This window comes from Rhinatrema bivittatum, unplaced genomic scaffold (assembly GCF_901001135.1).
Source record: "Rhinatrema bivittatum unplaced genomic scaffold, aRhiBiv1.1, whole genome shotgun sequence".
Lineage (NCBI taxonomy): Eukaryota > Metazoa > Chordata > Amphibia > Gymnophiona > Rhinatrematidae > Rhinatrema > Rhinatrema bivittatum.
This window is the reverse complement of record NW_021820965.1, coordinates 1-127,369: the sequence shown is the minus strand read 5'-3', so window position 1 is coordinate 127,369 and position 127,369 is coordinate 1. Positions and strand designations below refer to the sequence as shown.

The 127,369-nt window shown below is 42.9% G+C and overlaps 1 long non-coding RNA gene across 2 annotated transcripts; it reads right to left on the bottom strand.

Annotated features, from left to right (window-relative positions):
- Positions 1 to 10,655: 10,655 nt before the first annotated feature.
- On the bottom strand, positions 10,656 to 89,019 carry LOC115082335. 2 transcript variants are annotated; one of them, XR_003854141.1, is made up of 7 exons: positions 88,925 to 89,019; positions 88,441 to 88,478; positions 85,776 to 85,865; positions 38,079 to 38,176; positions 14,651 to 14,790; positions 13,034 to 13,036; positions 10,656 to 10,665 (listed from the first exon to the last, which is right to left on the bottom strand). It is a non-coding gene; the product is annotated as an uncharacterized LOC115082335 (long non-coding RNA). The 2 variants fall into 2 exon arrangements; XR_003854140.1 differs by having other exon boundaries at positions 88,793 to 89,003.
- Between the last annotated feature and the right edge of the window lie 38,350 nt (positions 89,020 to 127,369).

Below are 127,369 nucleotides of genomic sequence, written 5' to 3'. Positions count from 1 at the left end.
TCCCCAACCCAAGGTAGAGTGCATCTGTGGTCAAAGTTATCTGTCGAAGTGGTTGCTGAAAGGCAGCCCTGTTAGCAAGTTGTCTTGTTCGTCCACCAGAGAAGCGATAAATGCAACGGTGGGTTACTTAGACCTGGGATGAAGCGTTGAGTGGCTCCAAGCCACTGAGTTTTCAAAGTCCATTGAGTTAGTCTCATGGCCAGCCTGGCCATAAGAAAGACATACTTCACTTTCAATACATATCCAGCATAGCTCTCTGCTTCAACGGCAGGGGAGAAAGACCGATACTTCACGCATATCCAGCATAGCTCTCTGATTTCAACGGCAGGGGAATGAAGAAAGTGGATCTATATACAGGGAACAACCAACAAGGACTGAATTACATAGTCTGCGTAAACAAATAAGCATGGGTGTAGCTTGCTTATTGCGGCGGTTACTACCCCTAACTAATTAAGCTAGATATTTCACTTAGATGCAGTTCCAATACTGCTCTCTACATTAATGGTGTGGGTGGAAGGGAAATAGAACCAAAAGGTTACTAAGAGCCAAGAGAAACAGATAAGTATGAGAAGAAAAAAAAGTGTGACGCTTGCTGGGCAGACTGGATGGGCCGTTTGGTCTTCTTCTGCCGTCATTTATGTTTAGATGGTATCCTGGGTTGATGGATATAACCCATTGGTCTGTAGTAATGTTGAGCCAGTTGGTTATGAAGTGGTGAATTCGACCTCCTACTGGCAATCTGGTTTTAGATTTGTGGAGTGACTGCTGTTCTCTGGGTACGTTTGTGGTGGTGGCTGAGGCCTGGATGTCTTGGGCTGTCAAGGATTTGTTCTCTGAGACAGCAGAGTAGGCCTCACGCGAGATGCAGGTGGGTATTATCTACATGGGCGATAAAATTGTTTTCTAGGGTCCCTTCTAGTGGATCTTCTTACAGAAGAAGGGGCCTTGGTAGTCACTGTTGATAATTGCCGCAGGGTCTCATTGTGGTCTTTTAATGGAGCCACTACGTCTTATCTTGTCGCCAAATAGGTTTTCACTGGTACATGGTAAATTGGCAAGTTTGCCTTGGACATCAGGTCTCAGATCAGAGGATTTTAGCCAGGTCTCCCCCTCCTGGCACTGATTCTTGTCGCTGGCATGCGAGAAGCTGTTTCAAAGGAGTCGTACGCAGCATGAACCTCATGTTTACCAGCCTTAAGGCCTTTATATAGTATGGCGTTGAGACTATCTTGCTGCTGTTGGGAAAGAGAGTCAGTTATTCCTTGAACCTACTTCCAGAGATTCCTTTGATACTGTGTCATGTAAAGTTGGTATGCAGCAATGCGTGACACGAGCATAGAACCTTGAAACCTCTTGTGACCCAAGATGTCAAGGAATTTTTGGTCCTTGTCAGGAGGTATTGAAGAGTGTGGTCGCAATATTCTGTGCAGATTCAACTACCACCGACTGATGGGGCAGTTGTGGTTTTTGGAATCCAGAAATATGCTGGATGAAGTGGCATCTGTCCCTTATTCATAGGCTGCACAGCAAAAGGATGCTCCCAGAGATGATGTTGCAGATTTACTAGCACTTCGTTTACTGGGATAGCCATTACTTGTTTCGGTGCATCCACAAATTGGAGAACCTCTAATTGTTTTGTGGTGTGTGTCCTCCTCTGTAATAAGTTCAAAGGGAATTGTCTATGACATTTCTCTAACAAAACTGGCAAAGGAGAGATCTTCTGGGGAAGATTTTCTCCTTTCCTCTGGAGATGTTTCTAATAAGATATCCTCTGTGGATGTGTCGATGTCACATCTTCCCATGTATCAGAAAAGGTCCTCTGTCGAGATCCTGAAGGAGGGAAGACTGGTAGAGGAGGATGGGTTGGCACCGATGGATCCTATGATGGCCTTGATGGAATACACGGTGGCACTGATGAAAAACGAGGGCGTCTCGGTCCCGAGAGCCCTGATGGACCAGGCATCGGGTCAGGCATCGGTGACAGAGGACTGGAATCCGTGCCTTTGTCATCTGAGGACCCTGGAATGGGAATTGGGGGATTTCAGAGGTTTTGCCGATTGCTTTGGCATCGGTGGCACGGGTTGTGTTGGAAGGGCACCGATGAGTGTATCCACCTGGTTACCAACAGTGCAAATATCGATGGCTCCGGTGTCGGTGCCAGTATGGGGGCCGGCATCGATGGTTGTAAGTCTCGAGAGCATCGAGCACTACCTGGCGGATGAAACCGTCCAGTTCCTCTCTGACATCTGGCATAGATATCGCAGCTACAGGGTGTGGCAGGGTAGGCATTACTGGCACCTCCACAGGAACTTGTGGGGGGGGTCAGTACCCGGCACTGATATCAGTGGGGATCGCCTTGGTTTTTCGGGTAGAGGGGGAGTTGAAGGCTCCTCTACCCGTGTCCCTTCGCAATCAGCTCAATAGCCACAGAGGCCGATGTGGTGTCGGTGCCAACACCAGGCGTCAACTCATGTCGGTGCTGGTGCTTCCCTCGGTGCTCAGTCCGGTCTTTCCACAGCAACGAGGTAGATGTAGATGCCTTAGAAGGAGTCGGTAGCGGACAGTCACCACTGCCTTGGTGTTCCCGGCGAGGTTTGATAACTAATTTTTCAATACTCCTGCCGGTGACATTGGGTGGACATCGATGGAGTCAACTTGATTTGAATAGTCTATCTTGTCGAGGCAAGCCCACCTACCCTTCGGAGTCATCTGGGCATAACTTGGGCAGTCAGACACGTCGTATGATGAGCCGAGGCACAGCACACCATCGTGCGGGTCGGTGCATGGTTCGGGGGCACTCCGGACATTTTCTGAAACCTGTTGCCATAATGGCAGAGGTTGAGGCCCCGAAAACGATCGACTGCCTGCGGACACCGAAAAAGGTTAGAGCGGGAATCGACCGGGAATAGTGATTTTTACTCACCTAACGATGGGGGAAAAAAAATATCCCAATGGGACCCCTATGAGAGAATCTTTTTCTGAAATAAATTTTAAGATTTTTCTGTGAGGAAATGTGAGAGAATTCTCACAGAGCTCCTAACCGCGAGGCAAACTGCAGCACGGAGAAAAAAAAAAAGAGACTGAAGGGAGACCCCTGTGGCTGCAGGGATCATGGCATGCTGGGCATGCTCAGTGTGCCAGTCAAAAGTTCTAGAAACTTTGACAGAAAAGTTTTCCGTGATAGGGGTCCGTCCAGTGACGTCACCCACATGTGAGGACTACCATCCTGCTTGTCCTGGGAGAAACATGGAATCTATCAACCTTCTGGGATCTAGCCAGGTACCTATGACCTGGATTGGCCACTGTTGGAAACAGGATACTAGACTAGAAAATTGGGCATCCAAATGGCAGATGAAATTTAATGTGGGTAAGTGCAAGGTGATGCATATAGGGAAAAATAACCCATGCTTTAGTTAAGTTCCTTATTAGGAGTTACCACCCAGGAAGAGGTCTAGGCATCATAATGGATAATACATTGAAATCATCGGCTCAGTGTGCTGCAGCAGTCAAAAAAAGCAAACAGAATGTTAGGAAGGGAATGGTGAATAAAACGGAGGATGCCATAATGCCTCTGTATCAATCCATGGTGAGACCCCTCCTTGAATATTGTGTACAATTCTGGTCATCGCATCTCAAGAAAGATTTAGTTGCGAAGGAGAAGGTACAGAGAAGGGCGACCTAAATGATAAAGGGGATGGAACAGCTCCCCTATGAGAAAAGACAAAAGAGGTTAGGGCTGTTCAGCTTGGAGAAGAGATGGCTGAGGTGGGATATGATAGAGGTCTTTAAAATCATGAGAGGTCTAGAACAGGTAAATGTGAATCGGTTATTTACTCTTTTGGATAATAGAAGGACTAGGAGGCACTCCATGAAGTTAGTATGTAGCACATTTAAAACTAATCGGAGAAAATTATTTTTCACTCAACGCACAATTAAAGTCTGGAATTTGTTGCCAAGGGATGTGGTTAGTGCAGTTAGTGTAGCTGGGTTTAAAAAAGGTTTGGATAAGTTCTTGGAGGAGAAGTCCATTACCTGCTATTAATCAAGTTGATTTAGGGAATGGCCATTGCCATTACTAGCATCAGTAGCGTGGACTATACTTAGTTTTTGGGTACTTGCCAGGTACTTGTAGCCTGGATTGGCCACTGTTGGAAACAGGATTCTGGTCTTGATGGACCCTTGATCTGATCCAGTATGGCAATTTCTTATGTTCTTTGGCTTGGTCTAACCCAATATGGCAAATCTTACGTTCTATATGAAATGTATGTATGTGTTTGAGGGGTGGGGGAAGATCACACCCACACTGGCCCTGCTTCCCATGAGCCCCTCCTCCAAGCCACAGCTCTACTTCATTTTTTGCTCCAAATTAAGCCCTAGTGAAAAGTAAGAGGGCTTGGTGGAGGGGACAGAGCAGCGTGAGAGGCACATGGGAAGAGAGTGGTGGAGAGGGAGAGTGGTGGAGAGTGAGTGAGCTGGGGGTACGAAAGAAAAACGAAAGTGAGAGCCAGAGAAATGAATGAGAAGGCTGAAGAAGGGTGGAAAAGGAGAAAAGTGAGAGAGATGGAGGAGATGGCAGAAAGGAGCAGAATGAGAGGGCCAAGGTGAGAAGAGGCAAGTATGAATGTAAGAGGGCTGAGGGTGTTGAGAGGGAATGAGAGTGAGAGGAGGGGAATGGTGTAGAAGAGAAGAGCGAGAAAGAGGAGAAAAGTGGGAGCTGACAAGGAAAGGACGGGAGAAGGAAAAAAAAAAAAAAAAAAAAGAGGACTGCACCTAGGTGGGCTGTTCACTTGCCATGGAAAGAGTGCATGCACCATATGTATGTTCACCAACCCCTCCTACCCCCAAAAAATATTATTGGGGAATAGTGCATTTTCTTGTTTAAAAATCCCGGAAGAATTTTTAAATCCTTATATCAATATGAATATGTTCAGAATTGCACAGTAGTGTCCATAATTGATTTTCAAGTCAATAATACACACTAAGACCATCAGATCCAAGAACAAGTCTCTCTCTCTCTCTAATGGTATATCTGTATCACTACAGATGCTAATAAAGAAATCAATACACATCAATTTCTAAGTGAATAAAGTATCAAACATTGAAATCCGCTGCTAAGAATACCATTGCTATGACTACTGTTATAATCATAGAATGCCAATGTTTTAGATAGGATTGGTTGCCCAGTTTGAAGGCGTGTAAGATAGATACCAGTTCTACCACTGTATGCAACAAAATATGAATTCTAACTTCTATGAACACTAACATGTATGTTTCAGCTAAGGAACACTGAGACAGTAGAGAAAAACAAGATAAGGAACTTTTACCAGGACAATAAAGCTACCCAGCTTGTTTATTTAAGGGCTATACGCTTCTTCCTACAAATAATAGTGAAATAAGCTGCCCCAAGAACAACTCAAGCCTACCTGGAAACAAGAAATAACTAATCCAAGAAGGAGGCTCAAGGATAAACTCTGAAAACAACTTATCTACCCAGAGCAGAAAACAGCCTAGCCAAGGACAGTTCAGACAGGAGTAGTGACCACCCCCTAACCATGGGAGAGAGGGGGCAACAATCTGAAAAAGAAGAAAATCACTGGCAAGGCAGTGCTGGTCAAGAGGGGACTGGACCAGACCCTAAACTGAGGGCCACTAGCAGGAGCAGTGACTCTCCTCCATGGAAAAGGGGGAGGTCAGCGATCGGAAATGAAGAGACCACACCCTCCGCCTGCTGCTTGACTATGCATGAGCTTTTTGCATATTCTCCCCTGTTATAAGCAGCAGAGAAGAGAAACAGAGGGCAAAAAGAAAAATACAAACCTCTGAAAATGCCAGAAACGTCTGCAAATAAGATTCCCATCTGTTCCAGATTGCTCGAATCACTGCCTTGCCAGCACAGGAGGACTGGCAAAAGGAAGACTATTAGCACCTGATGACAATGCCCTTCCCTGTGCCAAAGAAGATGATCGGGGGTGTCCAGGGAGACTGCAGAGAGGAAAAATCTGCCCGTCATGAAGTCAGAGACTGCCCCAAGACTGAGACACGCCTACTCAGCCTAGCCAATACAAGGACCAAGGAATCAAGCTCTTTCCCTTGAGACTGTCTCTGAGATCACCAGCCAGATACCGCTACAGATGTAAACAGAAGGTAATCTCCCAAAGAGGGGGGGGGGGGGGCCAGCCAACCAGTTACCTTTAATACTCTAAACAGGTTAAGGTTTCTGGTATGTTTCAATCCATTAATGATATAAGCCTAAGTTAAGAGCAAGAATTTTTGAGACATGTACTGTTTATTTTCTTCTAACTCTGCTAACTCTGCAAAGTCTGACAAATAAAAGTCTGATTCTGTGGATAAAACACGTGGTCTTTTCTGAACTCTCTCAGATTGTATAGGTATAGAGGTAATTGGCCATAGTACTGCCAGCCCCGATAGGTGTGGAGGGAGGGGGAAATGAGGTTCACACTATCAGACAGGTTACAGACCCCCCTCATACTGCTTACAAGAGTTGCCTTGGCCTTTTAGAAAATCCAGGCAAAGTGAGCAGGAAACTCTAGTGTGCTGTCCTTCCTAGTCATCACTAGTATTCATGCTGATAATAGTGATATATTATGATAAACATGGGCATTGGGACTGGATTCCTCTCTCAATAGTGATACTGAATGTTGATGAACATGGACAATAATGTAGAATCTCACAAATATTTTTTTTCATTACCATAGACTAGTGGTTCTCAACCAGTCTGCATCACACATCTAACTACTGTATTGCAGAATTTCTGAAAAGTCATATATGAAAACAATTCCGAATAATTCTCTTTGATTAAATGGCAAGAACCATACAGCATTCTGAATACAATAGAATGGAAAAGTATCCCATCAAAAGTGGTGGATTCCAAAAGTAATACAGAAATGGCGACGGAAAATATAGAAATTGTGATTGAGAAGGTACAGAGAAGGGTGACCAAAATGCTAAGGGGAATGGAACAGCTCCCCTATGAGGAAAGACTAAAGAGGTTAGGACTTTTCAGCTTGGAGAAGAGACGGTTGAGGGGGGATATGATAGAGGTGTTTAAAATCATGAGAGGTCTAGAACGGGTAGATGTGAATTGGTTATTTAGTCTTTCAGATAATAGAAAGACTAGAGGGCACTCCATGAAGTTAGCATGTGGCACATTTAAAATTAATCGGAGAAAGTTCTTCTTCACTCAACGCACAATTAAACTCTGGCATTTGTTGCCAGAGGACGTGGTTAGTTCAGTTAGTATAGCTGTGTTTAAAAAAGGATTGGATAAGTTCTTGGAGGAGAAGTCCATTACCTGCTATTAAGTTGACTTAGAAAATAGCCACTGCTATTACTAGCACACGGTAACATGAAATAGTCTTAGTTTTTGGGTACTCGCCAGGTTCTTATGGCCTGGATTGGCCACTGTTGGAAACAGGATGCTGGGCTTGATGGACCCTTGGTCTGACCTAGCATGGCATGTTCTTATGTTCTAAACATGAAATATGACAGCAGATATGGACCCTGTCCAATTTATTTCCTGGTGCACACCACACACCAGTTGAACTCTGGCTTTCCCTTCACAACTAGAAATCATCAGTGCTTATCTCATACTTTGTTGAATTCCATTACTGTTTTTGTCTCCACTGCAAGGCTATTCTATGTATTCATCAATTTTTCTCCAAAGAAATTTTTCTGATGTTACTCTGGATTCTACTCCCTTTGAACCTTGTATCATGTCCTCTTGTTCTATCACCGTTTCTGCTGAAAAAAAGGTATGCCCCTTGCAAATTTGTTAGACCTCTGAGGTGTTTGAATGTCTTTACCATAAACCCCCATCTCTCCTCTCTTCTTGGGTATAAATATTTAGGTCCTTAAGTGCAGGCCCTGAATTATTTGCATATCCATTTTCTGGTACACATCTATTCTGTCTATATTCTTTTGGAGAAACAGCCTTCAGAATTGAATACAATACTCCAGGTGAGGTGAACAAAATATGTGATAATCCATGAACTGATGAAGACAGCATTCTAACATGCAAAGGTTAATAAAACATGAGGGACAGATAAAATTCATCCAAGGGTTCTATGGAAAATTAAAGGGCTGCACAATTGCTATAATTATTTGAAGGACTTAATTACAACAGAGGAAGCAACCAAGATGTCTCCTAGTTGTAAAAATGGACAAAAATCAGAGTTAAGAGGATAAGAGTGGCAGCTACCAAGAAGGAAAGGGTCTAGGAGTAATTATCTCAGATGACATGAAGGTTGATAGAAAAAAAAAGCAGCAGGGAAAGCTATTAGTATGTGTAGTTATGTAAGGAGAAATTACCAACCAGGAAAAAAAATGTAACACTATCCTTGTAAGGTCACTAGAGAGATCTTCACCTCAAGTACTGTGCTTAATTCTGGAAACCATATCTTTACAAAGAAATTAATAGGATGTAAGCAATTCTAAGAAGGGCTATCAAAATAGTATAGTACTTGCAATACAAACCCTACAAAGCCAGGGTTAGGAGGAATAGCCTAGTGGTTAGAGCAGTGGACTTATGAACCAGGAGACCAGGGTTTGAGTCCTGCTGTCGCTCCTTGTGACCTTGGGCAAGTCACTTTACCTACAATTGCCTCAGGTACAAAAATTTAGATTGTAAGCCCTCTGGGGATAGAGAAATACCTACAGTACCTGAATGTAAACAGATGTGATATCCCAATTGAGATCGAATGTCGGTATATAAAATAAAAAATAATAAAAATATTCGGAAGACAGAATAGAAAAGCATAAGATAAAAACATGCACATATTAAATATTTCTTCACTGGAAGAGTGATAGATGCCTAAAACAGCCTACCAGCAGAGGTAGTAGTAACCAAAAGCAGTACAGAATTTAGCCAAATACACCTGTCCTAAAGTTATCTGGCTAACTTCAGAATATCTGGGGATATTCAGTGGGTGGTTGTGCCACTGGATTAGTTAGCCGGATGTCCTGTATATTCAGAGCCACACACAGCTGAATATGGATTCCCTACATGCAACGAAAACAATAGGTCAAAAAAAAAGGGAAGACAATTCAAAAAAAAAAAAAAAAGGAGACAAATGAAGCTGAGGTGCATAGAGCAGTGGTACGGCTATATGAAATTCCCAAGAAGAGGCGACAAGGTTGACCACTGTGAAACTGCCGTAAGGCTTTGGTACTTTCCCATGATATAACTTTCTAGTATTGTTTGCAAGCTGAACTGGCTATACTTTCCAGCTAAAGAGATAAAGGCAGCAGCACCTGTATGAGGACCCAGCTGGGAGACATCCTTTGCTAGTCTAATATAGACAGAGGAAACTATGCCAACATCTGCTATGTTATGGCAGCTAATGTTTCATAGTAGTGTGCATTAAACAGTGGATGGAATCAAAAGACAGATTTCCTCCATTATTTTTATGATGTCCCAGTCAAAAAAGATAAGGAATATGGAGTTCTGTTTTTGCACCCAATTATCAGATGGATTTCCAGGCAAAGTTAGAAGAATTTTAAAGATAATGAAAGATCAGGTAGCATAGCCAATGTAAAGTAGAGTTAGATGTACTGCAATACAAGCTAGCCAGGCTTTGAAAGACATCTTTCTCCTCCCCCATCTCAACACTTAGACACATCAACTATGTTCTGCCTGATGCCTCCATGATGTGACAAGTCAGTAATGCTCTATACTATGTTCCTCCAAGACAAGACACGAGCCACCTAATCTGTGAACAATGATCTCTCCATAATTTGGCAAACAGCACCAGTGCTAAACATAATTCTCTTCTTCCCCTATTGTACTTGGGGAGGGTAATTTTAAAAACATTGTGCCCAAGCTCTTTTCCTACCTGCCTACCTGCACCGCTGAGGCCTGCCGACTGCAGAGGCCTGCAAAACTGAGGCCCGCCGATACTCCACACGGCTGGCATAGACCCATCGGGGTCAGGAGCCACCACGACCGCTACCGAGGACCGCCCCCGAAGACCGCCCCCACCGCGACGTCATGACTCAGCGACCCAACAGCCCTTTAAGAGACCGGCTGTCCTACTAAGCAAGCCCTTTTCCTGCCTGCACCGCCGAGGCCTGCCAATGCTCCACGCGGCCGGCGTAGACCCATCAGGGTCAGAAGCCACCGCGCCTGCTACCGAGGACCGCCCCCCCGTGACGTCACGACTCAGCGACCTGATGGCCCTTTAAGAGACCAGCCTTCCTACCAGGCGTCGCGCAAGCCCCTTAGCGCCGACCCTTATCACCCTTGAAACCACTCAACCGCACTACCTCCCTCTCTCCTTCCTTTAAATACCCCCTGTTTACGTTTAGCATCCTCTTATCCTCCCCTGACGACTTCTGGGCCCCCCAGCCTCCAAGACCAACCTCCGCCTCACCCAATTCTGCTTTGTACATTACACCCCTCACTCATCGACCCTTGCTTCCACCTTTCAAGTCCCCTGCCCCTTCATTATACACCCACATTGGACATCCATCCTATACACACACACACTCACCCTAACAACTAAGCATGCTAGGACGCCCAATCCCCACAATCAAACACTACTCTACCAAGCTTAACTTACCTCACTTAACCCATCACACATCTCACCACAGATTCTTATTACCTATCATGCTATCCCCTCTCACTTAATTCCTTGGCCTCACCGCTTTCTCCATCATTCTCAACTCTCAATCCATTGTCAAAAAAAACCCTATACTCAATGACATCCTCCTGGATGACAAACCTGACATTTGTGCCATAACCGAGACCTGGCTCAAAGAAACAGACACAATACTATTAAACCAACTCCCCCCACACACACATATGACATCTTTTCCATACCAAGATCTTAAAAAAAAAAAAAAAAAAAGAGGCGGAGGTCTCCTACTTGCAACCAAAAAGAATTCAAACTCATATCCCAAACTGTCAACACTGCACCTAAATTTGAAATAGGTTTTTCAAATCTCCACAACTACAATTATGTTTAGTCTACACCCCGGTCTCCTCGATAAAAGCACCTCGCCCCTCATCGAATACATAGCCCAGAATATAGCAATGGACACTCCCGCTATTATCCTCGGTGATTTCAATCTCCACGTAGACTCCCTTCCACTTTCACCCACATGTGAAGCCCTTCTGATCTCACTCAACGCTATGGGCTTCAAGCAAATAATAACAAGCCCGACACACAAAGCAGATCATTCACTAGATTTAATCTTCATAAACTCTGAAATCCTCTCTGATCTCCCCTCATACTCCCCTGTCCCTTGGTCTGACCACTCCCTCATTAGAGCAAACCTATCAATAAAACACACCCCTACTCCCCCACGCACAAAAAATAATACCATCCACTTCAGAAAGCCCTGTACCCGAGATGACTTAATCACAGCCTTCACCAATGATCTTGATAAACTTGACCTAACTGATGCCGAATCCGCACTCTCATCCTGGAATCATCTCACTAGCAACATTGCTGACAAAATCTGCCCGTTACGCACTAAAGAACTAAACCCTTCCCTCAACACAAAAAACCTTGGTACACTCCAGAATTTAAAAAGCTGAAAAGAGACTTAAGAAGCCAAGAAAAGAAATGGTGCAAAAATCCCACTCCCACACAACTTGCAAAATTCAGATCCGCCCTACATACCTACCGAGAGACCATCCTCAAAACCAAGCGAGACTTCTAAGCTCTAAGAACCCACAACTCAACCCCAAAGCCCTTTTCACATACGTCTCAGAACTTACTAAAACCTCTCCCACACCCATACCGGACGATGAAGCCAAAATAAAATGCGAAGGCCTCGCACAATTCTTCCACGACAAAATCTCTAAACTCCTGACACATTTTCCGCCTGACACCGTTCTCACCCATGCCCTTCCAAAAAACCCATATGCTACCCTAAATTCCTTTGAGATCACTGCCTCCACTGAAAATGAAAACCTCATCTCACCCATCTGACAATTCCTATTAAATCCCTCCTAACCATCCCTAACAATTTCTCAACCCATAGCCAACATCATCAACCTTTCACTCTCCCTTAGAAACGCTCCGACCTCACTAAAACAAGCAATAGTCAAACCCATACTAAAGAAACCTAAACTGGGCCCTACAGAACTGGCCAACGTACCCTTCCTAGCAAAAGTCCTGGAAAAAGTAGTAAATCTACAACTGTCTGACTATCTAGAAAAACATGAATTTCTCCTCCCTTCGCAATTTGGCTTCCGTAAGTTCTTCAATACAGACACCCTCCTGATCTCCCTCACAGATTCCTTCCTCAAAGGACTGGATAAAGGCCAATACTATATCCTCGCACTCCTAGATATATCCTCTGCCTTTGACACCATTAGCCACAACATCCTACTTGACCGGCTCACGGAAATCGGCATTTCAGGAACTCCTCTTCGCTGGTTCGAGTCCTTCCTAAATAACAGATACTACAAAGTCAGAATAGGTAATAGTGAATCCAAAGCAATTGACATTTCACGCAATTCACATTTCACGAGGCATACCACAAGGCTCTGCATTGTCCTCTACACTTTTCAACATATACCTACTGCCCCTCTGCCACCTTCTCTCGGAGCTTGGTCTTACGCACGTCATATATGCTGATGACGTACAAATCCTTATTCCTATCACAGACTCCTTACACAATGCCCTTAAAACCTGGGAAACTCAAAAATAGACTATTACAACTCCCTCCTTCTAGGCCTTCCCAAAAGTACTATCGCCCCACTACAAATGTTGCAGAATGCCACTGCCCGTATCCTCACCAACACTCGCAAAAACAATCACATTTCCCCTGTTCTCAAAGAATTACACTGGCACCCAATCTCATCCAGAATTCGATACAAGACCCTCTCACTCATACATAAAACCGTACACAACGAAAGCATGCATTGGCTTAATGACTCCCTACATTTCCACACTTCCAATAGACCCATGAGATATCACTACAGGGCAACCCTAAACATACCCTCTCCCAACCTCGCTCATCTCACCACCACGTAAGAGCGGGCACTATCCATTGCAGGGCCCACAATCTGGAATTCTATGCCAACGGACCTATGCCAAGAACACTGCCCACAAAATTTTTAAAAAAATAAAAACCAAAAACTGAAAACCTGGTTATTCAAACAGGCATTTTCATGATACTCTCATTTACTCACTCCCGTTCCCCTCTAATTCCACTTCTCCCCAACTTGCCACACAACCTCTTCCCATTGCCACCAATTCATTTTCCCGCTCCCCCTCCACATTTCATAATCCTCTCCTTCTACTTGCCATGTAAATATTTTAAGTTAACACTTATTCTTCACACAGTTCATCATATATTATTTAGAACATAAGAACATGCCATACTGGGTCAGACCAAGGGTCCATCAAGCTCAGCATCCTGTTTCCAACAGTCGCCAACCAGGCCATAAGAACCTGGCAAGTACCCAAAAACTAAGACTATTTCATGTTACCACTGCTAGTAATAGCAGTGGCTATTTTCTAAGTCAACTTAATTAATAAGGTAATGGGCTTCTCCTCCAAGAACTTATCCAATCCTTTTTTAAACACAGCTATACTAACTGCACTAACCACATCTTCTGGCAACAAATTCCAGAGTTTAATTGTGCGTTGAGTGAAAGAACTTTCTCCGATTAGTTTTAAATGTGCCACATGCTAACTTCATGGAGTGCCCCCTAGTCTTTCTATTATCCGAAAGAATAAAAAACCAACTCACATCTACCCGTTCTAGACCTCTCATGATTTAAACACCTTTATCATATCCCCCCTCAGCCGTCTCTTCTCCAAGCTGAAAAGTCCTAACCTCTAGTCTTTCCTCATAGGGGAGCTGTTCCATTCCCTTTAATCATTTTGGTTGCCCTTCTCTGTACCTTCTCCATTGCAATTATATCTTTTTTGAGATGCGGCGACCAGAATTGTACACAGTATTCAAGGTGCGGTCTCACCATGGAGCAATACAGAGATATTATGACATTTTCCGTTTTCTTCACCATTCCCTTTCTAATAATTCCCAACATTCTGTTTGCTTTTTTGACTGCCGCAGCACACTGAACAGACGATTTCAATGTGTTATCCATTATGACGCCTAGATCTCTTTCTTGGGTGGTAGCACCTAATATGGAACCTAACATTGTGTATCAGTTCAATATTAGTTATTTTACTATGGTTATTTTTAAAAACAGTTCTCTGTAAAGTGCTCAAGTTGCTTTATTTGTTGTATGTAAACCGATGTGATGTGCCAACGAATGTCGGTATAGAAAAACTTTAAATAAATAAAATAAATAAATAAATACGTTATACCAATTTTCAAAGTTGACTTGCATATACAAGTCTACTTTGAAAGTTATCCCACCAAATCTACCCCACACAAGTTACATTTGCTATTTGGTGCATACAAAATTTTCCTGAAATTTAAATGCATGCCGTCAAATTTTAGAAAGCATGCACGCAAATCCAAATGCCTTCATTCACTTTGAGTAAGACATGACATATGCATAAGTTTACCTGCATACCGGGCAGGCAACTTTGTAAAGGTCACTTCTGCACATAAAATACAGTTTCATGTCCAGAAATCCCTTTGAAAATGACCTCCATATTGTCCAGCGGTATTCTGGTTGTTACTGTTTATGGACTTCACTTACCTGTGTATAACACCAGCTCTCTGCCACCGGGCCACTCGACATTTCTGCCGGTGGCGGTGGACTTGGCACCCTTGACATCGCCAGTTTGAAGCATAAACAAGATTCCACAGTGCAGAAAAAAATGCTGTGTATTCTTTGCCCTAAAAGAGCCAAGATTAACAGTAAGTCACAATCCAGGCCTAGAACATCCAAGATTAACAGCAGTTTAAGCTACCCCTTCCTCTGAGAAGAAAAACTGGAATAATGGCAAATCATGATCCTCCCTCTCCCTTGATTGACACACAATTAAATTGAAGTTTAATGGCATTTTATACACTGCCCAACATAAATCACAGCAATTTAGACTGATCATAAAAAACTCCAACATACAAATGGCCTCTGATCTTTCAGGATTAACTTTAAAACTTAACATTTACCCAGCCATTCCGAAATTTGATTAAGAGTGATTACATTTCCCTCTCTCTTCAGCCAGATTGCAATTAAAATAAACCAAGACCACTTAAATAAAACAACTATACCCAAATCTTGGATCTGGATAGCCAATGGTGCCAAATATATATTGAATAAAAAGAGATGATAAAATTGAACTCTGTAGCACACCACAAGTTATTTCTCTAGTCTCTGATATTTTGAGCCTTAATTGACTCTGGATGACCAATTCATTATAAATTACTTGAACCAGGCCAGGGCAATCCCCTAGACTTTTTTTTTTTAAATCATTTTCTTTTTATTGGCAAACAGTTATAAAAGTTCAAGGTTATAAAACAATACTAATATATTTAAAGGTGTCACATAGGTACATGACCATCATAACAATAGATGGACAGCCCCAAAGTCCACAGTATCCTGAAACATCTCAAGATTATACCTGTAGTTACCACCTGTTTCCACTCCCTCTTCTCCCTCCCTCAGAATCCAAAAGCAAGTTGGGTAGTTTCTAATAACTTCACATCACGAAGCATGAGTATTTATAAGTCTCGGATAAAGGTCTCCTCTCCGTGTACTTAACCATTAGGAATACGATTTCTGCACTTTTTTCAAATTTTGTCACATAATCTGGAGGGCCATAAGTTTCCTCATACAGAAAACTCTCTCCATGTGGTAACAAATAGAGGAGAGTGTGGATGCGGCAGCTCTATGCCACCAATAAGCCAATTCAAACTTGGCAGCAATAACCGGCATAGATTATCCAACAGATAGAAAATCAGGTATAATGCGGAATAAAACCTTGGTGTCCTTAATAACTGTGGTCCCCGTCATCTCAGCAAATAATTGAACCACTTTATCCCTCATGATGCTCACCACTGGGCATTCCTACCAAAGATGGTAGAAAGAGCCTATACAACCACACTCCTGCCAGCACCCTACATCCACTAGAGGTTAGATTCTATGCAAGCATTCCGGTGTAGGTACCATCTATAAAGCACCTTGTATCATTCTTCATTATATGTGAGGATACCAAATGTTGTTTGTGGCCAGGAAACATTGTCTCCACATCTCCCCATCAAGAAACCCTCTCAAGTCCTTCACCCTTGCCCTTATATGAGCTGACTTCGACTTTAAATCCACATTTAGCAATGCATAGATTTTTGAGATGGATCTCCTTATCAGCCTGGTCACAAAATCCTTTGAACATCATTCGACCTTTCCTAAGCTCTATTCCAATTTTTATTTGGCTGATATAATGTGGAAGTTGGACACATGAAAAAACGTATTTCTGTCCATCAGCAGGTATCACTGTTGTAATTCATCAAAAGAAACCATCCCCTGCCCACTAAGAACTTGCTACAACCTGGTCACTCCCAATTATTCAAACATGTGCATGCCGTCATCTCATTACCCGGGTAGAAGCCTTTATTATATAGGAACGTGGTACGACAGTAGCACGTTCTCTTCCCCACCAGCACTGGTCTCCACTTTCTCTCCATACTTCAAAGGTCAGCCATCAAAAAGGTGAAAGACCAGTTAAGTCAGGTCTCTCCCCCCCCCAACCACATGCATGTCTAGAGAGATAGTATCCACTATGTTTTGTTCCAGCTTCACCCATGACTTGGCCTCCCCAGCTCTATGCCAGTCTATCAACACTCAACTGCACAGCCACATAGTACCAGGTCACATTAGGTACTCCCAGTCATCCCAGCAATTTATTCTGAAATAAGATCCCTGGCTACTTTGGGGGTCTGCATTTCCAAAAGAAGCTGAAGTTCTTTTGTCAGGCTTTCAAATGTTGGTTGGAAACAGCAGTTGGAAGTGTCTGAAATATCATATTCTAGGAAGGACATTCATTTTAGTAATTGCAACCCTCCCCATCCAAGGCATCTCTAGTCTGTCCCATCTATCCAAATTCCTATAGATATTTTTAAGCAGTGACCCATAATTTAGTTGATATAAATTACTCACATTTGGCCCTAAGTGTACCCCTAAATATTTGACCCAATCTTTAGTTATCCAATAGGGTAAATGGCTCTTCATATGCACAATCCGGTCCAGTGATGCAGAGATATTCAGTATCTCAGATTTGTCTTCTTTCACTTTAAATATCCCCTCAACTCTTACGTCTGCCAACCTTTGAATAAGTAGATCATGATCATACATATCAAAAGCAGCACTCATACCAATGGCAACAATAAGGGCTGTTTTACCTTTATCTACATTAAGCCCAATTTCATTTGCTAATGCTGCCAAGGTTTTCTCTGGATTACATCCTTGTCAGAAACCAAACTGCCTCGGGAGTAGAACATTTGTTTTCTTCAAGAAATTCTCAAAATTTTAACACCACAGCTTTTCCAATAACTTTCATTATGAAAGGTAGGTTAGAAAAAGGCTGATGATAATCTCCTTATGGTCTAGAGAGTCTCTTTCTTTTAAAGAAACAAGGGACAGTCCTAGACTCTTTCAAAGATGGTGAGATGCAGCCTAGAGTAAGTAAGACTGGCATTAATCATGACAAACATTTTTCCAAACCCAGCTCCTGTTTTTTTTCCCCTAGAAAGTTCAATAGGATTAGGGTTTAATAATGATGTACTGGTACCCATAGTACTCAATGTTTTCTGAATTCCTATTTCCAGAACTACATTAAATGCCGACAACTTGCTACTACCCCCAGAAACTTCAGAGAGGATGCCTCACTGCTCTGGATTTCTATTTGAAGTCCAAGAGCAGGTGAGGAAGGAAAAACTTCTATATTAATAGTCTCTATTTTCTCCTCAAAAAAACATGGCAAGCTGTTCAGTTTCTTTTGAAACAAAAGGATGAATTAAATAGACATCTAGATCTATTTTTCTGCTACTCTCAAATTCCTGTCCAAAAACTATTTTGACCCTCTTAAATTTCAAGTCTATATACCTTAATGTGCTTTTGACAAAGGGCTCTTTCATCTGACAAGATTTTTTATTCCAGTCACTTTCAAAATGTTTAACTTGTCTTCTCATTAAGGATGATTTAATCTTCCACATCTACTCTCCATCCTTGAGCAATACAAATGAGTTGCAATGATCTACTACTGACAAGCAAAAACAAGCTAATTATATGCAACTCTCAGCTTGGGAATCCTCCCAGTGTGTAGCTGAGCTTACCCTGCTTGACCACAGAAAAAGCAAAGATGTTTATCTATGACAGGTATTCTCTGTAGATAGCAGGATAAATCAGAAAGCATAGCTTGCTATTCAGTCTGAGGAGTCTCAAGCAGTGAGCAACTGCCTACAAACATCTGCAAATGCAGAGAGACCATCTCGATCTTTCTGAGAACTTTCCTCTTGGCATTGTCGATGACCGCACCCCTTTTGCGTAGCTAATTTATCCTACTTTTTTAAAGAACACCCCGTTACACGTAAGAAAGTTTGCTTACTATAAACTGTGTTTTTTCCATAGATAGCTGGATGAATTAGCCATGATCTGTGGTGATGTCTGAACGGACTCATCTCGCCAAGCCAGTAGAGCTTTGAGTTCTACTGAGCAAGTGTGGGATTCCCGCGCCACGTGTTGCCTTAGAAACCTCTTCAATCCATTTCAAACTAACTAGCTGCAAGATAAACTATCCAGAGAGGAAGAGGATTACGTGATGTGATAGCCGGGAAGGAGCGTTTCTTCCTAGCTCCTGACCCGCTATCCGCGGGAAATAGCAGCGTGTTTTGGACTGGATTTTTGGGCTGGCTGCCTCGGGGAACACAGTTTATATCCGCGGCTCGAGTTCACAGTAAAACAGCGATTTCAAGGGAGACAAAGAGTGATAAAAGAGAGAGAAAAACTGAAGACCCAAAACCAAGATGGCAACCGCGCTGGAGAGCGAGTCACCTCCCCCTCTCTGCTGCTTACCATCGTGGACATTAAAGCTGCTATACGTGAGGCCCTAGATGAGAAATGGGCAGTGATCACAACCCAGCTGGGGGAGGTACGGGACTCCCTGGCCGCCATACCTCCAAGGCTAGATCTGGTGGAGGAGAGGGTCTTAGAGCTTGAGGATGCCGCGTGTGCTGGAAAAACCAAGATGGCTGACCGAGACAAGGTAATGCAGGCTCTGCAAACGAAAGTGGATGATTTAGAAAATCAAGCCCGGCATGATAACTTGCGATTCCTGGGTTTCCCCGAGCATATCGACGAGAAGACGCTGTGCACCCTTTTAGAGTCCTGGCTCCCCGATGTCCTTAATCTCCCACACCTACAAAGCAAGTTGGTAACTGAGTGGGCTCATCGATTGGGGGGGCGAACACAAAACTCGGGGCACCCGTGGCTGATAATAGCCAAAATCCTCAACTCTGCACACAAGGCAGAGATTTGGAGGGCCTCGCGCTCAAGAACAGAGCTGACCTACCAGTCGCATTCAATCAGGATTTTCCAAGATTTTTTGGCCTCGGTGTCGGAGGCGCGACGGGGGTTTTCCTCCATATGTTCGTCGCTGCACAACCGGGGTATCAAATTTGCCTTAATTTATCCTGCACATCTCCGGATTTGGCATGTTGATAAAGTGCAAAACTTTGACTCCGTGGAGCTCGTGAAGGCTTTTATGGATGCAATTGGTTCGGGTAGCTGAAACCTGTTCCCTCAGTGCAATTCACTTGGCTGTGAGACTTGTAGCCTTCCTGTCTCTAACTATATGTTGGATCATGACTGGCCATGGGGCTGCTTCCCTTGCGGAGCCAGACTGGTACATTCACAATTTTTGGGTTGATGGTTCACCTGTTTTTGTTTTCATCAGTTCTTAACCCTGGTTTGCAATGAAATACGTTTGGTTCAATATGGGACCTTTTCCCGTTCTTCTCTCTATATTCAGAAGTCTGGAGTTACTATTACTCCCCTGGGAGCCTGGATTATAAAACTGTGATATACATTTGGAATGCAGTAAGCTCTATCTTTTAGTAACACACCTATACAGGCCTGGATGTTTGCTATTCCGTATTTTGTTCTATTAGTACAGCTGCCATTGCAGATGGGGCTCGCGGGGTTTCACCATCTGGTATTCCTGTGCTTGGACATCATATGATCCAGAGGAGGCAGTCCGGGAACAAGACCTGTGTACTATTATATGGACAACTCCAAGACTTCCGAATATCTGTGATCGTAACTTGTCTCTGTGTTTAAGGGGTGACGGATAGGATGTGCTATTCTCCTCTTAACTTGAATATTGGTAGGATAGGAGATGTCCTTTTGTGGATTACAAACTAGTTAAAAGGTACAGGAAAGAGTAGGATTAAATGGTCTGTTTTCACAGCGGAAAAAGGTAAACAGTGGAGTGCCTCAGGTATCTGTACTTGGACCGTTGCTTTTTAATATATTTATAATTGATCTGGAAAAGGGTATGATGAGTGAGGTGATCAAAATTATTCAGCATAGTTAAATCATAAGTGGATTGTGAAATTGCAGGAGGACTTTGTGAGACTGCAAGATTGAGCGCCCATATGGAAAATGAAATATAACGTGGATAAGTGCAATGTGATACACATAGGGAAAAATAACCCATGCTGTAGCTACACGATGTTAGGTTCCATTTTAGGAGTTACCACCAGGAAAAAAGTCTTGGCATCATAGTTGACATTACATTGAAATTGTCAGCTCACTGCTGTAGCGGTCAAAAAAAGCAAACAAATGTTAGGAATTATTAGGAAGGGAATGGCAAATAAAACAGAGGATGTCATAATGCCTCTGTATTGCTCAATGGTTAGACTGCACCTTGAATACTGTGTGCAATTCTGGTCGATGCATGATAGATGGCATGCAACAGTTCCCCTATATCGAAAGGCTAAAGAGGTTAGTGCCGTTCAGTCTGGAGAAGAGATGGCTGAGGGAGGATATGATAGGGGTCTATAAAATTATGAAAGGACTTGGAATGGGTAAATGTGAAACATATTTACTCTTCAGATAATACAAGGACTAGGAGGCACTCCATGAAGTCAGTAGGTAGCTCTCACACAATTAAGCTCTGGAAATCGATGCTGGAGGATGTGATTAAGGCAGTTAGTGTAGCTGGGTTTAAAATGGTTTGGATAGATTCCTGGAGAAGTCCATAAACTGCTATTAATCAATAGGAAATAGCCATTGTTTGTTGTCAGCATTAGTAGCATGGGGTCTATTTAAGGTTAAAGTACTTGCCAGGTACTTGTGAAGACAGGATACTGGGCTTGATAGACTTTTGGTCTGACCCAGTATGGCATCTCTCATATTCTTAGGGGATAAATAGGTCGAGTATCACACCCTCCCTTGTGGGTTCCATTACTATTTGAGCAGAGCCCCTTGAAGAGCATCCACTATTTCTCTACTTCTTGTAGATTCTGCAGAAGGGATACTCCATTCTACACCTGATAGATTAAAATCTTCAATGAGTAACACTTCTTTTTTCCCACTTTTTGGAGGTCTTCGATCGGATCTCTGTCCAGCAGTTCTGACTGAATCAGAGGCCTGTAAACTACACCGATGTAAATGGAAGCACCATCTTTTCTTTTTTTTTTAGCACGTAATGCTTCTTCCCTACTCCACATCCCTTGCATTTCAATTGCTTGGATTTTTTTTTTTTTTTTAAACAAAGTGCTACTCCCTCCCCTTTCCTGTCCTCTCTATCTTTCCTTAAGTTATAGTCTGGGATGGCTGTATCCCAATCATGTGACTCCATGAAAGAGATCATCAGTGGGCAATCCCACAACTTGAAAAGTTTGTTCGCAATGGACTGTTTGATTGACCATTTGCATGAAAGAAAAACCCTACTGAGATGATCCGCCAAGGTGTTTGACACTCCTGGAAGATAGATGGCTTGAAGAATTTCCTGATGGTCTATTGCCATTGCCAGATCTGAAGAGTCTCCTGACAGAGCATCCAGGATCCTGTGCTGCCTTATTCAAGTCTCACTTGAATCCTCTTTGAAGAGGATTGTATCCTGTTTAAATATCTTGAAAGAAAGGTTATTTAAAAACAATTTACTGTTGAATGTTTCAAAAACCAAAATTCTGCACCTGGTCAGATTTCCTGACCCTAATTTGCCAAAATTTTTAACACTAGATAATCAACAAATACCAACTGTTACAGAAGCCAGAAATTTAGGATTAATTTTGGATTTGACCTTATCATTGAAGCCACAAATATATAAAGTTATAAAAAATATCTTACTTTAAGTTTTATTTACTTCGGGGATTACAGCCATTCCTAAACCAGACAGATTTAAGAATGATTATACAGTCTATAGTATTATCTCCCCTAGACTACTATAATTCTCTATATCTAGGACTTCCACAAAAATCGTTGAGAGCCCTACAGTTAATACAGAATTCAGCTGCTAGGGTCATTACAGGGGTTAGACTTAGGGAGCATATTACTCCATCACTGATTAGTTTACACTTCCTACTGATTAAGTGGAGGATTATCTTTAAGATCATTCTACTTGTATTTAAGGGTATCAATGAGTTAGCCCCTTCTAGTCTTAATGCAGCATTAATACTGTACCATCCTTCTCAGTGTTTGAGATCTTAGTCTCAACATGTTTTGACTGTTCCTTCTCTGAAAAGTATCCAACTTAATGAGATCAGAAAGAAGCTTTTTTATGTTCAGGGTCCAGTATTATGGAACTCCATTCCCCTTGACTTAAGAGGAAGTATCGCTATTGAAGTTCAGAAAGCACCTTAAAACTTTGTTTACTCAGGCATACTCTGATACATAGCTACAGGAACATCAAATTAGTTGAGAAAAAAGTTTGGGGTTTAGTCTAATTTAACTGAGTAATTTTTTATAGTTTGGTTAGTTTAAATGTTATTTTAGTTATTAATTTTTATTGCTATGTTTTTTGATTATTATTTTATGTTCTGTCTGATGAGTAAATTATGAATGTACTTATGTTAAACCGCATAGAAATTCTGATATGTGGTACATCATTTCTTAAAAAATAAATTAAATAAATTTGTTCACATAAAACAGTGTGACTATTTTAATCAATATACTCTTGCCTTGGAGCAAGTGTGCAAAGAGCATGAGTGCATTTTTGATAGCTCTCAGTTCAAGAAGGTTGATTTGGAGAAAACTCTCTTGTAGAGCCTCGATACCAGAGTCAGATAGGACTTGGTGTGAGTATCCCAGCCCATAGTGGTGGCATCAGTCACTACAGTCACTTGATAGAGAAGAGGTCGAAGTAGTGCTGCTTCCCTGAGTACGTGGGTGTGACGGGGTCTATATACCAGCCCGTGGAGGTAGGTCAAAACCCCAGAAACAAACTCCCTGGAAACAAAAACCCAGGGAAGGGGGAAGAAAAACCAGGCAACACAAAGTCAAAGAGTCATGCTGGTTCCTTCCCACTGTAGCATCAGATAAACCAGAGACCCAGGTGTGGGAAAAGGAGGGTGGAGACCCAGGAACCAATCCCTGGCTACCAGGGGAGGAGTCTCCATCCTATAAAAAGGAGCCAAAGCCAGAGCAGTCTCAGTCTCCTTCCGGGGACTGAGGAGGACGGATTGGGATCTTGCTACCTGTTGCTTTGGAGGACTGTGTTACTGGAAGCTGCCTCTGCAGATGAAAGAAGGACAGCAACCATTGTGCCAGGGAAAGTGAGCGTGCAGATTCAAAACCTTCCCTTTGTTTTTTTTTCCCTTTTTGCGGACAACCCATTGCTAAAACTGCCAAGCGGGTGGAGTTATCTCTCTAGGGAAAAACTGCGAGAACCCAGAGGTACAAGGGAGGTGGCAGTTAGGCCCATAGGGCCAGACTTAAGTTTCTTGGGGACTTATTTTTGGATAATTTTGTTGTCGGGACTATTTTTTTTTTTTTGATGCAGAAGACTAGAATATAAAGACTGAGCTTCAATGTCAGAAGCCAAGCTCAGCATCTGCTGGCTGGGCCTGGTGGCTCAACCAGGGAGCGTGCCTGCCTCCCAGCTAGCCACTGCAGGTTTAAGTCCCACCAGAGAACCAGTGGAGAAATTTATAATTGAATGCCTTTGGACTTTTGATGTGCCTGGGAGTGTTCCTAGACAGGTAACCAGTCTGGGAAAAAGAGCAGTGGAGTCCATCAGCCGGACAACGGCTGACAGTGGGATTGTAGCCACCAATTGATCTCCAGTTTCATTTCTAGTGAATGCTTACTACAGTGTTTAGTGCTTTCAATAGCTAGTCCCATTGGTTTCATAAACTCCACTGAAGGCAGCAGATGTGCAAGCGCATCATCGGAACCACATGCATTGCTGCTGGCGAGCCGATGAAAATGGCGTCAACAGCCAGAGAGAAGTTTACATATTGGCAACATGTATAGATTAAAAAGGGTGGCTGATAGTGTGGACCCTTGTGGAACACCTGTTTCTAGCGGCACGTGTTTCGAAACTGAATTCCCTATTTTAACACTATACGTACAATTACTAAGATATGATTTCAACCAATTAAAATGATTTTCTGCAATACCTATTTCCAGTAACCTATGGAGTAAGATTTAATGATCAGTTGTATCAAAGGCAGCGGTGAAATCCAAACAATACTAAAAAATACTTTTGACCTGAATCCATTCCTCTAAGGATTGTGTTAGATAACGATAAAGGAAGTGTTTCAGTACTAAGAGATGGACAAATTGTGAGGGTAAAGGATGTTTCTGTCTCAATGAATTCTATAGTTGCTTTTGAACTACTTTCTCTATCAATTTTGATAAAACCGGAAGATTGGAAATTGGCCTAAAATTCTTAGGTTAATATCCAGACTTTTATTCTTCAAATTGGTTTAATAGCATTCTTTAGAATATCTGGTAATGTCCCTTCTTCTAATGATAAATGTACTGTCTTTGCAATAACATTAGAATCATTTTACTCCCTTTCATTTACTCCCGCTTTGTAAACTCCTCTCCGAGCTCAAATTAACACATTACGTGTGGAGTTCACGTGATGTGGTGAACGGGATCGGACGCATCTGATCTCGCTCCGGACGCCAGGCTCCCCTCCGCCTCCATCCACTGGCAACAATCTTCTGCGGTACCCTTTTCTGCTCAAGACGGACTTAGCCTATGTCGATTACCTCGTTTATGTCCAAAACGCCGTCCCCCATGCCTCCTAAGCTGGCAAAACGTGATAAAGAAAAAGGCAAGGGGCCGGATCCCAAGATGGCGCCCGGAACGGCTGTGCCGATGCAGGAGAGCGAAGACAGGTAACTGTGCCGCTTTCGCTTACGGTGACTGAAATTAAAGAAGCAGTCTTAGCGGCTTTGGACTGCAAATTGACGGGCATTTTTCAGACCAGATTGGGGCCCTGAGAGAGGTGTGATCACGGATTATGCGCCACGACTCAATCAAATCGAGACCGCACGTCCTCCTTGGAAGACGAAGTCACGGGCCTGCGTGGCAGGTGGCTACTTTTGATAAAATGCTACAAGAGCAGATTGCTAAGACTGATGACCTTGAGAATAGGGCCCGCAGGTCTAATATTCGATGCCTAGGAATACCGGAAAGCGTAGAGGAACACCTGCTTAGGCTTCATCTTATAAAATGGCTGCCAGAGGCTTTTGGGCCCTGCCGGAATTGGAGGGCTGTCTAGAAATCGAGCGGGCCGCCATCGGATGGGAGCCAAGGGTCAAGACCAGTCACGGCCGCGAGTGGTCATTATGAAATACTCAATTTCCATCACAAGCAACTACTGATGCAAGCAGCTAGGAAATGTGGTACTGTGCAATTCCAGGGAGCAAATGTTCGGCTTGCACCCGGACTACTCGGGCGAGAGTGGCTGCAATGAGGAGAGCCTTTGCCCCTGTTTTGCGGAAAGTTAATTGACAAGAACTTACGGTTTATCATGCAGTTTCCAGCTAAGCTTCGCGTTAATTATGAAGGCAAATGGCAATCGTATGAAACTGTGGCAGAGGCTACGAAGTTCTTGGACTCCCTGAATTCTAGCCCTTAAGTATTAATACCGCATGGAAGGCTATATAGTTAAAATGGAGGGGGAGGGGGAGCTCTGGAAGGTCCGAGCACTCATGATTGACTCCACTACCAGGCTTATTTGTCTGGACGGGTTACTAGTTGTTGGGGTTATGGGACCGGGGGATGGGGGGGGGGGGGGGGGGAGGGCACTGGTGTTATTGGGATTATGTATGCTTTTGAATTTTCATTTTCCTTTCTTACTGGTATTCTCTTTGTGTGATGAACACCTTTGTTGGCTGGACACAGCTCTTTACTAGGGAGGGTGAGTTAGGCTGGGAGCTTGCTCTTCCGTTTTTATTCATCCTGTGTTATGGCTCACACCATACCTTGGCCGTTATGGGTAGTAAATGCAGGATAATTTCATGGAATGTTAATGGGTTGGTACCCCTATTAAAAGAAAGAAAGTTTTCCAACATTTAAAGCGTTTAAAGGTTGGTATCCGCCTGCTTACAAGAAACACACTTAACTGCCCTTGAAGTAATAAACTTTGCAGGGACTGGGTTGCTGCTTGCTTTTCTCGGAAGCTAAGGGGAAAGAAGGGAGGCGTCGCGGTACTTATCAATAAGAATATCCCCTTTACACTTATCCAGGAAATTAAGGATCCGGAGGGACGGTTTTTAAATAGTTATAGGAACTCTAGCAGGGAACAACGGTAACTATTGGCACTATATATGCTCCCAATACTCCGGACCCAGCCTTTGTTAATAAGGTAACTAATATCTTACTAACTAGCTTCTCAGGGCGAGCTCCTTTTGGTGGGAGACTTTAATAGTGTTTTTTCAGGCTGGCGTGGATAAATCTTACATTCCAAAAAGCTTCAAGGACTCCGCGGACTCTGGGGTTCGCCAATTCTGTAAACGTCTGGGGCTGTTAGATGTTTTGGCGCCTCTTAAATCCAGAAAATAAAGTTTATACACATATCTCTAGGGCGCACTATACCTTGTCAAGAATAGACTACATTTTACTGTCCAAACCCTTGTTGGACAAGGTGGACACAGCAGATATTGAATCTATTGTGATAGCTGATCATGCCCCAGTGTGGGTGGACCTCTGGCTAGCTGCTCCCAGGACAGGACAGAGGACGTGGCGCTTCCCCTGGATCTTTACATGCAGATAAGGATTTTCAGTTGTAATCTCCGGACAAAGTGGGATGAGTATGCTCAGAATAATGAGCTAGCATGTAGTAGACCCCACTCTATACTGGGAAACGAGCAAGGTAGTGTTAAGAGGGGGAGGTTATAGCCTATTCTATTGCGCAGAGGAAAAAAATTAAACGCACTCCATTTTGCAGCTTGATTCCCAGCTCCACACAGCCCAGAGAGTGTTAGCTAACTCTCCGTCCCAGGTGCATAAAGATGCCTATAAACGCTTGCCTCACTGCCTTAAATTCCCACCTTCATCTTCGGGCGCAAAAGTCACTTAAAGCCTCTGAAAATTTTTTCTTTCAGTATGGGAATAAATCTAGTAAATTACTAGCACGGATGGTAGCCATTAAAATCGCCGTAAAACCTTTATTGGGGGGCCTAAAAACCCACCTTGGCCATCATGTTACCTCTACTAAAGAGATCTGTACAGTTTTGCGTGATTTTTATGAAAGACTTTACAGTGAGGACAGAGCAGGGGGTTCGGCAGAAAGAAGAGGCATTCTTTCAAGATATAAGATGGCCTCAGGGTCCCAGAGGACAAGAGGGATTTTCTTTGCAGACCTATTACTGAAGGGGAGATACGGGGTGTTATTAAAACAGGTAAAAACCATAAGTCCCCAGGTCCGATGGGTTACCTTAGAATATTATAAAAATTCTGAGTGCTTCGTTGGCGGGGCCTTTAGCAGCCTTTTTCAACCATGCTTGTGATATTAACCAATTTCCCCCTTCGTTTAACAAAGCATTTATTACTGTTTTGCCCAAACCAGGGAAGGATTCCACTTTAGCCTCCTCTTACCCGCCCCATATCTTTGTTAAATTGCGACTTAAAATTATATGCAAGGATTTTGGCACAAAGAATGAATTCTGTCTTGCCCTCTATTATTTCACAGTACCAGGCAGGGTTTGTGGGGGGCCGAAATGCAGGGGGCCCATGTTATTCGCCTACTCTCTGCCATAGAAACATCGCATTCCCTTGGTCTTGAATCCCATGGCGGTAGGGTTTGACTCAGAAAAAGCCTTTGATAGAGTTTCCTGGGATTATATGTTTTCTGTCCTGCGGCGTTTTGGGTTTCCCAATAAGATTATACAGGCCATTTCTATTCTATATCATCAACCAATGTCTCATATTGTAGCTAATGACACTATATCGGAAGCCTTCGGTATTGCACGTGGGGTACGGCAGGGATGCCCGCTATCCCCGATTCTATATATTCTTACCCTTGACCCCCTGTTAAGGAAATTGGCTGAATCCTCTATTATTCAGGGTCTCCATTACAAGAATGGGAATTTCAAAGTAGCGGCCTTTGCGGACGATATGTTGGTTTTTCTTTGTGACCCTGCTGCCTCCTTACCACATGTCCTCCATTTACAGGCTGTGTTTGGGACATTTTCCGGGTTAAAAATCAATGTGGAAAAATCAGAGGCTTTGGATATACTGGGGACTTTGCACTCGACGTGGCCGGGTACCTTCCCCTTGAGGTGGGTGGGCACCTCTCTAAAGTATCTGGGTATCCACATCCCTGCCTTACCTAGTAAGCTTTATGGGTTAAATGTCACCCCTCTGAAGCAGAAATTGCTTACCCATCTCGCGGCGTGGAGGGACTTACCCTTGTCACTATCTGGAAAAATTTTGCTATTAAAAATGATGGAAATCTCAAAATGGTTGTATCTTTTTCATATGTTGCCGCTATGGCTTAGGAAACAGGATGTGCGAGATGTTAACAAAGGACTTCAGCAATATCTATGGAATGGTAAAAAGGCCCGCCATTCCCTTAAAGACTCTATGCAACCCAAAGGACAGGGAGGCCTCAATTGCCCGGATTTGGAGCGCTATAATCAAGCATGTTTATTACGTCATGTAAGGGACTGGGTCTGTGGCACGGCTTTTTATTCTCCAATGGACCACTACACAGCTTGGCTCTCTCCACACGCTCCTGGGGCTACTCTACACCTATCGGACTCCTCCCTTCCAAAATTAATAACTACCAGTGTGGTGGTACGGCCCCTGCGTCAAGTGTGGAGGCGGCTGTGTCGGCAATTTAAACTTACTCCGGGAGTGACCACTTGCTTACCCATTCGTGGCTGTCAAACATTCCAGCCCGGAATGTCGCAAATGATCTTCAAGTTGTGGTCAATTAAAGGTTTACAGTGTATGTACCAACTCCTGGAGTCGGAAGCAGATCGCTATCGGCTGTGCAGTTTTCAAGACCTCATGGACCGTTTTTCTGTCCCTCATTCTGATCTGTATGGATATTTACAACTTCGGCATTTTATGTTGGAGGAGCAAAAGGCAAATCCGACCTTTTTTCAGGGCCACAAGGTCCGTGATTTTTTGATTGGTGAGGACGGGAAAAGAATGTCTGCCTCACAATATTACTCGGCACTGGCGATACTGACTTTAGCACCAACCTTGGAGAGCGTTACTGCAAAATGGAATAAGGTTTTGCCACAGGCTGTCTCCTCGCGGGACCTTCAGGCATGCTTTACACATATCTCTCGAACTGTGGTGAATGTCACGCTACGGGACCAGACGTACAAGTTTCTACACCAAGCTTTCTACTCTCAATGTCATGCTTATTATATGGGACTTACGTCAGATATACACTGTACTCGATGTGCCGCCTCACACCCGGATTTCTATCATTGTTTTTGGTCATGCCCAACTTTACAGGTTTTCTGGGGGTATTTGCAGTCTTTAGTTCATTCAATGTGGCAACTTGATCTTCCTCTAGACCCTCGACTTTGGCTCCTTGGCATGAGGGAGCTGGCGGACACCGAACTTACTGGCCTCCAACAGGGCTTATTCCAAAAGATTATTCTTATTGCGCGGGCAGCGGTTTTGGCGCAATGGACTCAGCACACGCCTGTTTACATTCCAGTCTGGAAAACTAAATTTCACAACCTCATGCATATGGAACTCTTAACTGCCAAACACAGTTCTAGTGAGAAATACCAAAAAATCCAATTATTATGGAAGGACTATGTGAAACTTCTGCCAGTGGAGGAATCTGGAGTCATATCATGATGTGTATTATTACTTTTGTATTCTGTCCCCTGTTTTTTGACTTCTACACGTTACACTAACTATACTAGTTAAGTATATGGCTCTTCGTAACCTCTGCTGATAATGTTCTGTTTCTTAGCTTATACACCAGTGCTCTGCCCGGGGGAAAAAGGGGGGGGGGGGAGGTGGGGAGGGTATCTCTGTAGTTTATTATTGTTAAAAAAAAAACCGGTTTACAGTTTGGTTTCTTTGTGCGATTACCTAACTGGGGTCCTGTGTTTCATAGCTGACTTCCAGATCAGACTCCTGGTTTTGTGTTTCATTGCACTATGGCTCTTCTTGATGTTGTTGTCGCACTCTTAGCACTTTGTGTGTTTTCAGATGCTCTTTTACCTACTGTACTCCAATAAAAATATTTACACAAAAAAACACATTACGTGTATGCAGACGACGTCCAAATCTCCTACTGATAATAGATTCTCTGGACAGTACTTTACGTCGTTGGAACACCTATCTATGCTCCATTAATAACCTCCTTTCAAATCTTAACCTGATTCTCAACACAAACAAGACCGAATTCCTCTTAATCACACAGGATGGTAACTTTTCTCTAAACAACCTACCCCCTACAACGCTCCCAACCACCTCTCCCAAAGTCAGAAACCTAGGGGTAGTCATGGACACTCAATTGAGCTTCACAGGCTTAACACAATAAAGGAGTGCTACTTCAAACTTCAAGTATTAAAAAGACTAAGACCCCTCCTTCATTTTCAAGATTTCAGGTCTGTCTTACAAGCGATCCTTTTTTCAAAAATCGATTACTGCAATGCTCTTCTTCAAGGCCTTCCAGACAACTCCATTAAACCTCTCCAGTTGCTTCAGAATGCAACTGCAAGGATACTCACAAAGTCTAACAAAAGGGACCACATAACACCGATCCTTAAGAAGCTCCATTGGCTCCCAGTCAAATTCAGAATCCTCTACAAGCTTTTAGTAATCACCCACAAAGCCATTCTTAACATCTCTCTGCTGGACCTATCGACCCCCCTGCAACTTCATACTTCAACCCGTCCTCTGTGGGGCCCTGAGAGAGAACGGAAGGGAGTGAATGCAGCCGTCCTGGTAAGGAACACAGAGACTGTATTAAAACCTGCAGAACTTTTCTCCGTCTGCGGAGAGAGAACGGAGCTGTGCTAATTGAAGCCAGCTGATTCTGTGCTCCTGACGTCATCAGCCAGGGACCGGGTCTACAAAACCCGAGGAGCGTCGGTGATCAGAGGGGCCCTGAGAGAGAACGGAAGGGAGTGAATGCAGCCGTCCTGGTAAGGAACACAGAGACTGTATTAAAACCTGCAGAACTTTTCTCCGTCTGCGGAGAGAGAACGGAGCTGTGCTAATTGAAGCCAGCTGATTCTGTGCTCCTGACGTCATCAGCCAGGGACCGGGTCTACAAAACCCGAGGAACGCCGGCGCGCGGCTTAGACCGGCTTTGACCGCGAGGACCGCGGCCGGCCGGATAAAGTCTTTGGAAACTTCCTCCCTGAAGTCCTCAACTTATGGGTCGAAAAAGGAAGGCGCGTTTTGTCACCTCATCGCCAACAACTGTAAGAACTGGTCCCATGGACGCACATGTTAATCGGCAGGGAATGCCACAAATGGACTGTACGCGAGGCACTGTTGATGCCTCTTTAAGTCCAGGCAATCAACCGACCCCTCCGCAACCCTCAGCAAACACAGGAGAAGATCAGCGAGCTGAGAAGGCGCCAGGAAATGTGAGTGCAAAAGAGTTGCATTTTCCATTGACTGTTGCCGATCCAGTAGATAGCCCTGCAATACAATCTGCAGGGGCAGAAGAAGGTAATATAATAATTACCTTAGATTGGGCACAGATTGATTCTGTAGACCCGGCTAATGTGACTATGGGGGATTTGTGGAGGGTTTTGACAAAATTAGACTCTAATCTAGTACAAGTTAACAACTCATTATCCTCTCTAGTTAATGTTAACAGGTTGTCAATATTGGAACAAGGTAAAAGAATAAATGATGTAGAGTTAACTCTGAAAACTGTTGAAAAGAAAGTACAGAATATCCAAGAGAGAGAATGTTTGAATATTACTGACTGTAATTCTTTACATGCTGAAATTGAAAATATAGAGAATTTAATGAGGATTAAAAATTTAAGATTTGTACAATTCCCAATTACTAGGTTGTTATCGCCAGTTGAAATGTTTTCTAAATTTTTGAAAGAAAATCTAGCATATGGAGATAAGGATATACCAGTGATATCAAAGATTTATTATTTTCCTATACGCCCTAGTGACAACAATGGGCAGATAGAGGATAAAAGTATAGGGGTATCCACTTTTTTAGAGGAGTCTACAGATATTATAAATAAAAGGGCAACATTATTTGTATCTTTTTCTTTAGAGAAGGATAAAGATATAGTTCTGGGAAAATTCTTTAAGAATAAGGATTTACCATTCTGTGGCCAAAATGTTTATGTATTTCCGGATGTGTCTAGACCTACGCAATTGCGTAGAAGACACTTCCTTATGTTAAAGAGTAAGACCCTGGAAATTGGAGCCACTTTTTATTTAAAATTTCCATCAAAATGTTTCGTCAATTACCAGGGTAAGAAATTTTCCTTTAATGAGCCCCTTCACCTGGAAAATTTCTTGAGGGATAAAACCAGTCTAGGTTTGATGCCTAATTTGTCAGAAGTATCGGTTGTACAAGAATAAATAGAAATCACTCCCTTTATAGTTATTATTGATTGTATTATTATGGTTAGGCAGGTACCCCCACATTATAGGTTCACATAAGAGAAATAATGTGTTATTTGGTTAATGGATTATATGATTTATGTAAGTCCCTCATGATGATTACTTATGTTATATGAAAATACAAGTTTTGTATTATGTTTTAATTTGCAAAAATTGAATAAAGAGTTAAATTCAACCCGTCCTCTGAGATTAGCGCAAAGAGGGACTCTTAGAACACCTACATTCAAAACCTCCTTTAGTAAAAGAGCCTTTTCCACCGCAGGCCCCAAACAGTGGAACCTGCTCCCACCGGACCTTAGGCTGGAACAATGCCCAATTACATTCAAGAAGAGACTTAAGACGCTACTATTCAGACAAGCCTTCCCATAACACTTGTCCTTGCCTCATCCTCCACGGACCTTCTCTTCCTAAGCTCAGATGCCTAAGCTATTTAATATGTATATTAGTTTCATTAAATCTATGGTAACCCTCCGCTACCCTACCCCCTCCCTCTGAATACCTTGTTACCCCAAAAAGCCAACTCTTATCAGTTCTTACCAGTTTTGACACGTTACTCCCCATGCTTAAGCTGTATCCAAGTTTTTCTCTCCCCCTGTTCTATGTAAGACAACTTTGTCACTGTTTTTTATGGTTGCAATGTAAACCGGAGTGATAATTAACTCTGTTATTTGAACTTCGGTATAGAAAAGTTATAAATAAATAAATAAAATAAATAAGTAAGTATTTAATTGGAATAACATTTAAAGGGTGAGAAGCAGGATTGAATTTCTTAATCAGTCACTATTTCCATTGAGGATATAGGTTTGACCAAGTTCACGGTGAATAAAGAGGATACTGCGGTTGGTCTGGGAAGGGTGAAATCTGCTGCAAATGATTAGGAAAACACCATATAGCAGGGGTGCCCCGGAAACAATGTATAACACCGGTAGAGAGATTTGAAACCTTGGCTCTGGAGGTATGAAGATAGAGCTCTGCAGATAGCTATTTTGACTTGGTGAAAGTGTAAAAAGCAGTAGTATTGTCAGTGTTTCCATGTGTTGTGGGCAGGGTTATTCCCAGCCAAGATGTTTAACTCTGCTGGCAAATCTCTCCCCACTGGGCTGAACTCTGAGTCTGAGGAGGGCCACACCGGAGCACACTGAATTGGTTCCCTGGTAAGAGAAAGCATATTTTTGGACTACCTTGCTTTTTAACTTCTGCAATTTGTAAATCAGAGAACTTGTAGTATTTTTGGATTTTTTGCTCCCTTATTCACTGAAAAGCATGGCTGCTCTCTTGATTGTAATTTAAACCCTGAAACAATGGCTTTGACCATTTTGCCTGGCAGACACATCAGGCTCACTGGTGTATAGTTTCCCGGATTACTCCTGAAGCCCTTTTTAGGAACTGGCATCACATTGGCCATCCTTCTATCTTCTGGAACCGTGGCTAATTTAAAATAGGCTGCAAATCACCAGAAACAGGTCTGCAATTCATTTTTTAGTTCCTTCAGAATTCGGGGGGGGGGGGGGGGGGGGGGGGAATACCAATCACTCCTGGTGATTTATTATTCTGTAGTCTGTCAGTCTGATATATTACGTCCTCCAGTTTTTCAGTGATTTTGTTTAGTCACTCAGAATCGGTGTGGGTATGACTCCAACATCCTCTTCAGTAAAGAGATGAAAAGAATTTAATTTTTCTATTTTCTTATTCTCTCTTGATCACCCCTTTATCTCTGTGATCTGGCAGCCCAACTTACTCCCTCAAAGGCTTTTTGCTTCGAATATACTTGAAAAGTTATTTGTTTTCACTTTTATGGCAAGCTTCTTTTCAAATTCTCTCTTAAGCCTGCTTATTTTTTTTTTACATCTAATTTCCTGGAGGGGCTATGGAGAATATCATCATTGTCTATGCCCACTTTAGGTTGACTCCAAAATAACTAATTGATGAAGCAGCTGCACCACTCCAAAACCTGAGATTGTTGACTCTATGCTGAGGTCTGGCTATGGAAGTACAGGAAATTGGATTTTCCCACATTCTTGTCTGTAATTCTTGCAGAATGGAATGTATTGGACTTGCTGCTGGCTCCACTGGGGTATCCAGGATCTGGAGAAGGCCGAAGACTTCTGTGGGAGGTCCTTGCCCTTACAAACATTAACTCCAAGTGCCTAACCCAACTTATCCAGAAATCTGGAATAGGAAAAGTCCTCAGGCAAATGTTCTGGAGGCTCAGATGATTCCCACTCTTTCCTCTGATCCGTGAGGAGAGGGACACTGATCCAAGACTTCAATGATGACATAGGTGGGGGTCCTAGGTCACCTCAGATTTTTATTTTTTTTTAAGAGCACTGAAAAATGCTTTTTAGGTGACTGAAAAGTAAGCAAGGTAACAATTAGGAAAAAAAAGTTATGAAACTGAAGAATATCAAGATATCACTAAAAAACAACAGATAGGGTACACGTTCATGCTGAAGCTCAGATAAAAAAAAAAAGATTGAGGGGAGGGGTGGGTACACAGGAGCTCCTGTACATATGCAGTAGAGGAAAAGCTTCATGAGATAAGAGAAAGGTCTTTTCAGCGATGGTGAATGATATTACCCACGTGTCATAGCTTATTCAGCCCTGCTAGTCTACAGAGAATTTTGTTTCTAGGAACAGCTCCTACCATTTTGTCTGGCACAGACATCAGACACACTGGCATATAGTTTCCTGGATCACGCCTGGAGCCCTTTTTAAAAGCTGGCCACCCTTCTATCTTCTGGAACCATGGCTATTTTAAATGATAAGGCTGCAAACCACCAGAAACAGGTCTACAATTTCATTTTTTAGTTACTTTAGAATTCTGGGGTGAATGCTAACCAGTCCTGGTGATTTGTTATTCTTTAGTCTGTCAAAATGATTTATTATATCCTCCAGTTTCATATTGATTTTGTTTAGTCACTCAGAGTCATTACCATCAAAAAATGTTTGCAGTGTGGTTATGACTCCAAATCCTCCTCAGTAAAGACAGAGGCAAGAATTCATTTAATTTTTATGCTATTTTCTTATCCTCACAGAGTACCCCTTTTACCCCTCAGTCACCTAAAGCCCAACTGACTCCCTTATGGGCTTTTCGCTTCAAATGTACTTGAAATTTTATTACTTGTTTTTATCTCTATAGCAAGCTTCTATTCAAATTCTCTCTTAAGCCTGCTTAATTACTTTTTACATCTAACCTACTTATGATCTTCCCCTAGTTTCCTCAATTGGGTCTGCTTTCAGCTTTTTGAAGGATGCCATTTTGGAATTAATGGCCTCTTTTACCTCACTTTTAAACCACATTAGCAGTCATTTGGCTTTCCTTTGACCTTTTTTAATGCATGGAATACATTTTGTCTGAATCTCATGATAATGTTTATCTCCATGCCGCCTGCAAGGTTTTAATCTTGCGGATTGTTTTTAGTTTGGTTTTTTCCTAACATTTCTTCATTTTATAATTAAAGGTTACTGCAGTACTTTTCCTCAGTATTTACCTTCCTGTGACTGTTTCAAATTTAATTACATTATGATCAATGTTGCCAAGCGAATCCACCACCTTTCTTGTAAAGGTCCTGCATTCCACTGAGAACTAGATCAAATATAGTTCCCTTCTTGTTGGTTCCATGACCAACTGCTGCATGAAGCAGTCATTGATAACATCTAGGAACTTTACCTTCCTTGCTTTTCCTGATGTAACATTTACCCAATCATACTCAGATAACTGAAGTCCTCCATTATTACTGTGTTATCCATTTTACTACCCAGTTTTATGCCTGTTAGCATTTTACAGTTTTCTTCATCCTGGCCAGGCAAACGGTAATATATCCCCACTACTATACTTTTCCCTTCTGCCCCCTAAACGTCTATTCATAAGGATTCCAGAGAACAGTTTGCCTCTTGCAAACTTTTATCCTGCTCGACTCTAAGCCATCCTTAACATGTAGTGCCACCTCTCCACTAATATTACCCTGTCCAATGATACAGGCACAGTCTGGAGTCATTTTTATCTGTGTACGCCAATTTTAAATACTTAAGGGCTTTTTCAGCTTTTACAATAACCTCTGAGGACATTCTAACTTATTTGGTTTGCCAGTTTCCCTCACCATGCACTGCTGAGTGACTGTCAACTCTCCCCCCCCCCCCAAATTCTAGTTTAAAAGTTACTTTATCTCTAGTTGGGGATAGGGCTGAAACAAGGTGAGGGGGCATGATCTGGAAGGGCAACCGCTGTAAAAACCATTATGCTGCCTCGGGTTCTGCAAATGGAACAGGGAGCACTTCTGAGAATGCAACCTTGGAGCTTCTGGATTTCAATTTCCTACCTAAGAGTACAAGATCATGACTGCAAGCGTACATGAAGAGTAAAAAGAAAATCATTTTAAGAATCTCCACTGACAAATTGTTTTTGAGCACAGTCATCCCAGAGTAATATGACTTCAAAGTAAGGTCAATGCTAAGCTCTTAGCTTGGGAAGTTCATCAGCGATTCAGAGGATCATGTAACCCATTAGTGTGAATCCAGTAAAAATCCACAATTTTAGATGATCCACTGACTATTTCAATGTATATTTTTTTTTAATTTATTTTGCATTTGGAAACACAGGAACCTAATAAAAGATGACCGATAAGGCCCAACTGGTCCATCTCTGATTCTCTGCCACATTAGCTGGATGAACATATAAATTCCCAATTTTAAACCAACATCAGCAATTTCTCTCTTCCCCCATGTCTTTCAGACAATGTCTCAACCTTGCTACTACTATTGCCATCTATATCTCTCTCATCCATATTTAACATTTCATTACAGTATTGGCCTCCAACATCTCAATGGGTAGCCTATTTCAGGCTTTGTCTCTTTCCTTTTTGATTCTTACAAGTCTAATATTTAATTCAATATCCAGACTCTATCCCATCATGCCTTACCACCAAGCTTTGTAATAATCTAAACTGGTACCAAAACTAGTGGGGCTTTTGCCCAACTACTCCATGCTTAATGATGTTAGGGTTATAACCACAGCCACTCCATGCAGGTTACCCCATAACTCTTATTCTTCCATGATATGACGATCATTATCAGATGCCCAACAGACCTGTTCACATTGAGCCCAAGTATATCACCTGCATCCAAGTATTACACCTTACCTGTCTATGCTGGAAATAGTGCAGCCTGAAGAAGAGTTTCACGGAGAAAAAGAAGCAAAGTACTACTGACTTACAGCCAAGAAGTTTCTTCACATATCCTGAGAGAGACAGAGAAAAAAAACCTATCATACATCAACAAGAATCTATGACAACTGCAAAAGCAATACTTTTAGAGTGCCTATAAAGGGGATTGAACTGAAAGGGAGAGGGGGGGTGTAATCTCACACCTTATCAATGTAATGATCCAATGGCAGATGTATATTGTTATAACTTATGAGAAGGAAGGGGGAACAAATGCAGAGGATAATACCCAAACTCTAAGGCTATTACTCATGAATAGTCTTGAGATTGTTTTAATGGTTGTTTCCATCTTAAGACTATCCCCAGAGCAGGAGTGTGCTGGCCCAACCAAATTTAAGTCTGTTTTGGAAGTAAGGGCAGGGACAAAAAGGTATTGCAAACAATTTAAATTGTATTTATTTACACAATCACAAACTAAATTCAATGTACAAAAGACAATTGAAAATCAGAGGACATTCTCGTCTGTTCCTGCATTTTTTTTGCTTTAATGCAGCTATAGTGAAGGTATCATGCACATTTCTAATTCTAAAATATTCAATGACATAAGAATCTTGAAGAAATAGAGGTACAGAGAAGGACAACCAAAATGCTAAAGGGGATGGAATGGATCCTCTGAGAAAAGGCTGAAGAGTTTAGGGTTCTTCAGCTTGAAGAAGAGATGGCTGAGGGGAGATGTGATAGAGGTCTATAAAATCATGAGGAGAGGAACAGTTTACTCTTTCAAAAAATTAAAAAACTAGGGGACACGCTGAAGTTACTAATGGGCCGATACAGTAAAATCGCGGGAGAGCGCCCACTCTCCTGGCACATGCACAGGCCACTCTCCTGTGCGTGCGATACAGTATTTTAATTTATTAAAATTAGGGCAGACGGTAAAAAGAGGCGCTAGGGACACTAGCGCGTCCCTAGCGCCTCTTTTCGGACAGGAGCGGCGGCTGTCAGCCGGTTTGACAGCAGACGCTCAATTTTTCCGGCGTCGGTTCTCGAGCCCGCTGACAGCCACGGGTTTGGAAACTGGACGCCAGCAAAATTGAGTGTCCGGTTTTCGACCTGCGAGCCTATATTTTTTTATTTTTTTTTTTTAAACTTTCAGGACCTCCGACTTAATATCGCCATGATATTAAGTCGGAGGGTGCACATAAAAGCAGTTTTTACAGCTTTTCTGTGCACTTTCCTGGTGCCTGGAGAAATTAGCGCCTACCTTTGGGTAGACGCTAATTTCTGAAAGTAAAATGTGCGGCTTGGCTGCACATTTTACTTTCTGTATCGCACGGGAATACCTAATAGGGCCATCAACATGTATTTGCATGTTGCGGGCGCTATTAGGTTCTGGGGGGTTGGATGCGCATTTTGGACGCACTATTACCCCTTACTGAATAAGGGGTAGAGCTAGCGCATCCAATCGCGGGTTAACAGTGCGCTCCGGCGAAGCGCACTGTACTGTATCGGCCTGTAAGTAGCACATTTAGAACAAATCACTCAATACACAATTAAGCTCTGGAATTCATTGCCGGAGGATGTGATAAAGTCAGTTAACATAGCTAGGTTTGGACAAGTTCTTGGAGAAAAAGTCCATAAACTGTTTTTAATCAGGTAGAATTGAGGAAAGCCACTGCTAATCTCTCGCAATAAGCAGCATGGCATCTATCTATTATTTGGAATTCTGGCTGTATTGGCCACTGCTAGAAACAGGATACTGTCAGAGATGGTAAAATGTGAATCTGAAAATCTATTTAAAAAAAAAGTTATGAGATTTCAAGAACTGCACTAACTGAACCCTCACCCCTACCAAAAGAAATCACACTCATTAGGCCCACCACTTATCTAGTGGTGGGCCTAATGAGTTTGGCCCTTTCAAGATTCCTTTCATTCTCCCCTTCTCTGGTTACTCTTTGGGTCAAAGTAATGAGTGGAGGAGTAAACTAATGGCTAGAGCTGTGGACTGCGAATTCAGGAAACCAGGGCTCAAATCCCACTACCACTCCCCTTATGACCTTGGGCAAATCACAACCTTCCATTGCCTCAGGTACAAACAAAGCTAGATGCACTAAGCTGAGTTTTTTTTGTGGGAGGGGTCCCATTATTGCAGAGGTGGGAGGTGTCACCACGATAGTAGGCCCTCCCCTGAAAAATCGTCATGGTGGTACTGCCACATTATTTTTCAAAATGGTGCCGACCTGACCTTGCCCCAGCCACATGACTGTGGCAAGGTCCGGACCCCTCTCAGTTTGTAAGCCCTCTGGAGATGGGGAAATACCTATAGGATCTAAATGTAATCCACTTTTAAGTGCCAAAAGGCGGAATATAAATGAAAACATCATTGTACAAAAGTCTGAGCTTGATTTTACAGCCGCTCCTCTTCCCGACCAGCAAGTACGTCAGGAAAAAAGAAAATTAAAGTAGTCAAGAAACCTCACTATGTACCCATGCTTCCAGCCTGGTGCTATTGCTCACTGTTGAAGGGAGTGATTGAAAAATGGATTCTGACAGCCATCAGAATAGGCAGATGGACTATTCTCCTTGGGTCACGAAAAGTGAGGGTATGATGCACTGGCCCATAATGCCCCACTCTGAGCCCTATTACTAACCATGAATCCCTGTCATCATTAGCAAGTACATGGTAAACAAAAACCAGGGATATGTTATCAATAATTCTCTCTAATTTAAATGACAATGGGCCGGATTTTATAAATTAGCGCAATCACGTACTTTTGTTCACGCACCAGGCGCGAACAAGAGTACGCGGGATTTTAATAGATATGCGCGTAGTCGCGCGTATCCATTAAAATCCGGGGTCGGCACGCGAAAGGCTGCCCAAACTCGGCAGCCGGTGCGCGCCGAGCCGCACAGCCTGCCTCCATTCCCTCCGAGGCCGCTCCGAAATCGGAGCGGCCTCAGAGGGAACTTTCCTTCCACCCCACCGGCCCTATCTAAACCCCTCCCCTACCTTTGTCGGCATAGTTACGCCTGCTTTCAGCAGGCGTAACTTTGCGCGCGCCGGCCGGCTGCCCCGCTCCGAGTTCCGGTCCCGGTCCCGGGAGCTGGTCCGGAGGCCGCAGCCACGCCCCGTGGCGCCGCCCCCAAAACGCCGAGTCACGCGCGACACGCCCCTCCATGCAAGCCCCGGTATTTACGTGCGTCCCGGGGCTTGCGCACGCCGCCAAGCTTATGCAAAATAGGCTCGGCGCGCGCAGGGGGGGTTTGGGGTAGGTTTTCGGGGGCTACGCGCGTACCCCTTTGAAAATCTACCCGAATATACACAATAAGAGAATCTTTGGTAGAATACAATAGTATCATGCAAAACATTTTTATTAATATAAAAACATAACTCTCACTAGACAAAGTTAAAACTAACTAATCACCATTCACTCACTCATTCACACCATTAAAAATCAAACATCAAAAGACAATGTGACACAATACATGTTCCAATACATCATAGTGTGTTTGTTCTTACCCAACTATCCTCCAATACACAATGAAATTACCCCAGTGTGCACAAATAACTTTTAAATGAATTTTTCAGAAAACATTCTTTATAAATCCACCCATCTCATCTTTTATTTATATGGGGTTAAGTCCATCTCATCTTTTATTTATATGGGGTTAAGATGAATTCAGTCCCTTCACAGGGACTGAATTCATCTGCACTGTTCAACACACACTACGTCCAAAGGATCCTTGTTTCACCCCCACTGGGGCTTCATCAGGGACTCATCGATGTAACAAGTATCGTTTTTTTTCACTTCTTCACAAAGCTCACTCACTCAAGGAGGTTATTAAAATTCAGTCTAATATGGTATCATCACACACTTTAAACACAAATAATGTCTTTCAGATTATAATTCCAATCTCTTCACCGAATGTTCACTTCTCCACCAAGACAACGGATGTCACATGTCAAACAAATGTGGTCAGTTAGTTTTAACTTTGTCTAGTGAGAGTTATGTTTTTATATTAATAAAAATGTTTTACTTCATTAGCAAGTAGACATTTCTCATCCTGCTAAAAGACAGATCATCTTATCTCAGTAATCTATTTAACCTATATGTAAATTTTACTATTTTGGTTTTTCTTAACCTTTTAAACAGATGTGAAAGTCACAGGTGCAGAGTGCCAAACCCAATAGTAAATGTTTGCTACTGCACCACAACTGTAAACAAACACGGAAAGCCTGTTTGCTTATCCTAAAAGGTGTTTTCCATAGATAGCAGAATGAATCACTGATTACAAGTGATGATGTCATCTGGCATCACCAAACAGACCTCTCTCATATAGCTAGCAGAGCTTTTGCTCTACTGAACATATGCAGGAATTTCCACTCAGGCACTGCCTCGTGTGCCCCCTCAGCTGATTTGAAAGCTAATTCTAGCTAGGTAGTTGACTCTTTAGAGAAGGAGGTGGGTATTTAGTATGGCTAATTCATCCTGCTATCTATGGTAAGCAAGCTTTCATTTTCCGTCATTAAACAGGGCTGAATTAGCCATTAGATGCGGAGAATCCCCTAGTTGAGAGCTGCAGTGGAGCAAGTACTGAATAAATAGGCACCTTCATTTTCAGTTTTTATTTTATTTTGCCTGGGAATGTCAATGTTAGAACAAAAAAGGCATCCATAGAAAATGGCTTTTTATACTGATTTTTCTCCTATGTTATATCAGTCATTTTTCCCAAAAGACATCTTTTGTTATAATATTAAAATTCCCAGGCAAAATAAAATAAAAACTGAAAATGAAAGGTCCCTATGAATAAGCAACCCAGTCCCCACTATGGAGAGTAAACTACTTAGTAAACAGGCAATGCAAAATTGCTCAGTAGAATCTATATGGGTAGAAATCCCATGTGTGTTGGGTAAGAGTATAGTGATAAGAATATACTACCGTCCACCTGGACAAAATGGTCAGACAGATGATGAAATGCTAAGAGAAATCAGGGAAGCAAACCAATTTGGCAGTGCAATAATAATGGGAGATTTCAATTACCCAAGCAAAGACATGAAGCAAAATGCCTTGCACATCAATAAATATCCACAAAAACAGCGTGCAAGGAACTGGTAAGCAAAGTCCATCATAAAGATTATAATAGTTTTTTTATTTTACTAAATTTCTTCAGCATACATAAGATGATATTGATTGTGGGTCCCTCCCGATGCAGCCACCGCGAAACACGGACCATGTCGGGGGACTTTAATGATTGTTTTTGAAGATGTATGGAGTTGCCACTAATAATGCTGAAGAAATTTAGTAAAATAAAAAAACTATTATAATCTTTATGATGGACTTTGCTTACCAGTTCCTTAAACGCTGTTTTTGTGGATATTTCAATTACCCCAATATTGACTGGGTAAATGTAACATAAGGACCTGCTAGAGACAAAGTTCCTGGATGTAATAAATGATTGCTTCATGGAGCAATTTGTTCAGGAACCAACAAGAGAGGGAGCTATTTTAGATTTAATTCTTAGTGGAATGCAAGATTTGGTGAGAGAAGTAACTGTGGTGGGGCCACTTGGCAACAGTGATCATAACATGATCAAATTTAAACTAATAACTGGAAGGGGGACAATAAGTAAATCTGCAGCTCTAACACAATTTTAAAAAGGGAAACTTTGATAAAATGAGGAAAATAGTTAGAAAAAAACTGAAAAGTGCAGCTGCAAAGGTTAAGTGTTCAACAGGCTTGGACATTGTTTAAAAATACAATCCTAGAGGCGCAGTCCATATGTATTCCGCGCATTAAGAAAGGTGGAAGGAAGGCAAAACGATTACCATCATGGTTAAAAGGTGAGGTGAAAGAGGCTATTTTAGCCAAAACAAATCCCTCAAAAATTGGAAGAAGGATCCATCTGAAGAAAATAGGATAAAACATAAGCATTGTCAAGGTAAGTGTAAAACATTGATAAGACAGGCGAAGAGAGAATTTGAAATGAAGTTGGCCATTGAGGCAAAAACTCATAATAAAAACTTTTTAAAATATATCCAAAACAAGAAACCTGTGAGGGAGTCGGTTGGACCATTAGATGACAGAGGGGTTAAAGGGGCTCTTAGGGAAGATAAGGCCATTTCAGAAAGACTAAATGAATTCTTTGCCTCCGTGTTTACTAATGAGGATGTTGGGGAGATACCAGTTCCAGAAATGGTTTTCAGGGGTGATGAGTCAGACGAACTGAACGAAATCACTGTGAACCTGGAAGATGTAGTAGGCCAGATTGACAAACTAAAGGGTAGCAAATCACCTGGACCGGATGGTATGCATCCTAGGGTTCTGAAGGAACTCAAAAATGAAATTTCCGATCTATTAGTTAAAATTTGTAACCTATCATTAAAATCATCCATTGTACCTGAACTGGAGGGTGGCCAATGGAACCCCAATATTTAAAAAAGGCTCCAGGGGCGATCCGGGTAACTATAGACCAGTGAGCCTGACTTCAGTGCCGGGAAAAATAGTGGAAACTATTCTCAAGATCAAAAATCGTAGAGCATATAGAAACACATGATTTAATGGGACACAGTCAACATGGATTTACCCAAGGGAAGTCTTGCCTAACAAATCTGCTTCATTTTTTTGAAGGAGTTAATAAACATGTGGATAAAGGTGAACCGGTAGATGTAGTGTATTTGGATTTTCAGAAGGCATTTGACAGAGTCCCTCATGAGAGGCTTCTACGAAAACTAAAAAGTCATGGGCTAGGAGGCGATGTCCTTTTGTGGATTACAAACTGGTTAAAAGACAGGAAACAGAGATTAGGATTAAATGGTCATTTTTCTCAGTGGAAAAGTGTAAACAGTGGAGTGCCTCAGGGATCTGTACTTGGACTGGTGCTTTTCAATATATAAATGATCTGGAAAGGAATACAATGAGTGAGGTTATCAAATCTGCAGATGATACAAAATTATTCAGAGTAGTTAAATCACAAGCAGACTGTGATACATTACAGGAGGACCTTGCAAGACTGGAAGATTGGGCATCCAAATGGCAGATGAAATTTAATGTCGACAAGTGCAAGGTGTTGCATATAGGGAAAAATAACCCTTGCAGTAGTTACACAATGTTAGGTTCCATATTAGGAGCTACCACCCAGCAAAAAGATCTAGGCATCATAGTGGATAATACTTTAAAATCGTCGGCTCAGTGTGCTGCAGCAGTCAAAAAAAGCTAATAGAATGTTAGGAATTATTAGGAAGGGAATGGTTAATAGAACGGAAAATGTCATAATGCCTCTATATCTCTCTATGGTGAGACCGCACCTTGAATACTGTGTACAATTCTGGTCGCCGCATCTCAAAAAAGATAAACTTGCGATGGAAAAGGTACAGAGAAGGGCAACCAAAATGATAAAGGGGATGGAACAGCTCCCCTATGAGGAAAGGCTGACTAGGTTAGGGCTGATCAGCTTGGAGAAGACACGGCTGAGGGGGGATATGATAGAGGTCTTTAAGATCATAAGAGGTCTTGAGTAGATGTGAATCTGTTATTTACACTTTCATATAATAGAAGGACTAGGGGGTATTCCATGAAGTTAGCAAGTAGCACATTTAAGACTAATCGGAGAAAATTCTTTTTCACTCAACGCACAATAAAGCTCTGGAATTTGTTGCCAGAAGATGTGGTTAGTGCAGTTAGTGTAGCTGGGTTCAAAAAAGGTTTGAATAAGTTCTTGGAGGAGAAGTCCATTAATGGTTATTAATCAATTATACTTAGGGAATAGCCACTGCTATTAATTGCATTAGTAGCATGGGTTCTTCTTAGTGTTTGGGTAATTGCCAGGTTCTTGTGGCCTGGTTTGGCCTCTGTTGGAAACAGGATGCTGGGCTTGATGGACCCTCGGTCTGACCCAGCATGGCAATTTATGTTCTTATGCTTGCCCAAATTTACTGTCACTCTTTGAGAGATTGTTCAGACAGTAATGGGATGCAATGATGTTTAATAACAACCATGTTGCAACTTTGCAGATGTCTTCAAGTGGAATGGCTTGTAGATGAGCTACTGATATAGCAATGGTTCTAACATGATGAGTCTTGATGGTATCTATAATTTGTAGGCCTCCTACATCATAGGAGTGATATAGTCAGCTAGCCATTTGGACAATGTATGTTTGGCCACTGCTATGCCTAGTCTGTAGGATCATAAGAGACAAATAGCTGAAAAGTTTGTCGATAAGGAAGAGTTCTTCTTCTGTACAAAGCCAATACCTATTTATAGTCTAAGGCAGCAGTTCTTAATCAGTATGTCACCATGAGCTGGGAGGCGAGTCTAGAAAATCTGAAATAAACAGCAAACCCAAGCTTTCTATAACAGCCACATGTGCCTGCAGTCTAAAGAGAGTGAAGAGCAGGGAACCAAGTACTTGAAATGCAAATCATTGCTCCCTGTCTTTCTCTCTCCCCCATTTGGCAATCACTGCCACAACCAACCTAAGCTAAAAATGTTGTGGTTATGCTGGCTTCCCATTCCACAGTGATCACCAGTGGCACATCCTGTGTCACCACTAAGATTATTGCTGCTACCAACTTTGACTGGAAATGTTGCACACTGCTCTCTTCCCCTTGGGCCATGATCCGTGCTGCCACCAGCCTAGCTCAAAAATATGGGGTTCTGTTCCCTGAACTACAACAATCACCATTGAAAACTCCCAGACCACATCCACTGTCCTGTTTAGAAAACCCTATCAACCAATCCAGTTTGATTTTGCTGTGTCAAGTCCCCCATGTGTGTCTTATAGGAGATCTAATTCAAATCTATCCTGACTCTCTAAAATCAGCATCACTCAAACCTCTTCTGAAGAAACCCAACTTAGACACACAAGATCTCTCTAATTTCCGCCCAATCTCCAACCTTCCTTTTGTTGCAAAAATCACTGAAAAATTGGTCAATTCCCAACTATCGGATTTCCTAGACGATCACAATATTCTCTATCCTAATCAATACGGGTTTCGCAAATCCTACAGCACAGAAACCCTCCTCCTCTCCCTTACGGATCACATCATCTTAGGCCTAGACAAAGGTCAAGATTTTCTGTTAGCTCTGCTTGACATCTCGGCAGCTTTTGACACTGTGAATCACTCCACTTTGCTAAGCCGTCTCTCAGACATTGGTATTTCAGGCTCAATTCACAGATGGTTTAATTCATTCCTAAGCAACAGAACCTACAAAGTCAAAATTAACAACAAAGAATCATCCAGTATTAAATCTTCAGTAGGTGTTCCTCAAGGATCCTCCTTATCCCCCACCCTTTTTAACATCTACCTCCTCCCCCTCTGTCAACTGCTTACTAACCTAAGATTAACACATTATCTCTATGCAGACGATGTGCAGATTTTAATCCCCATAAAAGAATCACTATCAAAGACCCTCCTATACTGGGAAAATTGCCTTCAATCCATTAACCAACTCCTCAACAATTTGAATTTAGTCCTAAATACATCCAAAACCGAACTGCTCATTATTTCAACCGACCATCATGACTCCTCGCTTCAGCCCCCTCATACAGCCCAAATTTCTCATGCTAGAGACCTCGGAGTAATCCTTGACAATCGCTTAAATTTAAAGAAATACATTAACAAAACAACAAAGGAAGGCTTCTACAAACTGCAAGTCCTAAAAAGGCTTAAACCCCTACTGTTTTTCCATGACTTCAGGACTGTCCTCCAAGCCACGCTCTTCGCTAAGACTGACTACTGCAACACTCTTCTTCTGGGGCTTCCACTCTCATCCACAAAACCATTGCAGATGCTCCAGAATGCAGCAGCTAGAGTCTTGTCCAATACAAACCGTAGAGATCACATCTCCCCCATCTTAAAGAACCTACATTGGCTGCCAATAAATTATCGAATCTTACATAAATCCCTTACCATAATCCACAAAACGATCCACAAGCAACAACCGTTGGACCTCCAATTCCCCCTCAAACTTCATTCCTCATCCAGGCCCATCAGAGAATCATATAAAGGATCTCTCCATGTACCTCCTAACAAAATTTCACGCCACACCGCAACCAAAGAAAGAGCATTCTCTATAGCGGGACCCACTATTTGGAACAATTTACCTCCAGACCTCAGACAGGAACCCTGCCTACAAACATTTCGAAAAAGACTTAAAACCTGGCTATTTAGCCAAGCTTTCCCTTAATCTATTCAATTTCAGAACTCCTCATCTCAAGCCTACTGGACAACTTACTTAGCGATACCCTTTTATCACAATGGTTATCCCTCTGTCCTTCTCTTTCTTCTTTTCCCAAGTTCGATCTCCTTGTTATATGTAACTTTATTACCTCCTCTGATTATTTTACATTTAAATGGTTGATAAGAATTTTTACCCCTTTGTTACATGTAAACCGATTTGATATGACACCTGTCATGAAGGTCGGTATATAAAAGAATTAAATAAATAAATCCCCTGATGCAGGCACAATTGTGCCGAGGGAGTTATTTTTGAAGAGCAGGCATAACAACGGACTTGGTTCTTTGGCGATTATCTTTGCCTCTGGTGTGCGAGCTCTGTTAACGGCATGATTAGGAAGCACCTCTGCGATATTTGCCCTTTGAGATAATTAGATGCATTACGACGACACTGGCTACTTAAAGGAATTTTGAAGCTGGGACAGACACATAACAACAATGGGTGTCATTCCTTTAACATGGGAGATGTGCACAGTGTGAATAATTCACCAGAAGTCTAATATATAGACATTGAACGTTGTATTTCTGGTGACACCAACACAATTTAAGTGCTCTGTCTGAAGTTCCTCTTTTTTCTTAAGGCATGGACTATGACATATTTGGATTCATGGCTTTTAAATATTGAGAACCTTTTTAGAGTAGTTTTTTTTATTTTGTTTGGGATTTTTCTTTGGGGTTTGATACATGAGATGTTAGTAACTGCAGGTGGCGAGTATGAATATGTGAGAATATGATGTTGAACATAGCGCGGTGGAGGGTTAGATGTGGTGTATGTTGGGCTTTGTGTTTTCATACAATATAAGCTTTAAAGTATAAGTTGTTCAATGAGTAAAATTTAAATTTATGTAAGTGGTTAATAAAGCATTGATACATTATCATTTATAACACTATACTGTCTGGATTGGTTGATAGGGCTATAACAATCACCACCATTGCTAGCTGCAAGAGAGAAGATGGCTCAAGGCACGCCCCCATTTTCCTCCTCCTAATGGCTCCGATTATCACATGGAAGGGGCACTTTTTAAAATGAGGGTGGAGAGCTACTGAAAGGGGAATGAGAGAGGGGGGTGAACCTGGGTGGTATGAGAACAAGAGGATAAACCTGATACAGTGGTACTGCTATTGGGGGAGGGAGAGTCGGGGGTGATGAGTACATCACCCTCCAAACAATGGCTTGCAGGATTGAGATTGAGTGAGGACTCTAGGATTAGGGATGCAGTGGGTGCAAAGTGATTGGGAGGGTGGTATGTGTAAGGGTGTGTTAGATGTATTAAGGTGTGTAAGACAGGTTACAGAAAAGTGGGATGGGATGAAAAGATGGTGTGAAACTGAAGGGCCTGGAAAGGGGGTGAGACAAGATGAAAATTGGGAAGGTGAGGAGGAAGGAAAATACGATATAAGAAGGGGTTAAAGGCCAGGGAAGGGATAAGTGACAGAAAGAGCTGGGGATGGTGAAAAAATGAGAAGCAAAGGAAGGTATATTTTATTTGAGGTAGATGCAGGCTGGGTGAGGCAAGAGTGTGGACATGGGCTAGAAAGTAGGTGAAAGAAGAAGAATGGAAAGTTGGGGAGGAGTAAGAGAAAATGGGGCTAGATGCCAGGAAGGGCTGATAAAGAAATTAAAGTCAGAAGAAAATAGATAAGGGGGGGGGAGTACAGAGGGTGAAAATGAGGGGACTAGAGAGTGGGTGAGAGGGAAAAGAAGGCTGGAGAAGAAGCGAGACAGAGGGGAGAATGGCTTGACTGGGAGGAATGAGAGTAGGGGATCAAAAGTTGATAGGTAGGTTGAGAGGTAAAAAAGGGAGTCTGAATACTTGCAGGATGGGAGAGGGGGAGGAGGATAGGTGAAATCCATCTATGAGTTCACAGAGAAGAAGAAAAGAGAAATTGAGAAAAAATTTGAAAGATCAATGTCAGACACAGATGTAGTGAAGGAATGGAAAAGGCATAAATTTAAATTACTCGCTTTTCTAAATCCATGTTCAAGGCAAATTAAAACCAGGTACAGAAGGTATTTTCCTGCCTCAGATGGTTTATAATCCAAGGATCTGATTTAGTAAGGCTTTTTTCCCCATTTTGTGTTTATGGGAAAAATGCTTAGTAAATGAGGCCTTAAGTCTCTACGTGAGGCAATGGAGGGATAAGTGAGTTACCCAAAGTCACAAGGAACATGAGTAAGAGAAGTAGGATTTGAACCCTGGCTTACAGTCCACTGCTCTAACCACTATGCTATTCCTCCATGCTATGAAAGGACTTTGGAGAAGACCAACAAAAAAGTGGAAACGAGAGACCCAGACCACCCGATTAGAAAAAAATAAAATGTCCATATAACAAAGGGAGAAAAAGATTTTCAGTTTGTAGTGATTGAAATTGTCAGCTTCAGTGCATCTTTAGACATAAACACAAAAACCTGCAAAACCTCATAAGCTACTTCACAAAGTGGAGGGATTTTGAGTTGCTGTTATGGAAGCAATACCAGAATTTATTTATATATATATATAAAAATTTATTTTTTTTTTTTATGGTGAATTGAAAGAGGAAACATCCTAATTTGCTCAGTATAAACTCCAGAATAGGTCAAAATATTTTGATGTCGACAGTGAGCTGCATGAGAGTTGTTCTATCCTTCAGCCCCCATATCAAGAAACTGTGTACAGCACATCAGTCCCACATTTCTCCCTGATGAAATAAGCAAAGATTAAAACTTGTGAAAAACAAAATTTAATTAATTTCAATAATAGTTTATAAATAATTTAAATTGTTTTTAGTGTCATTGTTAATACTAAAATAGGTTTTTTTTGTTTGTTTTTAAGTACAGCTGCAACATGTAGCATGCAGTGTGTCATTCACTTGAACATAGGCTGGCAGGTGTGTCACAATGGAAAAAAGGTTGAGAGCCACTGGTCTAAGGGATGAAGGACTTTTTCACTTTGTGTGTGTGGCCTCTGGAAGAATGCAGGTACATGATGGCTTGATGACGGCATCATAACCTTTGGCAGACATTTGGGGTGAGTGCGAAGCACCATTCTATTGTGCAAGAATTGAATATAAGCATTATAATGCACTAAAGCCTGAAGTTTGCTGACTCTTCTGGCTGAGGTACTGCTAAAAGGAATAGTAGTTAGAAATTTGAGAGAAACAGAATCCAAAAGGTTCAAGTGGCGGCTTCATCAGATGTGCCAGAACCATATTCAGATCCCATGGAACGGGAGATTTTACAAATGGAGATTTAATCTTCCACAAACCTTTCATGAATATGGATACTACGGAAGAATGGAAACAGGCTTAACCTCTGTTTGAACATGGTAAGCAGCTTTAGCACAAATTTACTGATGAGGTGGCAAGACCTGAATCAGAAAGCGCAAATAATTCAATCTTTGGGTTCACACAAAAACAGATTCAGGTTATTGTATTGACACCATGTTGAGAACTTTTTCCATTTAAAACCAAAAACTCTTCTCACTGATGGTTTTCTGGCAGATACTATTATGTCTTCAACCTCTCTGGGTAAGGACAATTCTTATGTCACTGAGCGTTCAATATCCAAGCCATCAAGTTGAGGGAGGAGAGTTTTGGATGAAACAGACATCTCTCTTCTTGAGTTAAGGATGGAGCCAACCGAGAGATAGAGGACTACTGGAGAGCTGTATTAGATATGTGACAGAGACTTATTTGGGCCATGCGGCAACTATCAGGATCAGAAGGGCTTGGTCTGAGCGCTTTTTGCACTGCTCTTGCTATCAGTGAAATCGATGGAAAAGCATACATAAGATCTCCATTCTAGTCTAGTAGAAAAGTGTCCTAAGCTGATCTGAATTTCTTGGGAAGAATGGAATAAAACTTGTTTAAATTTTCTGTTTTGCAACAACACCAAACTAGTTGATTGTAAAAATCTTCAGACTGAAGAAGCTGAAGAAAACGTGTTGGAGATTCCTGGAAGGTAGGTCACTTGCAGTAGAGCTTGATGTTTGCATGCCCATTCCCTTATCTTTATCCCTCCTTGGCAAAAAGTCCATAACCCTATGCTCCCTTGCTTGTTCACAGAGAACATGGCAACTTGTTGTTTGAATGAGAATACTCTTTGTCTGGAAAAGGTGAGAGAAAATTGATAGAGCATACTTAATCATTCTCAGTTCGAGGAGATTGATCTGAAACTGTTTCTTTTGGGATGACTATGTCCCTTGAGTTTGAAAGGGGCTATGAGAGCCCCTCCAACCCCTTGTAGAGGCATCCATGGCCAATGTCCCTTGGTAAGGTGGTGAACATAATGGTGCTCTTTCCTGAAGAGAGTATAGCTACCGGACAAATCCTGTTTCATTTCTGTTGAGATTTCTACATTGGTCATTAAGGACTGACTTAGCTGGTCTCACTGGAAATGAAAGCCTCTCTGCAGGAGAATACATGGGTAGCTAGGAGAAACATAAGTAATTCTGAGGACCAGGCAATCTCTGAGGATCATGCACCACTCCATCAAGCAATGTTGGATTCTCTCCCCTACCAAAGAGGCCAATTGCTGAGCTCAGAAAATAGTTATAAACGTGGTCCAGGCCTTGGCTGGCCTTGCTGTATCTGTTTTGGCTGACAGCATCCCTGCTGTCGAGTGCCAGGCAAAAGTTGCTACTGTTACAGAAGTAGAGATATCATCTGGTATTGCTGAATTGCCAGAAGGGATGTCTGGAAATATAGTCTTTCAAAAACATAGAAGGTACATCTTGCAGAAGACTGCTGTTCTGGTCCCTCAGACAGCACTGCACCTATATGTGCTGTTCCTTAATCTGAGCTACTGTTGCTCTGCGTTTTCCCTCTAAAAAGGTTATCACCTAGGCAAGGCACATAGACTAGCTTTTCATGGACGTTTTCACATAGGCTACTAGCTCTGAACCAAGCCATTCTGCGAGCTGTTAAGGGAAGTTTGACTATGAGTGTGTGGTGGTATCAGAAGCCTCGTAGACAGAAAGAATAAGATAGTAACATAGTAATGACAGCAGAAAAGAACAAATGGTCCATACGATCTGCCCAGCAAGTTTCTTAAGGTAGTAATTGCCACTCCATGCAGGTAACCCCCCCCCCAAGCCTTAAGGGAGTAATATCATCATCAAAACCAAGCAAATGTCAAACCCATTGCTAGCAACATTTTTACAGGATGAGCATCCTTCTTGATTCAGACAGTGCTGCTTACCTTGATTTGGGGTTTTGGACTCGGCCATAGGAGTCCTGTGCTTCTAGCCTGATATCTGCATATCAGTACCTCAGACCGTAAAATTCAGGGCCTAGCATTGCCTGTCATCTGAATTCAATTCCTCTTTTTTCCCCCGCCATCAAGGTGGAGAGTGATGTTGCAGTTGCGACAAAATCATGAAAGCTAATTGGTTAAGGATAGTAATCCCCATACCTTCCGTTAGGGGTAGTATAATAGCTGCTGCTCCATGAAAGTTACCCCCATACATCCTATTCTTCTTTTCCACCTCTAGCCTGTAGAGATCTACAGTGTTTAGCCCATCCCTTTTTTAATTTGCTTACTGTTTTTGTCCTTACCATCTCCACCAGAAGGGCATTCCAAGCATCCACCACCCTCTCTTAAAAGAAATACTTTCCAATGTTGGTTCTGAATTGACCCCCTGGAGTTTCCTTTCATGATCCCTAGTTCTACTGTTTGCTTTCCACAAGAAGAGGCTTGAGGTAATGTATCATTAAAACCTTTCAGGTATCTGCAGGTCCATATCATATCTCCCCTGCACCTCCTCTCTTCAAGGGTATACATATTTAGATACTTTAGCCTATCCTCATAAGTCTTTCCCACACCATTTTGCTCACTCTTCTGTGGACCGTCTCTGTCCTGTCTCTATTCTTTTTGAGATACGGTCTCCAGAACTGAACATAGTACTCAAGGTGAGGTCTCGCCTTAGAAGGGCATTATCACTTTTTTTTTTCTTACTAGTTATTCCTCTCTTTATGCAGCCCAGCATTCTTCTGGCTTTAGCTGCTTTACCACCTTCAGATCACCAGATACTATTACCCCAAGGTATACACTCTTCAGCATCTTGAAGTGGCTGAGAGTATGCAACTTCGCTTTCACCAGCTAAAAGAAAAATGTTTCATGTGACAAAGTGTCCTTGAAAGCTCATGTTTTAATAAATTAGTCTATGACGTGCCACTCGACTCCTGTAGTTTTTGTATACTGTCTTAAGTACTGCATCACGTAATACTGGTGAGCAGAAATGCATGCATTAAGCATGGAGCTTTGAAACATCTTTTTGGCAAACTTTTTCCAATAGCCTGGGATCTTTCCCTGGTAGATTATTGAATATATCCTTATTTTCTTTGCTCTTAAGTGCCAAATTCCACAACCACTAATTGAAAGTGTAATTATCCTATTCAAAATCCTGAAGATGTCTAACTCTGTATTTAAGGTTGAATTTCCTTGCCACTAGGACACAGAAAATGGGGGGTTTCCACACATTCTTGTTTGTAATTCCTGCAGGATGAAAGCTGGCTCCGCTTGTGTTTCTAGAGTTTGGAAGAGACCCAAAACACCTGCGAGATTATTTTTGTCCTTATGTATATTTACTCCTAGTGCTTTCCCCAACTTGTCCAAAAATCTGGTGTAGAAAAGGTCTTCCGGTGGAGAAGAGTATTCCAGAGGCTCTGGAGCGGGATCAGAGGAGATCCCAGTCAACCCTTCTTCAGAGCCTAGAAGTTAGGCAACAATAATCCAGAATCCAAAACTGATGAAGATGGCAACTGAGATGATATTCTTTGTCGTCTCTGAGGAGTACGGCCTTGGTGCATGTCCTCTGACTAGCTGGAATCCACTGCAAATGATTGCTGTGGGCTAGACCAATGCATGGGACTCCTGATGGAATATACGTATAGACTGGAGATACTGGGACTCCTTGAGGGTGTAAAGTAGTTATCTCGTAAGAGAGAAGTTGGTAGATACCCTCCTTTTCTTTTGCCAACCAGGAGGTAAAGAAATCCTTCACTAACTGCGCTATTGGTCACGAGGCTGTTATGCCCTCTGATCTAACGTGGGTGATGGAATATCCTTTTCTGATACAAGAATCAAATCTTGCACTCTCTCAAGACTCTGTAGTATCTGGGTTGGAGGCAGACTGGATATTAAAGGAACTAGAAAACAAATAGGATCTAGTTTTTCAAGCAGCAGTCCTTGTTCCACTAATTTTGATGGTGAGACTGCTCTGGTAACTGGCAGTGGCACTATATCCCATTCCCTCCCTCTCAACTTTCTTTGCTGTGCATACAACAGTGTAAGGAGGTCTGTGGCCTGTTGCATCAATGGTTCTGTTTACTGGTCAAAGATGTTGAGGATCAATGTTCCAGAGCTTGATATGTCCAGAGGTTTTGCATCAACAGTGCAGATGAAGCCTTGGTCATCAATGGTGCCAAATCACCATGCATCTACAGCAGTGACTCACTATGTATCAAACTCAAGGCTCTTCATTTTTTTCAGCATCAGCTGCTCTGGTGGTTCCATGGAGTAGTGCCTCATTTTCTTCTCTGCGTGTTGGCTTTTATTACTGACCCCAAGGAACGGCCTGTTCCACAGACGTGAGTGATGTTTTGAAGGAACTCCTGCTCATCTCTATTCCCAGTGAGGCCACACTTTTGGAGGAAGACAAACTGCAACTTCTCCAACTTACACAGTTCGTCCATTTTCCATGTCCTCGATCTCTGGGTACATGGGGGCATCAGTCTACAATTCTGATCATAGTGCAGTCCCAGACAACTGTAACAGAGATCAGGTTCATCGATGATGGACATTTTCCTTCCACAAACAGTCCCTGAATCTACTGACAGTGAAGAGAAAAGGTTTTTATTAAAAAAAAAAAGGGCTGTTTGGAGATTGCTAAGGCAACGAGACAATTTTAAAGAGAAAAGCTATTAAAACTTTTACAGAAAAACAGAGAGAAAGACAAACGTCCTTGCTGGTGTTCATACAAAAAAAAAAAAAAAACGACTGAGGGGGCTCACTAGGCAACACCCAATAGGGAATTCCCACACATGCTCAGTAGAGCAAAAGCTCTACCTTGCTATGAGACAAAAGTCCATTCAGTGCCACCAGATGTCATCACATAAGAAATTGCCATGCTGGGTCAGACCAAGGTCCATCAAGCCCAGCTTCCTTTTTCCAACAGAGGCCAAACCAGGTCACAAGAACCTGGCAATTACCCAAACATTAAGAAGATCCCATGCTACTGATGCAATTAATAGCAGGGGCTATTCCCTAAGTAAACTTGATTAATAGCCATTAATGGACTTCTTCTCCAAGAACACATCCAAACCTTTTTTGAACCCAGCTACACTAACTGCACTAACCATATCCTCTGGCAACAAATTTCAGAGCTTTATTGTGCATTGAGTGAAAAAGAATTTTCTCCGATTAGTCTTAAATGTGCTACTTGCCAACTTCATGGAATGCCCCCTAGTCCTTCTATTATTCAAAAGTGTAAATAACCGATTCACATTTACTCGTGTAAGACCTCTCATGATCTTAAAGACCTCTATCATATCCCCCCCTCAGCCGTCTCTTCTCCAAGCCGAACAGCCCTAACCTCTTTAGCCTTTCCTCATAAGGGAGCTGTTCCACCCCATCATCATTTTTGTTGCCCTACTCTGTACCTTCTCCATCGCAACTATATCTTTTTTGAGATACGGCAACCAGAATTGTACACAGTATTCAAGGTGCGGTCTCACCATGGAGCGATACAGAGGCATTATGACATTTTCAGTTTTATTAACCATTCCCTTCCTAATAATTCCTAACATTCTATTTGCTTTTTTGACTGCTGCAGCACACTGAGCCGATGATTTTAAAGTATTATCCACTATGATGCCTAGATCTTTTTCCTGGGTGGTAGCTCCTAATATGGAACCTAACATTGTGTAACTACAGCAAGGGTTATTTTTCCCTATATGCAACACCTTGCACTTGTCGACATTAAATTTCATCTGCCATTTGGATGCCCAATCTTCCAGTCTTGCAAGGTCCTCCTGTAATGTATCACAATCCATGTGTGATTTAACTACTCTGAATAATTTTGTATCATCTGCAAATTTGATAACCTCACTCGTCTTATTCCTTTCTAGCTCATTTATATATATATATATATATATATATATATATATATATATATATATATATATATATAGAAAAGCACAGATCCCTGAGGCACTCCACTGTTTACCCTTTTCCACTGAGAAAATTGACCATTTAATCCTACTCTCTGTTTTCTATCTTTTAACCAGTTTGTAATCCATGAAAGGTCATCGCCTCCTACCCCAAAGACTTTTTAGTTTTTCTCAGAAGCCTCTCATGGCTAAATCAGCCCTGCTTATCGATGGAAACTTTTTGAGCAAAAGACTCTTGAATTGTATGAAACCCCATTTGGCCTGGGTGATGAGAACTGGTCTGTGTATATGCACCAACAGATTAGAATATATTAGAGCTTCTTAAAAACACTACTCACCGATTTTTCTTTTTCAAAAATTAACACTTTCTGGGCTGGCTTTGTGACAAATGCAATATACTGCCATGCAGATGACAGAGTTTCAACTCCCAGAACAGGTTGTCCATTCTCTTAGCTGGCCAGTACTTGATATGCTGTAGAGATAGCATTCACAGCTCCTGAAAGGAAAGAATATCTGCCATTCCTTCCAATGTGACAACTAGTGGCCAGACTTTAGATTCATGTTAGGTAGGTTTGTGGGAGCCAGAGGTTTATGACCCCTGTGTAAGGACTGTTATAATTAATAGACTAAGGTGGGAGGGGAGAAAATGCCCAAATAGTTGCAAATGAAGTCTCACAGTGCCAGATCTCAGCCCCAGTTCTGGGGCTGAGATCTGGCACTGTTGGGGCCCAACAGGAAAAGCAGGAAACAGCCAGACCAAAACCATAAATACCGGTAAATATAAAATTAAGAATCCTCCGATACAGATCTGATTCCTAGTTAAAATGTGCATCTGGATCCTTGCAATTATTCTATCATATATAGCGTACAGAGTTTTGATGTAGACTGCTGTTAATGCTGTACTGTAAATTGTTTGACTCTGCATACATTAGTTCCTGCTATGTAGAAGCAGGACAGTATGGTTGAACTGAAGAAATAACTGATGTACCATTTAATATCCTTGGAGCTATCCTCAATGGAGTTCTGTTATTTATGGACTTTGCACCTCAAAAGCATGCATGGCAAACGGTAATACACAACCTGTGTCAACAGCACATTTGTGGTTAAGAAAAAAATCCTCTCTGAATCCAATGGCTTTATATTGATTATTTCACTAAGATCACCACACCTACATGAACCAACCAGATAATTTTTAGAACACTAAACAAGGCTACACCCAAGCGCTATTAAGAATTGCAGAGAAGCAACTGGAAGTGGTTCTCCAGTGAAAAATAAAATCTACAACATTTTACAAAACACAGCTGTGTGACCCCACAGTCAGGTTTTCAGGATATCCACAAAGAATATGCATGAGATAAATTTGCATACTATGGACACTATATGCAAATTTATCTCATGCATATAGTGTCACATCAGTTAACATATCTTGTCAAATCTAGATTCAACTTGAGTTACCATAAGTGTCTAGAAACCAATCATGATGCTTGGCTCCGTCCAAATAACCCAGCGAACCAGCAGTCAAGGCAGACCTGAAACGCCTCCAACTTGGCAGGTCCGGTGGTGGTGGGGGAGGGGGGTGTCACATATAACTGGTGCCAGTTATACTTCAACCCATCATGTTTGTGGAGTCACAGGGAGCTGTAAGCTGCTTGGTATTTCCATAGTTCTTCTTGAATGTTGAGATCTTGGCTTTCCATTGCATGGATCAGTTCCAGAAAATGTGGAGAAAAGGTAGTTCCAACAATCCACTGCAGGTCAATAATACCTGGTGGAGGAGCCCCTTGTTCTGGTAGATCATGGAAGTATTCACCTTTTCCATTCTGGGTTCCTGAAAGGTCCTCATTGTTCTTTACCCAATTTGGAAGTCAAAATGAGTAAACAATGCTCATCATAACCTTCAGGGGTTCAAGGTCTTGGCAGATTGAAGATATTCCAAATTCCAATGATCGGTATGGGCCTGGAGTGGTTGAGCAGCTCTCTCAAGGTAATGCCTCCACTCTTCAATAGCAACCTTTAGAGTCAAAAGTTCTCAGTCTAGGTTGGAATAGTTATGCTCTGCAGGTGATAGCTTATAGGAAAAAAGTGCACAAGGATATATATTCAATTTGTAGTAAAGATTTTGTTTTAAAAGCTAAAATTAATACCGACATGGCCTTTTCTCCAACTAGATTCATTTAGAACAGTTTTGCAAGTACTGGTCTTAAGTAATTTGAACTATTGCAGCACTTTGCTGGTAGATCTTCCAGGTACAATATTACATGCTTTGCAATTAGTATAGCATGCCACAGCAAGACTGATTACAGGAGTTAAAAATTCCAACCACATTATGCCAATATTACAATCCACACACTGGCTTTCAGTAAAATGTAGATCTCAATTTAGAATTTTAAATTACAATTTATAAATGGTTGCACTCTGAAAGCTAATATGCTGTGACTAATAATCTATGTCAGTACGAATCAACAAGTGCACTGAGGTCTTCAGGCACAAATCTTTCAGCACTAACGGCTGCTCAGAGGTAGGATCCATTTTCAGTTTAATCATCCTAAAAAAAAAAAAAAAAAGGTGCAAAATCGATTTAAAGAGCAGCTTCAGAACTATGGATACTGCATTTCAAGGCCTCCTGACACTGCTGGAAGCCAGCATAGGTGAAAGCATATGCTGCATTTCAAGTCTCGACCCTGCCTCCATCTGTAAAAGTGCTTGCTGATGTGACATTTCAAATCCTGCCTCCCTTCCCTAACCAACCAGAGTGCCTGCTGACTGGTTCCACTAATGCAGCATTTGAAGTGCCTCCCCTCACCCACCAGGCTCCCAGGCCCCACACCAAAAGCAGAAATGCAATGCTGAACAGCACAGGGGTGACAGCAAGCATGCTAACAAAGAAGAAAAGAGGATCCTGAAGCTACCACCAGTAAAGATGAATGCTGTTGCAATCTGAGGAGGGGGGTGGGGCGGGCATGCTAGTTAGGGGATGGGGACAGAGCAGGATATACACTGAGTGAGTGGATAGGGAAATCAACTTAATATTGTTTTACTGTCTCGGCTTCAGTCTATCAAAATTAATTCTTATTTATCCAGTAAAATAGTAATTTTTTCCTATGGATTTTCTCCTGCATTTGTTGCTATAACAAACCCTGACAAACTCCCCAGAAAAATAAAAATTGAAAATGAAAATCCTACTCATAGGGCCAGATTGCTAAACACGCAAAAAAATGGCATTCTCTTATCTAGGCCTCAGGTTGTGGAATGCACATGAATATGAGCTGAGTGGGGCATTAAACCTTTAGGAAAGGGGTAAAAGCATGGTTCTTTGTGAAGGTATATGAGGTCAATTTTAAGTGTTGATTGTTTTAAAATTGTTTATAGAGTTGTTTGGTTTATGGATATTTTGTGTTTGTTTTAAAAATCCATACTGAACACAAATCACGAAAACTGCAAAATGTAAGTTTGAAAATAAATAAATAATGGATACAAATTATGGCAAAGATCGCTCCCAAAGCCACTTCAGATGCATCTGTTTCCATCACGGGAGCAGGCTGAACCAGCAGGGGAGATGATGTGAAGGCATTCTTTAACTGATCAAAGTGTTCCTTTGTGCTTCCGGGGGTAAATGGAATTTAACTTTTTTAAGCAAAGAAGTCAAGGATGCCACAATATTAGCCAAATTCTGGTTAAGTTTACAGTAGAAATTAGAAAATCAATTAAAACACTGAATGGCTTGATGCTTTGTGAGACCTCCCAATGGCATACTGCTTTCACCTTCCAGGGAGGATAGTATATAGCCTGGAAATTCTATAGACTCCTGGTCAGACATTCCTCGGCTTTCGCACACAGCACCTCCTGAAAACATGTTGTATAACATCGGTCATGTGCTGTTCATGGACCTGGAGTTGCCTGAATAAATCAGAATATAATCACAATATACTACCACAAAACAGGTCTAAAATATCTCAGAAGATATCATTGACCAGTATTTGGAATGTAGCATTGGCATCTAAGTCCAAAGGGCATAACCAAATATTTGAAAAGCCCACATCGAGGACAAAATACTGTTTTCCACTTATCTCCTGCTTTAAAATGAATGAAACTGTAGGCCCCTAGTAGATTCAATTTGTAGAAGATATGAGCTACCCAACCCCAATTTAATAGTTCTGGAATTGGGGCAGTGGATTGTGTCAAACTAATTCTTTTCATGGCTCCATAGTTCACACAAAAATGTATTTATTTATCTGTAGCTTTTATATACTGACATTCGTTTAGTAACATCACATCGGTTTACAATTAACTTAACATCTAGCAACAGTGCTTTACACATGAACAACTGAACTGGTTAGAATTAATAACAATACTAGTTACATCTAAGGAACAGATGAAGAAGATAAAGAAGTACAAACTAGATAAATCAGAGGTTAAGAAGTTAAAAGATCAAAACACATTTTACAATAAAATAAGTTAAAATACAAGTTGCAAAAAATTGCGAGGTTGAGAAACTAGAATGATTAAAACTCGTACTACATGTGAAAGAAATAAATTGAGAATATAAGCGCAAAGATTTGGTATATGTAAGATAGGAAGGGGATAAACAAGAAGAAAGGTGGAACATCTAAGGAATAGATGGGATAGAAAAGCAGACAAAGCATATAAAATACATAAATATTGCAGGATAATACTATAAGATGCAAAATTGAGCAATAAATTGAAGCTATGTAAATTAGGAGGTAGAAAATTAAGGCATTGGCAATAAATGGTAAACTGCAGGGGGTATGAGGGGGAAATGTCTACTGCTATTATGGGGGTGAAGGATCGTTAGGTAAATGCTTGTAAGAAAAGCCATGTTTTAAGTTTTTGTTTAAACTTTTTTGGGCATGATTCCTGACAGAGGTCAGGGGGCATATTGTTCCAGCTTGTCGGCCCAGCTATAGACATGGCGTGTTCTCTAGTTGAGTTGAGTAAGGTTGTTTTGTGAGAAGGCGTGTGTAATGTAGCAGTGTGTTGTGTTCTGAGTGGGCTGGCATGTTTGCGGAAGTGTAGAGCATTATTGAGCCAGTGCATGTTTCGGTATGTAGGGTTTTGTGTATTAAAGACAGTGTTTTGTATTTTATCCGTTGTGCGATGGGGAGACAAATGTAATTCTTTGAGGACAGGAGTGATGTGTTCAGATCTGCGGGTGTTGGTAATGTAAGATCCCATCTTTTTCTTCACAAATAGTACAGGGGCCCTGCCAGAGAGGTCAACCTCCTGATAATGCATTTTGGTAGATACTCCTGGAAGTAGAGTATCTAAGGCTGCAAGTTCTGGCTCTGACATGGTATAGATTCACCCATAAGGAACTTTGGAATTGGGCAACAGATCAATAGAATAGTCCCACTGAAGGTGTAAACTATCCAAAAATTAAACATAGAATTCACTATAAAGTTGTGTTATTGATATAAGATCATGTACAATCCAAAAATGGTATGTTTGGGGATGAACTTACACCTGTATATACCACAATGCTCCCTTAGATCAGCAAATACAGGGCTCATAGAGGTGCTATCAATTCATAAAACTCACTTGGGTTTAGTGTGGGACAGGGCATTGTCAGTTGCTGGACCTACAATTTGGAATTCAATGTCTGTGTCATTACATACAGTGACTGACACAACAAAGTTCAAAGCAGAATTAATAATCATGGCTTTTCAAGGATGCCTTTAAAGAACAACTGCAAGAAGGAAACACTTAAGGGGACAGATATTAAATTTGTAAAAGTATATGTGATGTCTGATGAGAGAAAATTAAGATATGTGAAGATATGTTTTTGCATGTTCTCTTGTATGTCATCATGATCAGTAGCATGAGTGGCATAGAAATATTTTTAAATAAATAAAACTGACACTTGTTTGAATGAGTGGCAGAGAGAATGAAGAGAGCAGCGAGGCTATCTGAACCCAAGCCCTGTGGTGCAAGTACTCCCCAAAACGCCAACCTCCGAATTTATGCAAGCCTCTAGGGGTTAATCACGAATGGCCACTGAGGAAAAGGAGCACCAGTGATGCCCGAACCTGTGCTTGTACTGTAGAGAACCGAGGCATTATGCTTTGACCTGTTTCTAGACGTGACCTGCAGGGAGAGACCAAGCCTTGGTTCCTAGGGGAAAGGATAGCTAGATGAATCGAGCTGCAAAGGGTTCACATTCTCCCTTGCTTCTGTGAACAGCCTTAAAGTTCTCCCCAAACTCCTAGAGTATTCACGTCTGGGGGGTGGGGGGGGGGGGGTCGATCTACATTTTCACCTCCCCACAGCTCAAGAAAGCCTAATACACTATGCCCTTGTGGATTCGGGTGCGAGTGCACATCAGCCCTTCACCCCCCATCGCATATAGTTCTTTTGGATTACCAAGCCCCATCTGGATGACTCTACATTTCTTGGCATTGAATCCCAGCTGCCATATGTTCGACCACTCTTCCAGCTTCCTTAAATCCCGTCTCATTCCTTGTACTCCTTCCGGAGTGTCCACTCTGTTGTAGATCTTAGTATCATCCGCAAATAGACGAACTTCCCCTTCTAACCCTTCCACAATGTCGCTCACGAAGATGTTGAACAGAACCTGTCCCAGCACCGATCCCTGAGGCACTCCACTTAACACCATTCTCTCTTCAGAGTAGGTTCCATTTACCATCACCCGTTGTCTTCTATCTGTCAACCAGTTTGTAATCCTTGCCAACACTTTGGAGCTGACTCCCAAGCTTCTCATTTTGTTGATGAGTCTTCTGTGTGGGACCGTATCAAAAGCTTTACTAAAATCCAAGTAAATTACATCGAGCACTCTTCCCTGATCCAGTTCTCTAGTCACCCCATCAAAGAAATCGATTAGATTAGTCTGACAGGACCTTCCCCTGGTGAATTCTTAAAAGCTACTTTTTTTGCTTTTATTAAATCAGCCACTTCCTTTGTGAACCAGCTGGGATTCTTATTTCTCTTACTTTTGTTTACTTTTCTAACATACAAATTTGTTGCTTTAGTAATTGCTCCTTTTAGTTTGGCCCACTGTTGTTCGACGTCTCCCATTTTCTCCCAGTCTTCAAGTTCTGCCTCCAGATATTTCCCCATTTCAACAAAGTCTATTTTTTTTTTTGAAGTTCAAAACTCAGGTCTTTGTGACACTTCTCTGGATCCTATTTGCAATATCAAACCATACTGTTTGATGATCACTGGTACTGAGGTGGGCACCCACCCGGACATTAGAGACATTATCCCCGTTAGTAAGCACTAGGTCAAGTAAAACTCCCTCCCTCGTGGGTTCCATTACCATTTGTTTGAACAGAGCCCCTTGCAGGGCATCCACTATCTCGCTACTTCTGTTAGATTCTGCAGAAGGGATTCTCCAGTCCACGTCTGGCAGATTAAAATCACCAACAATCAATACTTCCCCCTTCTTTCCCACCTTTATAATGTCTTTGATCAGATCTCTGTCTAGTTCTTCCATTTGAGTCGAAGGCCTGTACACCACTCCAGTAAAAATGGATGTATTGTCATTTTTTTTAGGACGGCCCATAATGCCTCTTCTCTACCCCACTTTCCTTTCAGTTCAGTTGCTTGGATATTATTTTTGACAAAGTGCTACTCCTCCCCCTTTTTTGTCCTGTCATAAAAATGAAAATATAACATATCAGTTTCTGAATTCCCTATCAATCTCATAACATCAAGAGCGGGGAAGCGCAAATTACATGGCAGAATAAAGAAATAACATAGGGAAAAACTTAACATGAATACAGCTGCCAAACAAATATAGATTGAGCATGATTAATTAGATTGGGGGGGGGGGGGGGGGGGGGGTTTTGAACAACCGCTTTTTGGAGTCCAGAAAGGTTCTCAATTGTTCAGGAGAAAAGAAGATATTGCAATCATCCTGAAACTTTATTATATATTTACATGGATAGCACAATAAAAAGGAAGTGCCTATATTAATGGTTTCTTAAGACCAAGAAATCTTCTCTCCTCTCCTGGGTTATTTTATATATCAGGAAAAATTCTTACCTTGCTCATACCCCTAAAATATACTCATTATCCTACTGATATTTCGTTCCAAGATGAAAGAGACTAATAAAATACCAAGTTCTATCACTTCAGAACCGGAGTCCTCCAAGAAGTTAATCAAATTAAATAACTCTGTAGAGCCCCAAGGTTAATCAGCTTATTGAACTGCTATATAACTTGGAAATAACAAAAAGAAAATCTTATTTATAGAGGGAATTTGATCTTCTGAAATAAGAAATATAACCAGGAAATATGTTTTCAAAGTAGCATAAGGTAATTCCTCCATTATTTTAGGAACATTAGTAATTCTAAGATTTAGATGCCTGTTCCAGTTCTCCAAAAGTTCAACATTTCGAGTCTCTATCCTTAATAATAGCAATATTTAAGACCTTGAATATTCTTAACGTTTGACTCCAAAGTTGAATTCTCGCTTGGACTCCCTGAAGTAAATCCTCATGACCTTTTACCATTGGTTCCAAATCAGTATTTAAAAAGGCGCAATCCTTAATGGCAGAGCCAAAACCAGATATCAGCTCCCACAAGGCATCCAGTCACAGCAGTCGGCTTAACAGATGAGGGAACCTGCTCCATTCAGGATGAAGATAAAGAAGAAGAATGCGCAATAGCATCCACTCAGCAGCCAAAACTGGGAAAACCGGCCACGAGGAAGAACCCTTATTACCTTCATTCTCCAGTAATTGTGATGTTCCAAACTGCAAAGGCTGCCGCTCGCAAGAGCACCCTCCACTGTGGTTTCAGCAATGACCTCACTCAACTATGACAATGATAGCTCTCACAGCAGGCTGTCCTCAGCAAGAGGAGAGTGCAGATCCAGGGGGCTGAGGGAAACCTCCTCCCAAGGTGAGGCTGAAGCTCCCTTGCCAGAATGTACAATGGGGAGATCTTCCCCTGCTCAATCATTCACCCACAAAACTAATTTTTTTCCCGAAAGCATATAAAATGAAAAGCTTTAACAGTCTAGATCAATAGTTCTCAACTTTTTTCTGTTGGGACACACCTGAGAGATGGTTCTCACACGCCTGACACTCTGAACACATGATAGTCATGGGGCTAAATGTAAACATATACTCTGTATCTGCAGGAACCACCCTGACCCCCAACAATGGGTGCAGAACAGAACTAGGACATTCCTTGTTCAATTTACCAAACAAAAAAGATATTTTTGGTGTCATCTCAGTAACAGCAACATAAACACTTTCTCCTACCAGGCGCAATAGCCCTACTTATGAAAAAAAAAAAAAACCATTTAACACCAATATATTGTCCTATTCAGAAAACAAAACAAATAATATTGATGCAAATGCCTATATGCTAGCAAAATACGTCACCTCAGTCACACACAGAATCAAACGTCACCAAGTATAGAAAGACCGCAAATTACAAATATGGAGACAGAAACTGGAGTGGAGAACCAAAAAAATGGAAACAGAAATATAGCACCTAACAGACTCCCAGAATCTGCAATTATGTACACAAACTAATGCACAAAAAGTTACATCTGCATTATGGAACACACTCAAACAGTAACAACCCTACCTATGAAAAGGCAACACCACAAATATTTAACCAGGCCTAAACACCAATACACCTCCTACTAGGAAAACATAACAAGCCAAGATCCCTACACAAACTACAAGCTTACAGAATACCCTTACTTGGGTCACACATGCAAAACACAGACAGACCCTAACCAAATACAGGATAAAGTGACCAAGTTAATGTTTTTGTTTTTCCATTGTTGTGCTGCATACACAGCACATACACTAGCTTCTTGTTGTTTCCAGTTCAGTTTGTCTCCTCATTTCCATTTATACATTTCTCAAATAATATAAAATAATTCTAAAACTAGAATAAATGTTTCAAAACAACTGATAAATAGAATAACACCCAATCATTAAAAACTTACAAAATTAAAAATTCTCTAAACACCAATAAAATATTTCAAACAGCAGACACATCACATAATACCTGAATGTAATCTGCTTTGAAGTGCTGAAAAAATGCGAAAAGTGAAATATAAAAATCTAAATAAAAATAAAATAGCCAATAATTAAAATTGCAGTCAATCAAGGAAGATAAACTTAAAAAGCCACCTTTACTTACCCTCTCCAGCAAATCCTACTCCTTTCCCTTGTAGGCCAATAGCACACACCAGAAGCAGCAATGGCTGCTGAACCTCTGTCCTCACAGTCCTCTTCCTTAGGGCCCACAACCAGTCACTCTCACACACACACACACCAATCACCTTCCTAACCACGCTCTTGCTCTCACACACACACACTCATAGCAGCCACCTCCCTAACCACTCTTGCTCACACACACACACACCAGCCACCTCCCTAACCACTCTTGCTCACACACACACACCAGCCACCTCCCTAACCACTCTTGCTCACACACACACACCAGCCACCTCCCTAACCACTCTTGCTCACACACACACACACCAGCCACCTCCCTAACCACTCTTGCTCACACACACACACACCAGCCACCTCCCTAACCACTCTTGCTCACACACACCAGCCACCTCCCTAACCACTCTTGCTCACACACACACACACCAGCCACCTCCCTAACCACTCTTGCTCACACACACACCAGCCACCTCCCTAACCACTCTCTTGCTTACACACACACAGTTTCAATCTCACACTTGCACTTGCTGGATTCACTTTCTCTGTCTCTCTCTCACTCACCCCCCACCCCCAACACACATGGCAGCTACGGCACAAAACATCTGGTATACTACTATTAAAGCAACGTCATGACAAGCTGGGAACTGCAGCAGGAGTGACTTCCCCCGGCCCCGCAGCGGTAAGAATGCAGCACTCAGCTGTTTGCCTGTGCTGTGATCATTGCAGTGCAGAGCAGACAGCTGAGATTGTGGCCGTGGGGATTTCTTGCCATGCGCCTGTTTGGGAAATCTGTCGATTAGCTGCCCCTGGTCTATGGCGGTGAAGGACTTATTCAGAAAGTAGACATATTGTAAGCCTTCTAGGAAGGGGAAATACCTGCAACAGCCATACCTGAAATGTCATTTGCCCTGAACTTGAAAAATCATGTAAATCCAAATCCACATTCAAGCATACTTATTGGGAAGTTTCTGTTTGCTATCTTATTATTGGATGTTTTTTTCTACCCACATCTTGGAATTTTGGGGGGGGATATCACAGCTGAAGACATCACTTCAGTGACTTTTTGTCTTGTAAATCTGCTTAGATATTGGTGTTTTTGCTTTGAACAATTTTCAAGAGCTCTTTAAGGGGGTAAATAACCAATTTACACAGGGAAATGTCTATTTGCAAACTGCCCACCTCTTTAGCCAAGGATCAAGAACTCACGTACTTTTATCTGCATCATAAGTAGACTTCCCTGGGGGGAGGGGGAGGGAAATAATAGGGCCTTGATTGCCCTTTCAGAATTCCAAATATTTCCAGAAGAAAAGCAGCTGATAATTATTGCCAAGTGACTCCAACACTGCTACCTCTCGCACCAAATCCTGTGTTCCACTAAGAACAAAGGTCTAAAATAGTTTCCCCTCTTGTTGGTTCTTGTATCATCTGCTCCATGAAGCACTCGTTTTATTTAATCTAAGAACTTTACTTCTGATGAATGTCCTGATATAACATTCACCCAGTCAATACTGGGGTAACCCAAATCAACCACTATTACTGTGCTGATTTTGTTAGCTTCTCTAGTATCTTTTAGCATTTCATTGTTGTTAATTCTGGCCAGGTGGATGGTAATACACCTCACTTCTATTTTATTTCCCTTTTCATCTGGAATTTCCATCCATAAAGACACAACATTGCATTTTGTTTCCTGCAGAACTTTTATCCTGTTTGACTCAATGCCACCAATTTGATCCATCCTATCTTTTTGATATAATTTGTATCCTGGTATCACAGTGTCCAATTGGTTATCCTCCTTCCACCAGGACTCGGAGATGCAATTATATCTGCTTCTTCATCAAGTGCTATACACTCCAACTCTCCCATCTTATTTTTTAGACTTCTAGCTCAGTCTTTGACCATCTTTTGCTCCATTTTGGCTATTAGAGGAATGAGTGGAAAAGTGTACATGAAATCTGCATTCCAATCGAATAGAAAAGCATCCTGAGCTAATCTGAGTTCATTTGGAAGAATGGAGCAAAATGTCTCCAATTTCCTGTTTTGTTCTGACACAAACAGGTTGACCCGGGGTCACGAGTTGAAGCTCCAGGGAGGAAGACTCAGAACTAATGTCAGGAAGTATTTCTTCACGGAGAGGGTGGTGGATGCCTGGAATACCCTTCCGGAGAAAGTGGTGAAGACCAGAACTGTGAAGGACTTCAAAGGGGCATGGGATAAACACTGTGGATCCATAAAGCCTAGAGGACATGAATGAAGAACGGGTGGCTCACGGGAATGACGGCTACTACCTGGAGATAATACCCTTATTCAATAAACATACACACGATTAATGCGACTCCAACATTGCTCCAAGCTTCAACGGCAAGAGGAAATGTGGAAAAAGTTTTGCATTCACAAAAAGCGGGGAGTAGCTTGCTTGTTACGGCGGTTACTACCCCAAACCAAATAAGCTTGATACTTCACTTTCAATGCATTACCATCATAGCTCTCTGCTACAACGGCAGGGGAGGAAGCCTGATACTACGTGCATATCCAGCATAGCTCTCTGCTTCTACGGCAGGGGGAATGAAGAAAAGTGGATCTATATATAGACAACAACCAACAGGGACTGAGTCGCATAGTCTGGGTAGACAAATGGGCATGGGTGTAGCTTGCTTATTGCGGCGGTTACTACCCCTAACTAATTTAAGCTATATATTACACTTAGATGCAGCTCCAACACTACTCCTTGCATTAATGGTGGGGGTTGAAGGGAAATAGAACCAAAGGGTTACTAAGAGCCAAGAGTAACAGATAAGTATGAGAGAGAGAAAAAAAAAAAAAGTGCGAAGCTTGCTGGGCAGACTGGATGGGCCGTTTGGTCTTCTTCTGCCGTCATTTCTATGACTAATGAGAGACCCCATAGACTGAATAGTCCGTCAACTGTTAACTGCTTATAGAGACCACTCGTGTGGTCAAAAAACTCTGCTGAGGTGATCTGCTAACATATTGGAATTTCCTGGAAGGTAGGTTGCTTAAGACAGCTTGAAGTTTGCGCATCCATTCCCATATCTTTAATCGCTTTATGTAAACTACCCGGTTTCTGGTTTGGATGAGAATGCTCTTCCCCTGAAGGAAGGAAGTGAATATTATTAGAGCATACTTGATCGCTCTCAATTCTAGAAGGTTTTAAACTGTCTTTCAGAGGAAGTTATGTCACTGTCAGTAATGGCCACATGATCCTCAAGTTCCCGAGCCGACCCCTCTAAATCCTTCTGCATTGGGCTTCTGCAGGGCAATGCAGTCTGATTTTTTTCCCATCCTGACAGCTTCTTGTGGTGCAATGGTGACTCAAAGAAAAAAAATTGGCTTGCAAAAGTTTTCTTTTGCGAGCACTACCATACTACTCGAGTCCAGTGCAGACAGCGGAGAGCAGGCCAGCCATATATCCCAGAGGTGAGCGGGGTTGGTAGCGCCGGAGTGGGGGATGGAGCACCGAGCCATGCTAATTTGCCTGGTCAAATGGTAGAAAAGCTCTCTTTGTAAATAATCTATCCACACTACAATGAATATGATTTTTCAGGAAAGATTTAGAATTTATTTTTTTGAGCATGCGTACATAAGAGCATCATGTGATGAAAGGTCGGTGTTTAGCAGGTGCACATGAACCAGCAGTCTTATACAGAAGGATTTTGTGAAGTATGTGGAGAATATATATATATTTTTTTTATTTATACCGACAATCTATCTGAGATGTCACATCGGTTTACATTCAGGTACTGTAGGTATTTCCCTATCCCCAGAGGGCTTACAATCTAAGTTGTTGTACCTGAGGCAATGGAGGGTAAAGTGACTTGCCCAAGGTCACAAGGAGCGACAGTGTGTAAATTCTATGTTAGAAGTCATCAATAGTAGAATGGGTGTGGATAGCTGCCGGAGGGATACTTCAAGTAGTTAACTTTTGGAAACATCGGATGGTGATGTTCCCCGAAGAAGCCCTATTGGGTGAAACAAGGGACCTTGCTGGGACATTTAACACACCGTCTATAGTGTACTCGCTATCCACAATGAAGAAATATATTAGATTATATATGGAGTAATGAGAAATTTACACACATGGAATATTTAATATATGAAATGCAGATAATAATGATGATACAGTTAGTGCAATATAGTAGGAATTTGTTTGTATATGATGTTTTGTATGCTTGTTTTTATATACATAGGCCTATTTTACTTGGTATGGGTACCATGTTAAAATTATAAACAATGTGTGTGTATTTTTACTTTCTTTATCATGTGCACTTAACATGGGATATTTAAAATGTATATGTATGTTTTCCATTATTTTTGATAATAAAAATTGTATTTAAGTATAATATAAATTATATTATATTTTGTATGTATTTAGCCGCTGATTTGGTATTTGTATTATTCCTTTATTTGAACAACCATTTCCCCAAGCTTTTCTCCAAAAAGGTGATCTCCAAAGCATAGGACGTCAGCCAACTTTTTGTGGCCATCATCTCACAGACTACTGGCTCTCAACCAAGCCACACAGCATGCTCTAAATGCCGTGATAACAAATGTTTCATAGATGGATCTCAGAAAATGATGTATGCACTCGTCTGTATCTAAAAGTGACTGAGGGTATGCAATTCCACCTTCACACTCACACAGTTCCTGAACTATGTAGAACCGGTGAATGAAGATTCACACACTAAGCATAGAGTTTTGGAAAAAAACTTTTTTGCCAGAGTTGTACAGTAGTCTGGGGTCCTTCCTTGGTGGGGTATTAGAGTATATCCATGTTTTCATTGCTCTTTTAAGAGCTGATTCCTAGGGTAATTGTACTATTCCAAATCCTGGAGATTTTGTACCCTATACTTGAGGTCTAGTTTCCTTGCTACTGGGGAACAAGAAACAGCATTTTCCCACATTCTGGTTTGTAATTCTTGCAGGATACTAGGAATCAAGATTGCTGCTAGCTCCACTGGTATTTCTAGAACCTGGAGACAGCCACAGACATTTGCATGAGAATTTTTTTCCCTATGCACTTACAGTGCTTTTCCCAGCTTGCCCAGAAATCTAGAGTAAGAAAGGACTTCTGATGGAGATATGCATATCCTCTGACAGGTTGGACTCTGCTGCAAGCAATTTCTTGGACTAGATCTCCACACGGAGTTTCTGATAACGTATCTACCCTAATAGAGGATAATGGTATTCCTCCTTATGGGAATACATCTGATATCCTAGAAAAGGAAAGATTGGAAGCTATCTTCCTTATCCTTAGCCACCACAGAAGTAAAGAAATCTTTCACCAGCTCAGTTATTTGATCAAAGGGCTGATGCACACTTTGACTTGGTGTATGAACATCCTCTTCTGATACCTAAATGAAATCTTGCACATTTTCTGGACTCTGCAAAATTTGAACTGAAGAAAGAGAGGATGCAAGCGGTACCAGAAAACAAATGGGATCTGAGTCTCCAGGCATAGTCACTGCTCCATTAAATGTGTTGAAGTAAGGTATCTGATAATTGGTGGGGTATGGGGTATTCTATTCCCTTTTGCCCCATCAAAATCCTGTGCAGACCTGCATACAGCTGCATAGGAAGCACAATATGATGCATTGACAATGGAGCCATCTGTCCTGATGATAAAGTTGTTAAGGACTAATGCATTTCACCTTATGCATTTGATGCACCAAACCCAGAGAGTACTTATGTATCGTTGGCATCAGGGCCTTGGCATGTTGACGGCACTGATGCACCATGCGTTGACTATGCTAATACACACAAGACTCTACTTTTTGCGTACCGGATGCTCCAGTGGCTCTGCAGAGTGGCACTTCTTTGACACATGATACTAAACATAAAAGGATAAGGCCTGTTCCAACTGCAGTGGAGATATTTTGGAGGAGTTCCTGCTAGACTACATTCCCGGTGAGGCAGAGGAAGCTGCACTTCGGGAGGATTTTCCAGGTCCTCAAGTCTTTGGGACAGTGGGCACATCCATCCACATCAACAGCTGGTCTGGTCATGGTCCAATCCCAGACAGACAATGTTAGCAGAGGTCTTGTCCTTTGGTGATAGATATTTTCCTTCTACAGGCACAGTCCATTCACTGTAGCCTTTTTCTTTCTGGACATCCTGAAGAAAAACACTTTTTTTTTTAAAGTAGCACTGAAAAGTGCTGTTGGGGGCTGCTGAGGCAACGAAGATATGAACATTTTATAGGGGGGGGGAAAAAACAAAACAGATGTACATGTCTGTGCTGGTGATCAGACAAAAAAAGACTGAGGGGGCTCACAAGGCAACGCCCAAGCGGGAATTCCCACACATGCTCAGTATAGCAAAAGCTCTACAAGCTAAGACAGCAGTCCATTCGGTGTTGCCAAATAACATTGTCCTACTTGTAATGGCTAATTCAGCCCTGCTTATTGATGGAAAAACTGGTGTAATGCATACTCTCAGATCTGTCCCAGTAAAAGCCCTAGCTGCCAAATTCTGCACCATCTGCAAAGCCTTCAACATAATTGAAGGCAGTCCAATAAAAACTGCACTGCAGTAATCAAGGCCTGAAATGACTAATGTTTGAAGAACAGTATGAAAATCTGTGCTAGAAAGAAATGGGGAAATTTTCTGTAATATGCACAATTTAAAGAAGGTGTTTTTTAACCAGTTTAATGGTAGTCAGACATTGAGACACAAGACACATGGCTTAGAAAAAGTAGTAGTTTCAGGAACAAAAACTGACACCTGCAAACAATACAGCAAACTACAAGAATGCTGCAAAACACACACAAACACTGAATAGGGCTGCCCAGAAGGCTGAACCCTAAGGTACTCTAGTATTTAATTTACTTGATACCACGACGAGCTAGTAGATCCAACACATATCTGCTATGTCACCAAGATAAAATATAAACTAGGCCAAGACCATTTTAGTTATTCCTAAATTCTTCAGTCAGGACAACAGAACTGAGTGGTTGACAGTTTCAAAAACTGCAGTTATATAAAGCAAGAACAAGCACACGCTCTGTGCAAAATATTGGACAATAATTCAGAGGTCTTTAGAGTCTTGTGGTGGTTTCTTTAAGATTGGGCACACAGAAGCCTGCTTTATTTAAAAATGTTTACCTGTCTATATCAGAACCACTGTGCTAGGCAGTTTATATTTACATATTACAATATCAAAATGCAATCACAAAGTAAAATGCAGAGAGGAGAGATTGAAGAATCTAAATATGTACTCCCTGGAGGAAAGGAGGAGCAGGGGTGATATGATTCAGACTTTCAGATACTTGAAAAACTTTAATGATCCAAAGACATCGACAAACCTTTTCCGTTGGAAAAAAATCAGCAGAACCAGAGGTCACGAGCTGAGGTTCCAGGGAGGAAGACTAAGAACCAATGTCAGGAAGTATTTCTTCACGGAAAGGGTGGTGGATGCCTGGAATGCCCTTCCGGAGGAAGTGGTGAAGTCTAAAACTGTGAACGACTTCAAAGGGGCATGGGATAAACACTGTGGATCCATCAAGTCTAGAGGGCGTGAATAAAGTGGAGGCATTCAAACACTGCATGGAGCGGCAGTAGCCACAGCGGCATTCAAACACTGCACGGAGCGGCAGTAGCCACAGCGGCATTCACGGAGCGGGATGCCAGTGGCCAGTAGTTGGTGTTCCACCTTCACGGAGCGGAAGGATGGAGGGCTGCTATTTCCAAAAATAAATAAATAAATAAATAAACAAAAAAAAAATATAAAAACAGGGGTGGGTAAGAGTATGGGGCAAGGGGATGGCCTGCTTGTTACAGTGGTTGCTACCCCCAATTGAGCTGGATGTCACTTGGATGCAGATTCAAAGCTGCTCTCTAAACTGGGTGGAGGGGAATTAGGGCTGGAGGGTACTGGAAGCCAATAGTAACACGTGGGAGAGAGAAAAAGGGAAAAAAAAAATGGATAAAGTGCGTAGCTTGCTGGGCAGACTTGATGGGCCATTTGGTCTTCTTCTGCCGTCATTTCTATGTTTCTATAATAAAGAATCTTAAAATACACAATCATTTCACTGAAAAGCTTTGTGAAAAAGGTGGGCTTTCAATTGTTTTCTAAAAACACAAAAAATAATTTATGAAACGCAGGGAAGCAGGCAATTGACTCCACAAGGTGGGGCCTATAACCAAAAAGGCCCATGACCTTGTAAATGATTGCCTTTGAAATAATTAAAATAGTAAAATACCTTCAGCAAGCGATGCACTGATAATAAAAGCAATACAGGTGAGATATCCTCATGCAGATCCTTTAAAATAGCAAGGAAGAAGAATTTAAACAATGTTCATGGCGACAACTGCATGAACAATATATTGTCACCACTAGTTAAAAGATGGAAATTCACTTCGTCTGGGAATTGCGAACAGATGGATACTAATTTCTTGTTAAAGGCTAAAGCAAAATACTTTCCTTTCCAAACTCAGAGTTTGCAGTTAGTGTCAAATACTGTACTATAGAAAACAATTCAAAAGGGATATTCAGCCATTTGAATTTTTATTTTTTTTTATTTTTTTTTTTTTTTACAGTAAAATAGTTCTTTTGTGGCCTCAAAAACCAAAAATGATGAGCATAAGCGAGCTTATCAAGCCAGAAGGAATTTTCTCCATCTGTGTTCAAGATGATAAAGCTGGCTTTTACTAGCTCTCAACTCAGCTGAAAACCAAGGTGCATTTTTGACTCTGCATTGTCTATTGGTTCAAAGAAGCAATTTCATCCACAGCTTCGTCATTAGTCTGGTTCCAGAGAACTACTGCATTTTCTACATTGGTCAGAGGAACGGCTTCTAGTTTGGGTATCCAGCAGGGTCTCAGCTGGTCACAGCCTTTTAAAAATAGATGTTTGAAGGACAGCTGAGCAACCCTAAAAATGGGAGGCGGCCAGTCCTCACAATTAAAGTAATCAGTGGATATGCATAAAGCAGACAGATTCTAGTTTAGCAGAAATGTGTTGGTGTTTGGGTAATTGCCAGGTTCTTGTGGCCTGGTTTGGCCTCTGTTGGAAACAGGATGCTGGGCTTGATGGACCCTTGGTCTGACCCAGCATGGCAATTTCTTACGTTCTTATGAATAATCTGTAGCTGCTTGGATGCATGAAGCAGAACTTTTGATTCTCCTGTTGACTTCTGAGACGAACAGGTTGATCACCAGCTTTCCCCAGTGACTACAAATATGTTCCAGGGACCATTCATGTGATTGTAACCCTCTGCTGAAGCAGTCTGCCAGTGTATTCTGGGATTCCTGGAAGGTATATTGCCTGGAGATGGGCACTGAGATGTCTTGCCCACAACTAGACACATGGATGACCTCCTGGCAGAGGGCACACATGCCTGTACCTCCCTACTTGTTTATATAAAAACACACAGTCTGCATTATGACTCTTATCCTGAGAGGAGGTGAAAGATATTTCTCAGAGCTCCAGGAAGTTATTTACAGAGGACTATCCACCAGTGGCCACAATGCTTGGGTCCACATTGCACTGGTGTGCACTCCTGACCCCTTTGTCGAAGCATCAGTAGATAGGATCACGTATGCAGTAGAATTCTTAATGAGATATCCACCTTTAGAACATCTGGATTCATCCATCACTGAAAGGATGCTCTCATCTTGGACATCAAAGAGATTTGGCACAACAATAGTTGATAGAGCTGATCCCACTGGCTTTGGAGACCTCACTGAAGACGTTACATGTGCTTGGTCTCGATGAAGGGAAGACCTTACTAGGCCCATTAGCAATGTAGTTCTTTCAACAGGAAGGAACACTTTTTCCTGTAGCAAGTTTATCCAGGCTCCTAGGAATTGAATTATTTTGAGACGAAAACAGGTTTGACTTAGTAAAGTTGACCAGGAACAGGATGAATCATAAGGACTTTGAGGGACACCAGAACTTCCAATGGAGATTACCCGTAACCAACCAATAGGAAAATGCAGATTCTCTGCCTACAAGCTGTGCTGCCACTACAGCAAAGCATTTTGTGAACACCCTCAAGGCTGCCGAGAAGCCAAAGAGGAGCACCTAATATTGGTAGTTCACATCCTTATCCACAAAGCTGAAGAAATTCTGATGGACCAAATAACAGGGAATGTATGTATACGCATTTTTCAGATCCAGCACACTCATTCAACTGATGGATTGACTGCAAGGAAGAATCATCTGGAGGGAGTCCATATTGAACCTCTCCCAAACCAACAGCTGTTTCAGTCGTCACAAGTCTGGTATAGTTCTTAATCCCGTTAACTTCTTGGGGGATTAAGAAATGCCAGGAGTAGAATCAATGGCCACACTCCTGGGCATGTACAGGTTCAACCACCTTTTACAGGAGAAGAGTCTCCAATTTCAACTGCAATTTGTCAGACTGAGAAGGATCAAAGGAGAAGACCAAAATTCACTGGGTCAGAGGAGGCCAAGAGAAGCGTACGAGGTAATCATATTCCACAATTTTCAGGACCCATTGATCCTTGATAATTTGGAGGCATTCTGGAAAGAAGGACTGAATCCTCCCTCTCAATGAAGACACTAGGGAAGACAGATCATCAAAAACTGGTACCCAGCTTAGATTGAGTCTACTGTTGAGCCTTAGGCTTATGCCTTTCCCCTCTGTCAGCTCCAAGCGGGCAGCTAATTGAGAGTGGATGGAACTCAATGACACTGAAAAAGCCATTGTAAGAAAAGTACTGGTGTCAGAGAGGAACTCATTGGTCCCCTATCACAGCTGATGATGACTGATTGATGCTCTTTAATCAGAGCCACCATCTCTTGAATTTTATCACTAAACAGGCTGTCCTGTGGACAGGATACAACCACAAGATGATCATGCACGTCCTCCCAAATGCTGCCCGCCAGCAACCATGTGAGCATTTGGCCCTTACGGAAGCCGCTGAAGTCCTACTCATAGAATCAAAAGCTCTGTATACAGAACAGATAAGGTGCTTCTCACTTTCCTCGAAATCTTCCACTGCTTAATAGAAAAATGCTTGTTCTGGGTCTAATGATTCCCTCAAGGGAATTTAGCTTCTGGTTAAATTTCTGAGAATTCTGCACCATGTAGCACTGGTAAACCACAATCCAGGTACTCAATGTGGAATCTTGGAAGACCTTCTTCCCAAACACTTCCACCACTTTCAGGTCCTTCCCAAGGGACGTTTTAGAGAGATCACGAGTGCCCTTACCATGCTTCTTCTACCACCATGGAGTAGTGCAGCAATTGGGCCATCCTAAAACCCAGGGAGGCCTGCATTCTATATTTAAGTTCAGCTTAAGTTCTGGCATAATGTAGGCAATCTGCCAGATCGTCATCTGAAGAACCTGTAGAAGTTTGTGAATTGGATAGCATGAAGAAACTGAAGGAGATAAGAGACATCTGTTCTTGGATCCTTTTCTTTCCCGATTCTGAAAGAGTCCTGGCCAGCTTAGATCTGGGGTGGCAAATATCCCTCCAGAAGGAAGCTATGATGCTCAAGTCTAGAAGGGGATCAAAAAGAACCCCGAGTCCTCATCTCCTGACCACAGGGTACATACTTAGTCACAACCCCAATGATGAAAGTGGCAACCAAGGCATAGACATCCATTGGTCCAGAAGGTAAACATTCAGGAGAAACTCAGAGCAAACAAACAAAGCCTATATTTTCATCCTCTGATTCACGAAGGGACTCCCCTGGAGGGAGAGAAATCCACTGCTTCACGGTGAGGACTTACCGTGTTTCCCCGAAAATAAGACATCCCCCGAAAATAAGACCTCGTAGAGGTTTTGCCAAATTGCTAAATATAAGACCTCCCCTGAAAGTAAGACCTAGCACATAATTCATGTAAACGATCGAATTAGCTATGGTATTCCCACCCATACAGTAACGCGCGCCCCTGCCGTTTTGCCGCGTTTAACCTGCTAATTTACCGCCTACCCTTACCCCTGCATTAGAGGCAGGGGTAAGGGTAGGCGGCAAACTTTCCCCCAGCCCCCGCTCACCTGCCCTGGCCACATCCATGGGTGCTGGTCTCCGGGGCAGCCCCAGTCCTCTCCCCTCCTCCCGAAGCAACGAAAGCGCAAAAAAAAAATCGAAAAAGCGAAAAAAAAAAAAGTTGCAAGAGAGAGAGGGGAGAGAGGACGGGCAATCCCACGCTCGGGATTGCCAGTCCTCTCCCCTCCTCCCGAAGCAAGGCACGAAAAGCAGCCTTGCTCCGGGAGGAGGGGAGAGGACTGGCAGTGTACGGTAAAGCAACCAAGTGACTTACTTTTTTCACAGCCCTCCTCCGGAGACAGATCGCGGCTCCCCTGCCTCCCGGTGAAGATAGATGCCTGCACGGGCGAAAGCGGCCCCTGTGCGTGCGATTGGGCCGCTCAATGCGTGACATCACGACGTTTGGCGTCACGGCATGTGACATAACGCATTGAGCGGCCCAATCGCACGCACAGGGGCCGCTTTCGCCCGTGCAGGCATCTATCTTCGCCGGGAGGCAGGGGAGCCGCGATCTGTCTCCGGAGGAGGGCTGTGAAAAAAGTAAGTCACTTCGTTGCTTTACCGTACACTGCCAGTCCTCTCCCCTCCTCCCGAAGCAAGGCGCGAAACACGGTAGCAGATGGTACGTTGCCTCTTCCTGCTGCAGTTCAATTCAATGGCAGCAGCCTCTATCTTCCTCTCGGGGGGCGGGGGAGGTTCATACACTTTATTTTTTGTACTAAATTGCTTTAGTGATGTGTTGCTTTAAAATTGTGTCGAATTGGTTGCATCAAGAAAATGTGGTTTATAAATTGTTAAATTCAAAGCCAGTGAAGAAAGGAAAGTGCAGAGTTGGAATGAGATCTAGGTGTGTCTAATTCCATCCAGCACAAGTTAACTGATGCCGTGGGTAGAAGAGCTGTTCTGTGTGTGTGAAAAGTATGTCACTGACTACTGAATAACTATTTTAAAAAGACTTTTATTCAATCTGACATGGCCAGTTAAATCCTTTTATTTGTAGCAGGTGCAAAAGTCGCTTTTAAGGATGGATGCGCACAGCAGGCCCTCGAGGAGCGCGTTCATTTTTTTGTTCAACAATATACTGGTACGTGAATTCTTCTTCATGGAAAAATAAGACATCCCCTGAAAATAAGGCCTAGTGCATCTTTGGTAGCAAAAATTAATATAAGACACTGTCTTATTTTCGGGGAAACAGGGTACTAACAAAAACTTTAAACTCTCGCATCAAAGTATGCACAGAGGAACATGAAATATCCCCACTATGTGGGAAAATTTCCTCCATCCTGGACAAAAAAAAAAAAAAGACTTAAGAAGGCAAAGAAATTCTTCACGTGCTATAATAACTGGTTCTCACTGGTTGTGGAACTCTCTGAGCTATAGTTGGAGGAAAGACATCCTCTTCAGAAACCCAGATCAGCTCATCCTCCCACAAGGTTGTTAGTAAAGCTGAAGAGAAATCCAGCTACACCACTCCTACTGCAGATGTTGAGTTACTTCGTACTGATTGCATTGATGATGGCCATTGACTAGCCTGCTCCATGGAAGACACTGGTAGCTCTTTCCGTGCCACGACACCTACTGTGGGACTTGGACTTACCTGCCAAAGTGCTCTGCTTCAGCATCACTGATGGTGCTGTGACCTGCTGTGCCAGGTTTATTGACTGCACCATGGATTATGAACTCTGCCCCGATGATACCCTGGACAGTACAGGTTCATATAAAACAGATGGCTCAGCACTATGGAGATCTTCTGCACCATGAACAAAGATGGCACCTGCGGTGATAAGACTATGTCCTGCTTCAGCGATGAGGGGAAGCCTGTTCCAGCAGAGCCCTATGCCAAACTTCTCTTCAGCTCTGAATGGGAGAACCACAAAGGGAGAATCCCCTGCCACTTAGATGCCATATTGCTTCTGTGCCATATCCATTCTGATCCGAGGCAGATCTGGAGGCCAGTGCCAGAATGGGGGAGGGGAGCCTTCCATTGCTTGAAGAAATGCATGAAGAAGTCTTGCTGCTGCATTTTCTTGCACTGGGAGTCAACAATGCATTATTCCTTGGTTCTGCTGCTTGGCCTCACAATTAAGCTTAGGGGTATTACCCTCTGGCGCCTTTTTTAAGGCCTTCATCTTCCAGACCCAGGACTGCTGCACCCTGGGGGAAATACAACCACAGCTGTAGAGAGCGAAGTAGGCGTGGTCCGGGCCCTTGCTTCAGTAACACGGACAGAATATATATCTGTGGGTGCTAGATGTAGACCTTAAACATCTTCTGTTGATGTTCTTTTAGATAATTTTTTTTGTTTTTAACAATTGAAAGTTCTGTTTGAGCGGCTGCTGAGGTAACAGCAGAAAAACTTGAAGCAACAAACTAGATAAGGACACTTTGCCCCAAAAAGTTAGAAAACTTTCAAAAGAGATACTAGGAAACATCCATATAGTAGCTCAGAGAAAGGAAGACTGAGGGGTTCATAAAGCAACATGCATGCATGGAGACCCCCACACACATGATCAGTCAAGTCTTTACTGAGCTCCTAGAGCTGGGTTCGTGTCAGCACCATTAGATGCTGTCACCCCATATGTAATGACCAATTTATGTCTGCTTGTCGATTAATCAGGAGACTTCTGTCTTGAAAAGAACTATGAAATGAGTATCTCAAATAAGATATAAAAGTATTCCATCTCAACTATTCCTTCCCCTCGCCAAATTTTATAGTGTGGACCATGGATTCCTGAATGACATGCTGATGCCACCACCTAAAGGAACCTTGTCTGAAAACAGGTGGTCAACATCTTAGTTTCATTTAAGTGGTAGTAATGTCAGATCAAGAGGCTAAAAAGTTAACTACAAAACAAACACTTGAAATTAAATTTAGTATGCAAGGAAACTTTCATGTTCAACTTTAAGCATGGAAAGCTTCTCAGATATCCAAACACTACAGCATATGACCAAACAATATAATCCCATGGAAAATATTTATCCTTCGAAAACGAAAGATTACTGAGAAATCCACTGTTTTACATTACAGTGATTATTCTCCCAAAAATTGTTAGAAACATTTCCTCTTCCCACTATAAAAGGTATTAGAAGAGGAAGACTTTCTAATATCAGGTACTTCAGAAAATATTTTCTCTTTTTTCCACATTCTTCCTCTGAGAAACTGCCTTTGAAGTTGAGAGAGAGAGAGAGAGAGATTACCTTATCAGTAAAATCCAATAACAAAAAGATAAATACCCTAGTAAGTCAGAAAAAAAAAGAGCCATAATCACTTAAGGGTCTTTGAATCTTTTCCATGAATCCATGACATGAGTTTGAGTCAAGTCTAAGTTTGCCTACAATGGGAGTATTGGAAGAAAAATAATTCTGACTTTGAACAGGGTCAGTTTCACCAAGGTTATTTTCTCAGTTTCAGTACACAATTTTTTTTTCCTGGTCGACCTACCTAAAAAGGTTAAAAACTTGCAAAGTTAGATTAAAGGCAATCAGAAGCTTTATGGGAATTTATATATTTGGAACAGCTGCTTTACAAACTATTAAATTCTGGAATATACAGTGCTTTAATCCCTCCACTTTAGAAATGAGCAATTTGCCTGCAGTGAGCGTACCTTCATTAGCACCTGGCTCAATCTCAGGAAGAACAATGGCACAACCAGGAGTGGTGATGTGCAGCAGAACAAATACTAGGGCCCAAGGAGTGGATCCATATGCACTGGGTCCTAAGAACGGTGATGCATAGCAAAGACACTAGGGCATGAGAAAGTGGCAATGTACACTAGAGAAATGCTGGGTCCCAAGGAATATAAACAAGTCTAAATGAATAAGGGGTAAATCCATTCATGAAACCATCTCTCATTCTATTCATTTTTTTTTATATGCCACATTATAAGGCTCCAAAGCCCACCTATTAGTAGTGTACATAATTTAAAAGAAAAACAAGAAAAATGCCTGGCTATCACCCCAAGCCAGATTTAGATAAAGAAAACAGCTCTTCAGTTAACTTTAGGCAAATAGAATTATTCATTTGCATCAGTGTGAATGGTTCACAGAAAACTAAGAATAGGCCAGTCCTGTTCCTCAGGCTTCAGTGCTGTGCACTACAGTGTGGCAGACTAGTGCAAGGGTGCTGTTCAACATGGTCAGCAAGGCTTGGGTATGCCACAGAGTTATATGCTGTAGTCCCATAAAGGGGGGGGGGGGGGAAGAAAGCTACTGCTCTTGTGGCAGTTCCTGCCAGCCAAAGAACAGCATAGAAAGCTAGTCTCAAAAGAGGGCATCACTCCAGCCCTTAGGACCATAATGTGAACTGTGTGGCTCAGGTATGTTATCTGGGGCAGTGGGAAAAAAGAAAGAAAGAGGACACCATCTTCAGATTCATTGCAAATAAATGTTTTAATTACTAAAAAATGTCTGATTTCTCCTTGTTTATTTTCTAATTTCAAATATGGTAGATTATGTTATATTGTAGGTTTCATGAAGGCTAACCACATCCTCTGAAAAATTTTAAGAATATAAGATATGCCATGCTGGATCCATCGAGCTCTGCATCCTGTCTCTGACAGTGGCCAGTTCATATCACAAGTACCTGCTAGATCCCAAAAAGTAATGTTAGATCTTGTTTATTATCATGCCCAATGATAAGTAATAGCTTTCCCAAGACTACCTAGCTAATAATTGTTTATGAACTTTTTTTTGTCCAAATCTTTTAAACCCAACTATGCTAGATGGCTTGATCACATCCTCTGGCAACAAATTTTATTGCTTGATTATGCATGGAGTGAAACAATATTTTATATGATTTGTTTTAAACTTTATTGTCTTGTTTTAGTATTTGAAAAGGTAAATAGCTGGTCCTTATTTATCCACTGTACTGCACTCATGATTTTATGAACTTCTATTAAATCTCCTCTCAGTTTTCTCCAACTGAGGAAACCTAACCAATTTAGTCTTTCTTCATAAGGAGGAGAATCCATCCCCTTTATTATTTTAACTGCCCTTCTCTGTATTTTTCCAAGTTCCGCTGCTTCTTTTTTGAGATGAGGCGATCAGAACTACACACAATATTGATGGTGCAGTCAAACCATGGATCAATAAAGAGGGATTATGATATTCTCAGTTTTATTCTCCATTCCTTGCCAAATTTCTAACATTCTGTTTACCTTGTTGGACTGCTGCCATACATTGAGCTGAGGATTTCTAACAATTGTCCACAAGAACTCTAAGGTCCTTCTCCTGGGTGGCAATTTCTAGTATGGAACCTAGCATCTTGTGAATCTATAGTTGGGATTAATTTTCCCAGTCAGCATCACTTTGCACCTGTCCACATTAAATTTCATCTGCCATTTAGAGATTTAGTCTCCTGGTCTTGCAAGTTCCTACTGCAATTCCTCACAATCCACTGTTTTAACAACTTTGAATAATTGTGTGTTACCTGCCAAATTTATTATCTTACTCACTGTCCCCTTTTCCACATCATTAATGAATATGTTAAACAGCACAGGTACCAGTACAGCCACTCTGGGTCCCTTTTTTGAGAAAGACAGCATATAAATTGAAAGTCTAATGTATTATACAGATCCCTGGGGCACTCCACTAATTATCTTTCTCCATTTGGAAAATTGACCATTTAGTCTTATTATTTGTCTTTTAACCAGCTACTAATCTACAATAAAATACTGCTCCCTATTCCATGTCTCTTTAATTTTCTCAGGAGTCTTATGTCAAATGCCTTCTGAAAAACCAAATACACTATATAAACTGGCTCACCTTTATCCACATGTTTATTAAAACCTTAAAAAATATCCAATACATTTGCTAAAATCAGGTTGATTCTTCTCCATTAAGCCATGTAGCTCACCAGACTATAGTTTCTTAGATCACAACTGGAGCCCTTTTTAAAAATCTTGCTCTTGAAAGTGACAGTTGCATGGGTCCCAAGGATACAGGCTCCTGTTGGTTTTATGTTATGCATGTCACACTATTTGATTATTACCAATAAAGGATTCTACTTGCCTCAAGGTTGCTATGGAGACTTACTTTATTCAATTCTGGTCTTAAAAAGATGCAAAACTTTAAGCAGCACAATAAGCAAAAGATATCTAGGACACAGGCAGAGCATAAGCATACAGGAGAAAGACTTACAGCATCCCAGGGAGAGCAGCAACGTGCAGGACAGAAAGATACATGGGCACCAGGACAGCCATAATGCACAACACCAAAACATGCTGTGTCCTGAAAGAATCAAAATACAAATAAAAGACATACAGCCCAGAGAAATCCTCTGATGGCAGGAATTAAAACAAAAAATTCTCTAAATTTTTCTCACTCTATTGAAAACAATGGAATAAAGTCACACTGAAAACTCCAAAGACTCATGTACAAGCATTTAATGTACAAAAACTAACAGCAAAGACAACACTTGTTAGCTGTACAGCAGTTTGTTCATTTTCTGAAGAACTCCTCTTACCAGAGCATCAGGCCAGCAAAGGGATGCCATCAAGGTAGCTCCTTGTTTTAGCATCAGTATCAAGAAATGGCACTCACTGAAAAACTTCACAGCTTTGAAAAGCATGCTGCTCTCACTAACAATAGATACTCTCAGAGTCTCGCCTGAGATGTGCCACAAGTAAAATCAGATAGAGAATACAGAACATACGAGTTGTACCATATGAGGAAGCACACTTTGGGGGTGTTAACATCAAAACTTACTTTTTCTATCATTCTACCCAGAGTTCATTGCAGTCCTCATGCAGGGCAACAGATACAGCACTAGCTTCAACCAAGCATTCATTCCAATCTGTACATGCAGGGAAGCTTCCAGTACTGTGCATGAGTGACTAAAGTTTTCATTAATTCTTGGTGGCAAATAAATAAATCAGGGTGCAATGGCATCAGTCCAAGTGTAAGCTCCTGCCTTCCCAAACAAAATCATTCTACCCCCAGATCTCTTCATCTCTCATTTCTCCTGCTTCTGGGCCTCTTTCTTGGGCAATTAATCAGGGTCTGACTTCTCTATTCCAGACACACAGACTAAGAATTTCTCTTATATTAGAGATCACAATTAACAGTGGACCACTGGCTCAAAGTCCAACCAGAACTCCATGACTGTGCAGCAAGAGTTGTATCATGAATGTCACACTGAGGCTATGGGATAAAGGATGAAATACCAAGACAAATAAGATATTAAAAAGGTAAACTGGCCAAGTCATTGCCAACAATTATAGGTAAAGCTGTGAAACAGCTGAAAAAATCCTGCAGGAAGAAAGTGTTAAAAAGTAGTGACTAGCAATCAGCAAGGTTAAAACTAACAAGATGCTCTACTAAAGCTGGGGTCCAGGGAGACATATAGAATTAACTAAGGGAAAGCACAATGGACAGAATTTTTTTTTTTAGTTTATCCAGATGTCTAGTTTTCAAACAATTTAGAAAATCATCTCCTATCATCTATTTTGCCCCTGCTCATTAGTATTGTAATAACTATAAATTTGTGCAGAAATACAGACAACCACATAGGCAGATTGTAAAGTGATTATAGAACTAGCACCTGCATCTGGCTGGAAGGCTGCAAGTCTTAGTGAAAATGGACATGCTCAAATAGCTGAGACTTTTTTGGTAGGCTATGCACTTCTTGTTTCAAACCACGTTGGAGAAATAAATGGAGGGGGAATTCATAAGAGAAAGCTGGGAGAATAAAACCAGGTGATAAGATGGTGGGTGGGCAAGAAAATGATAGCCAGGCTGAGCAGTAATGCTTGTGTGATGGACCATGAGGCTGTCTACATTTTAAAGACATCTTCTACTGTCTTACTTTTTTGCCAGGTTATTTGGTGCACAGTTGGACCTTTTGATTTCTGATAGAGCCTTTTCATTTTAAAACATCTGCTAAAATACTATCACAGTAGATGTCAGAAATATCAATTGGTCCACCTAGTCTCCCCAGTTATTCCTGTCTACACTGTCAGGGATATATCTCACCAGCTGTCAGCCATAGTGTAACTTCTTGTAAAATATTCCTCCTTTTTGAGACAGCTTTTGTTCTCTTCCTCCTTAGTACTCTACTTTTAAGACACAGTAGCATGCAATATTGTCTGTATCCTGAAGATACCTCCCAAATGTCTTGCCCCTTACCATGGGAATTTTACCCCTGCACCTCTTCCACCCTTCCCTTTCTCTCCACCATATCATGACTATCACTTTCTCTTTTCCCATTCCTCCCCGAACCCGTCCCAGTTTCATCTCCTATTTTTCAATGTCAACCACCCTTAGGGATGCCTCATTCCCATCCATATCACCCACTCTCTTTTCCTCTCCCTCCCATCCTGAATTTTCCTCACATGCTCTATTTCATCCCATTTTAAGGCAATCTTTCTCACTCCTCGTTACAGGGTTATCCCCTCCACCCCACCTTAGAATAGCTCTTGCCTCCAAACCTTCAGGGTGTGTGGGTATGCAGAAGGGGGTCTCATTTTATTTCTATCTCCCCTCATTTGCCCAGCCCATGCTCACAGTTAAAAATTCCATTTGATCCTAGTCAATACTAAAAGGCAGATCCAGTCCTTATTTTGGACCACTACATCTGTGAACTTGTAGTTCCAATTTCTCCAAGAAACAAAAAACTACAAATCCATTGATTCAGTGAGAGGAAAGGAGGTGTGGAGAGGGGCAAGACCAGTACTGACACAACCAGGGTCAGGTGGCGATCCTACGAGTGATGGGGGTGGGGAGGGGGGTACCAGGGACGTGAGAGGAGCTATGAAACAAACCTACTTACCAAAAAGTTACCCTCCCATCCCATGTAGTCTCTTACCTGCAGTCTCCCTCACCGCCACCCTACATCACGCACCCCTGGGGAGAGGGAAAGTAAACACTGTTACCGACCCCCTCTGCAAAGCTGATAGACGAGCCAGCCCCTCAGACAATTTAGCAGCATGTCTCCCTTCTATATCCCACACAGAGTCTCCCTATTGGGCAGCAGCAGAGCCCTGCAGCACCATTCTGCGCAAGCGCGTCACGATCAACTGACAGTCCTCACAGACGCATGCGCTCCACGCCTAGACAGGAAACAGCAGCAACCCTGGAAGGCGAGCAACGGACATGCGCACTGCGCGCGATGCCCCAGGCCAAAGCGCCGCGCATGCGCACGGCTTCGCTCTTCTTACCGTGGCGGAGCGCCGCACCCTTAAGGTCCACGGCTGCAACGCGGCATCCGTGGCTGATAAGAGAAGCCTTAACGCTGCAAGCAAGAGGAAAGGAAGAACTGTAGGCAGGACCCGTGACTTCTCAACGCTCACCTCACAGCGACCGCCTAGCTCTCAGCCTCGCTCCTATCCTCATACTGCCACTACACATCCGGGACTCGCTACGTTTTCGTGACATCATCGCGCACGAGCTCCTCGCTCGAGAGGCGCCTGCGCGTACCGACTACAAAAGGTGCGAGGAGGAAAAAGCGGGAGAAGTGCAAGAGATGGATGGAAAGGGGTTGGGTTTGTGTGAAATCTGAACGGTAGGGAGGTGGCAAGCTAGGTAGAGTGGGGGGTTTAAAATATTTCCCATTCCCAACCCTTTGAAGACCAAGATACATCTACCTTAACCAAAATTTTGTGGCACACCAAGTAGGGGACAGGCTACACAGAGATGGAGCCATAACAATTCTTGAGAGGGCCAAGATTAACTGGTCACTGTGGACAGCACGCCTCCCCCCAGCCTATCGTAGGAGGGTGTTCATGGTAGTGGCTAGAAACCCTAACTTCTGGCACTAGGCTGTCTCTGTCTTCTTGACCTGTCTGTTTCTCACTTGCCCTCTGTGGTCAAGGCAACTACTTTATAGAGAGGGGAGGTTGTAAGGGTATTAGGGCAGAGGAAGCTTATGGATTGCCCCTGCCTCCTCACCCCTCACACACACACAGATTCTAATAAATATTGAAAATTATGCAGTTCTGATAATAGATTTTACATGAACAAGAACATTAATAGTACAGGTGTACAGCCCTGTAAAAAAGTAAGAAAACATATTTGGAAGCAATAGTAAATCTATTGTAATGTGTGTTGGATATTTATTTATTTATTTATTTAAGGTTTTTTTATACCGGCATTCAAGAACTCGTTCTCATCATGTCGGTTTACAGAAAACAGGGGTGCAAAAATATAACCAAAAACATAAACGTGGAGAAGAGAAGCAGTTACAATTAACAAGGGCTAATGAACTGGGATTGTAAGAAATAAAAGAGATAGAGGAGGATAATTATATACAAGTGTACAATGTAAATAAGGAGTCCACTATATATACAAGAGAACAAAATAAATATGGAGTCCACTATATACAGCTACTTAGCATAGGAATTATTGATGGATCTTGTTAGGAGGAGTTCGGGAAGGCTTGCAGGATATGAGCTTGGCCCTCAAAAAGCCACAAGTAAAATGAATTCAATATAATAAATTTCCCATATCAAAACTGCAACAACTGCCAGCATTCAAACAGTAAAAAGCCTACTTATGAAAAGACAACTCTGCAATTATTACATCAGGCCCTAAAAAGCCAATAAACCTACGATTAGGAAAACAAAGAGGCAAGCTGCTATAGTTCCCAACACTCTAGCAGAATATATCAATACATTCAAAATACAAGCAGTCCCTCACCAAATGCAGAATAGAGTGACCATAACGTAGTACTACAAATGTAGTGAAAAACTGAATTATACATATTTTGGCTTGTGGTTTACATGTAGTGCAACAATGAAAAAACAGAAGATTTACAATTCCTCAAATATCAAATAATAAAATCTGGAAATACTGGCTTAGCCCCCAAGTCAGGTGTGCTTTCAGGAGCTGTTGCTACTGCTACCTCTGTCACCATCAAGCCTTAGCCGACTCCTTGCTTCCTAAGAAAAACGTAGGCCCATGACGCTGCCCAAGCCCGGAGCTAGCTGGGTGCAGCGCATATAGTCTCTGCTTCGCCCCTCCGACCACATAGACAAGCCTGTCTTGGTGCTGCCGTGCCTCTCCTTCTCTCTGGTGATGATGGAGGGAGCGATGACGCGGCTGAAGGTATGTGGCCGGGGGGGGGGGGGAGAGACCCTCAGCAGGTTATGATATTGTCACCAGGTTGGTTTTTAGGCTGCATCACAGCCTACCAGCCCCCCTTTTTTGCCAAGCCAGAATCCGAGGAGCATCGTTGGGGAATCATTAGGGAGAGGAGAACTTGCTGATTTGTCTCCCTATTTGCGAGGGTTTTCTTGCATCAGTGAGTAGTTCAGCCTGGGTGCTGGAGCTGGCTGCATCAGCAATGCATGGCTAGCTCGGTAGCAGATGGGAATTGCCAGTGCAAACAGTGGAGAGTAGCTACGGCTCGATAGTGTTCTTGGCAATACGTGGAGGAAAGGCAGCCCCAAATCGCGGGAGGCCGAATGTCAGAAGCAGCAATCGATGGAGCAGCAGCCCGGAACCTCTGCAGCTCAAGGAGCAACAGAAAGGACAATACCGAACAGGAGCAAGCACAAGACAGCAGACAGAAGTGTTATAGCCCTGAATCATGGCAGCCCGGGATTGCAGCACAAGCTAATTGGTGGTGCAATCTGCTAAGACCCTTCCTATAGTGGTGAGGAGTTCGAAGAGGGTCAGAACCAGCAATTGGTTTCGCAGCAGTCCGAAAGATAGAAGAAGCAGGGTTACAGAAACAGCAGCCTGAGGAGGACTAAAAAAAACATTTACACATGGTTTCCAAGAATCAATCGTACTCTGAGATCGGGTGGCACCTTCATGACTTCAAGTGGACAAGAAGAAGGCACATCATCTAAGGTGATGTCCAAGCCAAAGTGGGGGCGTAAAGCAAAGAAATCACCACAAAAGAGTATGGACCAACATACAGATCAACCGTTGGCCACAACACAAATGAACTGGGACCAGAAGGGCAGCCACAGCACGAGGAAGGAGGTAGCGGTACATTATACCAGAGACCCATCCTACCTCAGGCTGAAGGGGATTTGTATAGGGAGGCCTTGATTAATGGGGACTCAGCATCCTATATACAAGGGGGACCGGTGAGGATGGAAACATGGTAAAGGCAGCAGTCTGGTACCTACTATCGCAGCATGTAGTGGCCCTTTGGGCTAGCGTGGTGTCCCACAGTCCATCGATGCAATTTCTGCCACTGCAAAGGCCACAACCATGGCCAGCAAATGTGCATCCTGTCTATGGAGCTTACCCCTAACCACCCCAGACATGGCCATGGTTTGGACTCTCTCAATGGCAACTGGGCAGTGCAGCGGAGGAAGTGGCCAGTGGATCTCAGTAGACTATGAAGGCAGGTCCAGGCATTGTAGTCATGCCCCAGGACAGCCACCATACAGTCAGAGAGGACGAGCCCCCATGGGCTGGAGACAGCTGCAGGCAAGAAGAGCTGGCCCGGAAAACACAGGAGGGACCCAGCGAGCCTGAGAGACCAACAACCATCAGTGAATCGGGATGGCGGAACCCTGAATTGAGGGGTGGCCTGGGCGGATGGGAACACAGTAATAAAGCAGGTGGAGGGTAACAAAAAGAAAAAAAAAGAGGTGAAGGCCCAGGTCAGGATCCAGCTCAGATAGCTCCTCAAACACTTCAGACTTGGACAGCATCTCCAATTTTAGTCCGGTTTGACCCTCCAGTGAGGCATCGAGGACCCCCCAGCCCTAACACTGCTTTTAGAGCTATGGGAAAGCGTACCAAAACCATTGTGGAAGAAAATTAGGAAACAGACATATCTACCTTATAAATGGCCTGTGACCGACGGCCCGCAAATGCGCAGTAGAGCGCAGCTCTACTGCGCATGTGCGGGCAAGGATGTCGATCAGAAAAAAAAAATGGCGGTGGGGCCGCAGGAGCGGGAGGAGAAGCAGCGGCGCCGCGCGCGCGCGCGGTGCCGCTGCTTCTCCTCCCCAGATCTGCCGGCAGATCTCGGGGGGGGGGGTGTCACTCCCGCGCCCCCCCCACCGAGATCTGCCGGCAGATCTCGGGGGGGGGGTGTCACTCCCGCGCCCCCCCCCACCGAGATCTGCCGGCAGATCTCGGGGGGGGGGGGGTGTCACTCCCGCGCCCCCCCCACCGAGATCTGCCGGCAGATCTCGGGGGGGGGTGTCACTCCCGCGCCCCCCCCCACCGAGATATGCCGGCAGATCTCGGGGGGGGGGTGTCACTCCCGCGCCCCCCCACCGAGATCTGCCGGCAGATCTCGGGGGGGGGGTGTCCCTCCCGCCCCCCCCCCCCCCCGAGATCTGCCGGCAGGAGCGGGAGGAGTTAATGGAGCCGGGTGAGGGTTGCGGGAAGTCGCGCTTACGGCGCCGGGAGGAAATGGAGGTGGGTGGAGGGAGGGAGGGAGAGGGGGACTGAGTGAGTGGGAGGGAGGGAGGGAGAGGGGGACTGAGTGAGTGGGAGGGAGGGAGAGGGGGGACTGAGTGGGAGGGAGTGAGGGAGAGGGGGGACTGAGTGAGAGGAGAGGGAGGGTGGAGAGGAGTGGGTGGGGGAGGGGGGTGGTGAAGAGTGAGGGGAGAGAGAATGAGGGGGAGGTGAGAGACAGAGGGATGTAGCCCGTTTTAACGGGCTTTACGGCTTGTATAGGTATATTCAAGTTATTGGAGGGAAGGAGGAAGAGGGGCGACAGGAAGGACAAGAAGAGCGATCGACCACCAGATGCAGACAAAACCATTCCAAGGAATATCATCAACTGGATGAGAGCTTTCATGAAAATGATGAGTTTCATCAGCCAGGACGTCCCTTCCCAGTATGGCCTCATGTTGAGTTATTCCAACACCATTTTAGAAGCCTGTAAAGAGTATGACAGCTAGGCTTAGCTTAATTATGACAAGTGCTTCCAGGACAAGATGGAAGAAAAACAGATTCACGGCCTGGGATACATAAGACATCAGTCTCTGGCTCAAGCAGATGACTAACAAGGCAAGCTGAGCTGAAATCCACTAGCACACCATAGCAGACAGCCAGTGCGGACACAGGTGGGAACACTATGTGTTGGGGATACAAGTCTTCATGCAGCTTTCAGGACTGCAAGTTCCGACACGTCTGTTCTATATATTTTGGTGTCCATCCTGTGATCAAGTGTGCCAAGAAGGCAAGTTCGAAGTACCGCTGTCTCACAAGAAAACTGAAGAACCTTCTACTGTCATCTACTTCGTGGGGATTGAGCTAGACTCGGACATGATGGTGTCGAGACTGCCTGAAAACAACTTGACTAAATTAAGGCTATTACTTCAGTTGGCATTAAACCCCAAAGAAGTGCACGCTGACCCACATGCAGTCTCTGATAGATACCCTGAACTTTGCATGTAAGGTGATACCTATGGGGAGAGAGGGTTCCTATGAAGGTTGGCAGCAGCAACTTCAGGGGTTACCAGGCCAAAACATTTCATTCGAATAACAAGGCCCATAAAGGATGATCTAGCTATTTGTGCATCATTTGTCAAAGAATTCAATGGCGTTTCCATGTGGCTGGAGCCTCCGGTATCCAACAAGGATCTGGACATATTCTAACATGCCTCAAGCAGTTTACACTGTCAGGGTTACTGGTCTGCTGCACTATGGCCGCTGTGATGGGTACAAGTGGACCTAACCTGCAATGTCACATTTGAGTTATTTCCCATAAAGGTCACACTGGTAATATGGGGTTTCAAGTTTCAGAACAGACAATTTTCTGGTGCGACAACCATGCTATTGTCGATGTAATTAATAGACAGTCTGCTAGGGATGTGAATCGTTTTAGGACGATTAAAATTATCGTCCGATAATTTTAATATCGTCTTAAACCGTTATGGAACACAATACAATACAGATTCTAACGATTTATCGTTATAAATCGTTAGAATCGTGAGCCGGCACACTAAAACCCCCTAAAACCCACCCCCGACCCTTTAAATTAAATCCCCCACCCTCCCGAACCCCCCCCCAAATAACTTAAATAACCTGCGGGTCCAGCGGCGGTCCGGAACGGCAGCGGTCCGGAACGGGCTCCTGCTCCTGCATCTTGTCATCTTCGGCCGGCGCCATTTTCCAAAATGGCGCCGAAAAATGACGGCGGCCATAGACGAAAAAGATTGGACGGCAGGAGGTCCTTCCGGACCCCCGCTGGACTTTTGGCAAGTCTCGTGGGGGTCAGGAGGCCCCCCACAAGCTGGCCAAAAGTTCCTGGAGGTCCAGCGGGGGTCAGGGAGCGATTTCCCGCCGCGAATCGTTTTCGTACGGAAAATGGCGCCGGCCATACGCGTATGGCCGGCGCCATTTTCCGTACGGAAATTGGCGCCGGCAGGAGATCGACTGCAGGAGGTCGTTCAGCGAGGCGCCGGAACCCTCGCTGAACGACCTCCTGCAGTCGATCTCCTGCCGGCGCCATTTTCCGTACGAAAACGATTCGCGGCGGGAAATCGCTCCCTGACCCCCGCTGGACCTCCAGGAACTTTTGGCCAGCTTGTGGGGGGCCTCCTGACCCCCACGAGACTTGCCAAAAGTCCAGCGGGGGTCCGGAAGGACCTCCTGCCGTCCAATCTTTTTCGTCTATGGGCGCCGCCATTTTTCGGCGCCATTTTGGAAAATGGCGCCGGCCGAAGACGACAAGATGCAGGAGCAGGAGCCCGTTCCGGACCGCTGCCGTTCCGGACCGCCGCTGGACCCGCAGGTTATTTAAGTTATTTGGGGGTGGGGGATTTAATTTAAAGGGTCGGGGGTGGGTTTTAGGGGGTTTTAATGTGCCGGTTTTTCGATTTTTCGATTTTTCGATTTTTTAACGATTTTCACGATATTTTACCCCCCCCAAACGGCAACAATACGATTCCCTCCCCCTCCCAGCCGAAATCGATCGTTAAGACGATCGAGGACACGATTCACATCCCTACAGTCTGCCAGATGCCCCAGGGTTGTAGAGCTAATGAGAAATTGTGCTGTCTGTTAAGATTTAATACTGCAATTCAGGCACGACATGTTCCAGGGATTAATCATGGTATCGCAGATGCGTTGTCCAGAGCTAAATGGGATTAGTTCCACATGCAGGATCTCAGTCCCAAAATACCTATGAAGGATTAGACTACAACCCAAAGGACCTCTTCCAGAGATTAATAGCTCCCGCTACTTGGGCAGCATAGCACCAGGGTTATGAGCTCATGTGGAACTTCTTGGTCTGTTATGGATGAATTTCAGGACCTGTCCCTGAAGACTTAATAGTGCGTTATATAGCTGAGGTGAAAGATGCGGGTCTATCTGGGAGGCAGTCTCCAATTGCTTGGCTGGGTTGGCTTTCTTTCCCAAGGCACAAGGTTGGGGAGTCCTGCCAAAACCTTCCTAGTAAAGAAAATGATGACTGGATGTCTAGGAAAGTTGGTATTTCAAAGGATTCACGACACCTGGTGACACATGATATACTAGTAAAGTTATGGCATATCCTGTTGTGCATTTGCCTATTGGAATTTGAAATGTTATTGTTCCAACTTGTAGGAAATTGTCCTGTCAGCAAGAATTGGTATAACAGCCAAAATGAACTCTTTGACATCAGTAAAAATGGACATTATCTGTTCTGCTCTGGGCAGCCAAATGCAGAGAGTGCAGTTCTTTGTACGTGACTGGTCTGGACAGATTTATGCCCCAGCCGAACTGAAGCTGAAAGAGGCCAAATGGCACTGTGTGTGATTTTGAACCAGAAAAACATTTGAGGCCTCTTTTTATGCCCTAAATCCCAAGCCAAGATCAGAGTTTCAGTGCCCTGTGAAATGTGTCATTCATCAAAGCGACCACTCTCTGAACCTGAAAAAGTAGACAGGCAAAAGAGCAGGAAAATCTGCTAATGAAAAGCCTTAATTATGTATTCACCTGACTATGCATGAAGCTATTGAATTATGCATAGGTAAGCCCTTAAAAGCAGCAGAAGTGAAGGGGGAGGAGTCAAGATAACATTCCAAGTTATTTATTTATTTATTTATTTATTTCCTTGTTACATGTAACTGCTTTTCTGCACTATTGTTTAAATGGTAAAGTTTTTTATAATTACACCCCTGTTTCATGTGAACCAGCATGATGGGACCACCGTCTTGAATGTTGGTATATAAAAAAGTTAAATAAATAATAAATAAAATAAGATGGCAGCAATCAGAGGTCAGATGTGAGTGATCTGTCGGGCTGCCTATCGGAAAATACTGTTTCTTCGGTGCCAAATGCCTCCTAAAAGAAAGGGGAAGGTTTGGGTATATCCTACGTTCCTTACCTTCTCCGATTCAGCAGGAGGAGATCACCCGATTTATGACTTTGCCAGCATGCATCCCGAGAGTTGAGGAGCCCGATGAGCGAGGCAAGGTGAGAGGACTGCCTTCGCCAGCAGAGGAGACGTCTCTGAGCCCAGATCTCAGACAGCTACCAATCCAGAGGGCTGGGACTTTGCCCATTCCCAGAGCATCATTCGTGGAGTTCACTTCTGGGTTGAAGGCAGAGAATGGAACGCTGACCGCGGTAAGGCTGGATACAGCAACAACTGGCGTGGTCTCCCCAGAGAACGCAGAAGATGCAGAAATATCAGGTACCGGGATGGAGGCGGGGGCTACAGGGGGAAACACCAATATTGTAAACCTGCAAACCAACAGAGGTGAAATCCCCGAGTTTAAGCCCTTTGCTATACCAATACGCCCTGAGGTGGTGACTTTGGGTGCCCTGTGGGACCTTGTGGCGGGTTTCGCTGCAACCTTAAATGAATATAATGTTAAACTGGATCACTCAATCCAAAAAAGTAATCAAATTTCATCAGAAATTCAAACTCAAGTTAATGTCTTGGCTTCAAACATAATGGGTTTGGAAGCAAAAGAGACTGAGACCCAAAACTTCAAAGTTGAAACAGTCAAAGACAGAGACGCTTTGGCAAGAAGAATAGAAGGCTTGGAAAATAAAGCTAGACACCTTAATTTAAGGTTTCTAAATTTTCCAAAAGTAATGGGAGAGATTTTGTATTCTACTTTGAAGAAATTTATTATAGAAGTCTTGGGTTTTACATCAGAAAATATGCTGTCAATAAACAATTGCTATTTCCTTCCTAAACCTTCATCTCCTCATATAAGGCTAAATCGTCAACAAGATCTAACTGAATTTCTTGAAAATTATATACCTGAAGTCACTAACAGAGGAACATTACTTGTTTCTTTTATAACACCATCTGATATAAATCAAGGGAAATTTCCTGTAAATTATTTGAATGCTCCAATTAAGATATATCCTGACTTGGCTTCTACCACTCAAGCACTTTCGCAAAGGGTTTTAACCCTCCGTCAGGATATTACTGCATTGGGCTATACGTTCTTATTAAGATTTCCTTGCAAATGTCTGATAAAAAAATGCAGATGAGTGTTATTATTTTCTTTTCATCTGAACAATTAAAAGTATTTTTGGAGTCTAAGAAACCAACTACTTCATCCCCAATGGGCACGTAAAATAATGATAATGCTGGAATAGAGTGTTATTGCTTTACTCTGTGATTTTGTTTTCCTAAAATTATCTCTCAGGAATTTCTAACCTCCCCTACTTAAAATTTTTATTTTGGTAATTGTTGGAATTATTTTGCCTGTATTTAATTACTTGGAAATTCAATATGGTTTTTTTTCATGTATTTCCATGAGCAAAATGTTTGTTTTGTGAATGTAAAATTGGATAAATAAAGAATTAAAAAAAAAAAGGCAGCAGAAGTGCAAGTGCTCAGAGTTGTCATGGCCATCCAAAGAGGTAGGTTATCCATCTGAGTGCTGCTGCTTCCCATCTCCCTGCTTTGCTTCCAGTCATCTTGGTCTGAGGTAACTAGCGGAGACCAAGGGCACAACAGAGCAAGGTTTAAGGGATGGGAGAGCTGAACTGCCTGTTGCTTTGGTGACAGTGACTGTCCTCTCTGCCTCTGTGCTGAAGACCTATGAAGGGAGAGAAAGCCTGACCAGCAAGAGAGCATGTGTTTCTGCAAGTCCTGTATGGTAAGAAACTGTAGTTATATTCCCTACCCCATGAGTTAGTAAATTAGAGATTATTAGCAGTTCAAACTTAAGTCTCTGCTAGAGAGAGGTGATGCCACCATTAATTGTAATCTGATCAAGCATGCTTTTATAACTATTGTTTTTCTTATTTTCTGTTTTCCTAATGTGCTTGTGTGTGTCCCAATGAAATGTTAAGCCCTGTGTAATATAGCAATAAATAAGATTTCTTCAGACAAACACTGGTAATTCTCTAAGCAAACGGACAGGAGAGTCGCTGGTGAAATAAGGAGGTTTACACATAAAGGAAGGTGGGGTTGGAACTCATAGCTCTTCTCCCTACAGGCTCGCATTTTCCCTTGCATTCTTTGGTGCCCTCTGTAATAGTGAGTTAGTGGCCAGGTCCAAGGTCAACACAGACTTTAATGGAATATTTCTTAAGGAATGGGCAGTCTATATAAAAAAAAAAAAAAAAAATCTGGCACACTCTTAATACAGGTCCTCCCTAGCATTCTTCCAGCCACCTTCAGTACTCATCCAGCAACCATCAACACTCACCCAACATCTTCAGCATTCATCTAGACACCTCAGCATTCATCCAGCAACCCTCAGCATTCATCCAGGATCCTCAGCACTCATCTAGACACCTCAGCATTCATCCAGCATTTATCCAGTCACCCTCAGCATTCATCCAGGATCCTCAGCACTCATCTAGACACCTCAGCATTCATCCAGCATTCATCCAGCCACCCTCAGCATTCATCCAAGATCCTCAGCACTCATCTAGACACCTCAGCATTCATCCAGCCACCCTCAGCATTCATCCAGGATCCTCAGCACTCATCTAGACACCTCAGCATTCATCCAGCATTCATCCAGCCACCTTCAGCATTCATCCAGCCATCCCATGCTATCAATCAGCCAATTCAGCATGCATCTAGCTTCCTCACCATTCATTCAGCTAAGGATCAGTACCACAACACTACAGTAACCATTTTTCCCTCAAAGAATACTTCCACAAGCCTTCACCTCCTTTACGTCTCAGAATATCATCTACGGGCAAATCCCATCAAAGTGTTCTCTTTAGTCACATCATGATGCTTACATACCCGATACACACATTGCACCACAACTTCTGCTACAAGACTAAGCCTTTGCTACGATATCAACCCATAACTCGCAGAAATCTAACTCCGGTGATGATCTCACCCTTGATGCAATTACTGGGGCTGGCCCTCTTCACTTTTAACACTTTTCAATGCCCAGTCAATTACCAAAAAAACTCACATCCTGCACGACTATCTGCTCGAAACTAAACCAAACATCTGTGCCATCACGGAGACCTGGCTAAAGCCATCAGGTACAGTCTTAATAAATCAACTTCCTACACAGATATATGATATCTTCTCCTTACCCAGAAAAAAGAAAAAAGGGGGAGGTCTCCTCATAGCCGCCAAAAAATCTCTCAACCTCACTCTTCAATCTATCAATATAATTCCCAAACTGGAGATAGGGTTTTTCAAATCTAAGTCACTCCAAATCCTCCTCACTTACGCTCCCCCCGGACTTTTAGAACAAGACGCCTCCCCCATGGTGGAAATCATAGCCAAATACGTAAAACTAGATTCTCCAGCCATAATCCTTGGAGATTTTAATCTTCACATCGATGCCAATCCTCGATCTTCTAACTGCGAAGCCTTCCTATCAGCCCTTTCAGACATGGGCTTCAAACAACACATCAACCAACCCACACATAAAGCAGGTCATACCCTTGACCTCATCTTCACAAATTCCAACCTCATTCCACTTTCACCACCTCTATGCCTCCCGGTTCCTTGGTCAGACCATTTCATGATCACCTCCACCATCAAGTCATTGACAGGATCTTCTGCTCCCCCTCAGGCGACCACTTTGTACTATAGGAAACCATGTCCTACAGAAGACCTCGGCAACTCTCTAATCAAAGAACTTCCTAATCTGGATCTATCTAACCCTAATTCTGCTATTACCTCTTGGCAAACTATTACTGAAATGATAGCTAATGACCTATGCCCACTGTCTAAAAAAACTATTGATCCTTCTCGAAAAAATAAATCAGCCATGGTTTTCTAAGGAGCTCCGTATCCTGAAGCAAAACCTAAGACGGAAAGAAAAAGAATGGAGGAAGAACCCTAACCCCCACTCTCTAACCATTTACAAAGCCGCGCTCCACCATTACAGAACAACAACGCTGCGAACAAAAAGAGATTTCTATGCCCACCGTATCCACGAAATGATATTCGATGCGAAGGCTCTTTTCTCATACATATCGGAACTCACCAAAACTGCTCCCTCTACTATTCCAGACGATACAGCCCAATCGAAAGCCAATGATCTGGCCTTATTCTTTCAGAACAAAATCTCAAACACCCTAGCTAAATTACCTACCAGCCCAAACTCACTGTCTCTGGATACCCTCCACCGACCAAATACAGACATAAGATTGGAATCCTTTGACCCTACCCACACTATTGAAGTAGAAAATCTGATAAAAAGAATGAAACCTTCGACCCACCCTCTGGACCAAATTCCATCTAAATTTCTGATTCTCATACCAGAATACATCTCCAAATATCTAGCTGATATTATCAACTGTTCCCTCTCACAAGGAATATTCCCAGACGCTCTCAAATCGGCCACCCTTAAACCTATACTCAAAAAACCAAACTTGGATCCAGATGACCTCAACAACTACCGCCCCATTTCAAATCTCCCGTTTGTAGCCAAAATCATGGAGAAAATTGTAAATAAGCAGCTCTCAGATTACTTGGAGGACCATAATATTCTATACCCGTCATAATACGGTTTCCGAAATAAGCAGCTCTCAGATTACTTGGAGGACCATAATATTCTACACCCGTCACAATACGGTTTCCGAAAAGAACACAATACCGAAACCCTCCTCATCTCTCTCCTTGATCAAATTTACATCGGTTTTGACAAAGGACAATCATTCCTCCTTGCCCTTCTTGACATCTCTGCAGCTTTCGATACTGTAAATCACAATACCCTTCTAAACCGGCTATCAGATATAGGTATTGCAGGATCAGCTCTTAGATGGTTTGACTCCTTCCTTAGCAACAGAGGCTATAAGGTTAAAATCAACAACAAGGAATCCTCACACACTAACGCCCCATTCGGAGTTCCCCAGGGCTCCTCCTTATCGCCCACCTTGTTTAACATCTACATACTCCCTCTCTGCCATGTACTCTCAAATCTAAAGCTTAAGTTCTATATATATGCAGACGATGTACAAATTTTAATCCCCATATCCAAGTCACTGGACTCAACACTCAAATTATGGAATTCTCATTTACAATCGATCAACCATCATCTTTCTAGCATTAACCTGGTGCTCAACACTTCCAAGACTGAACTATTGCTAATCACCCCAGAAGGCAGTCCCTTTCATAACCAACTGCATTCTAACATACAAATATCCCACGCCCGAGATCTTGGAGTCATAATAGATAGTCACTTGAATTTAAAGCAATTTATAAAACATACCACACGGGAGTGCTTCTACAAGCTTCAAGTTCTCAAACAACTCAAACCGCTCCTATTCCATTACAATTTCAGATCCGTCCTCCAAGCCATTCTTTTCTCCAAGATAGACTACTGCAATTCCATCTTGCAAGGTCTACCGGCTTCTACTATAAAACCTCTCCAGTTGCTCCAAAATGCAGCCGCGAGAATTTTAACAAATACTAATCGGAGAGCGCACATCTCCCCTATTCTAAAAGATCTTCACTGGCTCCCAGTAAACTTCAGGATCCTTCATAAATCACTGACAATTATCCACAAAAATATTCACCATCAGACCCCATTAGATCTTTCACACCCTCTCAAACTGCACTCGACAACAAGACCCTTAAGAGATGCCTACAAGGGATCCTTAAATGTTCCCCCAATCAAAATTGCACACCATTCAAATATCAGAGACAGGACTTTCTCTATCACAGGACCCTCCATCTGGAATGCTATGCCTCCGGACCTCAGGCAGGAAACTTGTCTACTAACTTTCAAAAAGAAACTAAAGACATGGCTATTCTGCCGAGCCTTCCCCACTACTAGCCCAACAGCCTGTTTTAGAACTTTCATATTGCTTATGTAAATAATCAAACACTAATCATGCTCACATGTCATCATGAGGTTGGCTCCTTGCCTCCCTCTCATATTCCATTGTATATAGTAATTTATCTTCGTTCCCCCCCTCTTTTTTTCCTTCTCCCAGTTAAGGCATCCTTGTTATAATGTAACTTTATGCTCCTCTAAATTGTCACTTGTTGATTGGTTGGTTATAGTTTATGCTTAGTTCAATGTAAACCGAGTTGATTTGATTTGTATCAAGAAAGTCTTTATATAAAAGCCTTAAATAAATAAATAAAATATCAAACTGTCTCAAAAGGATCAAATCATTTGTAATTTGCCCCGTAGAGAATTTGAGAGCCTATTTAGAAAGGCGCCCGGAAAGTGGGGCACTTCCGACAGGGCGCAGTTGACCCAATACCAGTTTTCTGCAGTTTTCAGAGCAGCATTGACCAAGTTAGGTTTCAACCCAAAATAATTTGGCACACATTCCTTTAGAATAGGTGCAGCCACCAGTGCAGCACAGGCAGGCTTTGCACAGAGACAGTACAGAGAACTGGGAGGTGGAGACTGGATGCTGTTAATTCATACCTGCATTTGGATTTAGCTAACCTGTCTAATCATTTAAATTGATTTCCTTTCTAGACTTGCCCATAAGGCAAAGGAGGGTTTGGATCATGGGATATTCTTTCATGGTTTGGGTAGCTCTGAGGGCACAAGACCAGCTCAATGGCCGCATTTAGGATTGGCCCCATATGGGGGTTCACATTGCACGGTTGAGCAATCGTGGCATGAGATGAGAGCAACTCTTGCCTTTCCTTCAGCAAAGGAGGAAGTTGGTCGCCACTCCAGAAGCCATCATAATTCACCTGGGTAGTAATGATTTGGGAAGCATTTATTGCAGGCAGTTGGTCCAAGTTATGTAAAAGGATCTTGCAGAAGTGGCTTCCATATTCAACAATATGTGTTTACTGTAATCAGATATTATCCCACACATAAAATGGAGTCACTCAAAGTTGTGGAAATGGAGTCACAAGAACGTGAATCAACAAATCAGTCAATGGATTCACAACCTTGGAGGTCGGCAAATTTTGCACCAGTGCAAGGCATTTTTACAAAAAGGATCAAATTCATTATTGCGACCGCTCTGCCTTACCTCTTTTTCTCCCCTTTCACTCTCTTTGGGCAAGATGGCTGCCTCCGGTGCCGAGTACCGAGGGCCTCGGCGTTTCCAAACAGGCATGGGCCTCCCCATCCGCCATGCTCACTCCTGTGGCCTCCTAGGGCGCGAGCGCGCACATCTCCTACGCTCAAATACACGACATGGCGGGAACCTCGGGGGTGGCCCCACTGCATAACGTCAGTACCTCCGCGTATATCTAACCTTCGCCTCCGCTACCACCTTGAGTTAGCAAAGACTTTGCTTCGCTACTCTGACATAAGAACATAAGAAAATGCCATACTGGGTCAGACCAAGGGTCCATCAAGCCCAGCATCCTGTTTCCAACAGTGGCCAATCCAGGCCATAAGAACCTGGCAAGTACCCAAAAACTAAGTCTATTCCATGTTACCATTGCTAATGGCAGTGGCTATTCTCTAAGTGAACTTAATAGCAGGTAATGGACTTCTCTTCCAAGAACTTATCCAATCCTTTTTTAAACACAGCTATACTAACTGCACTAACCACAACCTCTGGCAACAAATTCCAGAGTTTAATTGTGCGTTGAGTAAAAAAGAACTTTCTCCGATTAGTTTTAAATGTGCCCCATGCTAACTTCATGGAGTGCCCCCTAGTCTTTCTATTATCTGAAAGAGTAAATAACCGATTCACATCTACCCGTTCTAGACCTCTCATGATTTTAAACATCTCTATCATATCCCCCCTTAGCCGTCTCTTCTCCAAGCTGAAAAGTCCTAACCTCTTTAGTCTTTCCTCATAAGGGAGCTGTTCCGTTCCCCTTATCATTTTGGTAGCCCTTCTCTGTACCTTCTCCATCGCAATTATATCTTTTTTGAGATGCGGCGAACAGAATTGTACACAGTATTCAAGGTGCGGTCTCACCATGGAGCGATACAGAGGCATTATGATATTTTCCATTTTATTCATCATTCCCTTTCTAATAATTTCCAACATTCTGTTTGCTTTTTTGACTGCCGCAGCACACTGAACAGACAATTTCAATGTGTTATCCACTATGACGCCTAGATCTCTTTCTTGGGTTGTAGCACCTAATATGGAACCCAACATTGTGTAATTATAGCATGGGTTATTTTTCCCTATATGCATCACCTTGCACTTATCCACATTAAATTCCATTTGCCATTTGGATGCCCAGTTTTCTAGTCTCACAAGGTCTTCCTGCAATTTATCACAATCTGCTTGTGATTTAACTACTCTGAACAATTTTGTGTCATCTGCAAATTTGATTATCTCACTCGTCGTATTTCTTTCCAGATCATTTATAAATATATTGAAAAGTAAGGGTCCCAATACAGATCCCTGAGGCACTCCACTGTCTACTCCCTTCCACTGAGAAAATTGTCCATTTAATCCTACTCTCTGTTTCCTGTATTTTAGCCAGTTTGCAATCCACGAAAGGACATCGCCACCTATCCCATGACTTTTTACTTTTCCTAGAAGCCTCTCATGAGGAACTTTGTCAAAAGCCTTCTGAAAATCCAAATACACTACATCTACCTGTTCACCTTTATCCACATGTTTATTAACTCCTTCAAAAAGTGAAGCAGATTTGTGAGGCAAGACTTGCCTTGGGTAAAGCCATGCTGACTTTGTTCCATTAAACCATGTCTTTCTATATGTTCTGTGATTTTGATGTTTAGAACACTTTCTACTATTTTTCCTGGCACTGAAGTCAGGCTAACCGGTCTGTAGTTTCCCGGATCGCCCCTGGAGCCCTTTTTAAATATTGGAGTTACATTTGCTATCCTCCAGTCTTCAGGTACAATGGATGATTTTAATGATAGGTTACAAATTTTTACTAATAGGTCTGAAATTTCATTTTTTAGTTCCTTCAGGACTCTGGGGTGTATACCATCTGGTCCAGGTGATTTACTACTCTTCAGTTTGTCAATCAGGTCTACCACATCTTCTAGGTTCACTGTGATTTGATTCAGTCCATCTGAATCATTACCCATGAAAACCTTCTCCATTACGGGTATCTCCCCAACATCCTCTTCAGTAAACACCGAAGCAAAGAAATCATTTAATCTTTCCACGATGGCCTTATCTTCTCTAAGTGCCCCTTTAACCCCTCGATCATCTAACGGTCCAACTGACTCCCTCACAGGTTTTCTGCTTCGGATATATTTTTAAAAGTTTTTACTGTGAGTTTTTGCTTCTACAGCCAACTTCTTTTCAAATTCTCTCTTAGCCTGTCTTATCAATGTCTTACATTTAACTTGCCAACGTTTATGCTTTATCCTATTTTCTTTTGTTGGATCCTTCTTCCAATTTTTGAATGAAGATCTTTTGGCTAAAATAGCTTTTTTCACCTCCCCTTTTAACCATGCTGGTAATCGTTTTGCCTTCTTTCCACCTTTCTTAATGTGTGGAATACATCTGGACTGTGCTTCTAGAATGGTATTTTTTTAACAATGACCACGCCTCTTGGACATTTTTTACTTTTGTAGCTGCTCCTTTCAGTTTTTTTCTAACAATTTTTCTCATTTTATCAAAGTTTCCCTTTTTGAAAGTTTAGCACGAGAGCTGTGGATTTGCACACTGTTCCTCTTCCAGTCATTAAATCAAATTTGATTATACTATGATCACTATTGCCAAGCGGCCCCACCACCGTTACCTCTCTCACCAAGTCCTGTGCTCCACTGAGAATTAGATCTAAAATTGCTCCCCCTCTCATTGGTTCCTGAACCAATTGCTCCATAAAACTATCATTTATTCCATCCAGGAACGTTATCTCTCTAGCGTGTCCCAATGAAACATTTACCCAGTCAATATTGGGGTAATTGAAGTCTCCCATTATTACTACACTACCAATTTGGTTAGCTTCCCTAATTTCTCTTAGCATTTCACTGTCCATCTCACCTTCTTGACCAGGTGGATGGTAGTGTACTCCTATCACTATAGTCTTCCCCGACATACAAGGGATTTCTACCCATAAAGATTCAATTTTGTATTTAGTCTCATGCAGGATGTTTATCCTGTTGGACTCTATGCCATCCCGGACATAAAGCGCCACACCTCCTCCCGGGTGCTCCTCTCTGTCATTGCGATATAATTTGTACCCCGGTATAGCACTGTCCCATTGGTTATCCTCCTTCCACCATGTCCCTGAGATGCCAATTAAGTCTATATCATCATTCACTGCTATACATTCTAATTCTCCCATCTGGTATTAGCATACAAATGACTGCGCTAAGCTGTACGCTTAGATGCCGCTTTCACTCTAAGGGCCTTGCTCCAGTAGAAGTTCTAGACACTTGCTCCTCGGGCGTCTCTCGCTTCCAACTTCCCTTCGGAGTTCCTCACTAACGAAGACAACCACTCCTTGGGAGTCTTCTCTCTATTCTACCTTTCAGGATATTGGACCATTGGGTACTCGCTCCTCGAGGGCCTATCTACCTTTATATCTTGCACCACGGACCTTCGGTCCCACTATTCTACCACCAGGAAGACGCCGTCATTCTGTGAGTACCTCTACGATCCGGCGATCCAACTCCACCCACCAGCCGCGGCGTTACCCGCACTGCGGACTCCCGTCTATCGTGAACATCTGGGTGAGATTATACTTCTGAGCCTGTTGAACGTACTGGCACTTCGTGGATCAGTGCTTATCTTCCTGCTTTCACCATCTATCTACAGCAGTACAATAAAGACTCTATCTATACTGTGTCCGCCTATCGCAGTGGTTCCCCATGGAGCTCCTCCCCGGGGGCAGAGTCATCTCCATTGCGACCAAGGGTCCAGAATGCCACAAACACAACATTCATTTATGACATAGGATATGACAAATTCAGTAACATCCTGCAGGAGGCTTTAGAGGGCACATTGGGAATTGATGTGAGGGTCCAGGGATCGATTATCCTGGAGTATGGGGAGGGCAAGAGCCTGTGGCGGGGTACCCAGCCAGTGGACAGTTATCAGCTAGACATATGTTGGGCCTTCATGGATGATAATAACTAAACATGTGGGCATGGTAATGACCGGTAAAAGCCCCCTTGCTTGGCAGGAGGTCAGGTCTACTTCATGACTGTCTTGTTCGCTCCATGGCGGGCAGGCGGCCGAAATAGAGGCAACTATATTATGGTGACAGGTGTTCGGTTTGGGTTCGCTAGGATAGAAATACTGTTTTTTTTCTTGACATCACTAATAATAAAACTGGCTATGGCCTTTACACCCAAACCTGGTTGGTGTGTTCTCATTAATCTGCTGCCCAAGTCTGTGGAAGGGGGGGAGGAGGGCAACAGCTGTCAACACATTATCACTGCTACCAGGACTAGGTTTGCAAAGGTGGTTTATGGTGGCAATAGGGGAGAGATTGTAAAGAAGGTGCATGGGTGGGATGGTGATTATGGAGGAGTAAAGACTGGTAGGGAAGAAAGGGAAGTTTGTGGTGGAGAGAACACCAACAGGAAGGGGAAGACTGAGGAAGGTCAGAAGGTCTGTGTGGGAGGGGAGAGGATTGTGTAGGATAAGAAGGCCATGGGTGGGAGAGGCTGCAGATAAAACTGGTTGCCAATATACATAGGATAGATATATTTGATTTTTTTTTACTTTTTTTTTTATAAAATAAGATGCAAGTATGACATCTTACAAATGAAAAAGTAAACATGCACATATATAAAAAAAACAGCCCAAACCAGTAAATACTCAAAAACAATTATGCTGACCAGGAATGCCTACCCCATATGGTGAACCCCAAGTAGAATTAACTAGTGGCCCTCCACTAAGGAACCTAATTTGATAATATCATTTATTATTCTCTATTAAAAGATACATGATTAATTTCATGGATGAAGCCTCTGCAATATGTTTTTCCAATAATCCAAATATGCTGTGGATTTCCAGTAATAGGCTATAGGCTGGCGGGCGGCTTATAGTACATAACAAGAATGTGTGTTGTGGCTGTAATTCTGTTCTGTCTCCATTTGTCCAGCAAACAACTCTAGCAAAAACTGTAAAGACTATTTAGTGATATGTTGAGTACCTCATGGACCTCAGACCAGAGCTCTACTACAAATCTACAATTCCACCACATACGGAGGTATGAAGCCTCTCTTCTACAGCCCCTCCAAAGTAAAGGACTAGATGCATTGGGCCAGATTTTAAAAGCCCTGCGCGCGTAAATCCGGCCGCAGGGCACTCGCGTGCCTATTTTGCATAGGCCGCCGGCACGCACAGCCCTGGGACGCGCGTAAGTCCCGGGGCTTCGTAAAAGGGGCGGGACTGGGGGCGTGGCACCGGCCCAGGGGCGTGGTCGAGGCCTCTGGACCAGCCCCCTGGTCGAGTGATGGCGCGCCAGCAGCCCGCAGGCGTAAATCTGCCAACAAAGGTGGGAGGGGTTTAGATAGGGCCGGGGAGGTTATTAGGGAGGGGAAGGTGCGGGGGGGTGGAAAGAAAGTTCCCTCCGAGGCCGCTCCGATTTCGGAGCGGCCTCAGAGGGAACAGGCAGCGCGCGCCGGGCTTGGCGCACGCAAGTTGCACAAATGTGCACCCCCTTGCGCGTGCCGACCCCGGATTTTATAAGATACGCGTGGCTATGCGCGTATCTTATAAAATCCAGCATAGTTTTATTCGCACCTGGTGCGCGAACAAAAGTACGAGCTCGCACAAATTTATAAAATCTACCCCATAAAATGTAATAAATTACAAAAGATATCCCTGTGTACAATAGTTCAGTTCTGGAGACTGTATTTCAAAAAGGATAGACAAGATGAAAGTGTCCAAAGAAGGGCAACCGAAATGGTGTGGGGTCAGTATCTGAAGTCTTCCGAGGAGAGGCTGAAGGATGTGAATATGTAGACCCTGGAAGAGAGGAGGTGCAGGGGAGATATGATGCAGACCTTCAGGTACCTGAAAGGTTTTAATGATGCATGAACTCTGAACTTTTCCATTGAAAAGAAATCAGTAGAACTAGGGGTCATGAAATGAAACTCCAGAACTAATGTCAGGAAATATTTCTTCATGGAGAGGGTGGTAGATGCCAGAATGCCCTTCCAGAGGAGGTGGTGAAGATGAAAACAGTCAAAGGGCATGGGATAAATACCGTGGATTCTTAAAGACTAGTTGACAGAAGAAAAGGGTGCATGGGGGTAACTTGTTGGTGTGGCATTTTCTACCCTTAACAGAAGGCTTGAAGACTAGGGATGTGAATCGTTTTTCAACGATTAAAATTATCGTCCGATAATGTTTATATCGTCTTAAATCGTTATAGAACACGATACAATAGAAATTCTAACGATTTATCGTTAAAAATCGTTAAATCGTGTTAGTGTGCACTAACTCGAGTTAGTGCGCACTAACTCCCCGTTAGTGCGCACTAACTCGATTTAGTGCGCACTAACTGAAAATGATACAAATAAACACTTTCCAGGTTACTGAAGGTCAGTTAGGAATGAATATGTGTTCCTATTGGCTGGCTGCCCTCTTATCTATTGATGTTACCAAGGTTACCACTGAGGTGATGGTTGGGGGGATGGGAAATGGAACTGGAAACTAACGAACACCAACAGAAAATGAAACAAAGTGTTCACACTTCCCAGGTCAGTAAAGGTCACTTAGGAATGAATATGTATGTATGTATTCCTATTGGCTGGCTGTGCTCTTATCTATTGATGTTACCAATATGGTTGGGGGGATGTGAAATGGAAACAGTTGGAAGCTTGACAAAAAAAGTAATGTAATGATCAGCAATCACGTGACTAGAACTTGTTTGTTTATTATTTTTGTTAGCAGGCACCTGAAATGCTAGTGCATGTTGAATTTGCCAATCACTGTGCATTTTAGAAAGGTGGTCCTGGCTGGAACTGTACACAGTTCAAATATATGTAATTGATTGTTGGTAAGTGTATTTTTTAAGTAGCCACACTGGCACCAGTATGTTTACTTTTCCTCCTACTTAACTCACTAGCTCAGCTTTGTAAGAAGGGCTTCTCTGCTTGTGTGTTGTTTTTGTTTGGTGTGAGGAGAGCAGAAACATCAGATCTTTATTCAATCTACTACAGTCATCTCTTACAGTGCCCTATCCCTATTAATACCAGGAGTGTTGTGATCTTCCTGCACACAGTGCCCTAACCCTGATACCAGTCTGAGACAGCTCCCTCCCTGCATTACTAGTGAGAGGCTGGCTTCACAGACAGGGGGGAGCTGCCTGACCCTCACTCCTGACTTCCCCCATGTCCCAGCTAGTGAATGGTGTGTGGGTGAGGGGGGGGGGGAGGATGGTGAAGTCTGAGACAGCTCCCTCCCTGCATTACTAGTGAGAGGCTGGCTTCACAGACAGGGGGGAGCTGCCTGACCCTCACTCCTGACTTCCCCCATGTCCCAGCTAGTGAATGGTGTGTGGGTGAGGGGGGGGGGGGAGGATGGTGAAGTCTGAGACAGCTCCCTCCCTGCATTACTAGTGAGAGGCTGGCTTCGCAGACAGGGGGGAGCTGCCTGACCCTCACTCCTGACTTCCCCCATGTCCCAGCTAGTGAATGGTGTGTGGGTGAGGGGGGGGGGGGAGGATGGTGAAGTCTGAGACAGCTCCCTCCCTGCATTACTAGTGAGAGGCTGGCTTCACAGACAGGGGGGAGCTGCCTGACCCTCACTCCTGACTTCCCCCATGTCCCAGCTAGTGAATGGTGTGTGGGTGAGGGGGGGGGGGGGAGGATGGTGAAGTCTGAGACAGCTCCCTCCCTGCATTACTAGTGAGAGGCTGGCTTCGCAGACAGGGGGGAGCTGCCTGACCCTCACTCCTGACTTCCCCCATGTCCCAGCTAGTGAATGGTGTGTGGGTGAGGGGGGGGGGGAGGATGGTGAAGTCTGAGACAGCTCCCTCCCTGCATTACTAGTGAGAGGCTGGCTTCACAGACAGGGGGGAGCTGCCTGACCCTCACTCCTGACTTCCCCCATGTCCCAGCTAGTGAATGGTGTGTGGGTGAGGGGGGGGGGGGAGGATGGGGAAGTCTGAGACAGCTCCCTCCCTGCATTACTAGTGAGAGGCTGGCTTCACAGACAGGGGGGAGCTGCCTGACCCTCACTCCTGACTTCCCCCATGTCCCAGCTAGTGAATGGTGTGTGGGTGAGGGGGGGGGGTGGATGGTGAAGTCTGAGACAGCTCCCTCCCTGCATTATTAGTGAGAGGCTGGCTTCACAGACAGGGGGGAGCTGCCTGTCCCTCACTCCTGACTTCCCCCATGTCCCAGCTAGTGAATGGTGTGTGGGTGAGGGGGGGGGGGGGTGGATGGTGAAGTCTGAGACAGCTCCCTCCCTGCATTACTAGTGAGAGGCTGGCTTCACAGACAGGGGGGAGCTGCCTGACCCTCACTCCTGACTTCCCCCATGTCCCAGCTAGTGAATGGTGTGTGGGTAAGGGGGGGGGGGGGGGGAGGATGGTGAAGTCTGAGACAGCTCCCTCCCTGCATTACTAGTGAGAGGCTGGCTTCACAGACAGGGGGGAGCTGCCTGACCCTCACTCCTCCGGGTATTGTGATCTTCCTGCACACAGTGCCCTATCCCTGATACCAGGAGTGTTGTGATCTTCCTGCATGCAGTGCCCTATCCCTATTAATACCAGGAGTGTTGTGATCTTCCTGCACGCAGTGCCCTATCCCTGATACCGGGATGTGTGCAAGAAGATCACAACACCCCCGGTATCAGGAATAGGGCACTGTGTGCAGGAAGATCACAACACCCCCAGTATCAGGAATAGGGCACTGTGTGCAGGAAGATCACAACACCCCTGGTATTAGGGATAGGGCACTGTGTGCAGGAAGATCACAACACTCCTGGTATTAATAGGGATAGGGCACTGTGTGCAGGAAGATCACAATACCCCTGGTATCAGGGTTAGGGCACAAGTTCTAGTCACATTGACTGATCACATTACTTGTTTTGTCAAGCTACCAACTGTTTCCATTTCCCATCCCCCATATACTGTCAGTAGGAAACTTGGTAACATGAATAAATAAGAGGGCAGCCAATAGGAATACATATTCATTCCTAAACTGACCTTAACTGACCTGAAAAGTGTCAAATTGTATCATTTTCAGTTAGTGCGCACTAACTCCCGTTAGTGCGCACTAACTCGAGTTAGTGCGCACTAATCGGAAAAAACGATTTTTAACGATTTTTTAACTAAAAAATCGTGCCTAAGACGATTTTCTTGCCCTGCCACACGATTTCTATCGTTAAGACGATATGGAAAACGATTCACATCCCTATTGAAGACTACTACCTTCAACCAATAACCCTTGATGCTTTTGATGTAAGTGCAACATTGCTCCCTGCCTCAAAGGCAGGGGGAAAAGGGAATTGGATTCAGACAACCATCCCTGAGGGGACCTGACATGTATGGTCTGGGGTACTGATTTATTTATTTATTTATTTAAGGGTTTTTTATATACCGAGACACGTTTGCAAAACATCACCTCGGTTCACAATGTAACATAACTTAGCAACAGGCTTTACAATAATAACATTTTTTAACAGGGAGAGGGTTAACAAGGGCAGGAGTAGATAATACGAGAATTATATACATATGTACAAGTTAGTTTTAACAAGTGAGTTCATCAAAGCAGTCAGAGTAATTAGCAGGGGAAAGTATTAATAGGGGAGGGGTAGAGGGGAGTATACCCACAGAGGGTGGAGGGTAGGGTGAGTAAGTAGAAGGGCGAGAGTCAGTCGGGTGGTCATGTCGTACTGATGAGCATGGGGTTAACCTGCACAGAGCAGCAATTAATACCCTTAACAAGGGCATGGAGATTACTACCCTTAACCATTAAGCCTTGATGCTTTTGAAGTAACTGCAGTGTTGCTCTCCACTTTGACAGCGGGGCTAAGAGGAATTGGATTCAGGCGACAACCATCACGGGCCCTGACTTTTACAGTCTAGGGTACCAATATGCAGACGTAAGGGAAAAAAGCATAGGACTGCTTCTATGGGCAAGTCCATAAGCAAAGCAAGTCAAGCAGCACTGTCTGAATTTTCAAGAAGGCTTATTACGCATTAAAAATGTTGTTAGCAGACAAATTTTATGGGTTATCATAAGACTTGATGATAACTGCACAGAACGGCAGTTACTACCCTTAAGAGAATCATGGGGGTAACCTGTACGGCACGGCAGATTCTGCTACCATAAGAAGCTTGCTGGGCAGATTGTGTGGACCATTTGGTCTTTTTCTGCCATTATTACTGTTGCTATGTTTTATGTAACAATTCCCTACTTTTATTATATACAGACAATTTTGAGGTAGAACACCATATGGAGCTCCAGTCGTACACATCCAGCTGCAAGGATAACTCTGCATTCCATCTCGCAATCAACGGAACAGAGGTTTCATCTGCTACTCTCACAGCAATTATGTAACCTTATATATGAGAAAAAAACTTCTTAAAGCTCTGTTGTAAAAGTATTTTTTCAAAACCATCTGTGCTGTGAAGACAGTTCATGTCTTCTTAGTTTAAAAACATTCCTACAAAAACTATAAAGAAAGTGAATATGCACAGGGATGCCAAATTATGATCTTAAATCTTTGAAGAATTTGTATGTGTTGCCTTTCTAGATCTGACCCAAAAGTTGCAGTCCCTTATGCCACCAGCATAATAGCCTGAGATAAAGAGGGGTTACATATAAGTGGAACAAGGGGAGAAGAGGGGCAACAACCCAGTGTAACAGTGTTGTTTTCAGTATGCCAGACCTTCATGGAAAATGATTGGGTTAATCCCAATAACTCTTGTAATGACCAGGAAGCCTGGAAGGGAACTTAACAGTGCTGCAAGATGATAACCCTGAGTTTGCAACTGTTCTAATGTTAACCAAGGAAACCAAGAAACATCCTGCCACAACCATCCCCGTATACCCACAAGCCTAGCTGAAAGGTAATAAAAATAAAGATCTGTTATGTCCAGACCACCACAATTAAGCAGTTGCTGAAGAGGGAGGTATTTGATACGAGGTGGCTATCCCCTCTAAGGGACATGAACATCTTATGAGGAAAATTACAAGGGAGATGCATAAAAAGAAACAGTAATCAAGGAAGTACCAACATCTTAACCATGTAACACTTACCTAGAAAAAAAATTGGGAGCAGGTTTCAACTATTGAGATCAGATTTCAATTTATTGATAACCTCGGGATAATTATGCTTGTACAAGTTCCCCAATTTATTAGGTACTAAAGACCCAAATATTTTAATCCAGATGTTGCAACTAAAATCACAGAAACACCCAGGAATTTTGCATACAAAAAACAAGACTCATTACAGTATATTTGGAGTAATTAACCGTGTAACCAAAAGACAAGTTGTACTCTTGGAGTAAAACAGGAGCAGACATCTCTCCCTGCATAAGGAACTGGAGGACGTCATCCATGTACAACACTATCTTTTCTGTAACATCACTATATTGGCATCCCTTAATGGTCTCCGTGTCTTTTATGTTTTGTGCCAAAAGTTCCAGGAATAAATTAAATAACAGTGGTGAATGGGGATATATCCCTGCCGAATACCTCTACTGTTAGGAAAACAGTCTGAGAATCACTCATTAACTACAACCGTGGCTCTCAAATCAACGTATAGAAACTTGATCCAAGCTAAAAAGGTTTCAGGGAAAGCTATGCGATGCAACACAGTGAACATATAACTCCAGGAGATCCTATCAAATGCCTAATCAGCATCTAATGAAAGGATAAGACTTGAAATTCCATATTTCTGAGAAAGGTATAAGATATTGACCAAGTGCCTGGTTGCTATTTACTGAGAGCTGACTTTTGATAAAACCAGTCTGGTCCATATATATCAGAGTAAGCATTAGATTCCCCAATTGCAACTGCAGAACCTTAGCTAAAATTTCAACATCAGAGTTTATAAGAAAAATCGGTCTATATGAAATGTAGTCTGTGGAATCTTTCCCTTTTTTATAGATCAAGATTAGGAGAACATCTAAAAGATAGCCTGAGGCAGTATTACCCATGTTAACTGAATTAAATAGCCCAGACAATAAAGGTATATATTCTATCTGAAATTGTTTATAAAATTCCAATTGGAATCCATCAGGTCCAGGGCTCTCTTCCAATGCCAACTCTTGCAAGATTTGTACCTCTTTAACAGAGACCACTAAGATTTCCTAAGCTTTATTAGGAACTGGGGAAACTTTTGGGGAAAGGGGAGACTTTTCCGAAAGGATGGGCTCCACCTTAACCAGAGTGGAGCCAAGCTGCTGGCACTAACTTTCAAAAAGGAGATAGAGCAGATTTTAAACTAGAACAAGGGGGAAAGCTGACAATCACTCAGCAGTGCATGGTTCAGAGAAATATATCCTTGAAGGATACTAATGAAACAGGAGAGTTAGGGCATCCCAACAGAGAGGTTCCATTAAAAGCAAACACAGTCCATGGGCCTATATGTAAAAAATTACCGAACCTAATGATTTCCAAATTATCCCTAGCAACTGAAAAGCAGGTTGTTAATACAAACAAAAAACACACTTTGAAATGTCTGTATGCCAATGCCAGAAGTCTAAGAAATAAGATGGGAGAGTTAGAGTGTATAGCAGCAAATGATGAGATTGACATAATTGGCATCACAGAGACTTGGTGGAAGGAGGATAACCAATGGGACACTGCTATATCAGGGTACAAATTATATTGCAATGATAGAGAGGATCAACTTGGTGGGAATGTGGTACTTTATGTCCGGGAGGGTATAGAGTCCAACAGGATAAAGATCATACAAGAGACTAAATGCTCAGTAGAATCTATATGGGTAGAAATCCCATGTGTGTTAGATAAGAGTATAATGATAGGAATATACTACCGTCTACCTGGACAAAATGTCAGACAGATGATGAAATGCTTAGAGAAATCAGAGAAGCTAACCAATTTGGCAGTGCAATAATAATGGGAGATTTCAATCACCCAAATATTGACTGGGTAAATGTAACATCAGGACTTCTAGAGACATAAAGTTCCTGGATGTAATAAATGACTGCTTCATGGAGCAACTGGTTCAGGAACCATCAAGAGAGGGAGCTATTTTAGATTTAATTCTTAGTGGAAAGCAGGATTTGGTGAGAGAGGGTAACAGTGGTGGGGCCACTTGGCAATAGTGATCATAACATGATCACATTTAAACTAATAACTGGAAAGGGGCAATAAGTAAATCTGCAGCTGAAACACTAAACTTTCAAAAGGGAAACTTTGATAAAATGAGGAAAATAGAAAAAACTGAAAGGTGCAGCTGCAAAGGTTAAAAGTGTTCAACAGGCATGGACATTGTTTAAAAATACAATCCTAGAGGTGCAGTCCATATGTATTCCACACATTAAGAAAAGGTGGAAGGAAGGCAAAACGATTACCATCATGGTTAAAAGGTGAGGTGAAAGAGGCTATTTTAGCCAAAAAAACATCCTTCAAAAATTGGAAGAAGGAGCCATCTGAAGAAAATAGGATAAAACATAAGCATTGTCAGGTTATATATAAAACATTGATAAGACAGGCGAAGAGAGAATTTGAATTGAAGTTGGCCAAAGAGGCAAAAACTCATAATAAAAACTTTTTAAAATATATCCGAAGCAAGAAACCTGTGAGGGAGTCGGTTGGACCATTAGATGACAGAGGGGTTAAAGGGGCTCTTAGGGAAGATAAGGCCATTGCAGAAAGACTAAATGAATTCTTTGCTTCTGTGTTTACTAATGAGGATGTTGGGGAGATACCAGTTCCAGAGATGGTTTTCAGGGGTGATGAAGTCAGATGAACTGAACGAAATCACTGTGAACCTGGAAGATGTAGTAGGCCAGATTGACAAACTAAAGGGTAGCAAATTACCTGGACCAGATGGTATGCATCCTAGGGTACTGAAGGAACTCAAAAATGAAATTTCTGACCTATCATTAAAATCATCCATTGTACCTGAAGACTGGAGGGTGGCCAATGTAACCCCAATATTTAAAAAAGGCTCCATGGGCGATCCGGGTAACTATAGACCAGTGAGCCTGACTTCAGTGCTGGGAAAAATAGTGGAAACTATTCTCAAGATCAAAATCGTAGAGCATATAGAAAGACATGGTTTAATGGAACACAGTCAACATAGATTTACCCAAGGGAAATCTTGCCTAACAAATCTGCTTCATTTTTTTGAAGGGGTTAATAAACATGTGGATAAAGGTGAACTGGTAGATGTAGTGTATTTGGATTTTCAGAAGGCGTTTGACAAAGTCCCTCATGAGAGGCTTCGAAGAAAACTAAAAAGTCATGGGATAGGAGGCGATGTACTTTCGTGGATTACAAACTGGTTAAAAGACAGGAAACAGAGAGTAGGATTAAATGGTCAATTTTCTCAGTGGAAAAGGGTAAACAGTGGAGTGCCTCAGGGATCTGTACTGGGACCTGTGCTTTTCAATATATTTATAAATGATCTGGAAAATTATACGATGAGTGAGATCATCAAATTTGCAGATTATACAAAATTATTCAGAGTAGTTAAATCACAAGCAGATTGTGATAAATTGCAGAAGGATCTTGTGAGACTAGAAAATTGGGCATCCATATGGCAGATGAAATTTAATGTGGTTAACTGCAAGGTGATGCAAATAGGGAAAAATAATCCTTGCTGTAGTTACACGGTTAGGTTCCATATTAGGAGCTACCACCCAGGAAAAAGATCTAGGTGTCATAGAGGATAACACATTGAAATCGTTGATTCAGTGTGCTGCGCAGTCAAATAAGCAAACAATGTTAGGAATTATTAGGAAGGGAATGGTGAATAAACTGGAAAATGTCATAATGCCTCTGTATCGCTCCTTGGTGAGACCACGCCTTGAATACTGTGTACAATTCTGGTCGCAGCATCTCAAAACAGATATAGTTATGATGGAGAAAGTACAGAGAAGGGCGGTCAAAATGATAAAGGGGATGGAACAGCTCCCCTATGAGGAAAGACTAAAGAGGTTAGGACTGTTCAGCTTGGAGAAGAGATGGCTGAGGGGGGATATGATAAAGGTCCTTAAAATCACGAGAGGTTTAGAACGCATAAATGTGAATCGGTTATTTACTCTTTCGGATAATAGGAGTACTAGGGACCACTCCATGAAGTTAGCATTTAAAACTAAATGGAGAAAATTCTTTTTCACTCAGTGCACAATTAAATTCTGGAATTTGTTGTCAGGTGATGTGGTTAGTGCAGCTGGATTTAAAAAAGGTTTGGTTAAGTTCTTGGGGGAAAAGTCCATTACCTGCTATTAATCAAGTTGACTTAGAAAATAGCCAGAGCTATTTCTAGCATCAGTAGCATGGGATATACTTAGTTTTTAGGTACTTACCAGGTACTTGTAGTCTGGATTGGCCACTGTTGGAAACAGGATGCTGGGCTTGATAGACCCGTGGTCTAACTCAGTATGGCATGTTCTTATCTTCTTATGTTCATAGACCCTGTGGTATTTCACACCCCACTAATGACAAAAATCGTAATTTGTTGTGTGGCCATTTTCGCCAACAGGGTACCAGGTTTATTGCCCTTTTCAGAGAAGCGTTGACTGTCAAACTGCATAGATTTTTCAATCTGGTCAACCTGTAAAGTGTGAAGTTCATCGCAGGCCAAGCTTAATGCATGGAGAACTTTCACAGAACCAGTATTTTGATATTTTAATTCCAGTTCCCAAATTTTTGAAATGAGATTTTGATGTCTTTGAAGCCTTCACTTTTCTTTTTTTTAATATTTATCAGTTCGTCAATAAAAATGACAAAAACAAAATCTTGTCAGTACAAGGTCTAGTGACAAAATCATCACGATCTCTGTACTTGTGATAGCGTCTTAGACAAAAAAGAATCTTCAGAGTTCTAGGAACATGGGCCCTTGAGGAGCGAGTACCGGTTCCTATATGCAACTGGAAAAGAAACTCACAATGTTCACGTCTGCGATCGCTTCCAGGCAATAGGGAGTCTGAGCGTTCAGGGACTTTGGCCCTTGAAGAGCGAGTACCGGATCCCATCTTAGCAATCTGAAAACAAGAGGAGAGAGTGGGGCCCCCGAGGAGCGGGTACCCCTGCTAAGTTCGAAGAGGCAGAGCAGCGGCGAATGAAGCGGGTCGAGATGATCCCCGCAATCAATCCCTTGCTAACTGGATTCGTAAGCGTAAGCAAAGACCTTTTATGTTGGAAGTGGATGACGTCACTACAGGGGGACGCCCCCGAGATTCGCACCCTTGCTGGTAGCAACTTCTGAGCACGTGTGCGCGCGCCCTACGTCATCAGGAACATGGCGGATCCGCAGCGTCAGGCCAGCCCAGGGACTCCAGGAAGAAACGGCAAGGAGAAGCCGTGGCAGCAACTGTCCATCAGGCCCGAAGGGAGTCGCCTCAGAGGTAGAGAGGGTGGAGCGCAGGCAAGAACAGGTACGAACGCAACAAAACAAAAGAGGCTTATATGAGGAATCCAAAATGGGATTCTTCGTCGGCTCTGACATAGCATTCGAACTAGGAACACCCAGCTGTTCAAGGTCTGGGGGGAAATCAGGGCCGGCAATTAATCTCTATGAAAGAACCACAACATGGTTCAATACGGTTCTAGCCCTAGAGGAATTTCTCCATCTTCCAGGGAATCAGGATCAACTCATCATCAGTGCCATCTGGATTCCTGTTGGAACACCCACAGGGAGCCGAGGCACTTATGCATAGGACTGGAAGAGGGAGGAGCCACCGGCTGAGGGTCCCACTGGACAGGAATGGGGAAAATGGAGGACTGTGCCTGAAGAAAGGCTTGTAAGTCTTGAAAAAATTCCACCCAAGAAAATGCAACTGGGTCCAAGCCCAGAAGGAACTGGAGCTGGTCCCACAGAACTGCCCTCGCCAGCGGAGGAGCCAGTCAAGGGAGAATTAAGGTCTGATGACCCCCAGCCAAGGCCATGACCAACCCATCATCAGAATGGGAAGAGCCAGGAGGAAGAGACGTCATCAGACACGATGGCTGCCTGAGATTTGAGCTCCCTCCCTTCAGACGAGAAATTGAATAACATCCTGCTCAAAAAGCGCAAAAACCCAGTGAAAAATAGCGAACCAGCATCGTAAGAGCTTCAGATGGCTGCGCGGAAGAAAATTGCTGACCTAAAACAGTTCTCCTTTACAGCAGCGGCGGAGCTCCTCCGTGACAACATGGCCGACCACGAGAAGACTGAAGACAATGCCTAGCTCCCCCCCCCGAGTATGGAACGTGAAGCCACAGCGAAAACGGGAGAGGAGCCCGAAATTACCTGAGCTGATTTCCAGCGCTGGTTCGGAGAGCTAAAGGAAGGTATGGGGGCTCTAAAAAATGAATTTAAGCAAATAGCTGCTGAGCTCCGGCACGATTTTGCAGGCCTGGAGGATTGGGTTGACTCTGGAAACTCAGGCAGAGGAGCAGTGCTCAGTGATTTCCAATCTGCAAAAAGATATGGAGCAGCTCAGACAGGGGCTGGAGGACCTGGAGAATCGTTCCAGACAGGGGAACTTAAGATTCAGGGGAATCCCTGAAGGTGAAGAATACCAGAACTGTAACAAAATCATTCAAGATATATGTGCTCAGTTGCTGCAACCCCTGTATCCAGGTGATACCCTTCCAGAAGTTAAATTGGACAGGGCGCATAGGGCACTTAATAAACCACAGGGCAATACACCGCGAGACATTGTGGTGTGCTTCCATGCTTATGCTCAAAAAGAAAAGATCTTGCAACAAGCCAGACAGATGGAAGACTTTTCAGTGGCATGGCGCCAAGTGGAAATTTTTCAAGACCTCTCTCCTATTACCATCAGGAAAAGATGAGAATTCCGCGAAGTTCTTCAGACTCTGAGGGAAGGAAATTACCGCTATAAATGGTTGTTTCCCTTCGGTCTCCAATTTACCATCCAAGGAGTTTCATCACGAGTGAAATTGGTGGAGGAGGCTATTAAATTGCTGAAAGCTGATGGCATTTGGAAACAGCACCAATGTCAACTGATCAAATCCAGAATCAGGGCTTACCTGTAGGAGCCTCACAGAAATGGCAGAGGGTCCAACATGGAGGAAAACGACTGAGACAACAATCAGATGACCAGCGGTCCGCTAGAGACAATGTGCCATGAGATTACTGGGACTTGGTGTATTTTCCTTACATACACTATGTTGAAGTTGGGCGAATAGAGGTCAGCATGCTTGGCTGTAAGGGGTGCAAGCTGCTAGACTCATTACCTTTATGAGTTATCTTAGCCTGTTCTAAGCTGGGTAACAGATACTGTTAGCAATATTACACGAGTTGGAATGTTTCTAGATAATTTAAGCTCTTGGGGGGGGAGGGGGAGGGCATACTCAGGAGCCGGACAGGTCATGAGTGACGTTAGGCCTCCACAGATGGGAGAGGCTCAGTCTGGGACGGGGAGGAAGGGACGGGGAGGAAGGGACGGGGAGGAAGGGAGGGACCAAGGGTGGGGGAAAGGTCCATGGATATCTAGTAGTCATGCTGGCAATCTTGCAGTGAGGAGGGGATAATTCAGATAATTACATATGGAGGGGGGGAGATGATGATATTGAGATGCATGGAATACGGAGGCGTATGGATGAAGGAGGAGAGTTATGAACATGATGGGTGAATTACGTATGATGTCATGGAATGTGAAGGGGCTTAACTCCTTTTTTAAGAGGAAACAATTGCTACAGGACGCTGTGAGAGAAAACGTGCATATTCTCCTTTGCCAAGAGACTCACCTTAGGAAGAAATATGAGAAATTGATGATTTCGCAGCACTTCCCCTCTCAATACTATGCAGCAGCAGCAACAGTAGGACACAAATATGGGGGTGTGGGGATATTATTTTCTAAAGAGATAACAGTAGATATTGTATCCATAGTGGTGAGATACGGAAGGCCGATATATAATCGTTAAGTTCAAATTAGGCAAGGAAACTTATACAATAGTGAACATTTATGTTCCTAATATGGGACAGGGACCATTCTTTGAACAGCTTTCTCAAACTCTAAAGCAATGGGTAGAAGGATCACTAATAATAGTGGGCGATTTCAATTTAACCAGGTATCCCTTCCTTGACGCCAGCGGGGGAGGAGGGAGTCATTCTAGATGCCACAGGAAGGGCTTGAGGGCCCTTATGCGGGATTGGGACCTAATGGATGTGTGGAGACTTCACCACCCCTCCGAGCGTAATTACACTTTTTACGTCAAGATGCATAAGACATATACAAGGATAGACTATTTCTTAGTAGAGACAGGGATCTGACCAATAAAACTAAAAGTGCAGAGATATGCCAATAACATGGTCAGACCATGCGGCCATTTCCCTCACATTATATAAAGCTGGGCATCCAGTCCTGGAGACAGGTATTGGCAACTCAATGAAAATTTACTCACAGACACTGAGTAATGTATGGCATTAGAAGTGAAATGGAGATTTTTTTTAAAAAGAAAATGATACAGGGGAGATCTCAGCTAACACTCTTTGGGACTGTTTTAAAGTGGTTGCCAGAGGCAAACTAATCGCTCGCACCTCTTATGTCCAGAAACTTAAAAATAAGAGGCGCACTGAGATAATGGTACAACTTAGTAAACTAGAAATTTGACAAAAAGACAGGGAGGCCCTGGTATAGCAGCCCAATTAGAGCACCCTGCCGAGAGAATTGAGAACTATTTCGTTGGGAGAAATTGCATTCCAATTGGACAGGGCCAAACAGGAATTCTTTGAAGGGGGAAAATAAGGCTGGGAGACTATTAGCTCGTAGACTCAGGTCTGAGCAACTCAGAATCAAATTCTAAAGATCAAATCAGATCGGGAGAGATGCTCTCGGACAATGACAAAATCCACCAGAGATTTATCCAATTCTATCAACAATTATACTCCCTTCAAAAGATATTTTACAAGGGGATATAGATGCCTATTTAGAAGATACTCCACTACCACAGGCAGAACAGGCTCACCAAAACTATCTCAATAAACCTATCATGGAGGAAGAGGTAGTTAAGGCTAGCCAAGGCTTGAAAATGGGGAAATCACCAGGAATCGATGGATACACTGCCAGCTTCTATAAATCTTTAAGCACTATTATAGCCCTTTATTGACTGTGGCGTTTAATAATTGCTGCTTGAAGGAGAAATAGCTATGGATGCCAATAAGGCGGGGATAACTATTTAGCAAAACCTGGCCGGGACGCCACGCTTTGTGGGTCATATAGACCCATATCACTCATCAATCTCGATTTAAAATTACTAGCAAAAATTTTGGCCACACATCTGGGTACCATTGCTCCCTCTTTAATTCATCCAGATCAAACGGGGTTTGTACCCGGTAGACTAGCGGCAGACAATGTCCGGAGGGTCATCGACTTAATATGGTATGCTCAGTCCACACGACAGCTGTCGATTCTCCTAACCATTGATGCGGAAAAGGCGTTTGACCTTGTCCACTGGGACTATCTGTTTTCCGTATTACAGAAAATGGGTTTGGGAGGCAATTTTCTGACCTGGATTCAAAAGTTGTATTCTCACCCCAATGCATGTATCAAGGTCAATGGGGGATACTCGAAGTCATTTCCGATTGAAAGAGGAACCCGACAGGGCTGCCCTCTATCCCCACTTCTATTTGCCCTATACCTGGAGCCGCTAGCCTCAAACATAAGAAACATGGGAGTGATTCAGGGGATCAAAATAGGATCAGGAATACAAACTCTCTCTATTTGCAGACGATGTTTATTTACGGTGGTAAACCCCTTGGAGTCCTTTCCCCATTTAGTGCGGGCCTTAAACCAGTTTAGTAGGGTTTCGGGATATAAATTAAATATGGAAAAATCAAAATTTCTTAACATCTCCCTTAGCCCCGGCGAAGTGAAAACACTACAGAATACCTTCCCCTTTAAATTGGTTAAGAAATCTCTCAAATATCTGGGAGTTCGGCTTGGAGCAGATATTGGTGATCTGTTTTCCTTAATTATGTTCCCACCTGGAAAACCATACAAGGTGATTTACAGAAATGAGAAAGATTAGAGCTCTCTTGGTTGGGCAGAATTTCCACCATTAAAATGAACGCTTTACCGAGACTTAGCTACTTATTTCAAACGTTACCAATCTCAATCCCACAGACCGATCTCCGCACTTGGCAGAAACATCTATTCCGGTTCCTGTGGAAGAGGAGGCCACCTCGAGTCAGTGGGAAGGTTTATACCTCCCCAGGACAAGGGGGGGGTATGGGGGTCCCATGTTTGCAACTTTATTATGCAGCTGCGCAATTGCGATACCTCAGACTGGCATGTGGTGGGCACACACAAAAGATGGGTGCAGCTAGAACGGGACTTATTTTGGGGGCCTACCACCATGGTCCTTAATATGGCTTCCACTTACCTCCAGGCCTCTGTCCCCTGGAGTGGCTCCTACTATCACCCACACTTTATCTATCTGGGATGGGTGGAAGAGGGAGATTGTGGGAGATAGATCAGTCTTTTTCAAATCCCCAATCTTTTTCAACAAAACGTTTCAGCCTGGCATGGCCAGGACTATGGCTGGTTGGTGGGCGCAGGCTGGATGTACATGTCTAGAGCATGTGTGGCGGCAGGGACACAAAGAATTTCCTGCACTTACTGAGGAGTATGGGCTCCCCTTGACCGACCAGTTTTTCTATTTACAATTAAGGCATTATGTATCACAGAAAGTTGTAAGATCAGAATTGGCCAGAGGTAAAACTTTGTTTGAAGGTTTCTGTGATTATGCTGACACACTCAAAAAAGTAATTTCTAAGATCTACATCCTGCTTAACAAAGAAAGCCCCGCCCCGCCCCACCCTATCATATTGTACAGTGGGAGAAGGATTTGCGTGAACCACTGGTGCCGCAAGAGTGGCTCCAGTGTTATAGCACCATCAGGAAGGGGTCAATCTCTGCCTCGATAATAGAACAGAATTATAAAATGCTATATCGTTGGTATTTGACACCAGAGAAAATGCATAAATTCTATCCATCTCTTTCGGATCAGTGCTGGAGGGAGTGCAACAACAACGGCACCTTCTTACATATTTGGTGGACATGTGCTTCCATCCAGGGATACTGGTCTATGATCAGGGGGCTTATATCTGATATAATGAAGGTGTCAATGCCGCAACAACCGAAAATATTTCTTCTCAATATTTTCCCTTCTGAACTCATCGAACAGAACATTTACCTGATACAACAGATTATACAGGCTGGCAGGGCGGAGATCGCGGCCCTGTGGAGAAAGAAGGTGGTCCCCTCTCGGGCCCGGGTCCTCCATCGATTGACTAAGGTTTGGTACCTTAACAAACTAACTGCTATACGGCGAAACAGCCTTAAAAAACATCTGCACCAATGGGCGAGCTTTGACAATCGGCGGACGGAACAGACGGACTTGCAGGTTCAGGACGAGGAGACCTCCGCCAGACCACCTCCTATTTGATGTAGACGGGTCTCATTTGCCCTACACCATCAACCTATTTCAATCAACCTCTTACATGCCTATCTGATGTTGGCCTTTTACAGACTATATTTGTGCATATGTATTTCATGCTTAATACCAATCTCTCTCTTCCTTTAGATTGCTCGCCCAGTTTGACACCTGGACCGTGGAAGGGGGGGGGGGAAGGGGTACGGGGTAAAAGACCAAAAAATGCACATAGCCAGATTAGATGCTTAGTATGCTACCACTGTATGAGCTTTTGTAATTTCATCAACAGTTTTGCTATGTATACGAATGTTTGTATTCTTTGTTTCTGGTTTTGTAAAATATAAATTAAAAAAAAAGAATGGGAAGAGCCAGGCTTAGTGAAATCTGAGGAAGACAACTCTCCCTGAGCGTCTGAGCAGCGCTGACACAGGTTAGAAGTCAGGTCAGGCTGAGAAGCCCTACTATGACAGGCCACACAAATAGGAAGATGCTTAGGCTTCTTGCTTACTGGTGCCATCACAGCAGTAAAAGTGCGCCGGAACAGCTCGCACTCAAAGTGGAATGCGCACAAAAAATAAGCACCCAGAAGAAAGTGCAGCAAGGCGCACGCACAACTTGTGTGCCAAGTTAAGCGCGAGAACAGTGAAAAATTTTGTGCGCATAAAAAGCGCGCCCAAAAACCAAGTGCACTGCGCACACCGACACCTGTAGAAGGCAGCAGAACACGCACAAGGGCGGGCGAAAACAGCCAGCGCGGCCTACCAAGTGGCATGCAAGAAAAAGCCTAAGTGCGGGGCCTAGCCCACCTGGGGTCGCTCAACCCACCAGACTGCCCAGTTCCCCAACCCCAACGGAAGTGGGAACGAACATCGGTACGGCATGTCAAGCACAGGGACCGGAGGAAGTCCTGAAACTCCCTCTCTGTCTCTGATTCAAGGTAAAACTTCTCTTTTTTAAAACCTTACCCGAGCTCAGCGCTTACCTGCTGAGTACAGAGGCGGTCTCCGGCTGCGGGAGGAGAAGGCATCTGTCATCATCGCCATGCACTGCCTCCTCCACCCG